At 55.7% G+C, this 122,144-nt stretch overlaps 3 protein-coding genes, 3 non-coding genes and 1 pseudogene across 6 annotated transcripts in view; 1 reads left to right on the forward strand and 6 right to left on the reverse strand.

The window, feature by feature from the left end:
* Positions 1-42,192: 42,192 nt before the first annotated feature.
* On the reverse strand, positions 42,193-43,492 carry LOC119105700 (lymphocyte-specific helicase). Its single transcript, XM_037229168.1, has one exon. The coding sequence runs from the start codon at positions 43,484-43,486 to the stop codon at positions 42,779-42,781; it is 708 nt and encodes a 235-aa protein (XP_037085063.1). The 5' UTR covers positions 43,487-43,492; the 3' UTR covers positions 42,193-42,778.
* Positions 43,486-45,533, reverse strand: LOC119105606 (lymphocyte-specific helicase-like). Its single transcript, XM_037229066.1, has 4 exons — positions 45,492-45,533; positions 44,910-45,209; positions 43,609-44,684; positions 43,486-43,498 (listed from the first exon to the last, which is right to left on the reverse strand). Exons 1-4 carry the CDS (start codon positions 45,531-45,533, stop codon positions 43,486-43,488), a joined length of 1,431 nt encoding a protein of 476 aa, XP_037084961.1.
* A 2,553-nt stretch (positions 45,534-48,086) lies between these two features.
* Positions 48,087-99,157, forward strand: LOC119105607 (obg-like ATPase 1; annotated as a pseudogene).
* TRNAR-CCU (transfer RNA arginine (anticodon CCU)) lies at positions 66,901-66,973 on the reverse strand. The gene has a single exon. It is a non-coding gene; the product is annotated as a tRNA-Arg (tRNA).
* Positions 69,692-69,764, reverse strand: TRNAR-CCU (transfer RNA arginine (anticodon CCU)). Its single transcript has one exon. It is a non-coding gene; the product is annotated as a tRNA-Arg (tRNA).
* Positions 70,421-70,493, reverse strand: TRNAR-CCU (transfer RNA arginine (anticodon CCU)). Its single transcript has one exon. It is a non-coding gene; the product is annotated as a tRNA-Arg (tRNA).
* Positions 99,158-109,439: 10,282 nt separating the features above from the next.
* LOC119105608 (four and a half LIM domains protein 2) overlaps positions 109,440-122,144 on the reverse strand; it is a 22,963-nt gene continuing 10,258 nt past the window's right edge. The window contains exons 2-3 of the mRNA XM_037229067.1: positions 109,734-109,973; positions 109,440-109,697 (exon numbers count right to left, since the gene is read on the reverse strand). Of these exons, the coding sequence (XP_037084962.1) occupies positions 109,440-109,697; positions 109,734-109,973 (498 nt within the window). The remainder of the gene's footprint in view (positions 109,698-109,733; positions 109,974-122,144) is intronic.

The following is a 122,144-nucleotide window of genomic DNA, read 5'->3' on the forward strand; positions in this document are numbered from 1 at the left end:
AAGCAGGCTACATAGAGCAAAAATTAGCCACATATCTCACAAACAAGCTTTCTGATGAACAGATCACATTGACAAATCGATGTGAATGAATGATGTTCAGATATGCTGAAGCAATTTCGAAGCCTTGCAGTGCGACCTGGCAACAATGGAAAGCATAGTTAACAAAACGGGCTCGAAAGGTCGACCTGTCAGGATGAAAGGTCTTTCAAAATACGGCGTTCAAATCTACAGACCTGGTTAGAAGGCACAAACCACCCCTCCCCGAGCCGAATAAAGAGCTACACGTATCTGAATTGATTATGTGTAGCATTCCTTTATCGGATAATTTCATTAGTTTTGTCTCAATCATCATACGGTGTTTGATGGCCAACAGATGACGCCAAAATGCAAAGGAACTCCCGAAACGGAAATGTTTTATGGTTATGCTGCATCGCATTTCTTTTGTCATTGTTTTTGTGGTTTACCGCATTTAGAGTTGTATCACAACGGTTTCTGGTAGATTTAGCTACAGGTGACAATTAAGACGGTTCCAAATTTCGGCGGTGAAAGAAAAGGCAGGTTTTCTGTTACTGGCTGTTACTGCACTACTCTGTTACTTCTCTGTTCCTGCCCCTTGATTAACCTTCACACAGGTCAACCAGCAAATGACAACAAACAGACACGCACATTTTTGAATATAGCACGCCCATATGACAGTCCGTTTGAATACAGAACCAACACAGCACATGCTGTGCACCTTCCTATTGTAGCCGACGTCGTTCTGCGAGCTGGGGTCTAAGCTTGATTCTAACCAAGGCACCTGGCTGTAACTAAAAAGAACAGCAGCCAGATCATAAATGTTTTGTGCAACTGTCGCATGTTAGCAAGGTCGGTGAAACACACAGATTTCCCTTTCATGTTTTCCGGAATTCGACTAGCCCAAGTCCGCCAGCGAGTTCTTCTTAAAGTAGGCCCTGGGCCCTTGCGTTGAACAGCTGTGTATTAAGCAAATGTAGAAGACACAACACAGTGGAGTTGCATGTCCCACCACTGGCCGCCGGTCATTGACCCCCGCTTTGGGTCAAGGTCACCAGGAGGCACGTGACCCGTGACGCAGCTGGCCGCCGCGGGCTGCACCTGAACGTCTGGCTGGCCTGGGGACATCAGTGTACAGCCGTAGGACGGGCTACGCCCGCGCGGCTGAGTATTCCTCTGTCAAATTCCCTGACTGGAGAGGGCGCTGTCGCAGAGTGGGGCGTAAGACAGCCTGACTGGAGAGGGTGCTGTCGCAGAGTGGTGGGGAAGACAACCCGACTGGAGAGAGCGCTGTCGCAGGGCGGGGCGGAAGACAGCCTGACTGGAGAGAGCGCTGTCGCAGAGTGGGGCGGAAGATAAGTGGATGGTTGCTCTGTGCCGGCGTGGAGTCTGCTGTCTGGGAGTTGGCTGTGGGGCTGCCTGAGCAAAGATACATCGTCAGGCTGGCTGTCCAGTCAGAGCTCCGTCTGGCCGCATATTGTAGCTTATGCTGGTAAACGCTTCCAATGACGTGTCTTTCCTTCAATGCAAAGATACAGGCGTGGTAAGTGGCACAGAGTAATCTGAGGCAGCAGAACAAACTAAAGAGAAGACAGGTGGAGACAAAAACATACCTAAGCTGGCAATTATGACCAAAATACTTGTGTTCCGGTTAAACGTACTGAGTTTAAGTTTAAATGAAATGCTCACATGTACCTAGGTACCACTGATGAAACCTCGGTATCTCTTTCAGGCCTCTTGCGATTTATTTGAGTGATTACCAGGGTTCTGACCCCCCAAAAAAACATGTCAACCATTTTAGCAAAAGCACTGGGAAGGGCGACCGGGAGAACTTTTGGCCCTTCTCCCTTCTAGATATAAGGATCTCAACGCACACGTCTCATCAGGTTTCAACCACTGCTAGCTGCATGAAATATATTTCGGCAATATTGGCTCATGCGCCACGTTCAGCGCCACATCCTGTCTATCAGGATTCTGAAGGCATGTACCAAATAGCCAGTTGGTTCTTAGAATCTGTTTCATGCTGTTTTGTCTGATGGGGCCCATACTCCGAAATGAGTCTGAAAAAGTTCAACCAGTCTATCTTGTATCAGGTGGATGAAGTGTCCTGGCATAATTTCTGCACTCTACAGATTCCAGCACATCATTCAGCATTCTTATTTTTTCTTCTTTGACTGTCACGACCTAGAGTGATGGGATTTACTCACAACTATTTCGAAAGCTTTCTCCATGCACCCTCCTTTCGTATACCCTCATTTTGTGCCTCAACTCCGTACACCAAGCATTGTTCGGATGTGGTTTGCCGGCAGGCCCTGTCGCCCCGGTCATAGTTGGCTACTAGCATCGCCATGATCTCTGTATCAGAGCCAGATATTAGTTTACGTCATGAAATGTGTCCTTGATCTGGAGATATTGTAGTGTTGTGTGTAAGCAAGGCGCTGACTCAACTCATACCATGAAATGCCAATGCCGATGCAGCTATGATGACGAGCTTATGAATACACACCGGGCTCTACGTAAAATGCTGATTGTATTGAAAAGAAGCCTAAACAAACATGCAAACTAAGCTTGACTGATAACGCTAGCAACATTTCCTCGCAGAATTAAGCGGCTTTTCAAATTTGCGCCACATGTCGAGGCGAGTCTTAAGAATCCCAGAAAGTACTAGGTATGTTACGGAAACAATCTGTTATGTCATTTGAGTATAAGGTACCCACAAAGTTCCCTTTAAAGATGGCACGCAAACGCTTGGCATGAGCCGGAAAAGCTTGACTTTTGAAGGGAGTGTTCCACATTTGTATGCGGTTTTCAACTGAAATAGTCAGCTTGAGGGCCTCTCGGTGCTTTACACAATCCTGCCGTTCTTTAAACCTAAGCCCCCTCTAGTTTCTGACCTACCCGCCCTCGAAGATGGGGAGAGGTATATCGGGAAGGGTACTGCAAAGCCACCGTGGCATTCATGACGTCATACAAACGTTATTCAAATCCCGCCGTTCCAGGGGCCATGCGGCGGTCCGGACCTAGCAAAATAAAGTTGTCGTGGCGTTGATATCTGGCGTTCGCGAGCACGATTTCAGATGTAACGGCCGGCAAGCGGCTCGCAATCATTGTTGTGCAAGGTACGATGACGTAATCAAACCATGGCGCGTAGAGGAGCATATTCACTCAGTAGGAAATTGTGCTGTCTAGAGCAGCCTTTTCCACTTAAAAAGTATACCAATGGTGATAACTGGGCTTGTCTCATCATATCTGACATTTGCTTTAATGTCTTCAGGTGTGAAACATCCCCTTTAACGATAGTTCTTGGTGAGGTCCTTTGTTCTAAAATCATGCATATTTCAGCCGGGAAATTCAAGCATTGTATTTTCCTTACACCTTTCTCAAATTGTACTGGGCTGCACGAAGAGATTGCGGATTCTGTTTCGAACGCTGCGTAAATAACAAAAGACTGAAATCAGTTATAAGTTGTGGAATCGGAAAGACATGAGACTGCGCCGCCCTGCAGGGATGGGGATAGGCCAAGGACCTTGACAAAAAAGGAAGATAGGAATAGGGATAGGGATTTGGGTAGGGGTAATCCAAAGTTTCTTTAAAGGAGAGGCGAGTTACTTTTACGCAGCCCCAACCGAAGATGGGCGCCCCAAAAAGGTGCTCTGGAGCCTTTCATCCAACATTTTTTTATCTTCTCAGATTTAAGTCACAAGACACCACATGCCAAAGACCAACAAAGACAAAAACAAACAATTTTTGGTTATTTTTGTGCGTCTGGGCCACTTTGTAGTGTTTGTGAAGCAGATATATTTTTAAGGCTCTTATCAATTTTGCGGGCACACGATCCCCCACACGATGCTCCCGAGTAAAGCCCAACGCAGGCATGGTGCCATCATCCTTTGAGACCCACCCCAGGGAAGCGGTGGTGATAGATATCATCGTTATCACTATCATGTTTACTGAACAAGGCATGCAATGAAGCGTGAACGGAGATCAGAAGGGCGTAAAAGCGAAGGCTTAAATCGAAACACCTTGTCTGAAACAGACAGAAAGAAATATTAAGCTGCCAGCACCAAAGATGTCACATGAGTCAGGGAAGCCACTCTATTGCCGTGATCCCTGGCGTAAAAAGTGATACTTTCAAAGCCGCTTGGTGCTAGATAGAAAAAGCTCATATTGGTGGTAAGCCAAAGATGAAAAAGGAAAAAAAAAACACGGGCTGTCGTTTATCCTCATTCTTGCTGTGTGAATCCTATTTTACCTCCCCCACCCCTCTCCGTATTTCCCATCTATTTCCCTTTTCGTCGCCCTCCCACCTCCCTTTCCATCGCCACGCTTCCCCTCCCTGCCTTGACTGCATCCCTTCATCTGCCTTCACCTTCACCTGGAGCGGTACACACGCCGGGCCACAAACGAGCCGTTTTGGAGCTTTATCGCAGCCGATGAGAATAGCTACTCAAATGTTAATGTTACGACTCGAAAATGGATTGAATATGCATGAAGCCACATCACATGGCCATAAAGCGGTACAGTGAAGCCCGTTGCGCTGAGGCGAGCTATTGGCCGGCTCCAGCGCGTCGTCCGGGCCTGCAGAGTCCACGGAGCGACGCTCCAGCGGCGCCGGCCTCGCCCGCTCGACCCGCCCGGCGCTGCCAGCTGCAGCTGCGCTCGAGCGCTCGAGCGCTCGAGGCGAGCACACCGCGTCAGCGCCGCGCCGTCTCCGGCGCTCCGTTGGCCCCAGTTGCAATCGCGCGTCGTTCGCGTGCGCCGGGCACCGCAAAAACCTGCCGCTCCGTATCCCGTCCGACGCGATCTGTCTGAATGTGCTCGTTAGTCGCGTGCAGGGCACCCTCTCGGCGCCAGAGCCGGCGCCTGAGCGCGGCCAGTGCGAGCCTGAGCACGTGCCAACCGGGCCTCACGGCACTGGGAATGGAGGGACTTGGACTTGGAACTCAGTCTCTCGTGAATGGATGCATGATTGGACAGGAGCAGCATTGACAATCGCAAAGTCAAATGATTCCATCCAAATCACCCCGACCGCCGTTTGCTGCAGTGTTCTTTACGATCGCGGGGCATTAGAGGTGCACCGGGCTGGGCAGCTTTGCCCCACCTGGCGCGCCTGGCTTGCGCCAGCACCGCCTCGGACCCGACTCGCTCGCTCGGAGAGGCAACGCCGACCCGAGTCGGCCGCGCGGGGCTCGACTGTAGCGCGTCGGCCGCTGCGCCTACTGCCGGTGGGCGGAGCCAGCGCCAGATTTACGACCGCCGCGGCTTTTAGTGAATTATAAATATCGTACGATATGTTTGAATGCTCCAGCCACCTTGATGAACGGCAGGCCGTCCGGCTGGAGCTACATAAGTCGGCGCGCGGCCCGCGGGAAAGTGGAGCTGTAAATAACCGCGCATCGCAGCGCGGCCCCGCCCCTCGCCTCTTCCCGTGTTCGGGTGGCTTCATGGCCGGCCGCGGACGGCGCGCACAGTTCTGCAAACCGCCGCGGCGGCGGCGTGCACCCCGACGGCAGCCGTGAGATGGACCCATGAGCATTCCTGGCACACGTGGTCGGTTTGCTCGCCGCCCGGTGATGGCTCGCTGCCACGTGATGAGGTGCGCGGGCTCACGGTAACTGATGGGCATGCAGGGGACAGGGGCGGCGGACCAGAAGCTGGGTGTGGACGGTGTGGCTTGTACCACGCCATTTGTGACATATGCACATCAATGTTGTTGTGCTCTGCTCACCAGCAAGGCACTCATTTTCCTCTGCGATTTTGGCCTCCATTTTGAGGCGACTGAAAATGGATCTCTACAGCTCTATATTTTGAGCTGGGATCTTTAACCCCTCGTTATCAGATGCTATGTAACCATCGCTGGTAATGTTTGCAGGCTGCCGTGACACTGGCAGTATTTCAAACTTGGAGCAGATCGCACTGATAAGAAATTGAACATGCCGTCGTCGGTAACGGTGTAATTTTGACCGAAAGATCCTGAAACATATATTTTAATTCTGAGATGTTAATTGTGAACTTCATCTTAACAATATAAGCTAAGAGGCCATCGGCTGAAATACTGGCCTTCTGAAGAGCATGGCTGATATATTTATCCATGGAATCTTTACGGACAAGCACCTTTATTCAGTCCATTCTTTTCCCGACTTACCGTTGGGGAAGAAGGAAGACGGCTAATCCTGTGCATGGTTTAGTCGCCATGATAGCAGTATGCGAGAGACACGCTCGCTGTGCTATCTGTGCGTATCTGTATCTATCTCCGTGCGCCACATTTTGCCAGTGCTTGCGTCTGCATCTGGCCTGTGGCCCTCTGATTGCGTGTCTTGGCTGCCATCAGTGATCCTGGTATCCCTACCCGCCTCTCCCGTCTAACACGTCAAATGCTCACAAACAAACATTTTCAATAAAAGGTGTTCGTCCAAACGGCAGGCATAAATCGGCCTAAACAGGCATATCCTTACACCGGGTCAGAACTCTGGCATTACATGCGCATGGACAAATTGCTAAACACATTTTTAACAAGAATGTCTTAGAATGGCCCGTTTGCTAGCAGGTCTGCATGTCCCGATTACATGCGACCGCCTTGTAAGCAGCCACAAGCGTCGTTTGTCGGTGCGAAAATTCCTCATTACTGCCCCGAAATCCCTATAATCCGGCCATGTTCACATCTTCACTTCATGATCGGCCGGGCCGGCGCGTGTTATTAGTTCTATTGCCAGGCGTGCCATTACGGCGGTGGGCCGGCGCTGCGAAGGCCGTGTCCGCGGCGCGCCATGGCCCCTCATCATAGCCGCGCGCTATCGGTCGGCGCGGCCATTAGCCGTCCGGCTTATGCAGATGGGCCGGTGCCGACGGTACGGCGCCGGACCGCGAGCCGGCTCACCCGCCGGCGCGCGGACACGCCGGCCAGGCACCGGCGGCAGGCTGGGGGGTCACACTCAGGGCAGAGCTCGTCACACCGGCCAGGCACGCGCCGGCGGGGGGTCACACTCAGAGCTGAGGCGGACCTCTCCCACCGGCCAGGCCGCGGTCGGCGGGGGTCACACTCAGGGCAGAGCTCGTCACACCGGCCAGGCACGCGGCCGGCGGGGGTCACACTCAGGGCAGAGCTCGTCACACCGGCCAGGCACGCGGCCGGCGGGGGTCACACTCAGAGCTGAGGCGGACCTCTCCACACCGGCCAGGCACGCGGTCGGCGGGGGTCACACTCAGGGCAGAGCTCGTCACACCTGCCAGGCACGCGGCCGGCGGGGTCACACTCTAGAGGCTGTGGCTGACCTCTCACACACCGGCCAGGCACGCGGCCGGCGGGGGTCACACTCAGAGCTGTGTTGCACTCAGAGCAGGATTCCAAAAGGCCAGCTGAATTGTGAGCTTCCACAACGCACGTGCTTCCTTGTATGGTGCGCGGCATACGCTGGCGGCTGCGGCGGCCAGCGCTCTGCCCCAGAAAGACAGGCCGACAGGCAGTCGGCTTGAAACGAAGGGCTGCCGCCCGCCGCAGCCGGCTTCAAACGCCGCGCTGCCACCCGCCGCAGCCGGCTTCAAATGTCGCGCTGTCGCCCGCCGCAGCCGGCTTCAAACGCCGTGCTGCCGCCTGCCACAGCCGGCTTCAAACGCCGCGCTGCCGCCCGCCGCAGCCGGCTTCAAACGAGCCGTTTCCGGTAACTGCAGGCCATTCCCAGCGGTCGGGCTGCCGACACGCAACCCATTTGCGTCGCTTGTTTCTCACCCCCTTCTGCCGCGGTGGTGATGCACAGCTAGCTGGAAGAGATCGGTGCATATGATGGCCGTAACGGTTGTATTTGGTCAGCATGCAACTGGCAGACTTGGGCCCATTTGAACTGAGCTGGCAGCGTCGGAAGCTGCTGGAAGCGACGAAGGTGGCTCCTTCTGCACCCCGCGTGTGGAGGGTCAGACGTGCACAATATGTATACATACATGTATACATACATACATTCATACACACACACACACACACACACATATATATATATATATATATATATATATATATATATATATATATATATATATGGCTACAATATATATATGGGAGCCCAGTGCCTTGAGATACGTGAGGTTAGGCAAGGCGGGATAACAGGGTATAGTTCCGTGTTAATTCACAAGTTGCACGGCTTCAAAATTAACTGACAGTGAACCTGATAATGACTTGGCATATCGTCTGAAGGGAAAAGATAAGGGATGTCCTGAACTAAAAAGTCTAAGCAATTTCGTTTTTCTATGATTGCTGCCTGGTACTCGAGCGATAACAAACAATTTGGCTGGATATTGATCACAAGTAATCGTATCATATCAAGCAAAGACATGTCGTAGGTAGACGCATCATTGGCACCTGCACAGTTTGCATAGCTGTTTATCTCTCTTGACCTATATTTCAATGAACTGTTTTTATTCGAGGATGGCATGAAAAGAGGCAGACAGTGACCACAGTCCCGCTAAATACTAGCGTCGTCATAGCCCAAACATGGTTGCATTGGCTGGAATATTTGTACGCACTCGATTCGTGCGATACCTCCTCTGGCTCGCTGCAGTGGGTTTCAAGTCCTTTCCTGCTCTGGCTGACATGATCTGACGTTCACCCTAAAAATACGTCTGGAAACCGGTGGACCCCGGTCTGTGCTCCATTGCTCGCTGCTTGCTGCATGTGGGCACGCGCGTGGTCACGTACGATGATGCGATCACCATCTAATGAGAATCACGTCGCTGTGATCACCCGTCGTCATGATTTTCACAGTCATCGGATCAGGTTTCCTTTTACCTCTTGGGATGTTCTAATGCAAAGTTATTTTATTCGAAGCTTTTCGACCCTGATGGTCCCCTGGAATCCACCTTTAGTTGCGCAGAGCTCCAGAATCACCGCTCACGCACCACCATGTCGAGTGCGGCGACCGGAAAGCTGTGTGTTTTCGGCGATCTTCCCAACCCAGTCACCGTCGACGGCCTTATTGTGACGTCATCATGACTGTCACGTGACACCTTCCTTCCATCACTGCATTGTTGTCGGCAATTTAGACGTTTGAGTAATGCCGGACTTCAATTATAGGCCAGCGCACAAAAACTGGGCAAGACTCGGTGGCGCCTGGCCTGCCTGAGGGCCGGCCGACGAACGAACCGGTGGCCCTGCCGACCAGCGGACCAGCGCACCAGCGAACCGGCGGACCAACGAACCGGCGGACCAGCGGACCGGCGGACCGGTGGACTGAACCGGTCCACCGATGGACCAGCGGACCAGCGCACCGACTGACTGATGGACTAGCGGATCAGCAGATCCGTGAACCGGTGGACCAGCAGACCTGTGGACTGTTGGACCAGCGGACCAGCAGACCGATAGACCGGTGGACCAGCAAACCAGCAGACCCGCAGACCGGTGGACCAGCGGACCTGCGGACCAGCAGACCTACAGACCGATGGATAAACAGGACCGGCGGGTGACCACGGCATGGATGACCGGGCAGGCGGATGTATGTACAGCCGTGCTGGTAAGGAAGGAAACATGACATTTATAGAACGCTCTGAAGGGCGCCTGCTAGCTGAGGCGTCTCACCGGTCGCGTTCAAACATCAGAGCATTTCTGGATTCACGGTGACGGCAACCAGGTGTCTGGTGCAAGCTTGTGCTTTTTGTTTCGCCTGCCGTGTAGCATGAATTAAAAGGATTGGGCTTACCATCAAATGCGCTTGCGTAGATAGGTGCGGTATCTACTGATTCATATCGCATCTTCCTCCTGGCTAACTGCTTGTGCAGTGATGCAAATTTTGTTTTTAGCAGCTTTGCGGTGTTAACGGTTTCATGAGCTGGCTGTTTTGCGGCTTGGCTGATATGGTGCTCCATCGGAGAATGAGGTAAATATGCTCAATATACAGGACCGCTCCCAGTCCACGCGACGTTCTATTCACCACCCCGGGTTTTTACAGCGCAATTTTTACGGGCTTTTACTGGCTTTAACGCGGCTTTAGCAGGGCCTTGCCGAGGAGCTCACGGGCGGTGCGGTGCGCGCTCATCGCATTCAAACTACCCACCGCATTCAGCCAGTAAAACATGTTTGGCAAGCTCTCGATGTGTGGGATGAAAGGCAAGTGTCGCACAGTGGTGATCGTAATCATGGCATGGTGTTAGCCCCTGCGCCTGAAAGAAAAAAGGTCATGGACGCAATATTTTTGTGTTCACCATTTCTTGAACAAAGGAAAAGATGCATATCGGTTTTGAAAAATAAATTCTGTCCTGTTGCAGCCAAAAAAGTATTTATCAATTCAACGTCTGAAGTCCTCGGCGGTTGAGGGTATATGTTTACAACTACGCTGCATGCACGTGAAGTAGACAGTACACGTGCGCGTATTGGCATGCCGCCTTCGCCTGATCTGTAGTCAATTCCTTCCTCAGTGTATTCCGTACGGCCCTTTCATTTTCTCTCCCTTCAATCTTTACGTGTGCGTCTAACCTCCCTGAACTACCGCGCCATTCTTACAGCCATTGGGGTCGCCGTATTCCTGTGGTTCATTTATACAAATGACTACTGCATAAAACATTGGGAAGACCACAGAAGAGACATCAGCAGTTGGAAAAGGAATGGCAAACGGCTTTTCCGAAAAGAGGAAACCGATAATTGGCTTCCGTCCTTTACAGCCGCGACCGCTACAAGTAATGAATTCAGGACTTCGTTAATTCATGGAGGGGAAAGAGGCGTGACAGGGCGCGCCGACTTCAGGCACCGTTAGCAAAAGGTACACGGGTGAGCCCATATTCATGAGGAGTTATTAGTTCTTGGTGACCGCGCCAGTCCGCTTCATCTGCCACCCATGAATTGATGTTCACTATCAACCTGAAATCAAGTCAGGTTTCGCAACAAAACCAATAGAAAAGGACGCAATAGGTAGGTGAATAATGGAGATTTTCCGCGTCATAACTTCGCGTGTCATGCGCCGAGTTTGCTCCGTCAGCGGCGGGGGGTGCGACGCGAGGCGATGAGCGGCCACCGAGCAGCGGCGCGGCCGTCAATGGCACACGCCCAGGCGCCATTGAGCTCCTCCTCGCTGCACTGTCCCAGGCGCGTCGGCCGTGTTTGCCGCGCTCTTCAGGTCAATATATCATCACCGGGGCTGAGCGGGCGTCGCGCGTGGAAATACATTCAGTGGGTAGGCATTTGTCGCGGGCGGCTTTCAGCAGCGGCCGCGGTGAATTGCTGGCACACGGCGCGCCAGAACTGCCTTGCTTTGTGTCGCGCGGCACCCCGTGGTTGCTTGGTGACAGCCGCCGTCCCGCCAGCGCCGGGGCGCGGCCCGACGCTCAAAGACATACGTCACGACAAACACTGAAACACTGCGTATCAACAGCCACAGTCATCGCGCAAATGTGCACAGATAAGTTTTGTGCTCATGCGGCAATGAGACAAAACTCGCCCAAAAGAAATTAAAGTGATAGAGAATATAATGGGTGGACTTCGATTCCATTAAAAAACTCGGCCTGTAGGGAGCACTGCAAATATTACCAAGCTTGCGCTTTGCGCTCCACCTTAGGCGTATGGGGAAACGTAACCAAAACTGCCACCATAACGTACTCGCCTCCCTTTGGGCCGGTGTTAAAGCCCAAACCATGCATGGTTATTGTGGCGTGGATAAGTCATAAGAAATGTGCCAATTGACTGCGGAGGGTAGGCCACACCTTTATGCACATAAAACCAAACGCTGTGTTTTCAAGAGTTTAACACTGTGAAGTATTCTTTATTATAATAATCAAGTGTAACAACGCCCAGGTGCACATGCGATTGCGCCGTATGTAGTGACCATAATCCTTTTAAAACTTTGCATCGACATTTTTGGACGTCGGCTACCCGAATTTTCAGGAAACTTTTTCTAAGTCAGGTTTTGATGACAAACCGACCATATTTGTGATCATATAGCTGAAGGAGCACCGATGTAGAACAGCCCGTGCAGTGTGTCACAATAATATCACGTCCTGACTACTAGTGCTGAAATCCGCTGAAGCACGCATGCTATAGCGGCGCCGTAGCACATCCGCCACGGTCCATGATAGCCACGTGCCCCTGCCCCTCCACTTACATACACTTGATCCTGATCGTGTGTGGAGTTTGCAGCCGTCCACATCACAGCGATCACCGGCAGCGGCAGTGCGGGCGGAAGACTAGCGGCTAAAGCGGCTAATATGGCTATGAGGCTGGTGCGGCGGCCGGGCCGGCCGGCCTCGGCCGGGGCCGGCGCGGGCGGCGCGTGCTTTGATGCGTCACGGTGGCGTGCGGGCCCGGCGCGCCTGGGATCGCGCCGCCGCACCGCACCTCCGAGCACCTGGGCCCGCTGCATTGCTGGCCAGGGGCAAACCAGCCGCAGCCGCAGAGGAAAACGGTCAGCCGCTACACAGCACGGCCCGGCCCGGAAGCCGGCGCCGTCACCTCTGGCTCTGGGATAACGCGAGCCTGCCGCTGAAGCTGGCTGACGCGTTTTTTATGCGCTGCAACATTACACACAATACCGAACTGAAGAAGCGATGGAGTTGATAATGCACGCTATGAGTGCTTTGGACAGAAAAAAATGAATTTTGTATATATCAACGAAACAGAGGACCCATTACAATTAAGAGACATGAAAATATTGACTCATCGGTTATCAAGTAATAATGAAACAACACTAATACCACGTGGAAACGTCTGGCATATTCTCACTGATGTGGTCTATTCGTTATGTCCCGGCTCTTGTTTGCTCTTTTCGCTGCAATGCGTCCGTAAAACATTAGCTCTGACATGAACGTTGTTTTACGACATCTTCACGCACGTCGACGCGAATGCCTTTATGGCCCCAACGACTGCGGTGACCATTTCAGCGCCTGCGGGCTACGGCGCGGCCGAGATTCGAGCCCAAGCTCTCTCCGCGTGAGCGCGAGGTCCCAACTACTAGAGCACCATTGTTCGGCATTTAAAGTGAACCCTATGGAAAACTGGTATCCCTATAGAAGTGCTAGCATTTCGGCAGTGCTTTACGCCATAGCGCTGCAGCCCTGTGAACCAATGCAAAAACGGCAAAAGTGACGATCATTCCGTCGCTCCTCAGTCGTTGTGTTTTAAAGTGTCTGTTATCTGCGATAACTCTGCTTGACAACTACGCTGGATCCAAGCCCGTCCGAATGGGGGTACACATCTAGTATTTCAACTGCGATGATGATTGTTTAGACTTAGGGGCTCTTCAACAGCACTGCTGGACGGCACCGACCAGCCTATTTTCAACGACATCCGTCAAGTTCAGTAAACCGACAGAAGGACAAAATAAATGACTTCTCAGGGAATAATTTGCCCCCTTCCCACACACCCGAAACACCCACGGCAACCTATCTAGCTAACGCAGCACTATCACGGTGCCTCTCTCATCCTACTAGGACCGGAACGGTACCACCCCCACCTACCCAGGACCGGAATGGTATCACCCCCACCTACCCGGGACTGGAACGGTACCAACCCCACCTACCCAGGACTGGAACGGTACCACCCCCACCTACCCAGGACCGGAACGGTACCACCCCACCTACCCAGGACCGGAACGGTACCACCCCTACCTACCCAGAACCGGAACGGTACCACCCCCAACCTACTCAGGACCAGAGCAGTACCACCCCTAACGTCCTCAGCACAGACACAATATCTCCCTCACCCACCAAGGAGCGGAGCAATGTCATCCCCACCTACACAGGACCTATACAGGAGCTCGTTCACGGTCTCAGAATCGGCACAGTATCTCCTCACCCACCCGGGATGGTACGACCCCCCCCCCCCCCCCCCCCCCCACAGTCTGGACTGCCACAGTACCACCTTGTCCGTCCAGCATTGCTTCAGCACTACCCTGTCCGCCCAGTCTGGACTGCCGCAGCATCACCCTGTCCGCCAAGTCTGGACTGACACAGCACCACCCCGCTCGCCCAGCACCGTCGCAGCACCTCCCCGGCCCACCCAGGACCGACGGAGCACCTCCCCTGCCCGCCCAGCGGCGTGCGGACGCCGCCCCTGCCCGCCCTGGCGCGGGCCGGTGCCTCCTCCGGCCCGCCCCACCACCACACCCAGTCGAGCGGCGTGACGCCGCGCCAGCCCAGCGCCCGACGGTCGAACGGGCCGTCCTGGCGCGCTACAGCCCAGACCGGAGCGCTGCCATCCCATACGGCGCCCGTCGGCGGCTGGCGCGCTGCCCAGCGATTGATCTCCGCTGGCGGTAACCAGCTGACCGCGCAGGAACCCCCTCCCCCGGTCGCGATGTTGGGAGCAATGGAGTCACCTGCGAAGAGAGCTTGTGCCGGAGCCGGGCGGCTGCCCCTCGGAAGGGAAGGCTCCTGACGCCTGGCGGAGCTGTGAGCTGCCAGAGCTCCGCCGCCGGCGCTGCGCGGCTCCACTGGGTGGTCAGGGATGTCAGACGGCTGCAGTGCAGTCAGGGGAAATTGGAAGCGTGTTGGTCATGTGTCGGAACATCGCGCTATTATTGTGAGAGGCATCTGCTAACAGAAAAGATACCACTACGTGAATGTCACCTCGTGAATCGTTTGACTTCTCAGCAGCTCATTGCGGCGCCTCAATTAGCTCGAAGATCGACAGAGCGACTTGTTTTTCATGTAAACGTGCTCATTGATTTTCTTTCTTTGACGAAGTCAGCGAGATCTGACAGTTTTCCTCTCCGTGATCAGCATGGGAGCACAACGACGCGACGCCATTTTATGTGTGAGACCAAGGAACCGCATGGGAGAGTCGAGGCTTCTAAAAATGATTTACCCCGTGAATCAATTGTGCGTTGAACAATGCACACATTATTTAGATGCTTTGCCGGCAAAGGCGTGTGAATTATTCGCTCCAGCATAATTGATGTAAAATACTGCCTAAGTGTTGTGGGACTTTGCTGCCATTCATCCGCCCAAAGACGCTGGAGTTGCGATGTCTAAGCTGGGGTCCGCTCCGCCGGTGTCGCTACGAGCCGCGGCGGAGGCGGCGGCGATCGCAGACTGCGGGCTCGGGCCGAGAGAGGAGGGCCGCTCGGCCGGCCGCCGGCCGCTGACGGCCTCCTGCCGGCCGGCCAACTCGTTTGTTTGTGCTGCCGGCGGGTGGGCCGGCGCCCGGCGGCGCGCGGCGCACGCCGCCGACACCTCCACCGCCTGCCGACGGCGGCGGCGCGGCGCCGGCCCCGCCGCGCTGCTCGGCTGGCGCCGGCCGTCCGGCAGCCACTCGTCTCCCAGTACGACTTCCGTGATGATGCCAACAAGCAAGTAACATAGTTTGCGCGGTTTTGGCTCTCAGTTGGAGGAATTGTTCACGTACGGTGACTGATGTGCTTCCCTGATGAATGCCTGACGAGCTGGAGCGGCCAGCACTGTCGCCACAGCCCGTCTCGTTGCCGCTGCACATGCCTGTCTCGGCGACTCTCCAAATCGCGCCCGTTCCGGCCGAGACGAGTGCCGAGACGGGTGCCGTCACGTCCCGCGGCCCGGCCGAGACGGCAGTGGCGTCTCCAGGGCGGCGATAATTGGGGAGCGGGCACGGCGGCCCGTGGCGGCGGTGACGGCGACTGATGGCTGGCGGCCGGCTGGTCCAGCCCAGCCCGGCCTAATTACAGGGGCGCGCCGGCCTGATGACCGAACCGACCGGCCGCTGCACTGCCGAGCCGTGATTATGTAAGAATTCGGCCACGCTCAATGGCAAAAAACGACGGTAAAAAGTGACGGTTGTCCGTCTTAGTCAGGTCGGGGATCAGAAATCGGTCCGGAGCTTTTTTGGAGGCTGTGGACGGGGCGAAGGAGCCGTATTTCATCACTAGACTGGTCCTAAGTGGTGTCCGGCAGACAGAAGGTACTCGGAGACGTAAAAAGTTATAAATGGCCATACGAGACCTAACTGCCCGTAATAGCTGGTGCTCCCAGCAGTTCCATTCGCTCGTATTTTAACCCGACGTTCTGTCACTTCATTTTCCTGGCAGGCTCGTTTGACTAGTGTCTCTGCCAACATAAGTAAATGTCAAAATACGGTCATCCAAAGTGCAACAAACTGGATATGGACCATCGATATAGAGGTGCACGCACACATATCCTGGTAAAAATCCACAAATGTTGGTTGGTTGTTAGGACGGCTAGTGAAGGCTCTTCGGTCTCTATGGGTACCTTTCAACAATGAACTGGCGACTTTTCCTAAATGTGTCATGTACCGAAAGAATAATTCACATACAATGTCACGGGACTAATCCGTGGTCCCCATTGCAATCCAGGGTCCATACACTTCATAGCACACTTGAATGCGTTTCTTTCCGATGCACTCGATGTAGTTCATTACAATTTCTCGCGATCAAATAGACCCGAAAAATAGTCAGAACGTCGAATGGTTGCTTTACACCGTGAAAGGAAGCTATGTGGAGGAAGGCTAGCCGTGTCGCCCGAGCAGCCGGCCATGCAAAGGCCGGACGATTGCAAGGCTCACTCTCAGGCACAGCTCAGGCTTTCTTAACACAATTGCGAAGTGGGTACACTTAGCATTCGCTGAGCCACCAGCAGAGAATCAACGTTATCGACATGAATCTCGAGCTACTGGAGTGAGCGAATTCGTAAGTTCATCAGTTTCCCATTAGTAATGCACTCTACTTAATCGATTGTGATACATTACCGACCAATTGTGCCCATGGATCATGTTTGTTTGTAACCTCGACTGGGTCACTTGTATCCATAAGAATGGTTGTTGAATTATTCACCGGCTCATGTAACTGCTAACGTCGATATGCCCTGTTGCGGCCAAGTTATCACATGCCGTGGAGTTTATCTCTAGCCACCCCGCCCCCACTGCGGACCACCGCCGAGAGGAGCCTCACGAGCGAGCGCGTCACGACCAGCCGCGTCACGCGTCACGAGCGCGGCGCACCTGCGCGCGCGCGTCACACACGGCGCGGCGCGCCGCAAAAACGTGAGAGCGCGACGCGCGGCGGCGGCCGGCGGCTGCTCGCCAGCTCTGCAGGCTGGCGGCGGGTGTCGCGGTGGGCGGAGCCAGCGGCCACCCGCCGGCAGGTGATTGGCCTGCGCGGTGACCCTGGCACGCAGCCGTGCTGCGGCCGCCGGAATGTGGCGGCACGGCGGCTCGTGATGGGGCTGTGACGCTCTGCGGCCGGCCGCCGTTTGTACGGATGACGGCGGTCGGCCGCTCCAGAAAGCCTCGCACCTGAGCATGGCCGGATGCATCATCTAAACTGCTAACGAGGCGCTCAATGGACGGACCACTACTGTCAGCGCGGTGTGCAAGCCGCTGTTGAGCGGATGATGCTCCGGACAGCTGTTCAGACGCTCAGCGGACAGCGGACAGCGGATTCAAGCCGGACAACTATTCAGACGCTCAGCGAGCGGACAGCGGACAGCGGGTTCAGACCGGACAGCTATTCAGAACCTAAGCATCTAACGACTGCATGTACTCCCTCCCCCCTCCCCCCCCCCCGCATTCTCCGTACAGTGCACGTGTGCCTGATGTATGACATGATATTGCCCATGGCTGTTGTTTAGAGAGAGCCTTGCAGAGGAAGACAGTTAGGTGTCGAATAGTATCTTGATGATGGTGAGATTTAAGCGCGATAGGTACGTAAACAAAACGGACGAGTGATGACTAAATTCTCTCTGTGGCACGGCAGGAATTGATACAGAGGTTCTGACGACGTTGGACTGTTGACTCTTGACCACCAACAAACATTTGTATTGACTTGCATTTGTATTTTCTTCGGGACACGTCCTCCGCCGAGATGCATGTATAACCATTCTCGCGGTGGTCACGCGTGTTGAATTAGGCCATTAGTTTGGCGAAAAATGAAGAGGCGGATGGAACGAGGGCAGGGATGTAAGGACATTGAGGTAGAATACAGGGTCGAGTCTGAGGAAAGGTCAAAGGTGAAGCCACATGGCACATGTTATAACAGTCTTCGCGCTATCCTTGACAAGTCGCATCGCTGGCGGATAAGGTGGAACGGAAGAAGCCAACGCATGGGGCGAAAGAAATCTTACAGAACAGAAACGTAGGTGGTGAGCAGTGGATTATTTCGAGTCATGGGATGTTGGTATTGTCGGTGAACAATTTCGAATCACATCTCGACGGATTGAGCGATCGTGGATGAGGCAGAAAGGGAGGTCACGGTAACATTTTCCTTGTAGCTTGCTGGCTCCACACAACTGAACCTTTCATTTACGGTAATTAGCATGCCAGACTGCTGTCCCAGGCCATATTTAGCCCGCGGCATTTTCTTCACCCCTGCTAGTTTTGGGCTGCGACAATGCCAACCCAGTCGTTGGAACAGGTGGCTGAGAGGCCACGGTCTTCTGATTGGGAGAAAGCTTAGTATCAGCCCTTTGACAATACATGGAAAGAACTGGGATAAAGATACTTTATCCCCTGTCCCTGCTTTTTGAAACGCCACTGGCCTCGACCCCGCTTTGTAGCTGCACAGTGCCGAAGGCTTGCACACACTCCACCTACGCTCTGCCGTTTAAAGGCTCTTGTAAGTCCCCGCGATCTCTTCAGTCAGTTCATCCAGATCGCTCTCAAGTCTCTAGTCTAGTCAGTCAGCATATCTCTCCAATCGAGTTTCGTTTCTTTCTTGCGACGCTTGGGGCGCAGCCGCTGCTATGAAACGGCCCCGGCTCGTGTGCCCGGCCTTCGTCGGCGGCGCCGGCGTCCAGAATGGGTCGGTGCGGTGACGCAGCCAGCATGGTCCGGCAGCAAGCGCGTTCCCTAGCTAACCGTCCTGAAAACCTGACAACCAGCTACGATCAGACGTCTCCCTGATGATAAAGCTATCCTCTGATGTGCGCTCTAGGGGTAAAGCCAGCCACTCGGTGGAGGCTGCGGAGCTTTTCCTCCTCTACATCTGGTTTTCCGGTAAAAGCTTAGCGCTAGGGAAGGTATTCAAAGTTTGCCCTCCCGCTCCCCGAAGTGGACGCTCTATCTGGCCTTGGTTTCTGTCCATTGCATCTCCGTTATCGCTAACGCCTGTGCCAAATTGCGACCCGCCACGCCGGGACGGCCTCTCCTCGCCTGCGCGCCGCCCGGCCGGGCTGCCGGCCGGACTCGGGCTGGGCCGACCCCGGGGCGCGTGGCTGCCGACGGCGGTGCGCCGCCGCCCGACGTCCCGGGACAACGGTCGCCAGCTGACTGACGCCCGGCCGGCCGAAGAAAACAAATTACCGCGTCCCAGCTGATGAATATTCAACGGCGCTTCGGCCGGCGGTAATTACCCAGAGCTTGGCTACGAGTCTTGGCCGCTCTAGTAAAAACGCGTTCCAGCGGCGGCGGCGGCGCGGCCTGTCGCGGCTCGGCCGTGCTCCCGACACCGCGCCGGCCAGGAGCGGTGACGGCCCCGGCGCTGGCCCCGGCTCGGAGGCCCGGCGACGGCCTGGCCCCGGCTCGGGGCCCCGGCGAGGGCGGTGCCCCGGCAGCCGCAGCTCCGGTCGTGGAGTCGGTGACGCTCTGCAGCAGGAGACACAGCTAGTGGACTGCTGCTGAAGGTCTCTCTGCAGGCGTCAAGCGGGGGTGAAAGGTGCAAGGCTTGGTGGACTTTTGGAAAACGCCATCAAGAGACAAAGCCGTCGGCGTCTGTGCGGCTTGACTGGCAGCCGGGGACATGTGGACATGGTGGCTGTCGTCGAAGGCGAGCTGGTGCACACGCAGGTGTTGCTTTCTGGTGCAGCTGACGGTGGGGGGGGGGGGGAGGCAGACCAGGGACTGTTGTTCTCCAGCCAGAGCTCGCTGCTGAACAGCGCACCCGGCCGCCCGGTCACAGCTGAGCAAGATTAATGATCGCCCCGCAAATATTAGGTACGGCCGACATTGTGCAAACAGGCTCATGTTAAGCTGATTACACAGCAAGCGCGCTGTAAGTCACAGGTGTTTGGGAAATGTCAGTGATGTATGTAGCCTAATATATAGATGTAAGGTAGTAACACATGGCCGTACGCATTGCAAACGGCTGGAGACAGCGTCATCGATCAAAACCAGGCGCCGGTGCCACGGTCGCGGCATGCTGCCGAAAACGACGGAAAGCCGCGCATTGGAGCTAGGTCTCATTGGATGCTGATTTTTGTGGGATGATGCGGATACTCTGTTGGCTGGGTGTGAGGGTCTCGATGAGGCCCGGTTTTTGACCGCCGTGGTAGCGGCTGCAGGGCCCTGCACGTGCTGAGGTCGGTCCGCCATCCCGTCATGCCGCCGACAGGCCAAGCCACGAGTTATTGTTTCCTGCGCTTCGGACGAGATGGGGAGCAGGTGTGTGGATGATGGGGAGTAGGCATGTAGGTGATGGGGAGAAGGTATGTAGGTGACAGGGAGTAGGTATGTAGATGATGGGGAGTAGGTATGTAGATGATGGGGAGTAGGTATGCAAATGATGGGGAATAGGTATGTGGATGATGAAGAGTAGGTATGTGGATGATAGGGAGTAGGTATGTGGATGATGGAGAGTAGGTATGTGGATGATAGAGAGTAGGTATGTGGATGATGGGGAGTAGGTATGTAGATGATGGGTAGTAGGTATGCAGATGATGGTGAGTAGATATGCAGATGGTGGTGAGTAGGTATGTAGATGATGGGGAGCGGGTATGTAGATAATGGAGAGCAGGTATGTAGATGATGGGGAGCATGTATCTCGTCGCCAGTTGCCTCCCAATCGTCACAGAGCCTCGGCCAAATATAGTGGGTATCCTAATGCATAACTACGGCCTTTCAGATCAGTTCAACCGAAATGGCGGAGCTAACTACATCGGAAACTTATCGCTTTCTACATTTCAAAAATATACACGTTTGTGTGCTTGCACATCATCTGCACACTAGGTGGCAAAAATTAACACAATCTTGTTCCAAATTTTCTTCGAAGCCTTGTTCCGACAACGTGACAGTTCACTGACCTGACCTTGTGACCCCGTTCACTGATCTTCGTGAACGACGTGGCAGTCCAGTGACCTGATCTTGCGATCTTTTTCGGTGACCCCGCGCGAACGGCGTGACGGTTCAGTGACCTGAAATGACATGCTCATTGTATGTATCATCAACTACACTACATTTTACTGGGTTGTCATACGCCGCCTTACTTGGTGTTTGACACAGCTTAAATGAATGCTTGGGGTCACACATTGAATGCTTGTTGTTTGGCATCCACCCTTTCCTGTCAGGCAAAAAAGAAACCTGAAACCGGTTTGACACAGTGAGAGGTCAAACATAAATGAAAGGATACCTGAAGCTGATGTTTTTCTGAAGTATTCATGCTTGAGCCAACTCCATGTTTTATAAAGTGCATCACATCGTGGTTTTAGCACCACCCAGAAATGGTACAGGTACGTACCAACATTTACGAGCTCAGCAACTGCATAGATAGTGCAGCCAAAGTGAAAATTATAACTCTTTCAAGCCATCCTTTAGCTGTAGCCCTCCGTTCCAAGCCGTAGATGCTCTTCAGCTCTTTACCTTTTGCATGACTGAATGGCCATGCCAGCAAGCCTTTTTCTCGTCATCACCGGTGTGACCCACATTAAGCCACTGACCTGGAGTCACACAGTCCTTGCGAGTTGTACCAAAGAATCCACACGCACTCAGTCTCCCAAACAGAAGATTCAATCAGCTCTGCTCTTCGTTCCGGAACAGCCACACAACTTTATTATGCTTGTCAAAATGGCTATCCTGTCATCCAACTCAACCACACAGTCTCACTCCTCGCACCAGGCGAACATCGCAGACCCACCGCCGCGCCAGCTGTCACACCAGGAGTTCCAGCACCAGTGCAGGCACATAGCTTCCGCACCGGAGTCGCGTCACACTTCCAGCAGCATCAGCGGCGCGGGCGCGCGGCGCGGCGGCTCCGGCGCACTAATGAGCCTGCCAGCGGCGGCACCCACTCGGTCTGGGGTCGCAGTCCGGCGGTAAACACGGGCCGATTTGCATGGCGCCTGACTACCGGCTGCTACCCGTCTTACCTGCGCGCTGACAGCGGCATAATCGACGTCAGAGACACGGCGCCGGCCGGCCGACCGACCTCCACCCGCCCGTTAATCGACTGCAGATGAGCAGCGCCGAGACTGTCGGGGCGCGACGGTACGGCACGAGAGGAGACTGGCGGGGTGTGACGGCACGGCATGAGAAGAGGCTGTCGGGGCACGACGGTACGGCACGAGAGGAGAATGTCGGCGTGCGACGGCAAGGCACGAGAGGAATATGTCGGGACGCGACGGCACGGCACGAGAGGAGAATGTCGGCGTGCGACGGAAAGATACGAGGGGAGAATGTCGGGGTGTGACGGTACGGCACGAGAGGAGAATGTCGGGGTGTGACGGTACGGCACGAGAGGAGAATGTCGGGGCACGACGGCACGACACGAGAGGAGACTGTCGGGGTGTGACGGCAAGGTACGAGAGGAGAATGTCGGGATGTGACGGCAAGGTACGAGAGGAGAATGTCGGGGTGTGACGGCAAGGTACGAGAGGAGAATGTCGGGGTGTGGCGGCACGGCACGAGAGGAGACTGTCGGGGTGTGACGGCAAGGTACGAGAGGAGAATGTCGGGGTGTGACGGCACGGCACGAGAGGAGAATGTCGGGGTGTGACGGCAAGGTACGAGAGGAGACTGTCGGGGTGTGACGGAACAGCGCGAGAGGAGACTGTCGGGTCACGACGGCACGGCACGAGAGGAGACTGTCGGGGTGTGACGGCACGGCACGAGAGGAGACTGTCGGGGCACGACGGCACGGCACGAGAGGAGAATGTCGGGATGTGACGGCAAGGTACGAGAGGAGAATGTCGGGATGTGACGGCAGGTACGAGAGGAGAATGTCGGGGTGTGACGGCAAGGTACGAGAGGAGAATGTCGGGGTGTGACGGTACGGCACGAGAGGAGAATGTCGGGGTGTGACGCACGGCACGAGAGGAGAATGTCGGGGTGTGACGGTACGGCACGAAAGGAGAATGTCGGGGGTGTGACGGCACGGCACGAGAGGAGAATGTCGGGTTGTGGCGGCACGGCACGAGAGGAGACTGTCGGGGTGTGACGGAACAGCGCGAGAGGAGACTGTCGGGTCACGACGGCACGGCACGAGAGGAGACTGTCGGGGTGTGACGGCACGGCACGAGAGGAGACTGTCGGGGCACGACGGCACGGCACGAGAGGAGACTGTCGGGGTGTGAAGGCACGGCACGAGAGGAGACTGTCGGGGTGTGACGGCACGGCATAAAAGCGGCCCGGCGCCAGGCCCGGACCAGGATCACGCCCACCGGGACACTTCTGTCGGCTACATTGCCCATTTGGCAAAAGCAGCCAAGCCTTTGGTCTACGCAAGATTGGTTGACTCATGCCTGATGCTGCTAATTTTCTTCCGGCTCACCCGGAGGAGAAGCGGTGTGCCGGTGCCGCCTGATATGGTTACGTCAATATCGGGCGGCTCGGTCGAATTCACACAGGGTAGTTGAATGATGTGCTCCGTAACCTATTTTGACAGCTCATCAGATGCCGTGCGTGCTGGACACGGTGAGCATGTGGGCACATAATCCCGGGCTGGCAGAGGCTTCCAGTCGGTTGTCGGCCACCTGTTGAGCTCCGGTAGTCGTGGCTGGGCTGTCGAGGATCGGGTCAAGGAGACCGGCGTGCGCTGTTGGTGCGCTCCCGGGCTGCTTCGGTCGGTGACTGGCTGGCCGGTCGGCGGGTGAGCGTGGTGATCGATGCGCTTCCTGCCTGTTAAACGCCCCAACACTGATGCAGAAGAACTCGGCCAAGCCGACAGCGGCCTAGCTGGCTGCCGACCGCTTAATTACGGCCGGCGCGCCGAGATGAGTGTTTTGCTCCCTCACATCCGGATGTGCAGCGGCAGGTAGCTATTATCTCGCGATGCAAAACGAATGAAAACGTTATTTTCGCGGCTATCAAGCACTTGTCAAGGGAAACAAGCACTCGGGCCGTTGACGGGGGACGTGCGGAGAGGGAGGCCACGCGCGCGCGAATATTTTGGCGCGCGGCTGGATGAGAAACCCCGCAGACGCTGTCTTCCGCGTGCCGGCTGCCGGCGGCGGCACAGGAGGTCTAAACAAGTCAGACTAACGGCATCAATAATTCAGCCGCTCGCGACCGGGCCTAGTAAACATATTTACAAATGAGCGGCGCTCGCGCCGGGCCGCGGGCCGGTCCGGCGGCGGACGGGGCGCCCGCTGACGGATGGACACCGCCCCGGGCCGGCCAACCCGCCCAGCACGGGCCGGCCAACCCGCCCAGCGCGGGCCGGCCAACCCGCCCAGCACGGGCCGGCCAACCCGCCCAGCACGGGCCGGCCAACCCGCCCAGCACGGGCCGGCCAACCCGCCCAGCACGGGCCCGACCAACCCGCCCAGCACGGGCCGGCCAACCTGCCCAGCACGGGCCGGCCAACCCGCCCAGCACGGGCCGGCCAACCCGCCCAGCACGGGCCGGCCAACCCGCCCAGCACGGGCCGGCCAACCCGCCCAGCACGGGCCGGCCAACCCGCCCAGCACGGGCCGGCCAACCCGCCCAGCACGGGCCGGCCAACCCGCCCAGCACGGGCCGGCCAACCCGCCCAGCACGGGCCGACCAACCCGCCCAGCACGGGCCGGCCAACCCGCCCAGCACGGGCCGGCCAACCCGCCACCACAGGGGCGGCCAACCCACCACCACGGGCCGGGCAAACCGGCGCAGCACGGGCCGCCAACCCGCCACCACGGGCCGGCCAACCCGCCACCACGGGCCGGCCAACCCGCCACCACAGGCCGGCCAACCCGCCACCACAGGCCGGCCAACCCGCCCAGCACGGGCCGGCCAACCCGCCCCAGCACGGGGCGGCCAACCCACCACCACGGGCCGGGCAACCGGCGCAGCACGGGCCGGCCAACCCGCCCACACGGGCCGGCCAACCCCCCAGCACGGGCCGGCCAACCCGCCCAGCACGGGCCGGCCAACCCGCCCAGCACGGGCCGGCCAACCCGCCCAGCACGGGCCGGCCAACCCGCCCATCACGGGCCGGCCAACCCGCCCAGCACGGGCCGGCCAACCCGCCCACCACGGGCCCGGGCAACCGGCGCAGCACGGGCCTGCCAACCCGCCACCACGGGCCGCCAACCCGCCACCACGGTGCCGGGCCAACCCGCCCCCCACCACAGGCCGGCCAACCCGCCCAGCACGGGCCGGCCAACCCGCCCAGCACGGGGCGGCCAAACCCACCACCACGGGCCGGGCAACCGGCGCAGCACGGGCCGGCCAACCCGCCCAGCACGGGCCGGCCAACCCGCCCAGCACGGGCCGGCCAACCCGCCCAGCACGGGCCGGCCAACCCCGCCCAGCACGGGCCGGCCAAACCCGCCCAGCACGGGCCGGCCAACCCGCCCCATCACGGGCCGGCCAACCCGCCCAGCACGGGCCGGCCAACCCGCCCACCACAGGCCGGCCAACCCGCCCAGCACGGGGCGGCTAACCCACCACCACGGGCCGGGCAACCGGCCGCAAGCACGGGGCGGCCAACCCGCCACCACGGGCCGGCAACCCGCCCACCACAGGCCGGCCAACCCCGCCCAGCACGGGCCGGCCAACCCGCCGAGCACGGGGCGGCCAACCCACCACCACGGGCCGGGCAACCGGCCGCAGCACGGGCCGGCCAACCCGCCACCACGGGCCGGGCAGCCGGCGCAAACGTCAGCTGAGCGGTGTCCAACCGGCCCTGGTCACAGCCGGGAGTGGCGGCCCGACCGGCCACGGTCACAGCCGGGAGCGGCGGCCGACCGTCCCCGTCACAGCCGGCGGCCGACCGGCTCCGGTCACAGCCGGGAGTGGCGGCAGACCGGCCATCGTCACAGCCGGCGGCCGACCGGCTCCGGTCACGGCCGGGAGTGGCGGCAGACCGGCCACGGTCACAGCCGGGAGCGGCGGCCGACCGTCCCCGGTCACAGCCGGCGGCCGACCGGCTCCGGTCACAGCCGGGAGTGGCGGCAGACCGGCCATCGTCACAGCCGGCGGCCGACCGGCCACGGTCACAGCCGGGAGCGGCGGCCGACCGGCCACGGTCACAGCCGGCGGCCGACCGGCTCCGGTCACAGCCGGGAGTGGCGGCAGACCGGCCCCGGTCACAGCCGGCGGCCGACCGGCTCCGGTCACAGCCGGGAGTGGCGGCAGACCGGCCATCGTCACAGCCGGCGGCCGACCGGCTCCGGTCACAGCCAGAAGCGGCGGCCGACCGGCCCCGGTCACGGCCGGGAGTGGCGGCAGACCGGCCAGGGTCACAGCCGGGAGCGGCGGCCGACCGGCCACGGTCACAGTCGGAAGCGGCAACCCACGGCGTCCGTCGGTTCCACCCCGGCTTCCGCCAGACGATGGTCCATGGATTGGAGCGGATCAGAGCAGCCTGTAGGAGCTGCCAGCTTCTGGGGAGGCTTCGGCGCCTGGGCCGGCCTGTCCGGCGACTGGGTGGAGCGAGGGATCGAACACCGGCCAAGGTCCCTGCAGGTAGGCCGGCTTGTACGGCCGGTTGGACGACTGGGGTGTTACCGCAACGCATTTGTCACACACCTGGGCAACAGCGCGGCCGCTGACCGCGTAGAGATGACTCCCCAGCGACACCTCCGAACACATGGGAATTCGCAACGAGCCCACCGGCTGCCAGCACGGCTCAGCCCTGGTAGCCATGTCCACCGGGATGCTGCAACAGATAGCGGTTATGAGCTGATGCAAAGATACCCAACGTGTTTAGCGACATGCCAAGGGCAAACACAGATTCAACAGAAGAAGACGATATTTGAGCGGGGTTACTGAACAAAACCCGACAAGTTTGTAAGTGCTCATGCATTCTGGATTTCGCGTGCATGACAACCTAATAGCAGCATAGCTTTCAAGAGTCAGATCTGTGCAAACGGAGCAGGCAAAAACGTGACAGCAACTGCACGCCGTAGGCCAATGTAGCGTCTGCAATACCCTAACGAATCTTAAATCATTCCGAGCCATAGGTGACTCAGTGATCGACCGGAAAGGGGCTCATGCCATTCTTTTTCGAAACTGGTGAAGGGCACGTGACCCAAACATGGAGATTGGGTCATGAAGAATACCTAGGCGTTTAGTCCGGTTCATCTTAACAAACATCCGTCCAAACTACTTGTGTCCTTCGTTTTGCTTCAACCAAAGTCACCAAAACCGCAGATCCCTGCAAAAGCATCGATTTTGTCGACTCGCAGTCGCCAGGCATCGCTATACCGAATAACTACTTAAGAATTAGCACAGGCAGCGGTATTTTGTTTTATTTATTCGCGAAATTAGCTCACGGGGGGTAAAAACTCTGGGAAGCCCCTGCCCCCTATACTTTCGTCAAGAACCCACTTGCTAAATCATTAAGGGAAAAGTGGTTACGGAAAAGCATGCAAACCTTGTCTCTACTAAGACGTGCAGACTATTTTATTCGGGTTGGCACAATATTGACACTTACCTGCGTGACGTTCGTCCATAACGCTGCGGATTAGGGCACTGTCATAACGCATGTGCGACTTGGTGATACTGTTTTTTTAAGGCTTAAGCTGTGCAGAATTATCACTTAACGAATAGAAATATCGTGACAAAAAAGCACCATATGAACCAGGAGAGTATGCCGCAATGTTCCTCGTGTTGAACTCCAACGCGTTGTTGTGCTTATGCAATCTCAACCAACTCAGGTTTTGACACAATCTTCATGATGGTAGCTTTTCGCGTCTGGTGTCATCTCGCTCGCCTCATGGAGCATAAGGCGCCTTACCAGCACGTTTTTATGAATTTATTTGACTGATAATTATTTTACCTAAACAAAGAGAGACACTTCTACCGCAAAAAGAGCCAAATCTGGCTGCAAGACAGACTAAAACTCACCAATGAGTAAGCGCCCTCGCCGTCCTTTATTTAAGCCCATCTAAGACCAACTGTCACATACGGCATAAGCCGTACCGTGAAATTATAGCTAACAAAACAAACTAGCTCAGTCTCCGCTGCCAGATCAGCTGACGCGGTCAGTGCTCAGCTCGCGGCCCGAGCAGGTCTGCAAATGTTACAGCTGGAGTTACCATTGCTTTCTTCCGCTTTCTGAAGCCGTTGATGTCCCTCGCCTAGCTCACATGCTTTGCGCTCTCACTGGAGCGCGTGGCATTCGGATATTTACTAGCCCCTCCCCCTCCCCACACACAGACACAAGGCGTAATTGATGAGGGGTGGCTGTCTGGGTTGCGGCAGCTATCGTGCTCGACACAGATTTATGTGGCTGACCGAAGTTGGAAAACATAAATAAACATTTTGTTTCGAAGAGCTCCCTCCTTCTCTATGACATCCGCGTTACATCATCCGTTATTTCCAGCGGAGCTCTTTGTGTCGACAGTCTGGTAAAGCCAAGAATGGGGCTGCATGAAGAGTGACTCTTTCCGTACATACAGTAAAAAAAAGCCGCCAGTTAGCAGTTTGCAAAATGTGCCGCGATTCGGCACCCGACTTCTCCAGTTTCGGTCCTCCGGAGCTCCAACAGCCGGTTCCTCCAACTCCAGTCCTCCGGAGCTCCAACAGCCGGTTCCTCCAACTCCAGTCCTCCGGAGCTCCAACAGCCGGTTCCTCCAACTCCAGTCCTCCGAAGCTCCAACAGCCGGGTCCTCCAACTCCAGTCCTCGGAAGCTCCGACAACCGGGTCCTCCAACTCCAGTTTTCTGAAGCCCCAACAGCCGGGTCCTCTAACTCCAGCTCCTGAAGCTCCAACAGACGGGTTCTCCAACCCCACTTCTCTGAAGCTCCTTCCGCCGGGTTCTCCAGCCCAGTCCTCTAAAGTTCCAAAAGCCGGATTCTCCAGCTCCAACCCCTTGCGGAAAAATACAAATTGTTGTCATGATATCGATCATGATATTCAATGATCAGCTGACAGAGGTGTCATGATGGATCAGGCCTACAGCACCAGCTGTGCAACTTTGCATCCTCATGGACAAGAACTCGCGACGATCTGGCGCTGCATGTTGTAAGAGCTGTTCTAGCTGATCATTACCAATGGTATCCTCAACTGACGAAATTTTTATAAAACTCAAGATGTCATAGCTGTGATTGTACGTGTTTGAATATACCGAAAACCTTCATCTCATGAAAGGTTATTGAGTGCCGTCATGCGCCAACACAAAAATAAAAATAAATATACGTCAGGGTTGGCAAACGTTGCACCACGACATGGGTCGGACCACGCCCTACCCACATATGAATATGTGTCAACAGTTAGCAAACCTCTGTTGAGGGTCCCATTCCAGCGCATGGGTGCGTCAGATCTTTAGCAAATTGTGTGTGGTAGTGTGCGAATGTGAACGGCGCTTATGTTGTGTTTAAAAGCCGCCACTAATAGACAGCCGACCAGGGCGGCTTGTCACGTCATTTCAGTAGGTAATCCTTAGCGCTGCCTCGCCTATGAGGCTCCTTTAAAAGCAGCAATTGAAGATGCTGTCTTTTGTTCTGGAGTAACTGCCATGAGGTAGCCCCTGTCAGCACCGAAGCCATGTGGGGGAGGGGGAGTACGCTCGATGCCTGAGGTGTTGGACTTTTTTACATGGTGGCTGGTGGGTGTTTTGCGCAGCATCGTTAGAGCCGTGCCTACCAGTCCCCATATCTTTGCCCACCGACTGAAAGTTCCTTTTCGGCCTGGGATGCAAAAAACTGCATGAAAACTGAGTGCCGATTTTTTCAAACTAGAAAACCCCCGGTAAACAATAGTCAACCATCCAGGTAAGGTTTGCATCACTGCATGTGGAATATTGCTGCATGCACTTCCAACATTTCTGTTCTCATCACACGCATGTAGTTCAAGTAAGGTTCATGTTCGAAGGATAATGGGTTGCTTAGTGCATAGTGTCATGGCTGGTGACGTGCCTGGTTATGCGTGAAGACCTCCTACAGCGGGTCAGAAAAGTGGGTGGTATATAATTGTCAGTGGCGACATGTTGACGTGAATTTACGTGCGTCCGTCAAAACAAGGCGTGCCGTTTGAATAAGAATGCAATAAATGTTGACGTGAACTGACGTGCATTCGTCAAGTCAAGGCATGTCGTTTGAGTAATAATGCAAGTGACGACATGTTGACGTGAACTGAGGTGCATCCGTCGAAACAAGGCATGTCGTTTAAGTAATAATGCAAGTTATCGGGCAATGATTGAGGGTCCACTTAGTATGGCCGTATTTTGGAACGGTGGTGGCGTTACAAATATGTTTTGGAACAGTGGTGGCGTTAAAACTAAATCTTTCTTCCAAATCCGGAATCAAGTGGTAACTTTACGTTGTGATTACGATTATTAAAACAAAAGTATTCAATAGTATAAATGACACCTACTTCCGAGAAACGACTGATCTGAATCCCTTGAATGCTGCCAGGAGTCACGGCCACGTTCCATTCCCTGGAACAAGACCAGCCCGACGCACATCCTGGGCGGGGAGACACCGGCGCGACACCAGCGGCTGGCCTGGATGATCGTTCACCAGCGCGGCCGGCGGCCGGTCGCGGCGCCGCTCTGGGGCCGGCGGTTGGTCGCGGCGCCGCTCTGAGGCCAGCGACCGGTAGCGGCACAGCTCTGGGACCGGCAGCCGGTCGCGGCGCCTCTAGGGCCGGCGACCGGTCGCGGCGCCGCTCTAGGGCCGGCGGCCGGTCGCGGCGCCGCTCTGGGGCCGGCGGCCGGTCACGGCGCCGCTCTAAGACCTGCGGCCGGTCGCGGCGCCGCTCTGGGGCCGGCGGCTGGTCGCGGCGCCACTCTGAGGCCGGCGGCCGCTCTGGGGCCGGCAGCTGGTCGCGGCGCCGCTCTGGGGCCGGCGGCCGGTCACGGCGCCGCTCTAAGACCCGCGGCCGGTCGCGGCGCCACTCTGAGGCCGGCGGCCGCTCTAGGACAGGCGGCCGGTCGGGGCCGGCGGCCGGTCGCGGTTCCCACAGGTCGGCCGCGGCCCGCTAATGGCGGCAGCCTCGCCGAGCGGGCGCATCCGTCAGCCCGGGCGGCAGCCCGGTCGGCCGGCTCGTAAATCAGCGCCGCCAGGCCGGCCACAATGCCAGCCGGCCGCCTGCCCCCTCGTCAGTGGGTGACACTCCCGAGGGTGGGTGGTCCCCCCACCCCTCGGCGCGCACCTCGCGGGCAGGATCAGCCCCGTCTTCGCTGACGGGTCTCACGGTCTTCACGCGCGGGAAGTGTGTATAAATGGAATGTCTTGAACACCTGCATCAAATGAACCAGCGCTGGTTATGTGATTTCCATAAGCGTGTAGCTTTATTACAATGTGTAAATTTCCACAGCGTGCAACATTTCAATAGGAGCACCCGACACCAGCGTTATCCTGCACTTGGCACTACAAAACATATCATCAATGCATGTTTTGCAGCTTATTATCAATGATACTCCAGATGTCCCATGTATTGCAATGTTATCTCATGTCATGCTTGAAAGAGTTTCAAGCTTTTTGTACAAGCTTGTATTTACTCCTGGAAAACCTTTCACCATAGTAAATAATAAAATAATTGTCATCCTACTCACAGTCTACTTAGGTATCAGCACGTAGGCCCTCTAAGTAGTGCATGCTGACCGATCTCGAACAAATACAACATTACTGGCCTAAAGGCGTTTTTTTTTGTCGCATGACATCAAAGCGCGGCAGTACCGGCCCGCCGCGAGTGATCTTGTGACGTCATATCACACCGGCCGCTGCCGATCTTGTGAAGTCACAGCAAACCAGGTAGATAGATCACACAGATCTACCATTGGATATTTGTGTCCAACCATACGGGTTCTGTTCAGACGCTGTTGACAAAGTAACCACTGCAATGGCAATGTACCCGCTTCAATCGTAAATCGTAACTTTTAATAAAGCTTGACCATGAGGATGACACATGCATGCTACGTTTTGTAGTTGGTACGTCCGTAGTAGGGAAAGGCTTTGTAGTTGTCAGAGGTTTCCCATAGCCATACATTTGAGCCACAATTAGTTGTTCATTATAGACACCTATTTTACAATAGCATGCGATAGGACGAAGCTTGTTTGCTTTGACCGCGAGGGCAAGCACGCAACCACCTGCCTGTCTCTCGCAAGAAATGTTGGTATGTGCCATTAGTCCTCAGCATTCACGGCGGACAGAACTAAATATCATACACTGATTCATGGAATTTACGGCGTTACGACTGCACGAGCTAGATTCAGCTGCTGTGCAAATATGGTTAAATGGTCGAGTGCAGCGTTGAGTACAATTTAGCAGTGACACATGTTGGCGAAAATGCAGAGAGTTGGGCTTTAGAACACATCCTGTGGTGCTCCATTACGGGAGTTGGGTCATATGAAGACATCACAGACGGACATTACGGGGAACATAGTGGAGAGACCGCATATCACCAGATCCTCAAAGCAGAACATCATAAAATTCTGTCCTAACGTGAACATTTTTGGCGCATGCTTGCATAATCCACTTCTCAAAGTAAACGTACAGCATTCAGTGGTAACCTATGACACAGAAAAACACCAAATTAACAACCTGCGACGGAAATAAACGCAAAAAGTTGCTTGTGTTTCCCATAGACATGCATAACCAATGCCAAACTTGCCTATCGGCAAAACGTCAGAGGTTTTCTCCGTGCAGTGAACATAACTATTTGTGACATACATCATAGTACTGACATTAGGGCGTTTATTTCTTAATGTGGGCATACAGAAATAACACGTTTGAGCATCATGAAAAACTTTAAAAGAACATTTGTCGTCTGTATTTAAAATCGGGCCGGTTAACATGATTCCGGATGTCACCATGCACCGTCATCTTGCCTTACATCATCGTTAGTTTGCAGGTCCGGATTTGGTTCCGCATAACAACACCTGTAATTAACGCAATCGTGATGATATCCCTGTCAACAGACCATGGTCTTCGCTGCCGTATATCCTATTTTTTTGGTGCACTTCAGGCCTCGTGCCAAATAAGATACCTGTGATAATGCTCACGTGAAAACAGCTTATGTAAACGGTCACGATGCATCGAATAACTTGTATAAAAATAACTTGAAATAAATAATAAAATAATCTAAATAAGCCACCAATCGCATTAGTCAAGAAGCATTTCGCATACCCATGGTTCAAAATCCGGCCACAGCCGTTTTTCTCCGCGCCGTTCTGAGCCCATTTATGACGTCACGTCGGCACACTCGCCGGTGGAGACCGTCTCCCTGAGACAGGTACTCAGCGAGATGTCACACAGGAGGGTGGGTGGTCCCCCCTCAGCAGGCCTCACTCGCTCGTGATCACCAGACCTGGTGAGGTCACACACGACCCGGCGGACAGGTCGGCCGACACACCAGTATTCCGACTCCTCAAAAGGTGTCACCGCCATGCCTCCCACCGTCGCGCGCAGGGGAGGGGGGAGGGCAGAGGCGGGCCGCAGCGTGCAGATGGGGCGATAAGCCTTCATTAATATTGGTTTAATTGCTGGCCGGCGGGACGTCATATGCATTTCAAGAGGACCGACCCACCCAGTCCCTTTTCGGTATTGTGTTTGGAGTCCACACACGCCGTGAGGAAGGGCCCGCCGACAGCCCCAGGGCAAAGATGGGCTGTTTTCTTCCGCGTTCACGCTGTCGGCTTGTTTGATTCGGTAATGATTGGAAACACGATTCAAACGCAAACATTGGCGGTGTAGCACTGTGTGAACTGAGTGGGACACGGGGATCAGACAATGGTTGTTCGGCCTTGGGGAGGTAGAGGCTGTGAAAATAGGAATTGAGGAAGCAACAGAGGCCTTTTAATGGGAGCTATGTTTCCTGTTGTAACTAGTAGCGCTCAAATAATCGTAATTGACTAACATATATTTTTAAATTCCAAAGCCCGTCCCGGCACTCAATGTCAATGTTGTGACGAACCTGGCCCGTCGATGTCGTATCGAACAGTAGGATGTTGAACCGTTGCAACTTACAAGATGATTTCCAGGCCGGGTTACGACATCGCCTTTTACTTTGTGTTAAATGATATGGTCGCCCGACCATGCTCCTGGCCAACTTCACCCGGGTGAAATTGACAGGCTGATGAACAAACGTCATCGTATCGGAAAAGTAGCCCGATCGTTTCTCAGAGGTTGAAGGCTTTTATAGGAATGCTGGAGGCTATTGTCCGGACAAACAACTCCTCACAGTCGATGGCAAATGCAGTGAGCTCATAATCCAGCCGCACGTGCTGCCGAATCCTGGAGCATGGGCACCGCGCACTGCTCGGTTCGGCAGACAGGAAAAGGTCAGTGGTTGAAAAAGGTCCCACGTCGCAAAAGGTCGCATCTTCACTTCAGGAGCTGAATGCCGGCATGACATGCCAGCACTGAGAAGAGGGTCGGGTTGAAGTTTGCTGTGTGTGTCGTACTAATTTGACCAGCAAAAACTGTGGATCTACATTTAAAAGAAAGAAGCTTAGACTTCCGAATAATCCCGTAAAGTTGCTTCCAGCCGTATCGCAATCCCAGGACACCATGCAAGCTATACGTCAACAAAGGAGGCTTGAAGGATTTATCTACAGCTGCGGCAACTTCTTTAAGTGGAAACTTCACACTTTTTCTAGCCAACTACCGCCTAACCTAACATACTGCACATTCTTTGCCATTAAGTGTCTATCTTTTGGAAATGTCCCGGGAAGAGCCCCCTCCCCCCATCCAGCTGAACTAATTACAAGGTACCACCAGGGGAGTGATGTGTCCTTTATGTGCGGTCCGCCGGCATATTGTGGTTGCCAGCCGGTGGAACACCCACACAGCGCCAGTTGGTGGCCGGGGCTCACCTGCTGTGTCGCCAGGACCCGCCCACAGCGTCCCCTCACCCACGCGGCGGCGCCATCACGCCCGAGTGTGCCCGACGCACGCGGTGGACGCGGCGGGCGGGACCCCGCAGGACCGCGCAAGCCCGAGCGGTCCTCGTGTACCTCGAGCCGTCAAAGGTACCAATCAGGCACACACAGCATGCAGACACGGAAGCCACGTCAGCGTTGCACATAGACTAGGTCGAGTTTCCTCGCCGGTTTACGAGGCATGCAACTCTCTGATTACGCACCTGTCCCACTGCCCGACCGTGTGGGTGTCAGCTCGTGACGTCCCCCGCCTGCCTTGGCATGCTCGTGACAGTTGTCACCGAGCCGAGCCCTGCCATCTTCAAACATCACGCGGGCGAGAATGTTGACGTGAGCAAATCAGCCGTGGTGCGATCGATATGACCAAATCCGCGGTCGTCTGCTGTCCTCAGTATCCTCTTCGGGCAAACACGGGTGGACACAATTTACGTCATGTTTACCTTTTGATACTGAATGTATTTTTCTCGTCGTCTGGTCGTTTGTATACTGTATCGTGCCGTGCGGACGACTGATGAACGCACACGACGGTTGGAAAAACGACGACACGCAAAAATGTGATGGATTGTGCCGCTGACCGGTAAGCATGCGCGCGCGGATAAGAAAACCGATCCGAAGGGGGCACCCCGACTGCTAGGAGATGACTTGGGTGCGTGAAAAGAACTCCGTGCAAAGTCTGAGTCATGCAAAGTCATTCTACTCTATGCAAAGTCTGAGTCGCTGGGACGGTAGGGATAGAGTGCACACAGCCCTGTATCACCCAGGTCTAAGTGCGCGTAACTAGCATTGTTCAAATCGCAGGTTTTTTCTAGGAACGCGACCAAATTATTTTCTCGTGAAGATCCCCAACGCGTTAGATCGTACTGAATAGGCACCACCTTTTTCATCGTAAAAAGATCGATTTAATTTGTCACACATATTTTTGAAAGCAAATTTGTTGGTTTTGTTTGTGCCATAATCTGACATACAATCGCAGCTTTATAATTAAAATTCATGCGCTTTATATGAATTATAGGCGCTAGCAACGGCAGAGGGAAGTCAAGGCTGAGATCATCGGTCTTTGTTCCAACTACCTTGTATCTGCATGTCGAGACGTCTTCAGCACAACCACCATCTAGCCTGCGCGTGCGGTCTTTAATCCTCTCACTTACGGTGGCCAGCGCCAGTTTTATCCTGGTGGGGGGCGCATTGACCCGTATCTTCGGATGGAAAAGGTTCAGAAACTCTAATACCACGCCATTCCATAGATCATGCAAAGTTGAAACACATTTACCGAGGTCATTTTTGTGACTGTGGTCAGGTTAGGTCATATCAGGTCAAAGTAGGCTTCTCCTGTTTCGTCGTGGTTTATCAATATAACGCCTCTCGAGCTAAGGTCTATGCGGATTTATCCGCGTAATAAGTTATGAGGACTATATATACATCATTTGTATCAGCCATGGGTGTGTTACACTGATCAACATATATCAAGGTCATTTGTTGTTTCCTTTAAACGAGACGTGTCTTTACTTGACAGTGGTGTCAGAACCGATTGAAACATCTTTATTTCATCTTCACCTAAGATCAGTGACCTATCTTGACCTTTGGTCACAGCACCATGTTTGGGCAAGAATATGGTGCTGGTGAAAGGAGTGCATTAGGTTAAAAGTTAACGAAAACAGAGCCTAATAACCGCATACGAAATCTGAAACTTATGCCGGGCCATTCAGTTCTCTATCCTCATATTGCTTGTTGTTACTGCTTAGAGCTTATACGGGACGCTATGGAGTGAAAGGGAAAATGGAAACGAGCAGATGTGGTCAATGTTCAACACAATGTTTCAAAATGTGGGCCTCTAGGTCAAGCTGGATGCGCGAAGAGTGATGAAGAGTGATCGGTGGGAGCCGGCCGGGGCAGGGAATGAGCAGCCGCCATGCATACGCCATTGGCGCCCGCCCTGGCGCCGAGCCGGTCCTCCGCTGGTGCGGGCCCGGGCAGCTGACCGGCCGTTCCGCCCACCTGCTCGCCGTCCTCCTCCGAGAGGACTCACCGCAGCCCGCGCAGGACCGCCCGCTTCCTCCCGGTCAGACTCAGTCCAGCTGCCCGAGCTCACTCTGCCAGTCAGCGGACGATGAGTCCGCGACAAGTGACATTATCAGCTTATGGTGATGACGTTGGACGATGGGGTGTCGATCGACTGTGGTGTACTGACAGCCAGGCGGCTATACGACCCGGTCCGTGTCGATCGAATCAGCTCTGACAGCTCACTCCCTGACCAACGGCAACACACGCCGTGTACGCTCTACTGTATGGAGTACGTGACGGCATGGGCCCCAGCCAAGGCCCGCCAGCACGCCACAGAGCTGGCGAGGGCAGGCAAAAACAGCCAATGTCTGAAACCCACCAGCTGCGTGTCACAAATTCGCACCGTGACTCACTATCAACACATTCCAGAGAAGCCAGGCCCGCAAAAGTCCCTTTAAATGGTCTGGGAGACTTATTAAATCATCTCGGAGACTTCAAACGACACAGGCGAAGCGAACACCAACCTACGTGCTTCGTCGGGTAACCAGACCAGCAGAGCCATCTGTTAGCAAACCTACGAACTATCCTTGACATTTCCGTGTGGGGAAGGTAATGTTTGGCGATAATGGCGGTCATAAAACGAGATTTATATCGGGCTAGCACGTTATTATGCAGCCGGGTGGTTCTGTGAAAACACTGGAACGCACATCCGTCCTTTGCAGACCACGAAACGGGCCATGCAGATGCCGGCTGCCGTTAGTGTTCACATTAGTGGTGGGCGAAATGGCCGCGGTTCAAGTCAGCTCGCAGCCGCGGGCGGCCGTCCAGAAATTCAGCTCACAATGCCCAGCAGCATGCCTTGCAACACTGGTTGACTCACCAGAAGGCAGCTCGTGTCCACTGACCCATGCAATCACTTATTCTGCCTGAGTTACAGCACTTTGAATTCATAAAGACGCGACTTCGCGGCGATGGAATCACCTGCGCTCGTCGTAAGCTTCAGCTGACGTTCTGTAGCGTCCATCACTGGAAGGAAACGCCACCAGCGCAGCGCATGGTCATCGGACTCATCCGGCAACCTCAGTCACACCTGTGCAGCTCGGTCATCGCGTCGGGTACGGCCCGGCTCTGACCCGGTGCGTGCCACAGCACCATCGGGCCACGATCCAATGGTGGTCGAAGGTCTGCTGTGCGGATGCCCAGGTGTTGCGCCCCGGCATGCCTCCACTTCGGCACTGAGTCGTGGCTGATGGCTGATGTGCCGGCCTGACCTACTGCCGTAGCTGATGTCTGACCCTGATGCCTGATGCCTGACCAGGCGTATGTCATGACCCCATCCTCAAACCGGCATAACTAAGCTAAAATACGAAAGGAATTAGGACTGGCTGCAGAATCAGCTAGATCACTGGTGTACAAATTCATCCATTTAAAAGGCTGGGACTAAATCGAAAAAAGTCAGGCACGCATCATCAGGTCCGAGGAAGTCAGAGTAGAGGGTGGCAGATCATTTTTCCTACCTGGGCACCGCAGTACCGTGTCAAACTGGCAGAAACACAGGTTACCTGTGAGTCAATGGGCTCAAGGAAAAATCCGCACGCAAATACGTGATGTAGCCATGAAATGCGCAACCTTTGTCCGGGAATGTGATGCGAAGGGTAGACGAAACGCGGCATTCGAGACCGTTACAGTTAAAATTGGGAGGTGTGAGGTGTGATATGAGGCGTGGTGTAGTGTGGAGGTGTGATGTGATGTGAGATGCGGCGTGGAGGTGTGATGTGAGGTGGGGTGTGGAGGTGTGATGTGAGGTGTGGTTTCGCAAAACCAATTGAGGAGGGGGGGGGGGAGGGGGTCACAGCCCGGGTTCAGTCAACTTGTCACACCCTAAACGCTGTTTTTTCCCAGACACTGTGCCACTTTAACCCAGGCCCGACCAGGGAGCCCGATGGTTTTTCGAGCACAGGTCAACAACGAACGTTGGCAACAACACGTGTCGGCGTTTGCTCATATAACAACTTGGCATCCTTCGTGCCAATGTGGGACTTTGATCTACCAAGACCAGTGCCCTAGGTCAGATCACAGATCAACCTCTAAAAAACTTCTAAGAAAACAAAAACCAAAAACAACGTCGAAGGGGCTATGTTTAATGTTCATATTCTAAGGTAGCTATGCGACTTTGAGTGCTGTAGATGTACATCACACAATTTCTAACCACAGAAAAAATACGACATGGTACTGGTCACATAGACCAGGTTAGCACCTACTTTTTCATACGGATGGGTTTTGACCTAACTTTATCTTGGACGACCTTCAAGTCAGCCTAAAAATAATATTTTTGCGTTTGAAATCCTTTTTAACAGGTGCACCTAACAAAATAAACTTAGAAGCACAGCGTGAAAAGTATCGCTCTTGTACGCTTCTGGTAGGTCAATTTTGAGCGGTAACATGATCTGACTTGACATTTGTGGGAAACAAAAAACCATCGGTATCGACTCCATCCAGTTTAACACTTATTTCCGTGCCCTCACTGTCCGTTTTGACGTGCTAACATAGGTCTTGATCGCACTACCAGGATGACCCTTTTTGACTTCTCATGACCCTCTGTTGACCTCCCATTTAACCTAAGATCAAAACTTTGGAGTGCATTCTTCATGATTTGACAAGACTCTCACAAAGTATCCTTGTTTTTCTCATGTGGCTGGAGAATCAGGGGGGGGGGGGAGAGAGGGGAGAGTCAACTTTCTCCCGGCCGGGCGCAGGTTAAGGTGCGGGTTGGCGACATTTAAAGGATGAACTCACATATTTGTTAACATTTGTAGTGCAACTGAACTGCCTGTATGCGCCATGCCCGCCTTGTTTCGCCAGATATGTAATTCCTTTCAGCTGTCGGATAGAATGAAGGCAGCGACTCTCTGATCCCCACACCAGAGCAGGGAACCGTGCCTGAGAGTACGTGCATGACCTGAATGCCGAGTGACACCAACCAGTTCGCTGTAGACTGAAACTTGTGGGCTAGTAGATGAGTAGGGGGTACGAATTTTCGGCTTTCACTAAGGTCTGTGTTAACGCGTGAAATGGCGGAGGGACTTCTGCACTCGGCTCAATCCCCCATCTCTGATCAGACATCCCCCCCGTCACATCTGTTCTAGCCATGCTCTAGCTCCGCGACATGTTTAGTGTGAGCCGTGAAAATCCGTGTTTTTTAGAAAGTGAGGCACACAGCTGCTAAAAAGCTGCATCACACCCTAAAATACACGGATGCCGAAACTTGAAGAAATTTGACAAGCATGGGTTTGGGACCTCGGCCCTAAATAAACCGCTGCAGCCTGCGTGCAGCGTTGCAGCCTCTCTCGCCCCCGCACTGTTTTCAATCCGAGCTGAACATCGAAGGAACACACTGCGCGTGTGAAACGTTGAGGCGGTTTCATTACAATAGCCAAGAGATTGAGCAGAGTTTGACGCCGGAGTGGCAGAGGAAGGTACGCACGACTGCAACGGCAAACTAAAACCGCTCAAAGCTATGCCAAGAACCTCGAAAAAAGACATCACCCGGCGCCCATCTTGAGCAAAGATTACCGAACTAGAGCGTAAATCTCCGATGCAAGCACCTACGTTTCCCTCCGTGTTTTGCACGAGATCTTCGCTCAGTCATTTCTTCGCGGTCTGCGTTAAAGTGGCTGTCTCCCTCCAGGTTGCTCAATTGACATCGAGGGACATTGTGCCTCTCGTCGGTCTGCTGAAGACCATGCTCAACAGGATGAGGGCTAACGACGTGAACATTCAGATCAAGCCCGCGATAAGGATGACATACAGATGGGTTTCAGCGACTGCAGGAAGAGTAAGACCGGCACCCGTGGCAGGATCGGCGAGGACGGAAAAACATCAGCGGACCTGTTCACCTATCACCGGCAAAAGCTCATTACTCAATGGTCGACGTCCTGCCCATCGTGATCGACGCCTTGGTGAGCGCCTCACCAGCGACGAAGTGAAACTCGTTGCTTCGCGCGAAAATGCTTTCCTGCGAACTCCTGCTTCAAATGGAGTTCTGGATGATATCCCCAACCTACACCTGCCATCATCGTATCAAAAGCTTAAAGCGCAGCATCTGTGTTCTCAAGTTTTTAGCAATGGAGAGCAAGCGACCATGTTACGCTTCGTCGCTGGAGCAGGCGGAACGAGAGGCATCTCAAGAGATACTCGGCAAAATGAAGTAGTTTGTGAGTCTGGAACCCAATGCGCCGCCTACCGAAGCGTCGACAGAGTGGGGCTTCTCAGGCGTGTGGCAGCTGAAAACGTGAGCGGGGAGCACTGTCGGGTGGGCGCGGAACACTGTCGGGTGAGCGCGGAGCACTGTCGGGTGAGCGCGGAACACTATCGGGTGAGCGCGGAGCCATATCGGGTGAGCGCAGAACACTATGGGGCGAGCGCGGAACACTTTCGGGTAGGCGCGGAGCACTGTCGGGTGAAGGTGGAACCGGTTCGGGTGGGCGCGGAACACTGTGGGGTGAGCGCGGAACGCTATGGGGTGAGCGCGGAACGCTATGGGGTGAGCGCGGAACGCTATGGGGTGAGCGCGGAACGCTATGGGGTGAGCGCGTAACACTATGGGGTGAGCGCGGAACACTATGGGGTGAGCGCGGAATACTATGGGGTGGGCGCAGAACACTATGAGGTGAGCGCGGAACATTATCGGGTGAGCGCGAAACACTATCGGGCATACTACGCTCACCCACCTGGCACTGCTCCACGTCCACCGCGACAGGACAGCGCCCACGAGTCTGGCCAAGATGACAGCGTATCTTGTGGGACGGAAGTGAGCGCGTGACGGCGCTCCAGGAGTCATGATGAGATTCACCTGCAACTCTGATGCTTCTTTGAATAAAATTTCATGCCATGAGCCATGAACACCACTTGCCACCTTATTATTTAGCCTGGTTAAGAAAGTGCAATTGTCCACTTGTTCATGGTGTTCGTGACCTTTGCCAAAATCATTCTAGATCAAGGCCGCATGATTGACTGAATGATGTCCACGTTTACGTCATGCAAACCCAGGATTCGAGATACCTATATCACAGGCCAAAACGAACCGTGTGTGTCATTCGTGGTTCAAAGTCACGTCACGTAATTCGCGGTTCAGTCAGCCACCCAAGATAGGATCTAAATCACGTCACGTCAAGACCGCGAAATCGCAGCAATTGTAGTTGAGCCTTTTGAGTATCAACGTCATGAGACACGATAGCTGGAATCGTATGGTCATACGAGGTCGAGGTCGTAACGGGCAGCTTCAAATACCTCCAAATCAAACCACACATTCAGATGGTGATGGAAAACGCATTTATTCTATGCCCTAGTCAAGTACTACAGGCGTCACACACGCCACTTCAAACGCGAACCACAGATGTGCTTGGCTAGTTCTTACAAAATCCACTGCTGGAGCAAAATGTCAGGGCACTCGGAACGTCAGCGGAATAACACTTTGCGCCGGTGAAACGAAAGAGCGTTTGTTCACCAACGGCGCAATCCGACCACACCGTCCGTCGAAGGCGCGCGGCTTTCTCGCACATCATAACGGAGATCGAGTATGGCGATTCAGACTGCGGAATGCACGAAACAAATTTACTTAAGCCGCCGCGAGAATCTGGGTTATCCGGCTTTAAGACAAGGAAGAACATCACATGTCTCGCTACGTGCCCTCACGACAGTGACACTCGCATCGCACTGCCAGTACACGATTTTCAGTGCCCAAATCTCCACCTCCCCTGTTGACATCCTCCTCCTGTACCGTGCCCGGCTCACACTAGCGGCGTACCGTAATCTTCACGCCCTCAGCACCAGACCCCCGTCTTATGGCCGGCACGCGCGCAGCTCACACCTCCGGCGCCTGCACACGACGGCAGTGACCCCAGCCCGAGGCTACAGCGTACCCTGCACCTCCTCCAGCACCTTGAAGACGCCGGTCGTCTCGCGTCGCTTGAGCTCAGCCTTCTGACCGGACCAGGCCTGCAGCATATCCGAGCGATCCAGCAGCTGGTCCAGCTCCTCCTCGCTGAACACCTGGCCGCCGGCGCGCACCACGCGCTGGTGCTGCTGCTGCCGCAGCAGCGCCAGCAGCTCCTCGGGCGTGATCGGCGCCAGGCTCGAGTTCACCTGCTCCCGGCGGCCCGACTTGAACTTGTCCGTGTGCATCACCATCTTCTCCAGCTTCCGCTTCGCGGCGGCGCGCTCCACGATGCGCTCGTCGATGGTGCCGCCGGTGACCAGCCGGTACACCACCACCGGACGCGTCTGACCGATCCGGTGAGCGCGGTCCTGCGCCTGCAGGTCCCGCTGCGGGTTCCAGTCGCTGTCGTAGATGATGACGGTATCGGCGTCGCTAAGGTTGATGCCCAAACCGCCGGCGCGCGTGGATATGATAAAGACGCCGAGGTCAGGGTCGGAGGAGAAGGCGTCGATGCTCTTCTGGCGCGTCGCGATCGAGTCGGCACCATCCAGCCGCGCGAACGCGTGACCACGCAGCGTCAGGAAATCAGCCAGGATGTCCAGCATTATGACGAACTGCGAGAAGATGAGGATCTTGTGGCCGGCGGCGCGCAGCCGCGTCACCATGGCGTCCAGTACCATCAGCTTGCCGCTCTTTTCCACCAGCTCGGGCACCAGCCGGTACTCCTTCGTCCTCCGGATCGATAGGGTGCTCCACAAGGAACGGGTGGTTCACCAGGTGGCGCATCAACATCATCATCGACCGCATCGGCAAGTGGATGCGCATATGCTTGGGCTTCTTGGGACGCGAGACACCGGCACGCGACTCCTCCAACAGCTGCAGACCGGCCTCCCAGCGCGACTCGTCCTCCAGCACGTCGGCGCCGTCCGAGAAGAGGAACTCGAAGCTGATGTCTCCCTTGCACGAGCGACGAGGCCGGCCGCGCCCGTCCAGCTCGACTGGCTCGTCCTCGTCGTCGCCGTTGCGCTCGCCGATGAGCTTGGCGATGGAGCGGTCGACCGCCGCCCGATACAGCCGCTCCTGATCGTCCACCATCGGGCAGTAGACGAGCACCTCGCGCTTGGGCGGTATCCGCAGCTCGACGTCGCGCTTGACGCGGCGCAGCAGGAACGGCGTTAGGATCTTGTGCAGCGTCGACACCACCTGCTTCTCGCGCTCCTGCTCCACGATCTTGGCGTCGTCCTCGTCCGTCGCCATGCTGCCCACGTCGAACCAGGACTCGAACACGGCCAGATCGTCGAAGATCTCGGGCAGCAGGAAGTTGAGCAGCGACCACAGCTCCGCCAGATTGTTCTGCAGCGGCGTGCCGGTCAGCAGGAGTCGGTTGACGGACGAGTAGCGGCGCAGCTCGCGCACCAGCTGGCACTCGTGATTCTTGATGCGCTGGCCCTCGTCGATAATGAGGTAGCGCCACTGGAAGCGGCTCAACTTGCGCGAGTCGCGGATGACCATCTCGTACGTGGTCAGCACCACGGGGTGCACGGGCACGCGGCAGCCGTCCACGCGGTGGAAGCGGCCGATCTCCGCGAGCAGTCGCTCGCGGTCCGGACCGTGGTACAGCACAACGGGAAGCGCCGGACAGAAGCGGCGGAACTCGGACAGCCAATTTGGCAGCGTGGAGAGCGGCGCGCTCACGAGGAATGGCCCCACCACCGACTGCTCCACCAGGTACGCGATCAGGCTGATGCACTGGATCGTCTTGCCTAGCCCCATCTCGTCGCCCAGTATGCAATTGACGCCGTTCTCGAACATCACCTTGAGCCAGTTGTAGCCCTCGAGCTGGTAGTCGCGCAGGGTGCCGCCGCTCAAGAGGCGCGGCTGGCCGCCGTCCTCCGTTGGCTCAGCGTCGGCCTGCCGTGGCGGCTCCTGCTCCTGCCCCTGCGGCTCCTCTTGCGAGCTCGGCTGCGACGAGGACGAACCGCCGTCGTCGGTACGGGCCGCTTTGCGCGGTCGCCCGCGACGAGCCGGGGCCGGCCGCTTGGTAGCCGGCTCGACCGAAACGTTCTCCTTGTTGCCGGCGCCTGCTCGGCTGGACCGACGCACGGTCTCCGGCGCACCCTCGGCCGCCGGACGCTTCCTGGAGCGCGCAGCGCTCTTCGCCAGCGTCGCGTTCAGCTTCTCGTGTTGCTCGTCGATCTTGGTGACCAAGTGGTTGACGTAGAACTGGCTGGTGTTAAGCAGACGCAGCAGCCGCTTGTAGCGCACCTCGCGTAGCTCGTGCTCATTGCGGAGCCGCACCTCGCGGCGCATGCGTTGCTCCTCGCGCTCCGTCTCGGCCCGCAGGCGCGCCTCCTCACTGACCCAGTCGGGGTCGAGCTCGTGCCCGGTCGGGCCCAGCGCCGCCTCGGCCGGCTCGGCCGGGTCACACTGCCCGGTGAGCGGCGACCCAGAGCAAGCCCCCGCAGCCTCCGCAGCGGCCGGCGAGCAGCCAGACAACGACGTCTGTGGCGGCCGCTCCTGCCAGCCATCGGCCCCCACCTGGTCCTTCACCAGGAGGCTGGGGGTCTCCCGCAACTCGCCCGGCACCGGCTCCTCCGGCTCGCACTTCGTCACGTCACCCGACTTCGCCCCCGGCCGGTGAGTGGCCAGCTTCAGTGGCTTTTCTGAAGCGGTCTGTGGCCTGACCCGCCCCTCACGCTTACTCCGACGAGTGCTCGAACCAGGCATAATTGGCGAGTCCTGAGAAGACATGGTTATGGTAATTAGTATCACTAATAGATGCCTGATGAATCCCTGCTACCAGCCTGTCCCTCGAAAAGTGCAGAGGTCGGAGACCAGAGGTTTATTCAAATCCATAATCACTAAGGGGGATATTTTTCTACTGAGTTTGGGCAGCCTGTTGTGTTGGACCAATTACACTACAGGATGTCTGGTTTTCAACCCAGAAACTCTCATTTGAGACTTAGTTAGCTTAGTCATTAGATACTTTGTTAGTTAGACAAGTTAGCTGTCTTCCAGTTCTAGGCATGAATTGGACAGCTGGTTATAAAGTTGTGTTTCAATATTAATGTAGTGGCCTGAACTTCTACTGACTGAAGAGACATCATCAGCAAAATCAGGTGTCCTGGTCTTTTAGCAGGAAAACCAGGTAACTTTAGGCAACTTGAAATAAATGAAGAAAGAAAAAATAAAAAACAAGCCTTTTAAACAGTGTCATCAAAACAAGATTTGAAGAAACTTAAACATGATCACATTTACATGAACATTTAGCTGAAATGATGGTCAAATGATACACAGACAAATGACCAAAATAAATATAGACTAATGTATACAACCAAGACTGCTATTTTGTCAATGTGTCTTTTTGCTAGCAGGGCAGTGCCCTTTTACCTCTGTCATCAAGGCCAAATGCTAGATGTCTGACAGCAATTGTACTATCAACCTGAGTGGATAACAAATTGTTTGACAACCCCCAAGCAGACAAGGACAAAAGTAAATGGGGACGAATGCAGTATTACCAGAAAAAAACTAATGAACTGATAATGAGAATTTGTCATGGGACCAACCTTGACTTAACACACATCTTCTAAATCATTAACAACAGGACAATTGTTGTTTGGCACAGTTAACATCACAATTTCAATTTGTACCGCAGTAAAGAAAGACAACATTACCAAGCATGCCTTATGTAACCCACAAAATCCTCTGGAAGCCATATCAATAAAACAAGCAAGTAATCAAAATAAACTGAGTCTGACACCCTGGATGGTGGGTTCAGGATGCAACTGGCACAGCCTAGTGAGAGCAATTGACACTAAGAATCCACATAGTGCAATCCATTCAAACCACATCAAAATGGGAACAAGAATAGATTTATATATAGATGCACAAAGAAGCTGGAGGTGCATACCAATAAAAAACCTGAATCTTAAGCTTTCTTTTGCTGAGTTGGTGTCCTGTCAGCAGCCACTTATAAGGACTGATATTGGCTGGCATAAGCTGAGCTATTTGTGTGGCTAGCAACCATTCAAGTGCAGGTGCCCAAGTTTACAACAAAATTCAGCTTACACATGCTGCAGCTTTTAAACATGGATAAATGTGCAATCGTAACATGTCTGCCTTGAGGCTATATCATACAGGGTGAGGAAAAATATGATTTTGCCAGAGAATAACCAGAGGAGGTTCCTTTGAAACAGAAGTAAAGCATCAAACAATGATATGACTTGAACAGTGCATTGTCATACTCATGCATGGTTGCTTCTCATGCTAAAATCTTTGATACTCGAGAACCTTAAAGCTGGGCATCAAACTACCTTCTTTTCATCACAAACACTCACATTTTTGCATACCTCTTGCCAAATTAGAGGCAAAATAGATAGACTTTCCAAGACTGCTATTTATAGCACATTATCAATGGAGACAAATTGCATACTGCCCACAGTTTCAGTACAAACTATGTTACAGGGCTGAAACATGACCTAATATGCATGTCAAAATTGATGGATGGCTTGAGTTTCAGTCACTGTTTTCTAGGAACAGGCTGAACACTACTCTTAGAATAATGTGTTGCCAAGCATAAGCAGGTGTACCTGTCTTGGTAGTTGATTGCTCACCACCTATGATCACTGAATGATTGACATGCCATGCACCCCTGATCATTTAGGCGCCGCCAGATTATCCACCATCAGATTATCGGCTTGCAAGATGGTCTCTCTGCAGATGCTTGACCATGCACCAGAACACAGCAACCACTGCACGCATCAAACACACATGTCCCGAGGGCCAAAAAGACGCTCCAAGTTGCCTTGTACCGCCACCATAAACTGACAACAAATTGTCAAAAAAGCGCGACAGCAATGTCCTTACCACAGAGCCGACCCACAGTTATTATAGGGCCTTGATCCGAGACCGACGCGTCCACGAAAGCTGCACTTCCACTCCTTATTATTACATAAGGCATTCACGCGCCATCCAGCTTTATGCTCGCCACAAGTTCGCGCCAAACCTCAAGGTCGGCACGCCTCATCCATTCAACTATTGTAGAAATACTTGTCGAATCAAAGACCAATCACTGTTAAGTGTTCCCAGAAATAAATGGAATTCACATTTTCTGAAAATAATTATTAGGCTCCAAAGATATAAGAGCTTGAGGTTTTTGTTCTCTCTTTGCAAATCAGAGCTATGAGGAAAATGCCGGCTTTTGTATTTTGCTAGAAGAGCTACTCAAATAGAATATTATCATTGAATATATTTTCTGAATTGCTCACAGAGCATGTTTTGCGGCTAGGAAAAATGTGAATCTCTGAGATTTACATACCACGTATTGTTTTTGATTCCGTTGTCACATGGCGAGACAAAACTGGCGCTGTTGCCGGCATCTGGATAAAGACGTGTAGGTGGATGTGTGTATGCGATTTATTTAATTTAAGAGTGCTGTGAACTGTCTTAAATCGAATCAGCTCAGTATTTTACATGGTACTTAACAGGGCTGTGTATTTTTTCTTGCAGTAGCTAATGTAAACCTGTGGATAGTGGCTGGCCCTAGGGTGTTAGCCATTGTATGAGTATGAAACGAGAACGTTATTGTGAAATATTGGTACATTTCGGCCTAAAGCTTCCATTGCAATGCCTTATTTCTTCAAAAATTGTCCTTTTTTTGGTCTCAAATAGGGCTACCCTGCAGTCAACTTAGTTCTCTGTGATGTCTTGTATTGGCCAGTTCAGATTGCTGCTGCTAAGCAGTAATACATCGTATCCGACCATCATGCATGAGCATCTCTCTGACGGCCAAATACGAGGTAGAGAAGGCAGCAGTTAATCCTAACAGGAGCCAGAATTACTGCACCTTAAAATGATACATTATGTTATTTTAGCAGGGCGGTAAGCCAGATGCCTCTGGGCAATGTGCAGCAGTGTGGGTGTGTGGTTGCAAGGTCCAGCCAGACATGAAAAGCTATACTGAGGCATGTTATCAATCACAAATACTGCTATTTTTTGCATGCCGATACTGACCACTGCTAGTGCAAATACATTTTAGGGCTTATGCCACAGTGATGTGCATGGTTAAAATCCTCTGTGTAAACTAAACATGAAGTCAGATGAACAAGTCTAATTTTTTATACCAAGAATTCTTAGGCACAGCCTTAGAAGCTTACAGTTATGACCCATTGCTCAATAGCAATGGATGCACAGCAGTTGTCTAATCTGCAAATGTTCCACTCAGCTGCCAGGGTGCCAATGAATATGTGGGGAGATTGCCAGTATCTGTTATGTTTGTGATCTATCTGAAGTTGGCTGTCATACAGCAGGCTCAATATCATCATGATTACCTCAGCAATTTTGTTATAAAAGATTGAACTAGGGGATTTAGATGCCTTATTCTTAAAGTGCAAGTGCAAATGAATGAAAAGAACCTGGCAACCAGTGAATAGACATATGAAATAGGTGACTGTTAACCTCAACTAATAATTATTATGCATATAGATCCTGCCAGTGGGCCAGCTTCTTCATCAGTCCCTACTGCATAGTAGACTGATGTGACATGTGTGTCTCATGATTAGTGTGCCAAATCCAGTTTTCTCAGAACTTGCAAATTACACAGAGCCAGTGCCAATGCACATGATTTGGCCCAAAAGCTTATATTTATATATATATATATATATATATATATATATATATGTATATATATATATATATATATATGTATGTATATAATCATTACCAACAATAGAGAAAAACCATGCAATTATACCATGCCACTCTAGATCTATTGCCCAGATGGGTAATCTGTGATGCAGTGCTGACCTGGCCAAAGACAAAAAAGTGTGTTCAGTGACTCAAGCTCAAACCCTGCCACAGTTCTAGGTTGGAAAGGGTGTGCTATGACTGATATAGGGGACTGGCATTATGCTCACCATGTTTACCTGTCACTATCACCACACTTCATCACTTCTTATGGGTTCATCCACTTACATAAGAGCATGTAATGAGTCAAGAAGAAGGCCCCAATGTGCCATGTGGGCATCATCATGTTGTTGTGTCCCTTCTTTGTATGATTTTATGAATGGATGCTAAATTGCAGGCAGATGGCTCAAATTCATATTTACACACCATGTTCCTGCACTTGCACATATTGCTTGATTCCTTGTTTCTGACAAATCTTGACATTATTCTGCAGAGTCTCAATTCACTGTCACCATGCCTCCGAAGAAAGCTCTCCCGTCCGAGAAGAAGGCGCTGATCGGGCGCGTGGGCACCAACCTCAAAGTCGGCATCGTCGGCCTGCCGAACGTCGGCAAGTCGTCCTTCTTCAATGTCCTCACCAAGTCGCAAGCGCAGGCGGAGAACTTCCCCTTCTGCACCATCGACCCGAATGAGAATAAGTATACTTGAATTGCTAGTGCTGTCGTGTTTGGGACCGTTGTTTGTTTTATGCATCGCGACTTGTAAGCCTTTGTCACTTGCGATGATTTGTAACAATTGGTGTAGATGTCATTTGGGTGGGTGAATATCGAAAATGGGCCGGTAAAGAGAGACTGGCCTAATAAAGGCTCGATTGAACTGCACACGCTCGTGCCGAGCTGAGACGTATCCGATTCAAATTGTTCAGATGGCTTTCTTGAATTTTTTCGCGAGAACTCAAATTTGCGATTTGAAGTAGCAATCTTCACAGAATTCTTCCACCAATTAAAAGCTGAAATGTTTGAGCATCGATACGCGTCACAAAACATAGGCGTCCAGTGATTTCCATATGGGGTTATAGATGAGGAGCAGCAGACATCTGAATGGCGAACTTAATGAGAATGATGTAAATTTTTTATGACGGCACACAATAAATCATCGCGATCAAAGCCTGCCCTTTATTTAACGTAGATTTAATGGTTCCTGTAGACAAGGGCTGGAAAGTGTGATATAAACACCATGCTGGCGTCCTCATAGCAATTTGGAAAGTCATCATTGCGGCGTATTGAGTCTTAGACCTAGCGTGTTTTGCACGCTGGTTCTTTGATCGGCTACATGCGACGGGTTTATCACCGGCTGGTTCTTTGATTGGCTAAATGTCGACGCGTTATCACTGGTTAATTTTTTGACTGGCTGCATGCCGACGCGTTACCACCCGGTGGTTCTTTGATTGGCCACATGCCAACGCGTTATCACCGGATGGTTCTTTGATTAGCTTCACGCCGGCGCGTCATCACCGGATTTCCTTGATTGTCCCACCAGCCGACGCATTATCACCGGCTGGTTCTTTGATTGGTTACATGCCGACGCGTTATACTGGCTGGTTCTTTAATTGACGATATGCCGGCGTTATTACGGGCTGAGAAGCTGATTGGTTGCTTGCCAAACGTCGTACGCCATGCTGATTAAAAGTTTCGAACCACGCTTGTCTGACATGACACTCGACACAATAGCCCCGCGTGTTTAAATGCGGTTATTTTTTCATTTAGCTTCCATGGACGGCACTGTTTCTCGAAAGTCGAGGCCTAAACCAAACAACACGTAAACAAATGCCTTAGCCATCGTTTTACCAATGCGTTTGTAAATGTTGGCTGAAGTCATAGCTGAGGAAATCGCTGAAGGTGATTTATAGCGCGTTACTGTTACACGACATTTGATGGACCCTTTGGTTTGTTACGCAGGGGCCTTGTACTCTGACGCTTTCTGACCAGTTGCTGAATGATCGCAGTATGACGTGTTGGACAAATGGCGACTCGAACCGTTTGCGAGTGTGCTCCTGACTTACGGACCCGAACCAACCGGCTACCGTGCTCGGCGATCTCATCATTCCGGCTCCCCGGACGTGTCTGAGCCGAGAACATGGCTGCGCTCCTGTCCTGCCTGTGCAGAGTGGTGTCCTGCCACGTTGTGACGCTGGTGAACGCGGATGAAGGGGGGGGGGGGGGGCGGGGGGGACAGGGGATGATCGGTATTCATCTCATTTATTTCATATGGAGCAGAAAAGTCTTGAGGTCCTGTCTGTTGAGCGTTGCTCGATGTTGTTATCGTCGTCAATTCGTCGGCTAACTAATTATGACCTGATCATGAATCTCATTGGTAATGTAAGCACATTCAAGATGCTGGAGGCACTGAGGTACCCAGTATGTATGGAAAGTACTCAAAAGCTTTATGCAAAGCTGTATCATGCAAACTTTTACAAAGAATGTGCATTAATGAGCCGAACAGACCTGTCCCTACTGCCAGCATGAATTGCGAATATGATGGAATGCAGTGGATTTATTACATGCTGTAATGCCCCAATAGGCTCAACATACTGGCAAGATCCTAATGAAATGACAATTGCTTTTGTGCATCCATGCAGCATAGGAAATAGCAGTGTTTCGTATGGTTGCTGGCATCGCTACCTTGTTATATTCAAATGCAAGTGTAAAGATAGAGGCAGATATCAATATATCACATTTTACTGCGAGTCATTAGACTTAAACAATACAAAAACAATGTTCTCTCTCAGTAGTGCAAACCTCACACGCACACTCCCCACCACATCATGATCAACGCAAGCCACGGGCACGCACCACCAGTGATCACACCCATTTTAAGCACCTGATTCACATAGTGTCAAATAAGTGTGATTCCGCACCTGCGCAGCCCGCGGGACTATCAAATTGGAGATTTCTCTACAATTTCCGCTCAGGTGTTCGGTTATGACACTGCATTCCGCAGTGAGCTCCCTCCAAAACGGTCTCAACGAGGGTTCGTGGTAATTCAACTGAAGAGCGGTTACTTGTAAGACACAATTTTATTGTTTAAGATTTCGGTTCGGTTTACAATATGTGTCAGATATTTAGCGAATATGTATCTAAGATTGCTGCAATATTCACCCAATCTTACAATTCCTGGTTAGCCCACAAACTCGTGCAAGGTTCTTTGCTCCGGTGCACAATGCGCCAGCTGAGCTTTCTGTGCAACAAACGTCAGTAGAAGAAGGAAAAAGCCAGCGTGAGAAGAAGGCAGATTCACCGTCGCGTCTTTTTTCTAACATTCGGCGGGGTGCCACTCTGTTTTTCGGGGTCGTCCTTTTTTGCAGACGGTGGCGTTTTTTTTATAACAGTGGCCCCAGGGAATCGGACCCTGATCTCCTCCAGTCAGGACCTAATACCCCAGGCTCTGCTATCGTTGTGTACGTTTCATGGCGAAGAGAGAAGCAGTGACACCTGTCATATGGATTATGTCTGTAGATCATCGTGCATCCAGACCACAAGTGTAGGCATACAGCGCTCCGTGCTGAAGATAGGCAGCCATCCAAGCATGACCTTGGCCGATAGTGTCATGTCACGGTATCCCGCCCCCCCCCCCCCCCCCTCCTGTACAATGTCCGACCGGTGAACAGCGCCCGGCAGCACACCTGCAGCCGGGCCATCAGCCCTGACCTGTGCTGTGACCGATGTGTGGCTGACCGGCACCGCTGGCACTGCGGGACGGGGTGGCACGTGGTATGCGGACGTCCGGCGCCCCGCTCCCCCCCCCCCTCCCCCACTGTCCCCAGCCGCCGGCCCACCGGCTCGTCGACCGCGGCCGTGTCATTACACCGGACGCGCTACACTTGCGGCGTATGATTTATCCGCGGCCACCGCCGTCATTACCCGCCGGCCAATGACGAGGAAGTCGGCGACACGTACGCATTTGGCCGCGTCTTGCCGGGGCCAGGAGCAGCAATTTGTTGCCGATTGGCGCGGCCGGGCGGGCGCCGCTCGCGGCCGACGGACAGTTGGCGGCCAGCGGCGAGAGGGCGGCGCCGGCCGCGGCCGCGGCGCGTCCCCGTGTGCAGTGTCACCGCCCGTGTCGCCGGCGGTGGCCCGGTGTCGCCGTGTCGCCGCGTGTCCCGAGTCGACGCAGCGGCGCCGCGTGCGGGGAGGCGCGCCTCCGCCTCTCGAAGGTTCCGCGCCGCGCTCCGCCCCGGCCCGTCGACCGCCGCCCGGACCCCCGCGGCGCGCCGCTTCCCCGGGCGTTTCGCCGTCGCCTAGCGTCCGTCGCTGCTGCCAGCTGCCGGGCGGGCCAAAGTCGGCCGTGCCTAGGATCGACTGCGGCCGCTGATCGCTCCTGCGCCGGCCCACGTTGTGACTGCGTGACGTCATCATACCGGCTCTGGCTTTACGCTGGTTGTAGGGGTCTCATTGATCTCAATCGTCTTCCTCCAGTCGTCGTGAAGTAAAATAGGTAACCAGTTTCGTTATTCATCAGAAAGGTTGGTGTTTCGTAAGAAGGAATGACCCATTTGCTATACACGTCGCTGTCATTGTCACTCAGTCACTCAATCACTCAACGGGATCGTATTAAGTCGAAGAACTCGGTAGGTGTTGATAAACACTGCCGGAGTAATCGCTAAGTTGGGACGCTATTGCTGTCCGGGCATACCCTTCAGGGGCATATCCTGTGTCCTGGCTGCTTTCTCCCGGTTAGTCATGTTTAGCTCTGGCTATTTTCTTCGTATTTGCTTTTGTGCATCGCCTTCACGTCCATGCATGCGATGTGGGAAAGTGACATGCATTACCTTTGACATTGAGGTGATGACATATGACCAACGAAAGATGTTAGTTAATGATACTCCTCCGTTTCAATAAGCTTGCAAACATGTAAACCAAGTCTCAAAAAAAATTCACCGTTATGCTAAGAACAGTTCAGAAGTTGCTCGCAAGAAAAGGTACAGCAAGCGGTCGACGCACTGTCTCCTGGTGTCTTGTCTCCCTGGTGGATGTTTACAAGCTCTCCGATCACTACGTAGCTTGCCCCGTCTGATTCGTATGGCGTCTTCTTTTTTGCTGGCTGTTTGCTCTTTCCATTTGAATTCGCGTGAATCGGTGACGTAGGCAGGGGATGCAAATGACAATTGCGCCCCCCCCCCCCCCCCCCTTCCGCTTAGGTCTCGAGGCGCCCGAAGGACTCCTCGGGATAAACGATCAAGGACTCGAACGGCTGGTCGGAGGGTCGTATTAAGGCGTCCCGGACCGCAGGGCCGTGCCCTCAAATTGCGCTGATTGGGGTTCCTGAGACTATGAGGACTTCTGTGTTGGCCAGGGACCATCAGAACCAAGCAATCGCTTTTTTGTCGGTCTGGGTCTGAGGGCCTATAACCCAAATAGGGACAAAACTGGCGCCCGCGATTTGCATTGGTCGGGGTTCCTGAGCCAGTGACAGGCCCCTGTGTTGGTCAGTGGTCAGGACGCTTACCAGCGGTCCTGAGTTAGCAAGGAATCCCGAATTGGCCAGGGCCACTGTTCGATGAGCCTGAAGAGGGGCTGCAAAGGACCCCCCGGGATAGACGATTAATGACCCGATTTGAGGACCACAGGGCCGGACTCAACACTAGTTAGAGGGTCCTTTCTGCTAATCATAGGCCCCTGGGTCGATGAACGCCTCTGTGTCGGTCAGGCACCACCTGTGCCAAAACAGTCGGCTCTGTGCCGGTCTGAGCCCGGCTCTGGGACCCAGTTCCCAAGCAGGCACGTCTGAGCCCGGCTCTGGGACCCAGTTCCCATCAGGCACGTTTGAGCCCGGCTCTGGGACCCAGTTCCCAAGCAGGCACGTTTTCAAACACACGGAGACATTGTTACCTGGCAGCCCTTGAGTTTGACGGGGCCCTCTCTGTCGGTCAGGGACCACCTGTAATGAACAGTTGGCTCCGTGTCCGTCTGAGCTTGAGGGACCATTTTCCTAAGAGGAACAAGGCTGGGGCTCGCGATTTACTTTGGTCGGGACCCATGAGTCAAAGAACACTATGAGGCGGACGCCGCGCGGCCTGCGGAGACTGCAACGCATGACGACGGGTTTTATTTCTAAGACTTACGAGCGTGCATATTCATAATTATCTTACGTGGCCTTTTCAACACTCAGTTCTGAACGTAGGTTGAACGGCTGCAGACGGACATGAGTTGGCCATGTTCATACAATATTTCGACGCCATCTCGGGCTACAACTATTCACGGGATTGTCGATATCTCTCTGTAGAACCTAAAAAAACCCGCTGGCTCCTTTAGTTTACTGACCCATTCAAGTGGGCCATTTCCGGTATTTTGGGGATATGAGTTAACCCCGTGTCCCCTCCTTACCAGGACTAGCTGCGCCCCTGTTGTGTGACGGATTGTCAACGGATGGCAGGTCGTTTTTTAAAAACGGTTATTTCGGTGTATTATCGGCTGTTCGCGTTGTTTCGTTGCAATTCGTTTGCGATGTTTATAATATATAACTGCAATATAGATGAATAAACAGGTTACCCCGTATTCGACCCATATCGCAACCCAAGCCATGTCTACAAGGACCACGGCGATGGTAACGGCTGACAGCCAGAATCATAGAAATCAACAATCGTGAGAGGATTTGAATTCGGAGCGTATGCCGCAGCGTTCTACATGGGTGATTCAAAACCACATTTCAGAAGGCTTCGTTCCTTTAACAGGGCACCGCTTGCGGTGCTTCGCCACCCATGACCCGGTGGTGGCAGTGAAGAGCCTTCCATTTGTTTCCCAGGACCTCGTCGTCGGAGGGAAACAAATCAAATGGTAACCAATAGCCGTGGTCTATCTCGCCCGGAGTCGATGATCGTCGGAGGGAAACAAATCAAATGGCATCAAATAGCCGCGGTCTATCTTGCCCGGTGTGGGTGATCGGCGAGGGAAACAAATCAAATGGTAACCAATAGCCGTGGTCTATCTCGCCCGGTGTCGATGATCGTCGGAGGGAAACAAATCAAATGGTATCAAATAGCCGCGGTCTATCTTGCCCGGCATGGGTGATCGGCGAGGGAAACAAATCAAATGGTAACCAATAGCCGCGGTCGATCTCGCCCGGTGTGGGTGATCGGGGAGGGAAACAAATCAAATGGTAGTCAGTAGCCGTGGTCTGTCTCGCCCGGTGTGGGTGATCGGGAAGGAAACAAATCCAATGGTAACCGATAGTCGCGGTCTTCCTCGCCCGGTGTCGGTGATCGGGGAGGGAAACAAATCAGATGGTAACCGATAGCCGCGGTCTTTCTCGCCCGGTGTGGGTGATCGGGGAGGGAAACAAATCAAATGGTAGTAGCCGTGGTCTATCTCGCCCGGTGTGGGTGATCGGGGAGGGAAACAAATCAAATGGTAGTAGCCGTGGTCTATCTTGCCCGGTGTCGGTGATCGGGGAGGGAAACAAATCAGATGGTAAGCAATAGCCGCGGCCTTTCTCGCCCGGTGTCGGTGATCGGACGCCTGTCACACCGATGGTCCTGGGATGACGTCAGAGCCTTCTAGCGGCTGGAATGCTGGTCGCAGAGCTTTACAACCGAACCGGCACCAAACGAACGGGCGAGGTTCTCAGAACTATTCCGTTGTTCAACCCAGGGCAAGGTCAGGTCTCATTTACTGGTGCCGCTGCTTTGCTCTGCTGATTTACATGTTGTATAGTTCACTACTTCGTGATAAACATTTCAGCGGTACCAACCCGCTTATTTTTAATTGACGAACCGAATCAAATTGCTTCGATGCTGAAAGCCCATCTGATCCAACTTCCTATGTTGACTATGTTGACTAGGCTTGGCCCTCTCCGGTCTGGCTGACACTGGGTAGCAGGCAGTCAATCGAGCCGCAGCGGGCGGGCTGCGGGCGGGTGACGCCGCCGGCGCCGCCAGCCGGAACGCCGGCGGCAGCGGTGATGGTGGGAGCCGGCTGTCGGGCGGCGCCCGCCGGCAGCTCGGTCTGCCCCTCACTCGCCGCTCACTGTCCGGCCCGATGACAGGGGGCGGGCACACAGAGGTCGGCACCTCATCCCCTCCCCTCCCCCCGTCATGCGCACCTGACCTGCGCATGTGCCGACCGTCGCTGGGAGGTCATGCTCCGTGCCGTAGAGGATAATATCAGTGTCACTTATGACGTCAATAAGGTAATTTTTTGCTCAAAAGTTTCGACGTGAAGAACATTTTTTTTTTAACTTCCGAGCATGATGTGCAGTGCCGTTCGTTCCGTTGGGTTCATTCATTAGTAAAATTTGAATGAAATCAATGCGTTATTCTCTGTCCAGCAAAAATGGCTGCGCCAAAAAGGGTATTTTGCGCTTACTTTCCGCGGGAGTATGGTATTAATTATTATTTTATATTTCAGCGGGTATTTTCCAGTGATATTAATCTGAGAAAGACAAAATGCTGGGCTGAGAACTGGTGTGAATTGATTCGACTTTCGGTTGGTCACATAAAAATTTGGGCGTTTGCCGGATAGACTGTTTTTGAAAGCGTAATGGTTTTCAGTTGGCAGCATATCAAATATCTTGTAAAGTGGGCATGAATAGTACACCCAAGCAGCTTTGTAATTTATGCGTTTTTTGGAGCAATTGTTTGGCGCTTACCGCAAGGCCTTCGAACGTGAAGTAACAATGCGTGCCACATACCTAATGATTATTGTAGAAACTCAGCATGTTTTGTGAGACCAACAGTAAGTTCAACTTAGCAAGAATGCTGTTGTGGAACCTGCGCTGAATAGGCAATTTGAATGAGGTAAATGTTCCATTCGAAGGTAAAACCTGTTCGTTTTTGGCCATTTTGCGTTTTTTTTTGTCATTTGATTCCCCTTGTCAGGGTGAATTCGGTTACTTGAACCATCAGTTAAAACGTTTGCAAAATGGTATGTAGCCCTTTCATTTAAAGACAAAATTGTGAAGATTTCAACTAATGGTTAATAACTGAATTCAGCTTGAGAAGACGAATCAAATGGCGTAAAAAACGTACAGTTGCGGAAAATGAACATGTGGGTTTTTTTTTTGGACAGCAGAAATATAGTTCATACATGCATCACGTACTTAAGTCTAAAAGAGACTTAGTGTACATTAATTAAAAATTGGTTTCAGACGTTCAGGGCGCGTGCCCGCGTGTAACATATCTAGGGCGCATGTGCCCACGTGTGGCGTATCTAGGGCGCGTGTGCCCGCGTGTGGCGTATCTAGGGCGCATGTGCCCACGTGTGGCGTACCTAGGGCGCGTGTGCCCACGTGTGGCGTATCTAGGGCGGGTGTGCCCGCGTGTGACGTACCTAGGGCGCGTGTGCCCACGTGTGGCGTATCTAGGGCGGGTGTGCCCGCGTGTGACATACCTAGGGCGCGTGTGCCCACGTGTGGCGTATCTAGGGCGGGTGTGCCCGCGTGTGGACGTACCTAGGGTGCGTGTGCCCACGTGTGGCGTATCTAGGGCGCGTGTGCCCGCGTGTGGCGTACCTAGGGTGCGTGTGCCCGCTTGTGGCATATCTAGGACGCATGTGCCTGCCTGTGGCGATCACTTATAAGTAAATGTGTCCTAACTCAATCTGTCGAAGTACAATTGATTCAATTAGAATAAGTCCAGGCCATTCAATTTGTTATGTCTATATTTAATCAGGTCGTCGGTGGCAAAATGAGTTAGGCTATTACCGGTATTTGGTCTTTGTGGCCCGGCACAATAATGTATTTATGGCTTGCTGCAAGCCTTTTGTATTTTCAGTAATTGCGTCGAGTGGTACTGTACATTATGTTGGAGTGGTATCGATATTTCGTGATAGATTGTAATGAATTGGTTTGGCCTGTTTCGGTCACCATGCGCTTGGGTGATGCGCTGACACCATGGGCGTGCGTGCCAGCGGCCTTGGTCGAGGCTGGCGTCCGCCGTGACCGCTTGTGTCGTGGTGCACGTGACTGTCGTCCCGGCTTGTGTACTTTGCTACCTGACCTGGCGTCTGTGACACCTCTGAGACACACCGGTGTCTCAGATGTGTCACACATGGACGTGTCCGGCCTAGTTCTGCAGTCGTGGGCCCGGCGTCTGTAGCGTGGCGTGACGCATGCGACACGGCTCTTGGTGTGTCCAGCCCCGCTTGTGCGGCCAAAAAGTGCGGTGCAAGCTAGCCTGGTCCGGTCTGCCCGCACTCTGGGTGCGTCTGACCTGGTGCTTCTTTCAGGCACGTCGCGTGCCGGTGCCCGACGCCCGCTACGACTTCCTGGTGGAGCACTACAAGCCGGCCAGGTCAGTCCACGACGCCGGGCACGCTCCCCTCGCCTCCCCTCGTGACCACAGGCCGCCCAGGGTTCCCGGCCTCTCCACGACCGAATCTATTTTTTGCTGATCGTGCTCTAATTTTTTTGGCTCATATTTGTGCGGATGTGATTACAAAAATGACGCTCTTTGTGGGAACAGTGCACCCTATGTTGTTTTGCGGCGCAGTTAATGATGCTGGACGCGAGACCGGCGGCCATCAAGCTGTCCGCTGTCGTCACACGGGATCTGCAACATGTGAACAGATATACGCGGGGCTTGCCCACTGGCCATCACTGTTTTCGCATTGCGAACGCTGTGACAGTGTAGTCGATAGGTACAACGCGATTTACAGCTAGCTATCATGTGCTGGATCGCCTCACTGGCGACAGTTTTAGAATGCACTCAAATGGTTATTTTCTAGCAATGACTGTGATGATATGATGAATGTAGTCCATCAAATCAAGCATAAGTTGCATCGCTCATGCCGTTGGTCTAATATCGTAATGTGTTCAGGGTTGAAATGCATTAAGTTGCGAAAAATCAGCTAGCAAATGCTAACTGGAAAGGTACGAAAAGCTAGGCGAACGAAACATCCGCGTGTTTGTCTGAGTGCTGAGTATCGAAACTGTTTGAGGAGACGTTCCGATCAATTGGAGGTACCGATGAAGCCGATGGTCCATCCACAGGGGATATCAGGTAGGCATGTCACTCGCGACCGCTGCTGCTTGTGTCGGTTCTTGTGTTTAAGTTGCGTTTGTCAGCTGGAAGTATGGAAACCGAAAAGTACACACGGAACTTTTTCAACGAATAAGGGAGAAAGGGGGCCGGGACATTTGGTGTTCCATGGATGACCCGGGTTCGAATCCCGGTTGTTCCATGTGCCTTTGACGCTAAAGTGACCATCGCAGTGGCTGGTGCTCCTTGGAAAAGTTTGCAATTATGTGCGTTGCGCTTCTTTAACAAAAGGGAAACGGCAATTATTATTTTGAAACCGCAACACCAGGCTGATTGCTCGCTAAAAACTAGTTAGATCAGTCGGTTATTACAGGCATTTCACGTTAGCATATATGTTAACTAGGCTTACATTCGGCAACAGCGCTGGCGCCATTGTGAGCCATCTCGGAGAGAGGCTTTAGAGCGACCCGATCGGTGTGGTTCATAGCCCGGGCTTACCCCTGACCCGTTACCGTCTCCATATGGCTCTGCGTCATGTGGCAGAGGTGATTGTTCTTTGGTTTCCAGCTATAATATATCAGGTTATGATGGTGGCGTGGTCTCTAATGCGCTGCTGGTACGGCGAAGTCAATTTCCTGTTGATTTATCGAGCCTCAAATAATATACTTACGTTTCATTAGTCAAGCTGTGTCATACCGATTGTCATTGTTGACATTAAGAATTGTTGTGGCCTAGGCTGGTGTTCACACGCCAGCGTTCGCCTGGTGCCGGTCTTGTTTTCTGGTTGGTTTGCCCCCACAACTTCCAATATATTGATGTCTACGTGTTTGTGCGTGTGCTTGAATGCGTGTGTATGCACGTGTTGGTAAATATCTCCCGGGCTTGGCCTTACCAATTTTGGAGGGAGTACGGGCGAGCCGTCGTCGACGGTGGGGCGCGGAAGTTCGTTCGCAGCGGAAGGAGCTCCGAAAATCCCGCGGTGGGTTCGGGCGCAGCAGAGCATGACGGTGTCAGAACCCGCAGTTCCTCGGTAAGGCTTTTTGGCCATGACAGGGCACGAACGACTAGCAGGTCGCAGTCCCGCGTTAGAGCGTCAATTTTGCGTTAGCCCTCCCGCGAAGGATTACCGAAATCTGGACTGGGAAATAAAACTGCCGTGCTCGGGTCAGGTGGTACGGCGTGTGTGTGACAATGTGTCTTTGTGACAGCGTGTATGTGACGGGGTATGTATGTCACGGCGTATATATGTGACGGCGTGTCTATGCGACGGTGTGTCGGCGTTTGTATGACGACATGTGTTATGTCGGCATGTGTTGCGACGGCGTGTGTTGCGACGGCGTGTGTTGCGACGGCCTATGTTGCGACGGTGTGCGTTGCGACGGTGTGTGTTACGACGGTGTGTATTGCAACGGTGTGCGTTGCAACGGTGTGTGTTGCGACGGCATGCCCGTGTGGCAGTGTGTCTGTGTGACAGTGCGCCTGTGTATGTGTGTCGACAGCCCGACGTCCATCATGCGCGGCGGGGTTCAAGGGGGGGGGGGGAAGGGGATTGAACAAGCATGATCGACATAGTCAATAAACGAAGCAATTTTCTCAATGGGCAATGAGCACGCACGTTCCTATGTACATTGTAAGCTTGCCACAAACTGCACTGCATTGCAACCGTTTTTTCGCAACCGTTTTTGGGATCTTGCGGCATGCTTGCTAATCAGGATGTGCCGATGTTGGGTTCAGATGTGTTTTATTTGTTCGTGTACGTTTTGCGCTGTTTCGTACCTTACGAGCTGAAATGAAACGAAATGAAATGAAATGTTACGTTCTGCACTTTGGTCCGTTGATTGCAATGTCCATTACTGAAGCGTCCGCCCTGCGCGTGTTTGAGGCCACACCGGCAAATGATTGGTGGCAGCTGGCATGCACGGCACCACTTGAGGTATTGAGTGCTGCGATGCGATGGTCTTACACGGCTGCCGGGCCGGGCCCGTCTATAATTGATGACGTTGTCACCATGGCGACGGGCGGCGCCATATTGGCATTACCTGGCCAATCGGAGGTGCCGGCCGTCGGCTGCTCCATCTAATGGCTTTCGATCATGTGAAGCATCGCAGCCGGGCGGGCTGCGCCCCGGGCCGGCGGCCAATTTGCGGCGGCGCTTCGTGGCCTGTCGCCGCTCGAAAATGGCCGATAGCGTTCACCGGCCGCTGGTAATGACAGCAATCGGCCCCGTCTGGCATTCGGCCCGATTAAACATGACAGAGTGGACGCTGGAGAGCGCCGCACGCCTGCCAGTCGCAGTGGTACGTGCCCCTACTCGTGATAGCGTTATGGGACCAAAAATGCATTTTGATTCGCGGCGGGGTCTCTGGTTCCTGGAGTTCCAAACGCTTTCGGCACGTTGGCGTTTGCGGCACGCTTGCCTGGTCCATGCTGGAGTGCTGCTGACTTTCGTTGCCGTTGAAACAAAGCAAATCGTGAGTTGCGAGTAAAAACACCGACGAGGAGCATTGTCTGGATTACTTTAAGCGGAGCGCTCTAGGCACCTGGTTAAGTGCTTGATAGTGGCGTGCATTACTGCAGTTAGCCTATATTATCTCCACTGGTATCCTTGCATGTTGTTTACACCTGGTTTTCATAAATCGCTTATGAAATCTACCACTGCCGTCTAGGAGGTGACGACACGGCTGACTAAAAGGTGGATTATCGTCGTACATACAGGATGCGTACATGCATAATCGTACATAAGGAGGAGGCGCACGTACATAATCAGATCTCTCTGAACGATGGCACATCCACGGGGACTCCAGCAACAGCGTTGCTTGTGCGATATGGTGAACTCATGATTGCCTTCCCAGTGGAAAACGGCCTTGGACCACTCCTGAAAGGTTCTCAGCGTTTTCTCCCCAACTCTAACGGCCATGAATTTTTCGCTGCCGTCAGGGAGACGCGCAGACCTCCAGAGGGCAGCATGACCCCAGTGGGAGGGACATGTCCCCCGTCACCCTGTTAGCGGCCCTACTTACTTCACTATCCCAGAAAAATGCCTGCGGGTGCGCGCTCGATCTTCTTTGTTCCTACGAACACAGGATGCTCACGCTGTTAGACCGCCATCTAAAGACACCTCGCTTTCGATCGAAACCCTGGCTGATTTCCATGAGCGGTGGAGCATGCCATTCGACAGCGTCCGTGGCGAAGTGCGAAAATGGGGCACCCGATGCAAACTCCCATCGGAGTGAACGTATCCGCCACCTCGGAGTCTTGGCGTCCGATCTTGGCGTCCGTCGTATAAATGAACACGATTCCGTAGTAAATTCCTGATATATTATGCACTAAATGTAATAATCTGGGTGAGGTACATTATGAGACGCTTACAATTTTCCATCGATTCGATGATGGAATGGATCAGGTGCGACACGAGATGCTTGCCGCTTCCCATTGTGGCTTCACAGAGCTATCAAACCGCGATAGACGGCAAAATCCAGAAATCTGAATTAGGAGAGTCCATTCATCGTTTGTCAGGCATGCGTGATGCGTCGCCTGTGTATGTCATAAAGGAAAAGACGGGCGTGGCAGTAACGCGGTGGTTAAGCTGCTTGTGTTGGAAACCAGCGATACGGAGTTCGATGTTCTCCGCGGTGTTCAGCCATCTTGCGTGAGTGACAGACAAGCGACGTCACATGGCTTCCACTGCTGAGAACGCCGTAGAGCCGCAATGACGGCAACACCAGACGCGTCCGAAGTGGAGATGGAGTCCGTTCACCAGAAGTTGCCCTCTCGACCCACCTCAGTGTGCTGAGCGGTGCCGGTTTACCGTCTTCGTCAAGCGAACGTTGGTAACAGTGTTCAAGCTCACTTGCTTCAATTAAAGTTCATGCAGCATAACCAATGTTTGCTTGGTAACTTCGGTTCACCAGTACCCCCTGATATATCAAAAGTCTTTCATTATCAACGTAATAACTCAGGACTCATATTTGCCGTTATTTTATTGTTCTAGACCCTGCTTGCTAACAAGTTAAATTCGTTACGTTAATAAGTTACGGCAGTATTCTAGACCCTGCTTGCTAACAAGTTAAAAGAGCTGCCGTCCTGCCGCGTTCTGCGCTAATCGCTTCATACAATGCTTTTTATGGGTGTCTTTGTTTCATGGTTGCCTTGTTTCGGTTACGCTCTGTAAAATGCTGTCCTTAACCAACCTGTCGTAAATTTGCGATATTAATAAGTCATGCGGTTTTCTGTGGTAGCGTACTTCAATCAAAGAATGCCCAAAACCATGTCAGTGCCATCCAATCACTCAGTAAGTATGGGTGTAAATTTGTGTGCTGAAAATTAAATGCATATCAAAGTGCGCGGTAAAAGTCTCAGTTATGGAGTGGCGGGAATTCGGGCGCTTTTTTCGGTGGAAGCCGCCACTCCGGCCACATTTATGTTAAAACGACTTTGTGAAGCAAATTGATATATAGCGTGTATATCAAGGGTCTCTGTTCGAGTCGTTTTAAAGCTTAGGACAAATGATAATAACGGCATTTGACGAACGTCGAGTTGTAAAAAAGCTGCTGTAGGAAATGTACGTCGTTGTTTGCAATTCTGGGCCTATTTTAACGACAACGCTTTTCCCGTTTGGTACATTTCCTCGTTGTTCTTAACTGTTTGCTGTTCCGGAGTTTGTTTATGATTTACGTTGTCAAATATGGTTTTGCGGTCTAATCGTCAACGCATGCTGTTCTGCGTTCTGTCACGAACGGCGTAGCGTGAATACTGATGGAGCACTGCTCGCCACACCGCAGCGGCCAGGAATCATCCCTTCCGCACTTGTCCGAGATACTGGTGTTTAATTGCCGGCCATTAATTAGCGCAGCGGCGCGCTAACGGCCGCAGTGTGTTAAGGTGGGGTAGATGACGGAGCAAAATGTCTCGGGCCACCGAGGCCGGTGTCGGTCACATCTGCCGCGGTATGTCTGAGTCCAGACTCAGTCAAGCCCCTGTCAGCCTGGCCGGGGTGTCCGTAGGACCTCAGCCCCTGTCACCTGGGCCGGGGTGCCCGCTCAGCCCCTGCCCACCTGGTCGGGATGTCCGGTCAGCCCCTGATGCCGCCCCGGGCACTGCGGGCTGACCTGGTGGCTGGTGCTGCCGGCCGCCGTCGCCCCGGTCGCGGCCACAGCCGTGGAGGGCACCTGGGCGTGCCTGGCTGCGGCGCGCCGGCGCGCCGGACTCGTCTCGGCGGTGGCGCCAGCTGCGTCGGCTCGGCGGTCTCCCGCTCCTCCAGCCGCCGCCACGGCCGGCCAAAACATTCATTATAGATGGGATCGGTGCGATTACTGGATCGAATGATACGGCCAGGCCGGACATTATCGGGCTGTGTCGCCGGCCCAGCCGTAATTTCGCGCCAAATTGCCGGCCAAACAGCGCACTGCAACCAACGGGTTGTTTTTGGCGGCGCGCCGTGCGCTGGGCGCAATGCCGGCGGAAGTGGCCAGCTGGCCGGCCGGACCTCGATGTGGCCTGGCGTCCGCTGATCAGGGGATGGAATTGTGAAAGGCTGCACCGGCCGGGTGTTGCCACGGGCAGTGATGGCGATTGGGGTTCGTGGCGTGCAGCGTCTTTAGGACAGTCACAGACTCCACGTGAACAGGTCCCCCCGAACTATTGATGAGCGCGACGCGGCTTGGCCTCTCACCTCCAGGTCAGGGTGCAGCAGCCCCGCTTGCCAAGTAGTTCGCTAGATCCGACGCTGTTGTCGCTGGCATTGGAAGGACAAACCAGATTTGTACAGTTTCGCAACAAAACAATCGCAAGCCAGTGCTCAACAGACGCAGCGACCACTGACTGAAGGAGTTGAGGCCCAATGAAGTGATATGAGCAGTGAGTAACGACATTCCAACGAGATGGCGGACATGGGTTCAATTTTCATCGCTTGGTACTTTGGAATTCTCACTAAGGTGTATTTAATTCGAGGGCACGCGCGGCCTGTAGGAGGTCAGACCGTGACTTTTCATGGAGCATGCAATGCTGCAGGACAGGACAAGGAAAAAGTGTCGAAGTGGCCCGGACCATGGGGACGTCTGTGTCCACGTGGCATTGAGCAGAGGTGCTCTATTCGATCGTGGCTTGGAAGCCCAAGCTTGGCGGACGTGCGGGCTGATGAAAGTGGTTTCGTTGAGCGGGTGCTGTTTAAGTAAGTGCCTTTCGGTCGAGCCGAGGGCGTGCAGTCCGATGGACTGTACTACCGCTGCTCGTGGATTGTAGTAGGCGGTATCCAATTCAAGACGTTTTGAACTGGAAGTCATTTCTGGTCGGAGTAAGGAGCATGACGTGATGAAACGGCTCGTTGCATACGGTATGGCTCGCGTGTGCGAACCGGCGTGGGGCATGGCTTGTATGTCACAATGCTATTTGGGTTATGCACGCTCTTCGCTATGCGGGCCACGCCAAAACTCGTGCCTGTACCCACGGTGGGACTCGAACCCACAATCTTCGGTTTAGGAGACCGACGCCGTATCCATTAGGCCACGCGGGCGGGGGCTGGTGGCTGCAGTGAAAGCGAATCGGCGTGGTCTTGTCGGAGCCGTCAGTCAGCGGACACCGGTCTGGGAACGTCGCATGAGGCAAGTGTTGGTCCTGTCCGGGGCGCGCCGCTGGCCTGTGACCCGTGTAACAGATCGGGCAGCGACCAACCGTCGGAACGTCACGTGGGCCCAAGTGTTGGTCCTGTCCTGGGCGCGCCGCTGGCCTGTGACCCGTGTAACAGATCGGGCAGCGACCAACCGTCGGCACCAGGGGTGGATTTCGCAAAATGAGTGTGGGGTGGGGTGGGGCTGAACGGTGTACGGTGAGCCAACATACACACAAAAACGCCAAGTTATGGGTTTCTCTCCGAATTTGGCCCACTTTTCTTAAAGTCAGGGAAGGGGGACAAGACATCAGACCGGATTCAAGGAATGGCGGCTCTCGAAGGGCCGCAATTCTATGTTCTCACCGAAATGAAGCGTCGCAAGGGCGCCCGCGTGGCCTAATGGATAAGGCGTCGGTCTCCGTTCGCGTTGAGTTCCTTGGGTAATGGGTGGAATACATCAATGGGTTTTCGTATTTGTCTGTCGTATCAGCGTCGGCCGTTTCGGTCAGTTCACTCTTTACCTGTCGTCAGACGTTATGAAGTCATGAGAAAGGCTGGTGGTGTTTGGCTTTCAGCACTCGTCACAAACCATATTTGGTCCTTAGAAGTGCTTGGATTCGAACCAGGTCTTCTTATTGCGAATCCGATGCCATACCAACTGAGGTATCTAAGGAGGACTAATGAAAACTGTAATATTGAACGACCAAATCAATAAAAAGTTACATCCCCTGGTCGGTACGGCATTCGGTCCGCCAAGTCTTCTTTTCTGTAGGAATGAGGTCAGTTATGAACTCAATTTTGCTGCATTCCTCTCAGTAATTTTGTGCGGATTGGCACGGTTTGTTGTGGCCAACTCTTAAAAGAAGCCTCTGTGCTGTTTGTTCCCTAACAAACTGTATTCATGTGCCTCTCATGCATCTTTCCGTTTTTGTTGCTACGTCCGTGGGATGCAAGGATTGACCAAATGCTGCAAGTTTATTGCCGATGATTGTGTGTGAGGTGAGGGGAGCGCAGCTCCCTATAATTTTTAATTGCCAACATTTAGTCAACCAGATGGCGAACGGTATCCGACTTTTCTTGTGATGAATTGAATTGGTTGGTGCGAGGCTTCCTTGCGAAGGATACAATGTGTTCGAGTTAGTGCCGTTTTGCAATGAACGTGATTTGTTGGTGCGGGGACTCCTTGCGTTTAATGCAATGGGTTGGTGCGAAGCCCCCATGCATTGCATGTAATTGGTCGGCGCAAAGCCTCCTTGTAATGGATGCAATGGGTTGGTGTCAGGCCCCCTTGCGATGGATGTAATTGGTTGGTACGAGCCCTCCTTCCGATGGATGTAATTGATTGGTGAGAGGCCTCCTAGGGAAGAGTGTAATTGATGCTGTCGTGGTGCACTGACGTCAGGTCAGAGCCGTGCTGACGTCAGACCAGAGCCGCGCTGACGTCAGGCCTGAACAGCCAATGCCCGAGGACTACTGTTTGCCGCTGAGTGATGGACGATAACTAGCATGCGCCATCCATGGCCAAGCTCGCTGCTCGTCGTGAGCTGATGAAACGACCTTATGCGCACATGTTGATTATTGCACGGAATGAGTGAGGCAAGGTATTGCCATCGCTAATATAATGCTTTATCAGGCTATCGGCCTCATTGGTTTATTAGTTCTGACTATATTTAGTATATCGACAGAATAGCATCATTCCCTCCACGGGCCGTGGGTGTCGTTTTTTTATCCACCAGTATCAGTACTCGCGAAATGCGCTTTATCTCGGACATTTGCTTGGGGTGTTCAGATTTGCGTCAGGCGCAGGTGCCTGGGACTTCAACCGCCGAGAGTTACATGAAGTGCACGTCTCGCGCTACGGCTTTTTTGCGTCATCTACATTATAGCATGCATAGCATAGCATAGAATCCTGTGCGTAACGGATAGAATGAATTATTTGATTATTACATTCGTCTGTTGTGTTAGCGTCGGCCGTTTCGGTCAGTTCACTCTACATCTGTCGTCAGGCGTTATGAAGTCATGAGAAAGACTGGTGGTGTTGGGCTTTCAGCCATGCATTCGTCACGGACCACATTTGGTCCTTGTAATTACTGATATTCGAACCAGGTCTTCTGATTACGAATCCAATGCGATGTCAACTGAGGTAACCGGAAGGGTTACATCAGTTTACAACGTAGGTAACTAGGAAGGACATACCAGGTTAGGTCAGTTAGCCCTTGTCCTTCTCGGTTTGCCCAGTTGGTAGCACTACACTAGCACTAGCGCTGGAAATCGTAAGACCCTGGTTCGGACTTCAGTGATTCCAAGGAAAAGATTCAGGCTTCGATGAGCTGCATAGCTGAAAGCCAAGCACCACCCAGTCTTTCTCAGCCCTTCACGTAATACCTGACGACGGCATGACATTTCAATGGCCCAGACGTTTTGGACATCGCTACACATTCGACGAAGATAATAGTCATACCACTTATTCCCCTACATACGGAATCCAGTGTAAACGCCGCTCAGACCGGCTGACGGGTGACGCAGTCTTGTCGCACGCAGCGGGAATCAGTGTATGTGGGTTCCGCTATGTTCGAATTCAACGTTGGTAGGCAGTGGATCAGCTCAGCCAAAATCCGCGGCTACCCACGGTGGGACTCGAACCCACAATCTTCGGTTTAGGAGACCGACGCCTTATCCATTAGGCCACGCGGGCGGGACCATTGGGGTCGGTGACAACGATGGCTTTCTTGAAGCCGTCAGTCAGCTGACACCGGTCTGGGGACGTCAGGTGGGCCCGAGTGTTGATACTGTCCAGGGTCCGCCGTTGACTTGTTACCTGTTAGTGTTAACTCGATGTTGACTAGGCTCCGACATGTTTTTGACGTTTGTTTTTGTGTGTGATTTAACTATCAACGTTAGTCATGTACTTTTTGATGCATGCCATAAATTCGATCAGGGGGAGGGGCACATGGTCCAGGTCTTTCAGGTGTTAACGCCCCTGCAACGCCCCCAAGATGGCGAGCGTTACCCCGTTTTCCTTGCAATGGATGCAGCTGATTCGTGCTGAACCTCCTTCGTGTAATGTGATGACTTGGTTGTGGGTCCGGCTGCTGATGTGGTGCCCTGATGTCAGATTCTGAACAGCCAATGTTCGAGCACGCTGTTTGCCGCGTAATGGCCTAGAACGTGTTCCATTTGTGCGATGGTTCCGTGACAATGTCAGTGGTGATAGGTGATGATGTCAGGTAGGCTTTAGCAGGGTGAGTTAGGCTACACGGGCGGGCTGTTGTTAAAGCACGTTGATCGTGCTGGCTGCCTGCAAGCCGGTAGCGTGTGCTGCTCGTCGCGGGGGCTTAAAAACCGCAGGTGTACCCACGGTGGGACTCGAACCCACAATCTTCGGTTTAGGAGACCGACGCCGTATCCATTAGGCCACGCGGGCTGGCAGCCGGTCGGGTTGCGGCGAACGGCTCTCTGGCGCCCGCCCGCAGTTTGACAGCCCGGCCGTGCCAAACTGGAGCTTGGCGCCCGTCTTGCCGCCAAGACGTGGCACGGTGCTCGTGTATCAGAGCATTTGACCTGACGCCTGCGGGTGACCCGACGCCTCACTGATGGGGAGGGGAGGGAGAGACACCGTGATTCTATCTTGGAGCGGACATGGGCGCCCGTTAGCAGTAGAGCAGACATGTAGGCCGCTGATAGCGTGCGCACGTGTTGATGAGGCCAGGGCAAAAACGGAACCATGCCTGTGCGCCTTTCGCTGCGTCTGGTCTCCCCCCGGACTCGTGTCGCTGCGCCACTCGCTGCGTCTGGTCTCCCCCTTGGACTCGTGTCGTTGCGCCACTCGCTGCGTCTGGTCTCCCCTTGGACTCGTGTCGTTGCGCCACTCGCTGCGTCTGGTCTCCCCTTGGACTCGTGTCGTTGCGTGTAGGAGGTGTCATGCATACAATACGAGGTTTCCTCATCCCGTCGAAAGTCGTTTTGAATCTATTGCTGCGTATTAATGCCAAAGGTAGCGCTTTCCATCATGGCATGTGGGCAGTTGTCTGACTTTTTGCTTTTGGTGTTATGATACCAAACTTTTTACCATGGACGTCCCAGGCTAAACAGCTGGTGCGGCCCATAGGACGTCTGTTTACCGTAATATGCGACTCAATTACGTTAAACGTGATGGTTTCAGCGGCGTCGCGTCATTGGTATTGGTACGCGAGGCATTCTTGAGCCTAGCGTGGCAGCGCTCCTCTCAAGATCAGACCCCCTGTCGCGATCAAAATGACCTGGTGATGATGCAAAGCCCCCTTCCAGACAGCTGCGGCGGCACCCTCAAAGGTGAAAGGAAATATTTTAGCCGTGGTACAGTGGTAAAGTTAATAAATAATGTTTTTAAGCTTTAACGGGCAAAAACCGGCTGGCAGTAGCTGTTTTAGCCGACTGCTGACAACACAGCTGCGCGCGATTTTAGATGCACCCAATGTGTATCGTCAGTGTACGCCACTCTGTCACCCGCCTCCCTTGACCTTGGCCTCAGTCGACCTCACGCCCATCGTCAGCCATGGTCGCGGTCCGCCACGTGACCGCCGATAGCGGGATCGTCGCAGTCTTGACCTTCTGCTGTTTGGTCGTGGGGTCATTGAGGCCCAGCACACGCTACAATTAAGCTGACCCACGCGTCAAAGTCGGCATACACGTGACGGGTGGCCTCCCGACAGCTGAGCGTCCCAGCTTGACCCCCGATTGGCGCGTGCTGTCACTGCGCTGCCGGACGCATGTCGGCAGCCTGCCCGCACGTGCAGCCGGAGCGGGGCGACAGTGTGACGCCATGTCGCCGTGTGACGCCACGTGACCGTGTGCTACCATGTGACCGTATGCTACCATGTGACCGTATGATACCATGTGGCCGTATGACGCCATGTGGCCGTGCGACCTGCGACCGAGCCGGGGCGGCCGCGTGACGCGCAGCCGTGACTGTGTTGGCAGCAAGGTGCCAGCCTTCCTGAACGTGACGGACATCGCCGGCCTGGTGAAGGGCGCCAGTGAGGGACAGGGCCTCGGCAACGCGTTCCTCTCGCACATCAAGGCCTGCGACGCCCTCTTCCATCTATGTCGTGAGTGTGCCGTCCCGCTGCTCGCGTCCGCCCAAGCTCTGTTGCACGCGGTGGTAATGTTCTGAGAACCCCCCTCTACGTCCGATGGCAGTCTTCAGGAGTACTTCTCCACTCCTGATTTATAACCAGTTGAAACAAACGTTTTTCGATTAGGAGTGATGGAAGATGCTCGAATGTCACTGCCTTCTGCATAAGAACTGCACGGAAAGTTGTAGCGTTGCAAGAAAACAGTCTGGGGTTAAAGCGAGATTCGTTCTAGCTGCGCAAGTGAAAACGGCGGGTGCTGCGAGGCGTGAAAGAGCAGATGGTGCATTTTTGGGCGCGAAATCCATTTAGGCATGGTCGGTGCCAGTATTGGCTTTTGATAGCATATGGTAAGAGACGATCAGCGACGGTGAATAAGTCCTGCCTTCTGGCGCTGGCGGGCCACTGTGCGCTGAGCCCCGCTGTCGCCGTCGGGCCGCAGTCGCGGCCACAGAGGGCCGCCCGGCCCGACGGCGCCCGCTGCCGCCGTCGGGCCGCTGCCGGGCCACAGCACGCGCCAGGCTCGGCTCCGCTGAGCTCGGGCGGCGTCCGCCCAACCCCGGGCCCTGTTATTAGGCGTCGTTGGCGCCGCTAATGTTTGGCTTTCATAACGCGCCGTTCCGCCGTGTCCGCCGCCGTGCCCCGTGTTTCATGGTGACAATGTGTGGTCTCCTAATGTTTAATGGACGAGGGCCTGCGAGGTGGTAATCCGATGGCCCCGTGGCAGGCGCGGCCTTTGTCATTTTTCAGCCTGACGACGTATTTGCCCATTTCGGCTGTATTTATCTAATCCTTGATTTCGTGCTTGGCCGCCCCTGTTCAAGTCGCGTTCTGCCGTGTGTTCGTGGCAGTGTCCTGTTCGCCACTGGCAAGAGCGCGCCAACCACGCGCTTTCACCGCCTCATCGCGCCGCGGGACGGTTCCTTGGTGCCAGCTGTAGGGTATCACTGCCGCCACCACTAGAAACGAAATAATGCGCTTTGGGATCTTTGGCCAATTTGATGGCTCCTTGCGTGCGCTACGTTGGTGCCGTATGCCACCGGATTGGGGATCAATTGGTGGCCACATTTCAGTCACGCGTATACAGCGTTGCTTTCGTCTTACGCCAGCGTATGATGTTAATGTATTTCATATTGGAACCAGACTCTTTGGTACCTATGTCAATGAGTATTATGATTATTGTCAGTCTTTAATAGGCTAAGTATGCGAACTCCGTACTAACATGGTTTGAAACGGGCTGGCTGGCTACTTGCTTTTTTCAACGCGCATATTTTTATGCCAACCAAATGGATAGTGTTGCATCAGCTTGCCTCTACTGAATGTGAATGAGCGTTGAGAAAGAAAGGCAAACATGTATATTAGTCACCATTGGTTAGGCCACTAGCCTGTAGGTTTTCCACTACCAATCCGTGTATTATTAATCGGACACACACGAGCATGCATCATTTCATCCCTCCAGTCGTCAAATATGCGAATATGATCATCTCATGGTCTCCCTCCGGACTTACGCTTGAAGGGAGTATGCCACCGTTTTTGTACTTCTCACAGTTAAATAGAACGCGACTGATTTGGTCTGCAATGTCAGTTTTCTCGGAGTCCTTTGAGAGGCTTATAACTTTGCTTTGACGTAACCGTTCCATGGGAGAAATGGGACTCCGTGCTGACCACTGGAAGTCAAAGTTTTCTATTTGCTTTGTTTTTTCCGACATGTGTGTTATGGTATGTTTGCAGTAAGCTTATTGACCAAAAGGTCGTGCGATGAATGGTATGATAGCTTGAAACGACCCATTTAGCGAAAAATAGAGATATATGACGCGATCTTGATGCAAATGTAGCGAAACATCACAGTATGACGTACTTTTCCGTGCTGGCGTTAAGTACGATGCCTCATTTCTAAAGGCACTTTGGCTTTGGAAACATCGTTAGCTGGAATGGTGAGCTCGTTACAAGGTTCACAAACCAGGTACGAACTAGCAATATACGACGCGGTCTAGTAACACACATGTTCAAACCTTCCACCGATGCACTTTTTGTATGCGGGGCGTATGCAGGGGTCACAATGACAGGGGGCCTTAGTCCTCAAGGACCGAAATTTTTCACTGAAAACCCAGTTTTGGGCGCCGAAGACGTGCGGAGTTTGTTGTATGGCGCAAAAGAAGATCGCGCGTTCTCTGTCTTCTTATATGGACATGCCCACAACGATCTTTGTGTGTTGATAGTCATTCGCGCATGTATTAATGCATGTAAAAAAAAGAAAACGGGAGAGGGGTACTGCAGTGACCATTAAGTGGGTGCGTCTCTGGCAAAAGAAAACAGTTTTACAGTGCACAAGCATCTGCATTATCAACAAAAAGTGTATTTTGTCACAATTTTCGTTGCAGCAGCGAATTGAATTAAGCGATATGATTACACGATATGATATGATGGTGACGGTGATGGACAATGCGACGACGTCACGTCCATGTCGGGGAAGCTGCACACGAGCGGCATTATTCCGGTCAGTCGCTGGCGTACCTGAAGAGGTTAGAAGAGTTTTGCGAACGGATTGGGATGCATGCTGTATTGGAACACAGATGAGTTATAGCCAGCTTGGCGGAGTGCGGGGTTCTCAGAGTTATGCTCGCACAATCAAGCATATCAAATTCGCAAGTCATCAGTTGAGAAACCTTCGAGGCAAGCGATCCATAAAGATGAAGCAGCGTGCGGAAATAGTACATTATGCGACCAATGAACTAAAAGTGAACGGTGTGGTCTGGACGGCTGAAAACGTAACGAATGAGCAACATGGGAAAATGGTATGTGAAGAGGAATGTTGGTAAAATTGTACGCATGTAGAATGCAGCATGAATGTTGCGGCTCCACTGTGCGTACGCGGGTGACCGCAAGGAAGAATATTGCTGTGGACTTGACATGAATATTTGTTTGCCTTTAGGGCACGAGGAGAACTTCGTTCACTCGGCTCAGCCGTTGAGCTCATTCATTTCAGTCTCGGTTCAGTCGGCGTTTGAAGTGTTAATGCCGCCGCCGTCATGCCGGGTGCCCTGTGCGCCCTCCCCCCCCCCCCCCCCGCCCCCCGCTGAAGCAGTCACGGTGACCTCTGGTCGGTGATTGGGTGGTGGCCTGTGACCCGGGGCTGGAGAACGAGTCAGCTGATATAACGTCATGCGCTAGTAGTGAATAGGGTGGTAGACGGAAGTACGTCTGCATCCGACTGTCCACCTTATGACACGCGTAACAGCTTACATTTGCTGGAGATGGGAATGACAACCAGTATTGACCCTGCCCATTCATGCAAAGTTAACCCCAAAATGACTAACAGAAAACAAGAATGTCACCTTTTTAGTCATACCTTTGCGCAGCATTTTTAGCCTTTTTAACCTTTTTAGCCGGACTTCCGTGCGGCCACAGTGGAGTGGTGTTAACAAAGTCGGTGCCGTTCACGCAGCCGGTGCGTGGCCGGCTGGCGCCCTCGCTGTGCTCTACAGCTTGCTGTGCTCTGCAGGCCGGCTGGGCGCCCTCGCTGTGCTCTGCGGGCCGGCTGGCGCCCTCGCTGTGCTCTGCAGGCCGGCTGGCGCCCTCGCGGTGCTCTACAGACCGGCTGGCGCCCTTGCTGTGCCATGCAGGCCGGTGTGCGGGCCTGCAGACCAGCACGCGGCCTCATGGCGTGACCCGTCCCGGCCGCCGCCGCCGTCGCGAGCTCGCCCGACTGCGGTCCCGTGCGCCGAGGGGCGGCGGCGGTGTGTCGGCGGCCACGGGCGGGCACTTGCCACGACGGCCCGGTGACCGAACCACCCTCTGCCCCGCCCCAGCGCGCGGCGGCCGTCTCCGAGGGTGGCGGCGGAGGGCGTGGCCGGACCCGGCCGCCGCCGCCGCCGCCTGACCGCCGGCTGGCAGGTGGCGGCAGCTCGGCCTCACCAGGGTGCTCGCTCGACTCCGGAAGTGCCTCCGGCCGCCCTCCGCCGTAGTGGAGCGGCGCAGGACCGCTCCGCTCTGGCCGGCGGCGGTCCAGCGGCGCCTCTCCGGCGCCTCTCCGGCGGTGCGCGCGCGCCAGTTGGCGCCAAATCGGCGTCTGGCGGCGCCGCGGCCCGCCGATCGTCGCCGTTCGTGTTTTCGGCGCGGCCGCTGGGTTTGAGTGACGGTTTGGGTGCGCGCGGCGCGGGCGGTCTGGGCCTGCTCTCCGGCGGGGCGGGTAATTTACTGTGTTGTGACGGCCGCCGCATCAGCGCAGGCCGGGCGGCGGCGCGATCTGACGGCGGCCGGTCCAGCCGACTGGCGCCGGCCGCTCTCGTCCGCTGCCGGCCCGGGCGCGCGCGTGCACTGCCGACACCCGCCGCAGGCGACCGCTGTCGTCATCCACTGCTGACACACCTCCGACACCCGCCACAGGCGACCGCTGTCGTCATCCACTGCTGGCACACCTCCGACACTCGCCGCAGGCGACTGCTGTCGTCAACGACTGTAAACACGCGCTTCCGACGACCGCTGCAGACGATCTCTTCCGATAACCGCCGCAGGCAACCACTGCAGACAGCCGTCTCAGACTACCACTCTAGACAGCTACTTACGATAATCACTGCAGGCAACCACTGCCCACTGTTGGAACTTCCCGCTCACACTCGCTACCAACATCCACTGTCGACGCTTGTCCACACCGCCAACACCGACTGTCGACACAGACATCCCGTCCCTGGTCAAGCCTAGGGAGTCATCGACTGCCACTTTGAGGGTGCAGCCTTCCATGCATGGAGCTTGTTGGGATTTCAGACAGATGTGCTTAATGTAACGTGGTGTAAGACCACTAACGCACGTAACTGTAAGGCATGTAACGTCTACGTAACCGTCATAAGCACCACGATAAAGTAAGAATTAAATGATAAAATGTGGGGAACACTACCACCGAAACAACATGCAACATCGGGCTCGGGCTTCTCCGCCACTCTGTGCGGAATATTTCGAAAAAAGTTTCATGCATTGTAACAAGAGGCAGGACACAGGGACAGGGTAGCCACCTGCTGCCGCCGCAGGCACGGCGCAGCCGCATATGGACTGCCCATGCTCAGCGAGGACGCTACTGCGACACCAGTGCGCAGGTCCACCGCCAGATGGTGGACAGTGGACGATTTCCACTGCCCATCCACGCGGACAACAGGGGACTGCATCGAGTGCTGTCGCTACCCGCCGTCTCCGCCGCCGTCGCCGCCCCGCCGCTGGGACATGCCGAAACCGCTGATATTTGTCAGGTGGCTCTGTACCGGAGAATACGTCTGATGCTGGTTGTTGTGTCGCTCGTCTGTGCCCTCTGCTGCCGGCCTCACGGACGGCAGCAGAGGGCTCGGGACATTTAGTAAGGACAGTTTTCTGATGGCTTGTTGGCATGTGCGGGCAGCACGGTCGGGGGCGTGGCGTCCTGTTACACCGGTTGTGGTCAGGTCAGTGTAGCGTGCAACACCCAATATGCGCGTGCTCATAGTTTGGTGTTGCGCGAAGTGTGTGGCGCACACCCCAGCCCGAGGTATTCCTGTTGCCGCGCTTGCGGCGCCAGCGACGCACAAGCCTCAACAGAGGCTAGCGCCGGCCCCGGCAGTCGGCACTGACAGCCGCGTCGGCGGGAGAGGCCCGGCCGGCCGCCGGCCGACGGTGACCGCGGTGGCCTCCCTCCGTCCCCCACTGCCCGTGCCGTGGCGAGCTACGGCTGCCAGCGCCAGGATAATTGAACGGCAACGTCGGCCGGCCTTCGGCGCGGGAAATATGATTAACTCGTGTTGGTGCTCCCCTCTTGCCGGGGACTGCGGTCTGACGGCCGCGTAACCACAGGCTGCAGGGGTTTAACTAAGAGCGAGTGGGACCGGCCGGCCGGCCGAGGGAAAAGGCAGAGAAGAAAAACCGACCCCGCTGGCGATCCTGGCCTTGTTTCCCTAGTCGTGGCGACCGCAGTGCTCGTTCCTAGACGTGTCAGGAGCAGTGTCGCCGGAAATGGGGTCGGATGAGGGGATATTTGGTCGGATATTGCGCACGATAGCTCTAGGGGTTTTCAAACGTTAAAAATGGTCCTCAACACGATTTTGATATAAATCTTGGTGGGAACTTCGTACCGCTTCGCAGCAATACGCGTCGCTCCCTTGTTGTAACTCACCAACTGCAATACCAGAGGATAGACGGTCCACAGTGAGTGTTCTATGCGTGTAATCCATAAATTTAGTTTCTGCGTGGTGTTCTTTTGCTGGAATTATGTCGCCTGTCAGCTTGTCGTTGGCCGGATAACTTGCGTGTCAGCTCCAGCGGCATAGCAGAATCGTCTGTACACGTCTTTGTATTGCAGTCCCGGCTATGCGCAAAATTATCGGCAAAGTTTTGGTTCGCAAAGCTTTGTTGGCGCAAAACAGATATGCGCAATCCTTCGTGTTTCCAAAATGCAAGCACGCGCCTTTCTCTACAGTTCTCCGCAGGCGGAATTCTTCGTATCGTATTTGTGGTATCACAGTTGTGCGTTATTTTTAGTAACTTCAATCACATTTCCGTGTGCACCTACAATTCTTCCGACATGTTTTCGCGGAAAGGATGCTTTATATTGCATGCCTTTTTTCGGCGCACGGACGCGAACGGGACTGGGCGCAAATGGCCATTGTAGTCGATACGCCCGGAAACACCATTAAACAACAATAACAAACACGCGACGGGACGTCAGTTTTGACCGTGCGGTGGTTATTTTTAATCTGCTGTTTTTTACGATTTTTTTTAATCAGAAGGCGAAGTTCGGTGGGTACAAGACCGTAAGAAGTGCACCAGGTGTTAATGAGTTTGCTGGTGGCATCAGCGGCCGAGCTGGCCAGTGACGGTACCGCAGTGCCGGCGTAATGTGTCTTTGCCCAGGCGTCCACGGGAACCGGTGCAATTCTGCTACCAACGTTGTGTGGCAGGCCTGTTGGTCTTGATAGTGAACATTGACAGTGAGCGTAACTAATTATCGGCGTTGTTCGCGCTAAGCCGCATAATTCGTGGGGCAGTATCACCACCCAGGGTGAGTCTCGCTTTATATACAGCCACAGCGAAGCTCGACCGATGCAGAAGACATCATAAAAGTAGGCTGAAATACAAAGAAGGTTGAATTCATGGACATACACTCTTTTGGTGCAGGTAGATGACTGGATGCGACTATTTGCGTTGCAATCATTTGTGTTCGAAGATGGACGTTGCAGTGGAAACTGGGAAACTTAGAAACATTGGTAACGGAATTCGTTATCTATTGAATCAGGCAGTATTAACGCATCATGATATGCGATATGTCGTCATATGCAGTCATATTGTGGCAAATAAGTGAAGAAGCTTGCTGAGTAGAGCAGCTGAGGCAACAAAACCAACAGGGCCGGTGACCTTCCTCTGCCTGGGGCGGCAGACCTCTCGGGCGTGTACGTTCGGATCGAGGCCTCCGACACAGTCCGGATCCAGTCGGACCCGGCCCTCTCGGCGGCTGCGGCAGAGTCGGAGAACCCCTCCCCCTCGGCGGCTGCGGTGGAATCGGATAATCCCCCTCGGTGGCTGCGGTGGAATCGGAGAATCCCCTCGGCGGCTGCGGCAGAATCGGAGAACTCTCGGCGGCTGCGGCGGAATCGGAGAATTCCCCCTCGGCGGCTGCGGCGGAATCGGAGAATCCCCTCGGCGGCTGCGGTAGAATCGGAGAATCCCCTCGGCGGCTGCGGCGGAATCGGAGAACTTCCCCTCGGTGGCTGCGGTGGAATCGGAAAATCCTCGGCGGCTGCGGTGGAATCGGAGAATCCCCCTCGGCGGCTGCGGCGAAATCGGAGAACTCCCATCGCCTCGGGAGACGGACGACTCAATCGATTGGAAAATCCGGAGCGCCTTCGTTACGTATTGCCCCATCGCCTGCTCTTTGTTCCGCTATTCGTTATGACGTGTTTTTCCCGGCTGCCTATTAGTTTCCCCTGTGTTGTCATCACGAGTATAACGTTGTCCTAGTTCGTTGTGTTTCACGTGCATTCGGCACAAGCATATGTCGGTGTATATTCGGTATATCGTCTGGAGCGTCCGCTCTGGGAGTTAGCACAACAGCGACACCGTGCCATGCTGCGTTGTGGACCGCCACCAGCGGGAACGTCACAATCCCGGCGTTTATTGGGGGTCCGAATGGATGACGCACGCCGCGTTCGGCGCCCGTGGCCGTGTGCCGTGCCTGCCCAGGCGGCGTTGCATCGCTCTGCGCGGCGCGCCTCTTTGATGTGGCCGGTAACAGGTACCGCCCCCGCCCCTCTGCCCGCGCCCGCCCCCTGCGCTCTCCCTCACGCCGCGCCGGCCGGCTGCGCCGCCAATTTTGTCATTTTCGTGTCAATCAAGCTGAGGTGGCGGCATCAAAGGCGGCCGCCGCACGGTCGCGTGCTGGCCGCCATGGTCGTGCCGGCGGCGGCGGAAGCGGCGTGGCGCGGCGCGGCTCCAGCGATGCCGGATCGGCGCCGTCCGGCCGCCGCACGCCGCGATCGGACTCGCCGGCGCGCGTGCCTCGCAGTAAGATCGGCCGCGGCGCGTTTGTAGCCCTGTCCGCCCGCGTGACGTGCGACCGCGCACATTCGCCGCGTGCGGCCGCGCGCGAAATTCCCGGCGAAAATTGCACAGATTGAGCTGCGACCCGCCCGCGTTCACAATGCCTGTTGACCGGCTGCAGCCGCCGGCTCGTCCACGGGTTGACAGGCGGCCGGACCGCCAGCTCGAGTGGCTTTGCGACAGGCCGCGGAGCGGCCAGAGTCGCCGACGGTGCTGCGGGCTCGCCGACCGCCCGGCTCCGCCCACCCCGCAAGCCACGCCCGGCAAGCAGGTCGCCGCCGCGTCCGCCAGCGTCGAATCGGGCGGGCGATGACCAGATTGGCGGGTTGCGTGCCGAGTAGACAGACGTATCGAGCGGTGCGGGCGGCCGCCACGCCAGTGCGGTCCGGTGCGGTCCGGTGCGGTCCGGTCTGGTATGGTCTCGTCTGGTGTGGCCAGACTGCCGTGACCGCCACACGTCAGAGTACGGCCGCCAGCCGTCGGCCCGAGCCGCTTTGTCGGCGATATTTGCCCGCTTTTTTGCGGCTCGGGCGCCCGGACCGAGCCTTTTCAGACGACTGCGTAAAAAACGCCTGCCGCCGAATACATTAAATACCGATTCATAATTCAGACCTCCCGATTCTCTGTCTCCCCATTCAATCCGTGCCTGCCGCATTCTGGCCATAAGAACAACGGTGTAATATTCTTAATTACAGGCTGGGGCCGATAAATTAACGTGGCCGGGCGGCAGCGGGGGCCGCCAAAGGCCGGCCGACGTGGCGCGGCGGCCGCCCACAATTGATGGCCGCCACCCCGGTCCAGCTCGGGCCGGAGGAATAATACGCGCTGTCACTTTGTTGCATTTCCCGTGGGGCGCCGGCGGCGGGCCGGGCCGCGTCTGTCAGCGGCGCACGCCCGGGCCTCGGGGCCGTGCCGAGCCGGCCGCCGGTGCGCCGGACCGGCCGGGCGCCAGTCGCGGGCGTTGGTGTCGGCGTGTGACCCCGCCGGTCAACCGGAGTGGGCCGCAGGGGCGCAGATGGGTGGTGGCTTCGGGTACGGCGTTCAGGCGTGTCCAGTGGAGGTTCTCTGTTCAGCTGAATGCGACGGCGATCGTCCGGTCCGCGGAATTCATTTGTCTTTCCAGCTCTTCTCCACTCGCTTTCTCCTAACCTCGTCAGCTATGATACGCCATTATGCTATGTCATGATGGTTGTTATGTGGCGTTCGTTGTTCACACGCGACCTCTCCCTTTCATGGAAGTTGATAAACCTGTGTGTTTCCTGAGCGGACTTGTGCATCTCCAAACTTGCTGGGCTTCAACAGACCACAGCATCTGAAGGATCAGTCGATTTGGTTGGTTGTTGACAGTGCCGATTCATGTATAGCTTGCCTCACTGACGTCACGCAATCGGCCACCCCTGTATTGCGTTCTCCGGCAGTCCGTGATGGCCCAGTAGACCGTGATGGCCCAGTAGTCCGTGATGGCCCAGTGGCCTCGTGATGGTCCGAATCTTAGCGGCCACGTGGTTTAAAACACGCTTCCATCGCAGCTTAATTAAAAGCGAGCGAAAGAAGGCCGGACGACCGTCGTGGGTGGGGGGGAGGAGGGGGGGGGGGAGAATGTCGCGACGTTTATACTTTGCAGTTCGCACACTGAAGGACTTGACTGCTTCGTCTTTGACTTTAAGAGATAACACGGTTTAACAGCCTGCAGGAACCATGCCATCCTTACGCAATGTGGTGTTCTAACAGAATGTGGGCTGTAAACCTGAAAGCACCGTTTCGTCTCCCAATTGGGCTGGTTGCAGGCTGTTGAAATACGTGCCTAACGCTATCAAATTGTGCTCATCTATGGCTTCATACCGATTTCATGGACATGGGCAGCTCCATACGAAATGTTACTCATGCCCGTGTTGACTAGCGTACCGGTCTTTGCTACATGGGTGCGTGTATATATATATATATATATATATATATATATATATATATATATATATATGTTAAGGGGGAAAGATGAAGGATCTTGGATCTTGAGGATGAAGCTCTTCTCGGAGAGATTGACCAGGTAGATGACGGCTTTTGTGGTCAGGAACAGGTGCTAATTTAGCACCTTGATTTGCACGGAAAACAGGTGTGTGGTCCAGACTAGACCATGCATATATGTATACATGTCTACTATATATTGAAGTGAGAGCGCCTTGGAGAAGCCTCCACGTAGGGAACTGGCACACCGCCCTGTGGGAGAATCTGCAGGCTGGAGGATGAAAGGACGCTAGGGCCTCACTTTGTTTCGCAAGTTTTCTCTGGGTATTTCATTTTATGGTACTCAGCTTGAATGCGTCAACCTGCGCACGCATTACCGTCTGACCACCTGACCTCCTCAAACACCACGGCCGGCGTGAGCGCGGTGCGGCTGTCCGTGCTGACGTCTGGCGTGCAGTACCATGACCTGCGTTAACCACTGCGCGTCAAGGAAACCAGGGGTACGGGGTTTGATTGCCCGCAGTGCCCGCGCTTCCTGCCAAGTTGAGAGGCAGGCGACGCCATATAGCCTCAGCAGCGGGGTGCGTCATAAAGCCCCAATGACATACCATGGTCGTGCCCCCGTCTGCCGTGCCGTGCCATGCCGTGCCGTGCCGTGCCGTGCCGTGCCGTGCCGTGCCGTGTCGTGAGTGACCCCGACGGGCGGTGGCCGGCAGGCGCGTTTGACGACGATGACGTGACACACGTGGAGGGCGAGGTGGAGCCTGTGCGCGACCTGGCCATCATCAACGAGGAGCTGCGGCTCAAGGATGAGGCCTACCTGCTGCCCTTCATCGAGAAGTTCGAGAAGAACGTGCTCCGCTCGGACAAGAAGGCCAAGCCCGAATATGTGAGTCGGAGGCACGCGTGAATCCGCGTGCCGGGAAGCGGACGGTCGCCAGTCTGTGTACCGCAATGCTGCGTGGTTTTACTGGTGCTGTTTTGCGCGTAGTGGACTGAGTCACAGGGTTTCCGTGCTTCAGTTTGTCGTGCAGATTGAAACATTTCAGTCCCCTCCCCCAAGTATTTATGAATGCAAAACACTATGCTTCCTGAAGCATTTTCTTCTTGATTTATCATTTACGGACATTCTGTCCATAATTGATGGCTTACGGTATTTTTTTATATTTTACTTTGATTTATGGCCAGGCACTAGAACTCTTAAAGAGATCGGGTCGGCGGGCTGTTGGGTGACTTCCAGGAGGTGATGTATCTCGACCTGAACTCACGCTCGGCTCTCGCTGCAGGACATCCTCCTCAAGATCAAGTCTGTTCTATGCGAAGACAAAAACATCTGCGCTTCCAGGAGTGGAACGCCAATGAGGTACGCGGCGACGGTCCCTTCCTCTCCCCCGCGAGCGCTATGGAGACGTTTGTTTTTGGCGCCGCTGGTGTTCGGTGGCCCGTAGTGCGCTGCTGATGACGCCGGGGAAGTAAGCTCCGCACTATCACCCGTGTCTCTTTTCGCCACGCACTGCTATTTGATGACGACTGAGGGAGCCCTGCTCGCTGTCATAAAGTTGAACAGGAGGCCTGGCGTCGTTGGTAATATGCGGTATTTCATAAGCTTGTGTAGGCGGGGCGTTCGTCAGATTGTTTGCATATGTAGGACTTGGGAAGAGGGGGGGGGGGGGGGGGCGAGAGGGTTCGTAAGGCATGCCGTTTGACTAGTTTGCAGCGTGCTGAGAAGGGCTAGCAGCTGTGGGTCCGTTCATAACCGTTTCCACCTGCGGCCAGTGTGCAAAATTCTTCGCTGATGTCGGCCAGTTGTTGACGTACCGTTTCGCGCGTGCTGCATGTCGAACCACACACCCGTTTTTCGTGCAGATCGAGGTGCTAAATAAGCACCTGTTCCTGACCGCCAAACCCGTCATCTACCTGGTGAATCTCTCCGAGAAGGACTTCATCCGGAAGAAGAACAAATGGTGAGCATTTCATCGCACGCCGCCACGTGGGCCGTGTGCATCAATGCCACGCCCATTCTGTTTTGCCACGTGCTCAGTGAAGAAGCCACCTCGCAGTTGGAGTCGAGGAGCGACGCATTGTGACGCTCGGCCTCGCCGTGGGAGCCTGCTCTACTTGTCGCCAGATGTCACCACCGACTGGCCGGTTGTAGGGCGGCCTCGGCGCGGACGGGACGCCGAAGGGTTGACCTCCCCGCCGCGCCGTGTAATGTGGTAGCAACGCCGGCCAGCCGGCACCATTAATCGCGCCGGTGCCCGGTCCTATGCGCGCGCTGCGGGACACCACCTGTCCGGATCGGTCGGCTCCGCAAGGGTGCCGGCCGCGCCCCACACAATTCCTTCGGAGGCGCGCGCCCGTCGGCGCGGCGGCGGCTCGCCGGCCGGACAACCCCTCGCGTGTTCACTTGCTTGTCGTGATTGATGCACCTGATCGTGTTTCGTGAATGTGGGGAGTCGGCAATGCTGCGAATTGGATCTGTGCAGGACATTAGGAGGCAATAATGGTCCGACATTTGGACCGCCTTATGTTCATAAAGTCTTTTCGTGCACGGACGGGATAACCGGGAGCTGAGCGACCTCTGCACGTATCATGCGCTGACAGCGGCCTGGGCGCGTCACGGCGCGACCGCTGGACATCGTGCGGCGTGGAAACGACACTCATCTGCACGGCCAGCCTGAAGTGCATCTCGGGCTCTGGCAGTCTTCTGCTGAGAACGGCAGGCTGCTCTCTGGGGGAGCTGCTGGCGCCCAACAGGCTTGGCGGGGGGGGGGGGGAGGACACCCTCAAGTGACGTGTCAGCACAGACCGTGGGGCCCGCAGTGCTCGCTGAGCGTGGCCTCCGAAGCAGCGACCGTCGCTGGCAGCGGACCGCCGCTGCGCTGGAGGCCAGACCCACGGCAGGGCGACACTGCTGGTGGGCGTGGGGGCGGCGCTCTGCTCGGGCGACACGCCGCCTGGCCTGGCCCGGCCTGCCGCCCTCTCGCGAGATACGATCGCGCGCACCCACCGGCCGCCCACTTACTGGGCCGACGGTGTGGCGGCGCGCACGGCCGACGAAAGGTGCGCCGAGATCCGCTGCAGATACTGCCGGCTGACACCCTCTGAAGCGCCGCCGCGGCACCCCACCCGAGGCGCCACCGCGACACCCTCTGAAGCGCCGCCGCGACACCCCCTGAGGCGCCGCCGCGACACCCCCCTGAGGCGCCGCCGCGACACCTTCCGAGGTGCCGCCGCGACACCCCCTGAGGCGCCGCCGCGACAACCCTCCGAGGTGCCGCCGCGACACCCTCCGAGGTGCCGCCGCGACACCCTCCGAGGCGCCGCCGCGACACCCTCTGAAGTGCCGCCGCGACACCCTCTGAGGTGCCGCCGCGACACCCTCTGAAGCGTCGCCGCGACACCCTCCGAGGTTGCCGCCCGCGACACCCTCCGAGGCGCCGCCGCGACACCCTCCGAGGTGCCGGCCGCGACACCCTCCGAGGCGCCGCCGCGACACCCCCTGAGGCGCCGTCGCGACACCCTCCGAGGCCCCGCCGCGACACCCCCGAGATGCCGCCGCGACACCCTCCGAGGCGCCGCCGCGACCACCCTCCGAGGTGCCGCCGCGGACACCCTCCGAGGCGCCGCCGCGACACCTTCCGGGATGCCGCCGCGACACCCTCCGAGATGCCGCCGCGACACCCCCCCGAGGCGCCGCCGCGACACCCTCCGAGGCGGCCGCCGTGCGGCGGGGTAATAACGCCACGGCGACGAGCTGGTGAGGCGCCCTGGTCCGTCCGGTTGTCGGCGGAGGACGGGTGTCCAGCGCGCCGGGGACTGTTGGTGGCGGGGGCGCGGGCCGGCCTCGGTCGGAGCAGCGGGTCGGTCTGGTGTGTGCGGCTGGCGGCGCCGACAGCCGCAATCGCGCGGCGATCGGCAGCCGGCCGCGCCGCCGCCCTAATCGCCACTTCATTGAACCCAATCAGGGGGCGGGTGCGCCGCGCCGGCCGGCCGCCCGCCGGCGCTGGCTAATGACGGCCCGGCCGCTGACGTCACGCCAGGTCAGAGGTCATGTCACTGCTGACGGCGTAAGTGGGCGGCGGCGACGCTGGCGCCCGCCCCGCCGGCGCCCGGCGCGCCCGCCGGGCTGAGCCAGGGCGCCGGCCCCTGGAGCGGGCCCGCCCGGACAGCCCGCCCCAAGTGGGCCGCGTGTGCTGCGGCACGGCTGCGGCCGCTGACGTCATGCAGGCCCAGATCGCAGACAGCCTCTTCCACCAATTCGAAGCCCGTTTCTGCGAGGTGATCGTTTTGTCTGTCTTTTTTTTGTCGGCGTTGCGTTGGATGGAGCCGATGTTGTTGTTGGATGGAGCGCAGGTGTGGGTGATTCTCCGGAGGCCATTCCAATGGGATGAGCTGGCCACGTGGCACGCACCAGTCCACCGACTGGAATATGCCCGGTGGCCGTAACCGTTCCTTGAACTGAGCGATGAGGCCCAGGGGTCACGCTTCTGGTCCTGCTTAAGGCGCCATTTTGCCCCACGGCCCGTGCCAGCTCGTGATGGAGAACAGAGGGCATAGCATATTCATTGCCTCATACGTTTTTTCGACGCTGGGAGCCCCGTGTCTCCTTATCAATGCACAGCACTGTGCTTACCCATCATGGCTGTGATTATTATCCATATCTATGTTCATGTGCAGCGTGGGATTATCCCCCCCCCCCCAAAAAAAAAAAAAAACGCATCGCCGGATCCACCCGGATTGTTCGCAGTACCCCTAGCCGCGACAGGCGAGACCGAGGACAGGCGAGGGTCATGGGCAGACGGCCGAACGAAACTGCGCGACCATCCAGAGCCGGGAGCACGGCGGAACGTGACGAAACGCGCCCGGTGCGGTGGAAGGACGAGTTCCTTCAACCATGTACCGCTTCTCGAGGAAGGCCACGGGAAAGCGCACCAGGCGATGCCTGATTTCATCGCGCAGGACGGGTGCGGGCACCTGTTGCAGCTGAGCGGGTGGCCTGCGAGGCGACCCGTTCAGCCGCGTCCGTGCCGCCTTCGGGCCAGGCCGGCCTGGGCCGCGGCAGCCAGTCCCAGGTCCGCCGGCGCCGCAGCTGGGGCCGCCGCGCCGGCCTGGCCCGACCGGCTCCCCGCCAGATCTGAGCTGCGTCATGCGATATGGGAGGGGTGGCGACACGGGATCGCCGTCTGTACGAGGATGCTGCGCGTCGCGCTTCCGGTCGTGTGCGCCTTCGTGCTGGCGATGGCAAACCCGCGCCGCGACGCCGTGTCGACCTGTTCCGGATGCTCTGTGCTCTGGTGGGCAGCATGGGCTCAGATCCGGACACTCAGCGGAGGCACCGCGCCTCAAAGCAGCCAGGATTTTCTGAAACCACATGGACCGTACACAAGTGCATCACTTCAGCCGGGGACACCTCCAAGGCCTTTGGTCGTGCCGAAGGTGGTTGTCTCCCGATGAAGCTCCGGCGGCTGGGCGCCAACTCCTACCGGGCCACTTGCCGGGCCTGCAAACGGTCACCATCATAGGCGCGTTGGGGGGGGGGGGGGGGGGGGGGGGGGAGGACACTTCTTAAGGCGCATGGCGTTAGTCGGGGATGAGTGTTAAAGTCACTTGCGTTCTTGTTGGTTGCTCATGATCTGGCATGATCTTGCTCATGATCATGGCATGATCTTGCATCATCTGGCATCTGGGGCTGGAGGAGAGATATGCACCCGACCTCTATGCTGTTCGTAGCGGTCTTCCACTTCCAAACTCTTGGAATTTCCTTGAATACCGCACGGGAAGGGTACTGACTGGTGCAGATTTTGGTTTAAACAGAACGGTCAACGATCAACGAGACGAAAATGTGGCATGGGAAAAACGCTGACAGGCGCCGATTCTTAGTTTAAATAAAAGCAAACAATAGGTAGTGAGGCGAAAACTAATGGGCACACCACCACCGATGGTATGGATTGGTAGAGTATCACATGGCGCCAGTGGTGGAGTATACATGGCGCCGATGGTATTTGATGGTAAGTATCACACGGCGCCGATGGTATTCGATGGTAGGGTATCACATGGCGCGATGGTATTCAATAGTAGAGTATCACATGGTGCCGATGGTATTCGATGGTAGAGTATCACATGACGCCGGTAGCATTCGATGATACAGTATCACATGACGCCCGGTGGTAGAGTAAACTTGGCGCCGATGGATCGATGGTAGAGTATCACGTGGCGCCCGATTGGTATTCGATGGTATAGTATCACATGGCGCCGTTGGTACGCACCGCCTTACAACAGCCGGTTCGAGCGTTACTCAGACGACCTGTCCCCCGATGGGCACATGCGCGCGCAAGCGCCTGATTACGGTGGAATGATGATGCCATTTTTGTGAGGCCGCATTAGCTCGTGAATTCCCATCCATCATAGCATATGTAGCCGGTGACCGTGCTGCTGGCTGGTAAAATTCTTGAGTTGACGGACTCTGCATTGGCCGGCCCTGGCTGCTGGTTAGATCACGGCACCGGCCAGCGCGCCCGGCACGTGACCACCGCCCCGGTCGTCAGTCTCCGCATACAGGGGGCTCTGGGTTCGACTCGGCGGTCACGTGACCGCGCATGCTCCCAAAGCTAGAAATGTTCAGCTGGCCGGCCAGATGACCCCGTGCGCAGTGCACCAAGCCAGCCAAAATGAGTGCGTCACAGTACACATGCGCCACTTTTCGACATTGCTCTCGGCGACTGCTTTGTGCCACCGCCGTGCGTATCACCTCATGTTTTTAGTGCCACTCATGTTCCGTAACCGCTGTTTGTTGTTGCTAGTAGAGCATGGCCATGGCACTACCGGCCATCAAGTGGGTCTCTGCGTATGTGGCCGTGTCGTGTTTTTCGGGCGCGATCAGAAGCTGTCGAAAACGGGTAGCCTGTTGCCAGGCGGCTGAGGCAAACGGACTGAACTGACCCGCCGGGTACCTGCGTGCCGCAGGCTGGTTAAGATCAAGGAGGCTGTGGAGCAGAGCGACCCGGGCGCGCTGATCGTGCCTTTCTCAGCCGCCTTCGAGAACAAGGTGATCGACATGTCGCCTGAGGAGAAGAAAGCGTTTGAGGAGGAGACCAAGGCCAACAGGTGAGGTCCGCATCAGAGAAGGAAGCCAATGTGACCATATGAGGTCCTCCTCAAAGGAGACTTAGGTCATCAGATGAGGTCCGCCTCAAAGGAGACCAAGATCACCTGGTGAGGTCCTCCCCAGAGGAGACTAGCAGGTGAGGTCCGCCTGAAAGGAGATCAACATCACCAAGTCCTCCCTAGATGAGACCAGCAGCTGAGGTCCGCCACAGACGAGACCAAAGTCACCAGGTGAGGTCCTCCCAGAGGAGACCAGCAGGTGAGGTCCTCCCCAGAGGAGACCAGCGGATGAGGTCCGCCTCAAAAGAGACCGTGGTCACCAGATGAGTCAGATGAGGTCCGCTTCAAAGGTGTTTGTTCATCCGGTGTGTTTGTGGGTTAGGTGTTTTGTAAGTTCTCCCCGGTAGGCCGCTGCTCCTCGCGCTCAGTGACGGCGAGCCGGCGAGTGTTGTCTGTCCCATGTGGTGTGTCGGCAGCGCACTGCTGATGTCAGACAAGTGTGTGTGAACATTAGCGCGATGAAATTTCTATTCAGGGCCTGGTCACACCTGGCATTCGCATCTCGAAACACCCTGTGAGAACTCTACCGAGACTATTTCATGGAGCTCGCTGCATTATTTCAAGTTTATAGACACACTAGCGGAGAATGGAAGCAATTGCGGAGAACAGCGAGACTCTCGGAATTTGTAAAGGTTCCAGTCATCGTAAATAAAGTGCGACCGATTCTGCTATATGGGTCTCTGCGTCCCTCTCGGAGCGCTACCCTCGCTGCCGATAATATTTCTCCGAGGCCGGCCTGATTTTTTTCTGGGGCGCACCCTCGGCCTCCCGCTGGACGACGGGTAATATACCGGGGCCATTTTTTCTCTCCGATGCTCCGTTTTACCATGCGTCCCGTGGCCGCAGAACGTCGGCGCCGAAATGACCGGTATTGACGGACGGCGGCGGCGGCCGGCGCAGCCTTGACTAGCCGCTGCACCGGCCGCCGACAAAGCGGCGCGCCGGCGCCGGCTCCTTTCTGCGTGCGGACCGTCACGCGGTCTCGAGACGCGGCGGCGGTATTTATGGCTGGAAAATGTCGCCGAAATCATGAGAACCGGGCGGCCGCCGGCCGCCGACGGCGGGCCGCGCCGCGGCCACGCGGCCCCGGCATCGGCGACTGATTTGCGGCCGTGGAAAGCTGGGCCCCTTGTGCGCGACGGGGGGGGGGGGGGGGCGTGCGACTGCGTCGCCGTCGGGCGCCGCCGGCTGACCCAGATGGTGGGAGCCGGCGTCGCCTCTCGTCCGTCGACGCCGCCGCAGCTCTGCTGGCGAGCTGCGTTGGAGCTGGCGCGGCTCGGCGCCGCTGGCCGGCCGCAAGCCGGCGCAGCGGCTGGCCGGCGACGCCCCTAACGAGCACACGCGGGCCACCGTCTAATGAGCAGCAGCCGACAATTAGCCGGCCCGGTGTCGCCAGCCGGCCCGGTGGCCGCGGCGGTGTGCTGTCGCGGTCGCGGCCCGTGTCGCATTCTATCCGCCAATTACCCGATGTCCGGCAGGGGAGAAGGACGTGTAAGGTCCGTCCGGCGGGGAGAGGGACGCTTTATGTTTGTCTGGCAGGGAGAGGGACGTGTAATGTTTGTCCGGCGGGGAGAGGGACATGCAATGTTGGTCCGGCGGGGAGAGGGACGTATAATGTTTGTCGGGCGGAGAGAGGGACGCCGGTCGCCTGGCCCGGTTGTGGGTCACTGGCACGGGAGACGGGCGGTCCAGGGTCAGAGCTTCCTGTCTAGCTGCCCCCCCCCCCTCCCGGCACGCGCGGCCAGCTCTGTTGCGTTACTGATGCTGACATTTGGTGGAGCGTGAATCCCCGACGGGACTGGATTCCGCGGCCGAAGACCGGCATGGCGCCTCGCCCGCCGCCGCGGTGTGCGCGAGCCCATACCGGCCGCTCACTCCCCGCCATGGCGATGCGCGAGCGACCGAGCGACCTGACCTACACACGGGCCACCGCATGGCGTTTTGGGCTGTGCTGGTGCATGATCTGCGCTCAACACCAGCGGCATGAAGTCACACCTGCACACTTTACAGATCATGTGGCGAGCGCCCGAAAGCCGATGGCAGTGTTCGATTTAGGCAGTGGTGATATCGTTCGAATGTCGTGATGCCTGCGATTATGTGGGAATCAAGAGGCTGTCATAATTCAGGATGGTTTTTGGTTAGGCGGCCAGTCCAACTCGCAGAAATTGGGCGAGTGGGCCGAGACGGCTTGGTGTTAACAGAAGGCACGGCTTTGACGAAAGGTCGTTAAACCTGCAATTGGAAATGTGGGTAGGTTGTAAGATACAGGTCCACTATTTATTTAAGATCGCGCAAAGGTACATTCTTGGCCTTTGTATCTAAACCTTTTCTGCGTCCCCAAGTCACTCGGTATCCGGCTGTGAAGTCCAGCGATCACGCGACTATCTAGGTTACGAAACAAATGCAGGCCTTGGCAATGGCTTATTTGATCCAGCCGCATTGACCCAGCCGCGTTAGCGTACCTGCCACGTGGCAGAAATCACTGATTTCATCTTCGCTAAACACTGACGACTGGAAGGCCGGTGAAAACGTTTGAAACACGTCCGGTATCCGTATTTCAGGTATCGGTTCGTATGGTGTGCTGACTTGTTCTGTAGCGATATGCTTGTTGCATTTGCAACTGGGGCCAGTTTTGGTGGTTCTTGCTCGCAGTCTCCCTCGGCGCCCCGCGTAGCGGCACCTGCCGGGGGGGGGGGGGGGGGGAGGGGGGAGGCTATAGTCGTGCGTTTTCCGCGGTGGTCCCGAGTCCGTAGCCTCCTCGCCCGCTGGGCCTACGCTGGCGTGTGTGTGTGGCGGCGGACGCCGGTGTGACCTGGTGGGCGGCGATGGCCGGTGTTTTCGGGAGCCGGGTCCGGGTCCGCTACCGCCCCGCCCCCTGTCGCTGCCAGGCGTTGTGGCGTCGCTGATGGTGACGGATGGCCGGTGTTTTGTCATCTTTAATAAGTGACAGCGGCGTGGGCCCGGCGGCCGGGGCCGGGCCGTCTCCTGGTGACTGCGGCCGCCACGCTCGCCAAATAGCCCGTCGGACCGCCTGCTGGACACGCTCAGCCCGCCTCGTCCCGCCCCCACACACACTACCCCGGATCCATAAAACAGGTGACACAGCGGCTTTACCCTCGGTGACAAATTATTAATACCTGGAACGTGTCACCTTCGAATGAGGCCTGTAAGTGAGGTAGATCAAACCTTGATCAGATCCAGCCAGGAGTCCTGGGAACATACACAACGTCACAGATGCCTTCGCGCGCTTTTTCTGGAGCATTGACATCGCAGGTGGTAGGGGCCGTATTGCGTTTGGGCCCTTCCGAGATATGGATTTGTTAGCGGTGACGACACACAAAGACTACGAGCCAACAATGGCGACGACACTACCGGTAGGGGCGGCGTTACGCAGCACAAAGCGGCATTTCGGAATACATCAATCAGTCAATCATTCGCTGACAGCGTCTGGTTTTGTTCATTTTGAGTGTTTGAAATGCAGTATCTGCGCTGTCGTCCGATGACAGCTCTGTGCCCATTCAATTTCAGATTTGGCGTCAACTTATTCATTTGGGGCTGGCACAATCCGTGTCTGGGGTCTGGCACCATCCGTGCCTTGGCTGGCACCATCTGTGTCGTGGTCGGCGCCATTTCTGTCTGGTCCGGTACCACCCGTGTCTGGCCACCATCCGGCTCTTGGCTGGCACCATCTGCGTCTTGGTACCATCCGTGCCTTAGTACCACCCGTGTCTTGTCTGGCACCATCTGCGTCGTGGCCGGTGCCATTTCTGTCTGGCCCGATACCATCCGTGTCTTGTCACCATCCGGGTCCTGGCTGGCATCATCCGTGTCTTGGTACCACCCGTGCCTGGGTACCATCGGTGTCTTGGCTGGCACCATCCGTGCATTGACATCTTCGTGCCTTGGCTGGCATCAATCCTGTTTGGGCTGTCAACACCCGCGGCATATTGCTGGGACAGGTAAACGTGGTTTTTGGCGTAGGCATCGGAGCAAGTGACATGGTGAACATATCTGATCGTACCGATACATTGGTTCGAACAAAGGTGGAAGTCCGACTCGCTGTCAGACGCCACTGTCGCCGTGTAGTCTGACCAGCACGATGTTTCCGGCTATCGCACGAGTGTCGTGTCAAAAGGTAGCAAGGTGGGATTGGAACTGTTCTGTTTCCGAACACTCGTAGCGGGTGTGTTTTTAAGACGCATAATCAACTCAGCGGCCGTTCAGCAAGGTTTGTTCACTGACATCTACTTAGACTTTCAAACGCTAATAACGACACACGCCTGCCAGGACTCTGACAGGGTGAGGCCTTTTAAGCACTGCGCTTGGTGGCTTAGGGGTTCAACACTTATCGTAATTCTGGGTTAACGGACCGCTAACCCCGACCGGTGGTCGTCGGTTCGAACCGCCTGAAATGTTTCGACACCTGTGTTTGGGCGCTTTGGTGGCAGTGCTCATTTGTCCCGCGGTCTTTGTTTTTGTGGTTTCGTGCGGGCTTACGAACTGCGGTCTTGTTCCAGAACCCAATGCTCAATCGACATGACTCAAAGATATAGATAAATGGTTTGGGGTGGTTCTGGAGACGAGATTATGTTGCAGTGATTGAGCACACCAGGTCATAAAAGGCATGTTTCAGAACGTGCGCAGATGATGCTACCATCTTCCCATGATTCGGGTGACATTTATCTTTTTGCCGGGCGCCCCGCTCTGGCGGTGAAAAAAGGATACGAAAGTTGAGCTTGAAAACGGCAAGACTATGGGAGGTTTGTTTATACGGCAGCGTACACAGAAAGAGCCTTGCATATGGTAACACGCCGCTGCATCGCTGGTACCATATACAACCGTCAACTATCGGCTATTCTTGTAGGAGTACGTTTTGTTTTGCATTGCATCGTGTGCTGAGAAGCTGACGCCAAGTCCAAAAAGATGGTAGATAGGCGGAAGTCGACGGAATAACAGCAGTGAATGTTCAGGCGCTCAACAATGCCGCGTGGTCCTGGTGTTCTCGAAGTAAAACGACGCCGCGTGGTCCTGGTGTCGTCGAGGTGAAACGATGCCGCGTGGTCCTGATGTTGTCGAGGTAAAACGATGCCGCGTGGTCCTGGTGTTGTCGAAGTAAAAGCCGACACACGGGATGTCGGCATACACGTGGCTCGGTCCGCTGTCTCATCGACGCTGACTGTGTGATAGATGAAAATAGATTTGGGTCCAATGTCACGCTTTAATGCCACGTCTCATACGCTGTCCGGGATGGTGTTGACAAAATGGGATGTCAAGACTAGTTTTGTGCTGACGGTAAAAGTCGCTTTTCCGCAATTGACGGGTTCAGTGTTAGTTACCAAGCTCGCGATCAAAGGCGCAGACGTGTTTGCCATTTGAAGAGCGGCGACGTAGGGAACCTTCCCGCCGTAGGTGGACCGGGCGGACGTAGGTGACGAATCTGCCGACGAATTTCCACGTGGTCGACGTACGAATGTCATGCCGATGTAATCTAGGACGGTACATCATCACCCGAGTCAGTTGACAAGCGTTCCCGCTTGTGCCCCGGACTTGAGAGGGGCACACACACAAACGTATTCCCATTGCGCGGCACGCAAGCGGAGCGGTATGGGCGGAGCTCAGGCTGGAAAGGAGCGTCGCTCGCATGCCGGGATCCGGGTGTGAGGAGAGCGCGCCGTGGACATGGTGTGGTGCGGCTTGGACGGCCGGTGTCGTGACTACCGGGCTGTCCCGGTGGTACAGCGATCGGTAGTGGGAAAGAACACTAACCGGTGTCCATCACCAGCTGTTGACAGCTGCGCCCCGCCTCCGTCAAAGGCCGGTGTCCCGTCCCGGTCCCGGTCCCGTCCCGGTCCCGTCCCGGTCCTGTCCCGTCCCGGTCCCGTCCCGTCCCGGTCCCGTCCCGTCCCGGTCCCGTCCCGTCCCGTCCCGGCCCCGTCCCGTCCCGTCCCGGTCCCGTCCCGTCCGTCCCGTCCCGTCCCGTCCCGTCCCGTCCCGTCCCGTCCCGTCCCGTCCCGTCCCGTCCGGGTCCGTCTGGCTCCGTCCGGGTCCGTCCCGTCCCGTCGCGGTCCGGGCGGCAGCCGTGCCGGGGCCGGCGGCAGGGCTGCAGAGGCGGCGACGGATCGTCGGCCCGCCAGCAGTGGGCACCAATGGTGGCCGGCCGGCCCCACGGCCAGCATGGCCGCGCCGCTATTAATGCGCTATCAGACAGCGATTACCGGCCGTCAAATGGACAAAATGGCGGACGCCCAGTGCTCGGCCGCGCCGCGTGGCTGGGTCGTGGGACTGCGCGAGCGTGGCTGGGTCGCGGAGGACTGCGCGAACGTGGCTGGGTCGCGGGGGACTGCACGGGCGTGACTGGGTCGCGGACGACTGTGCGGGCGCGACTGGGTCGCGGAGGACTGCACGGGCGTCACTGGGTCGCGGAGGGCTGTGTGGGCGTGACTGGGTCGCGGAAGACTGCACGTCGCGGAGGACTGTGCGGGCGTCACTGGGTCGCGGGGGGACTGCGCAGGCGTGGCTGGGTCGCGGAGGACTGCGCAGGCGTGATTGAGTCGCGGAGGACTGCGCGGGGCGTGGCTGGGTCCCGGGGACTGCGTGGGCGTGGCTGTGTCGCGGAGGACTGCGCAGGCGTGGCTGGGTCGCGGGGACTGCGCGGACGTGGCTGGGTCGCGGAGGACTGCGCAGGTGTGGCTGGGTCGCGGGGGACCGCGCAGGCGTGGCTGGGTCGCGGAGGACGGCGCAGGTGTGGCTGGTGAGGCGGCTGGTCGGGCTGTGGCGCATCGCGACACCCGGACCGGCCGCGTCTGTTCCTCACTGCTCTTTGTTTTGGAAAGGCAAGCGGGGTGGGTGTCGCCCCTCCATGGTCGGCATGGCCCGTCCCTTAGCCTACCGGCTTTAGTACGAGCTAGCCATTATAGAGGTCTGGCCCTAGTATTCCAGGAAATGCCCGCATTCCAGTTGCATCCGTGAGGTCGCTCTTGATCGTTTGAGAACGGAGAGAAGGCACGTGTTAACGGGGATGTTGATTTACGTGAGCCGACATTGTCTTAGGTGGTCTGGTTTTCTGCGCTCGTTTGCGCGCAAGAAGGAAGCCAAGTTGAGTTTTAGCGGGCGTGCTCCCTCGCCGTGTGGGGATTTCTGAAGACGCGTGTTGACTGAGCGCGGGCAGTAAGAAAGGGCACGGGCCCGGCCGCGACAAATAGGAGGGCCATTGTGGATGCATAAGCGCGATCTGCTCGCGGCACGGACCGCACCTAGCTGGTTCCGGAATCGGGGGGAGGAGGACGGCTGGATAGTGGAGGAAGACTGGCAGGCCAGCGCAAGCGCAGCGAACGCCCGCCGGCCGACCGGTCGACCGGGCCGGAATGCCTGGCGACGCCGTCGGCACTCCAGCCGCTCTCCGACCCGGGCTGGCCGAGACAAATGACAAAACCGCCCGCCCGATAACTCATGCGTAATGCGGCCGTAATGACAAGATTGGCGGTGGGAGTCGGGCCGTGGTGGCCGGAGCCGGAGCCGGTGCCGGAGCCGGAGCCGGGGCCGGAGCCGGAGCCGGAGCCGGGACCGGAGCCGGAGCCGGGACCGGAGCCGGAGCCGGGACCGGGACCCGGGACCCGGAGCGAGGGCCGGAGCTGAAGCCAGGGTGACCAACTAAAACAGGAGATGCGCGCCGGCCGGCCGGCGGGCGGCGGCCGGTGGCCCGTCCGGCCCGTCGGGCGCGCTCCCATGCCATTAGACGGCCGGCCATTGTGGCAGGCCGTGCCAATTACGGCCGCACGCTCAATCATTGTCATTGGACTGGGAAAGAATGTCATTTGGCCGGCCAGCATCGATCCGCCGGCGCGGCCAAATCGTCGGAAATGATAGCGTGGTTGTTACCAAATGTATCATTATCAGAGCCATGAGATCGAAAACAAAATTAGCCGCCGGCGCGCCGTCGAGAATCCCGCCGAGAAAAAGCGCGCGCCGGCCCGCGGCTGCCGCCCGCTGGCGCGCGCGCAATTATACTTTTTTAGCTGCCTAAGAACGTGTTATCGCCGTGTTCGGCACGCATTGTCGGTGGGCTTGCGTTTTTTACTGGGACCGGTGCTGAGCGGTATGGGCGGCGCGGACCGAGCCGTGCCGCCGCTGCTGGACCGGACCGAGCCGTGCCACCGCTGCTGGGACCGGACCGAGCCGTGCCGCCGCTGCCGTGTAGACGTCCGTGCTCGTCACTGGGCCGTGGTCGGCCGGCCGTGACAGTGACAGTGATGGTGAAGGATGGCCCGCTGACGGTCGCCGGTCAGGGCAGGCTCCGAGGCTCCAGCCAGCGCGCCCGCCGGCCGGTGCGGCGCAGCTGATGACCTCCTCCGGTACCGGCGTAGCGTCAGGCAGAAGGAGGGGGGGGGGGGGGGGCGCTGTGACTCCGCGACACTGATTTCAACGGCCGCGTACGAGCCCGCCTGGGTCTTTGGCGCCAGCGACCCGTCTTTTGATGCCTCAGGCCTGGGGTCATTTCAGTCTGGATGTTCCAGAGAGCTGGGTACACTTTCAAGTCATCATGGTGTATGTTGGGGCACACAACTAAGGACCGAAGCAACTTAAGCATTGGCCGAAGATCTTCCTCGTCCCAGGGCATTTGCCCATATTGCCCCCCCCCCCCCTCCCACACACACACACTGAATTCCGCCCCTATCGTTCCTCATTTTGTGCAACCGCACGTTATAGAGAGACACACCGGTGATCTCAGTGGGTACACTGTGCATGATGGGACAATGCAACGGGTGTTGTAAGTACTAGGAACCGGGGTAGGGCCGCGATGTATTTTGTAGAATGGATGGGTGTAGCATTGAGCTGGAGCACGGGTGTGCCAAATACATCGAAGCTAGGGGTACGGGATCCGATTCCCCGCGTTGCCCGCTCTTCACGCCAGGGTGAGAGGCAGGCGACGCCATATAGCCTGAGCAGCCGAGTTCTTCGTGAAGTCCCAATGACGACGACGGTGGCACCTCTCTTGTGACGCCGCGGACAGCGCCATCCTAATTGATCGTACATGCGTGACGTTGATTCCCATACGTCTCCTCTATCGACACCGCCGCGTCCGCCTCTCGCTGGGGCTTGGAGCTTTGACCCCGTGACCACGCGTCTGTCCCGGTTGCGGCGGGAGCTCTGGTCTGCTCGAGAGTCGCTAAGGCCCCGTCCCTTGTCCCGCAGTCAGCTGGAGAAGATCATCGTGGCCGGCTACAAGGCGCTGCAGCTGCAGTACTTCTTCACCTGCGGTCCGGACGAGGTTCAAGGCCTGGGACCATCCAGGTGAGTCCGGCGGCCGCGGCGGCTCGCCCGCTCCACCGGTTCGGGAACTGTTCAGAGACGCATCAGTCCCGCTGGTCCACTCTGTAGTGACGCTGTCAGTCCCCGCTGTCCCCCTCTGTCCAGTGACGCGGTCGTCCCCCTGTCCAGTGACACGGTCAGTCCCCGCTGGTCCCGTCTGTCCGTGACGCGGTCAGTCCCGCTGGTCCCCGTCTGTCCAGGACGCGGTCAGTCCCCGTTGGTCCCCTCTGTCCAGTGACGCGGTCAGTCCCGTTTGGTCACCCTCTGTCCAGTGACACGTCAGTCCCCGTTGGTCCCCCTCTGTCCAGTGACGCGGTCAGTCCCCGTGGTCCCCCTCTGTCCAGTGACGCGGTCAGTCCCCGTTGGTCCCCTCTGTCCAGTGACACGGTCAGTCCCCTGGTCCCCCTCTGTCCAGTGACGCGGTCAGTCCCTGCTGGTCCCCTCTGTCCAGTGACACGGTCAGTCCTGCTGGTCCCCCTCTGTCCAGTGACACGGTCAGTCCCCGTTGGCCCCTCTGTCCAAGTGCACGGTCAGTCCCCCGCTGGTCCGCCTCTTTCCGTGCCGCTCCGTCTCACCCCGTCCGTGCGGTTGTCTCACCCCGTCCGCGCAGCTTCGTCTCACCCCGTCCGTGCGCTCCGTCTCACCCCGTCTGTGCGCTCCGTCCCTCACCCCGTCCCGCGCGCTTCGTCTCACCCCGTCCGTGCGCTCCGTCTCACTCCGTCCGTGCGCTCCGTCTCACCCCCGTCCGCGCGCGCACGCACGGCGCACGGCTTGCATTTAAGCGTGCCGGTACCAGGTTCGACAAAGGCTTGATGAATTTAAACCGCCTCAAAACGCCGTGCACGCATTAGCATAAGAAGCGCAGGGGGACAGGGCGGCGGCCAATTTGGCGCGTGCGGCGCGGCGCCGTCGGTCGCGCTCATTCAGTGTCGCCGCCTGTGAAATTGCGCCGGCGCTGCGGCACGTGACATGACGCGAACCGGTGGGACGGTCGGTCAGGCGCGCGGACGACGCGCCGGTCGCGGTGGCCGGGAGCCGACGGGGGTCATCGGCGGCGGGTCGGGTCGGGTCGGGTCGGGTCGGCTCGGCGCTGGCAGGCGCCGGACGGGCGCCGGCGGCAGGTTGGTCTGTTGGGGTGGCAGGCCCAGACCGGACGGCCAAGGCAGCGTGGCATGGCCGTGTACCTTTACCTAGAGCAAGGATAGTCGGTTTGGTCCTAATTGCATTGGTATTTGACTTTGCGTTGGGGGAAAAGTTCGCCGGTTGGAGCCACTTCCGCCTCGTGTCTGTGCTGACACGCTCCGAGTGACCTCGGGTTTGTGAAGCTTGAAGTAGGAGGTATAGGCATGTGCAGAAAACTCTTACAAAATCACGACGAAAATGTCACGTCCATAGACAGCCATGCATTGTTAAACTTGACGCGCAATGGAGACTGCGGCCGTATGACCGTGCGTGGAGGCGCCCTACAGCCTCCTGGATAGAGACTGTCGTTGGCCGCTGGCCCGTTGTCCCGAAGACGCCGGCTGATGTTAGCCGTGAGACGAACGGTGGTGTCGGCAACATCCGATGTTGACGGTGTTTTGCTTGTGCGAATGTGACACTGGTGAGACTCCTGCGGCGGGCCCTCCTTCAGCATGGCACTGAGCATCTCGCCTGTCAGTGACCTGGTGACTGACAGCTTGACTGGTCACTGACAGCAGTGTCAGTGACCTGGCCCTGCCAGCCTTGGGATCAGGTGACTTGCGTTATAGCCTCAAACAGCTCAAAACCTCTGGTATTTGTTTTGGGATAGCAGTTTGGGCGACCCGCGTGTACCCAACTGACGGCGACTTTCCTAGCTCCGCACGTGGTGTCCACATCAACAATGCTTCCGCCCCGGCCATCCCGTGGCGCTCACCATGCAGGGCGCAGCTACCCACGAACGGAACCCACATTACCCACCGGGCTGGTGCAGACGGCTAAACTCGTGGGCGGCGGCAGGCGCCTCCGAGTCAGTTGATGGCGTCTGGCATGTATGGCCCCTCGATAAGCTGGGACAGGTTCGTGGGAAGAAGCCACTGGGTTTAATTAGTGGCTGCCGGTGTCGTTCCCAAACTGTGAGTGGGGTCCTATCGTGTACATGTGACCTGCCGGCATTGTGCAAAGCTCGATCTTAGGCTTCATGTCTTACTTTCTGTACGGACGGCTTTTTCGAACGGTGGCGGGTTCATGTAACACCGCTTTTTGTATGCGGATGACTGGCAGTTTATGGACTGAAAGTCCCGCGGAGCCGCCCGAAGTCTGGCCAGCACCCGCTCTTGCCCCTGTGGTTTTTTTTGTATCTGCTTAACCAGAATGGTGTCGATATCAATCTGAGGATAGCCGTACGCCTTCGGTTCGGGTGTTGCCGCCGAAGGGCTCGAGCAATCACCACCCTTTTCGGTGAGCTGTCTGGCGCCCCGTCAGCGTCTGGGGGCGGTCCTTACCCGGCCGTCACACCTTATGTGACGGCCGGTAAGTACTTTCCTTTTAAAACATTTTAGCTGACCGTTTTTCTGTGTCCGTGTTGGGACGCGACCTTGAGAGGCATCTTCAAGCTACGGTGTTCCCCAAGGCGGCGTTCTCAGCGTAGCTTTTTTCGCCGTTTATGATTAACATCGAGATTGGGATGCCGTAGCCTGTAGATCGTAACCTTTTTGTTGATGATTTCACCATTTGGACAAAGTCGCAGCAAGACCACCATCGAGGAAGCGCCAACTCCAGTTGGCTGTTGACTCTGTTGAGAGTGGGGAAACATGAACGGGTTTCAGGTTGCAAGTAACGGACTGTAGCTAGGGATTTTTTGTCGTAGCCGGCAATGCGGTGACCTGTCATCCATGTGCATGGCCAATGCATTCCAACTGAGCCTGTAGCTAGATACCTTGGGTTATACTTTGAACGTCGACTAACATATAAGGTACATCTTAGACGAAAAGCTGAAAACTGTTTTAAATCTTTGAACGAACTGACATGTGTTTCGCGCACGTTGTATGGAGGAGATCGGAGCACGCTTTTGCTGTTGTATTGGGCATCATACGCTCTAAGCTTGACTATGTATGTTTTATTTATGACCGACGCGTGGTATTTACCAAGCGCATCAGTGACGCCGTCCATCACACACCGCTGTACGCGCCATCGCAGGGACGTTCGCGATCTCCTACCCAAAGCCTCCTGGTAGTATCACACGAGCTGCCTTTGTCAGCGAGGAGGATGTGCGGCATGCTTTAAGCTGCCTCAGTTCCCGTCGTATCTCGCATATAACGCAGTTTTTCCGCGGCCTACCGTGCCTTTTGTTCGCCATGCACCTCGGGCGCATGCTGTGACGTTTGGCTCCCGGATACAAGCCTTACTGCGGGAAAACGACATTCCCATTCAGAGCGTGGAGCGAGCATGTCATCTGTGCACTTCTTCCTGACATTTGATCTCGCCTTCAACAGACACATCTCTGCCCGAAGTGAAAAAAAAAGTTCTACCAGATAGGATGAGGTCACGCTGGTGGTGATGTGACGATGTGTGCCAGCTTAGAATCGTTTACATTTGTAAGCGATGCCTGATGCGCGATGTGCGATGCCTGTTCAATTGAAATCGTTTGCATGCACACATATGTTCGCGTATTGTAATCCGTAGAAAGGCACTGTATCGTGGTAATGGCTGGCAACCGCTCTTTGTTCAATCCCATGCATGTTGGTGTCCTGTAAAAATTGTGGCTTGCTGCTGAAAAAAACGAAAAATCGAGTATGATCATCGGCAGGCAATTTTGAACTCACTTCTGCCATTACTTTGATAAAAGCATGTCGCCGAAACAGCAACCCATGTATATCTGCATTCTGCTGGTTTTTCTCCGAGCAATTAGGCTGTTACTACCGCCTTATCTATGTTCGTTTGTTTGCTCGCGCAAGGTGAGGCGAGAGGAGGTGATCCTTGCCCACGTGTGCCCAACTACGTACCGGACGCGCGTCCGCAACCCACGGCTTTATGTTGGAGGGAGCGATAAACTGATCTGCTATCGGTGTGGTGCTGTCCTTGCTCTTCGCCATGTGCTTATATCCGCGTATATCCGTGTCCGTGCGTGTCCGCGCCTCGTGGAAGAACGTCAACGTTACTTTGGACAGCATGACTGGCCTCTGACGCTCTGTGATATTCTGAGAGACAGCTCACAAGTTCTTGAATCTTAGCAGGTTTTATTGTTTCTCAAACACACCAACTGCGGGGCTATTTACGCGGTCCATTATTTGCGTAAAACAAAATTCGTTATGGGCGCCAAATGACAACCGCAGTCGGCTCGCCCGTAAACCCCAATAAACAACGACAAAACGTAAGGTGCAGACCGCCCTGTAAGCCCAGGCTGGCTGTCTCCCCGCGGGGTGCCGGGATTGCCGCTGGTCAGGTTCTCCAAACGTCATCTCATCTCCATCTCCAAGGTCATCTCCAAACGCTCACTGCGTGAGCGTTTGGAGATGGCCTTGTTGGTGTTACACAGAAACTCACGCTGCTGAAAGGTCCCCAGGGCAGGTCATGTCGAAGTGAGGATAGTGGCAGGCAGGGCACGGTATTGCCATGTCATTTCTCCATAATTTCTGAGCCTTGCTGGTTGTCTGTGAAGATAATTGTAGGTACCGACTTGACGTTGTGGGCGGGTGTTTCACTACATGAAGTCCGCTGCACTACTGTCACTACATCGCTACGGCGAGGTCGCTTGCTGGCCTGGAGGAGACCGTTCTAGAAAAAACGCGCTTTGTGACTACGCTGCTTTTGCATTACTCGCCTTACTTTGTTGCCATATACTACTTCAAAACCCTTCACGATAGATAACAGTCCTTCAACGTCATTAGACGTCGTATGGTGTTGCGTTTGTATTCTGTTGTACAGGAAATATATATTTCATCCTGCTATATGGTATATGTCGTTTTCTTTTCAATTGTGTAGATAGTGTATTGAGCTTAACGCGAAGATGGCGTCAGCGCGCCCATTTCAGCGCTGTAGCAGCGACCTCCGCCGACGCCTCGGTAGTCTGGTGTCAAACCGCACCTGTCGCAGGCGCATCCGTGGCGACCTCCGCCGACGCCTCGGTAGTCTGGTGTCAAACTGCACCTGTCGCAGGCGCATCCGTGGCGACCTCCGCCGATGCCTCGGTAGTCTGGTGTCAAACCGCACCTGTCGCAGGCGCATCCGTGGCGACCTCCGCCGATGCCTCGGTAGTCTGGTGTCAAACCGCACCTGTCGTAGGCGCATCCGTGGCGACCTCCGCCGATGCCTCGGTAGTCTGGTGTCAAACCGCACCTGTCGCAGGCGCATCCGTGGCGACCTCCGCCGATGCCTCGGTAGTCTGGTGTCAAACCGCACCTGTCGCAGGCGCATCCGTGGCGGCCTCCGCCGATGCCTCGGTAGTCTGGTCAAACCGCACCTGTCCGGCGCATCCGTGGCGACCTCCGCCGAACCTCGGTAGTCTGGTGTCAAACCGCACCTGCCGGCGCATCGTGGCGACCTCCGCCGATACCTGGTAGTCTGGTGTCAACCGCACCTGTCGCAGGCGCACGGGGCGACCTCCGCCGATACCTTGGTAGTCTGGTGTCAAACCGTACTTGTCGGAGGCGCATCTATGCGACCGTTTCACAGCCGTCGCTGACGAGAACGCGGACAGCGCGCCGTTCTGTCAGTGTTGTTGAGAGGCTGAAATCCAGTCGAGGGCCTGCTGTTGGTGATGAGAATCGCAGAATGACATGCGTTTAGTAGTGTGTCTTGCTGTCAAAAGTTGCTTCATCGATGGTGTGGTGACAAGTAGTAAGGCGGATCTTGCTGACGTGTTCAGGGCTGAACACGGAAAACCAGTCTCCTGGCAGTCTTGCCGGCACGACTGTATTGGTGGTTGTACTTTGCCACTTTTGCCGCTTCCTTTCTAAGCTTCTATCGTTCGTGCAGTGTGTTGCCGTTGACAACATCTCACGGTCGGTATTTTTACCCATGAAGCCCGTCAGTTGAGTTAGCTATTGGATTTCAAGAGCGTGTCAGTTGCAATGGCTATTTGCGCCCAAAGCCCGTCAGTTCAAGCCGTGCCGTAATGGTCATGATTTTCAAGCAGGTCATGCGATGCACCATACCAGGTGATGTTCACGGAGTGAGACTTCTGTGACATGGTTGGCATATTTCAAGCGCCAGACAAATGCGGTGTGTTTTTTTCCGCGGCTGGCTTATCTCCTGGCGTGGCATTGGCGTGACCTGTGCCGTCTGAACCTTGTCCTCAGGCCGGGACCAAGGCGCCCCAGGCTGCTGGCCGGATTCACACACAGACTTCGAGAAGGGTTTCATCATGGCCGAGGTGATGAAGTACAAGGACTTCCACGAGCTAGGGTCGGAAGCTGCCGTCAAGGTAAGTGGTGTCGATCGCAAATTGGGGAAGTGTTCGGATTCTACTCCGTTTATCCTGCGACGCTGGCGGGGGGTCACGAGGAGAGGCCCAGTACGGCTACAATCTGGACAATGCAATGTGGCGCTCATTAGCCCGGGCGCTACGAGAACAGCTGCGCCACAGACGTGTGGCGGAACTTGCTGAAACTTCTAATTCTGACGCTTGAGTAAAGGTGGCGCAGGCATAATCAGGCTACAACAACCCGTCCTGAGGTGAGCGTACACGGGACAGGGAAAAGGAACGTAGTTCGCTATTGCATTGTATTATATTGCACGCTGGGACATGGCAGACATTGTGACATATATATATATATATATATATATATATATATATATATATTTGTTTATTGTTTGCACGAGATCGCGCAAATGTGCATGGCTTCCTAGCCCTCTGATGTTAGCTGGAAGGTTTTGCAGGTACGCCTGTTGGGTGGTGGGGGCCACCACAAAGGCCTGTAACTAGTATAGTGCAAGGATATTTTCACTATGCTGCAGGAAAATTGATACGACTGCTTTATTTTACTGAAGCAATGGGTAGTTATAGGTCATGCGACAGAAAATGTCACTCGGTTAACGGCGTGAGATCAAACAATGAAGTCGCGGGTGTAGTCAAACCGGAATATTGCGAGGTATTTGCGAGCGCATGTAATGTGTTCGAAAATTGCATTTCGTATGACTCACAATACCATGGGTGAGCTTAACGTTCTGGTTTGCGCAATACCAAAACCCAAGTCATGCCGTTGCACATCTGTTTAAAAAGTGTTCTGACTGACATTGGACCCAGGATTGTTGTATGTTATTTTTTGGGGGAGAGGGGTTTGTAAATTCCTAAAACGTCACGTCATTCAGCAAGCACTTAAGCGTGTAAATATTTATTGTTGCCTGAAAATTAGATGAGGTCAACTACTCATGATGTTCAGCCCGTCGAAACCTCATATTTGTTTATTGTGATGATGTTACCGATTGGTAAAACATCTGTTTGGATGAGCTTTGTCCTGCCTGACCTCTTATACGTAGGTGATGAATGGCCACTGATACTACAAACGCGTAACGTACGTTCGACGCCAAGCCTGTCGATGTTGTTTGCAGACCTGCCATTCACCAGTCTGTGGCCATATCATTGATCGTTAGTCGGCCAGCTGTGCGGTGGGAGATGGGCAACGGGCATGCGGCAGCAGCGAATAATACAGAGCAAACATATGCAACGATACAACAACCAAACAACAACAAAAACACGCAAACAGTGTGCTCGGAAGATCTGTTTTGCTCTTGGGGGCATTTTGCGTATCAAACTTCCCATCAAAAGGCTTGTGATGATGCGTGCTTTATATCTTAGATGGGCATAGCGAGCGCAGAACGCTTTCTATGAACCCCATTCGTGAGAATCGTAAAACTAAAACGGAAAATGGTCCCCAACTAATTTTCGAGCGCGCTCTGGGTCTAAGTTGCGGCTTTTCGCGTCTCGCCGGACAAGTGACGTCATTCGTCACTGTCTTCAGTGAGCTTTGTCCTCGGTGCACCGTGGGCAAGTGGCGCTGTTCGTCACTGTCTGCGGTGAGCTTTGTCCCCAGTGCACTGGAACAGCGCACTCAGCCTGCCGCCTTCTTAGTGCGAGCCTTGGAAAAGAGCGAAAGCCTTAAAAGCTTTATAGCCTCATGAGGCGACGGCTACGAGCTCACGCTACGAAGTGCTCGTCATTTCGTATTTGCTCCTCGCAAGTCCTTCAACAGACAACCCGCCGACAGAACTCAGGGAAAATGGCGTCATGCCGAGATATGTTGAGATCCAGGCGTCGGAGTCCTGGGTCACACGAGGAGTGCGCACTCTGTGCTCTGATAAATCCAAAAACTGCGGCCATGTCGGCTGGCTGTGACGTCACCCGACCGGTACCAGAACACGCGGCAGCGTTGGCATGGGAGCTGATTACCAAAGCGCTTTGTTTCATAGAACGTGGTGAGAGGTCTTTTCGCCGCACTGCAACAGATTCCTGGACCTGTCTTTTGACTCGGAGATCTTTGATCTTTTATGTTTGACTCATAGACCTTTGATGTTTGATGTATCTTGATCTATACTGTTTCATTTTACAGGAACACGTCTAACGACTTATAGGAAGGAAAGCAAATCGCCTTGTGCCAATACGTAGTCACGATGTAATCGCGGACGTGTTGGCTGGCGTGGCTGCCAAGCGAGCCGCGCTGGCTCCACGTACATATTCTTTGCCAATCCGTGCCGGAGACCCATACCCGGTAATTACGACCTAGCTGCACAACAAATGAGAGCGGTGTTTGGATGGGGCGGGCAGCAGCAGGCTCAGAGCGATAAAACAAAAAACATAGAAGTCTAGGCCTGTGATCATTTCGCTCCCGCCAAGCTTGTCGGAAGTGTGCCGCTGTCGAACGGATCGGGCACACGTGCGTGACCCATGGCTGCCAGTCGCGTGGTGCCGTTAGGTCTCTGTCATCCAGGAAATAGGTGTCACTCGTGGCCACGAACACAGCTTGAAACGCGGTGTTTTGACGAGACAATCAATGTGGCCTGTTGACGTCGTTTATCCAGCATCATGGTATATTGGATGAAGAAAGAAATGTGTATGATTACAGTGTAACAACTTCAGACTCATATTGTTCAAAACCAGTAGCTCAATACCCTTCTTGCCGATGCCAAGAAAACAGTGCGTTTGGGGCATGAATTGTTCGCCGTCGCCAACGCATCCAAGAAGACCAAGAAAGAAGTGACTCTCCTCTCTACATGTGGCACCTAAGACTGACGTATTTGTTTTGGAGATGGAGGAGGTGAGGGGTAGCTGCCCCTCTACCTGTCCTCCCGGCGCCGCGCCGCCGGCCCTGGCAATCGTCGTCGATACCGTTGTCCTTCGTCTTTGGTTTGTGGGTCTACGCTTTGAGTCTTCGGCCGCACCATGCTGAATTAAAACAGATAGCCACAGCAGACGCCGCTTCCATTTGTAAGCAAGTCCTAAAATCAATAGGCCACAGCGAGTCTCTTTGCGCCATAATGCAGTTATTCGACGAGGGCTGTCGTAGTGAGTGGCCCCACGACGGTGAATCAGATCCTCAACAAGCCGCCTGCCAGACGCATGCCCGTTTTCAGTGCACCATTCACCGTTCGCCATGTTGTTCGCACATATGCAGAGTTTATCGAAGACCGCCTTTTTCATTTCGGTCGAAATGCTCCGCGTCTTGCCTTTTTGCTATGCTTGACAACGGCTCTCACGGGGTACAGGCTACAGGTCAGCTGTTCATTAAACGGTTCATTTTTAGTTGACATAGGATTTTGAGCCATCTGCAAGCGATGGTAAGCACTTAGCAGTTATGTGCGCAAAATGACCATCACAGTCAGCGCTCCCTAGAACACCAATCATCATCATTCGTCATAATCTTACTCATCATCGTCATCATCGTTATCATTGTCGACGACGACGACGACGACGACGACGACGACGACGACGACGACGACGACGACGACGACGACGACGACGACGACGACGACGGCGATGACGACGACGTCGTCGTCATGAGACGCAATAATATAGGATCAATTGAACGATCAACTTGGTGAATCTTGAACTAAATAGTTGGACTGAACGGTTCGACTGGCGAATCCACAATCGCTGAAAGAGCTCTTGCCAGTCCATTAGTCAAACGCTTTTTTATTCATTACAACTGCAATGGTGGTAAATGAACACAATAACACGACCACTTACAATAGCGTGATGAGCCAGAGGGAAAAGGGTATCTATCACCAACGCCTCTCCTCCTTTGCGATTCGTCGCTTCAGCGCGCCACGGGCAGCGAGTACCGTAATTCAAAGTTACTACTACCTACCCACTAGATGTCAGGGCCGTCGACCACCAGTCGCCGCCGCGCGCAGTCGGCGGTGGCGCACAGCAGCTCACCGTCGGCGTCGATGAAGCCGCGCCCAACTAGCGACGTGCCGCACGTGGCGCACGTGAAGCAGGCGTTGTGCCAGCTGCGCTCCTGGAAGACGCTGTATCGGGTGCCCGGCTCGCGTGCGATAGGGCCGCGGCACTTGTCACAGCGCTTGGCGAAGAGCCGAGTGTAGCAGTCTGCGCAGTAGGGCCGCTGCTGGCGGCTGCGGAACTTGTGGCCGGCCAGCGGCACGTCGCAGCTGGCGCAGACAAAACACTCGCGGTGCCACGTGTCGCCCTGGTACGTGACGCCCAGACTGGTGATGGTGCCGTCGCAGCGGCGGCAGCGCGCCGCGAACGTCTCCTCGTAGCAGCGCGGGCAGTAGAGCCGCTGCTCCTTGGGCAGGAAGGTGCGCGCGCCCAGCGGCACGTGACAGACGCAGCACACGAAGCAGGCCTGGTGCCACTGGAGCGCCTTGTAGGCCACCTGCGGCTGGCCGGGGTGATGGGCCGGCCACAGCGGTCGCAGCCGGGCGCCCCCTGGCTGCCAGGCAGCCGGCGCACTGGGCCTGGCCGGCGCGCACCGCGAACGGCCGGCCCTCGAGCGGCGCCGCGCACGTGGCGCACGCAAAGCAGGCGGCGTGCCAGTGGCGGCCGGCGTGCGAGAGCTGGCGGCAGCCGAGCGCGATGGGCCGCTGGCAGGCGTGGCAGACGGGCGCGCCCGCCTCGCTGTAGCAGGGCAGACAGAGCGGGGTCTGGTGCCGGAGCGCAAACTGGCGGCCGGACAGCGGCGCCTCGCACCGCTCGCACACCAGGTGCTCGCTGTGCCAGCGAGGCCAGCGCGGCGCACGTATGGCCGGCGAACACGAGCTCATCGCAGGCGGCGCAGCGCGGCCGCAGGCGGTCGGCGTGGTGGCGCGGGCAGAGCAGCCGGCCGGCCAGCTCGCAGAAGACGAGGTCGGCCAGTGGCTGGTCGCAGTCGCCGCGACGAAGCAGGCCGGGTGCCAGGCGGCGCCGGGCAGGCGCGCGGCCGTGACGGCCAGCTGGCCGCCGGCAGCGGCTGGCGGCACTGGTGGCAGGCGGCGGCGGCCGGCAGCCGCATCACCGCGCCGGCCTCCAGCGCCAGCCGGCGTCGCGACGCCGACCACTCGGTGAACGCGGCCCTCCGGGCCGAGACGTGCCGGCAGCAGGCCAGCGACAGGTCCTGCGCCGGCAGCTGGCGCAGCAGGCGGCGTGTGCGCTCCCGCTGGCCGGCGAGCGCAGCAGCGGCCTCCGACCCTCCGGCACTGCTGCATGTCTCGGCTGCAGCGCCCTCGGGCAGGCCGGCCGGCAGCCAGGCGTAGCCGGCGCGCAGGGCGTGTTCGGACGGCTCGGGGCCGTCATGCGAGCAGGTGTCCTCCGGACCGCCGCCCCGCGGGTTGCAGCGGCTGGCTCCGGTGCGGCGCAGGCCGGCAGCACGTCCGCCGCCGCGCCGCCGCCACCGGGCTCCCAGCGACGGCGCGCCGCCTCGGCAGCGCGCAGCTCGGCCCGCACGGCGCGCCACTGATCGGCGGGGCCGAGTCGCCGGCGCGGCAGGCGCGCAGCGGCGACGATGGCGCAGCTGGGTGCGTCGAGCTGGCCGCCGTCTCCGTCACCTGTCGTGCGGCGGCTCGGTGGCCGGCTGCGGAACTCGGCGCACTCCTCGAACGGACAAGGGCTGCGCGGCGACGCCAACTCTTGCGTGGCGCGTCGCTCCGGGCTGCAGGCGAGCGGCGCGCGGCCCGGGCTCGGGCTGGACACTCGCTTCGGCAGGCGAACGGCATCGTCGACCGGCGACGGCTTGTGACGCACGCTGTCGGCTCGCCGCACCAGCTGGACCGGCGACCGGGCTACCTCAGCGGACCGCCACCGGATCCGCTTCTCCGTCTTCGGTTTTGCCGTTGTCGATGTTCCTCCGTCAAAGCCGTCCGTGTTGGGGATCTTGGTCACATCTTTCGCAGCAGCGTCTGTAGGTCTGCTCTTGAGTACTGATCTCTTGCCAACCATCTTCTTCGTTATGAGTAAGAAAGCCTTGATTCGAACGGACAGTCCTCACCACCGCCACCACTGCCAGTCCTATACCTGGTTGGAGGCGGTTTGTGACTTCGGCCGCCCCGATTGGCGCGAGCACTGGACGCGGCTCCTCCCGTGCGGCCGACAGTCGCCGCCGCCTCAATTGCGGCCGACTGGTGCGTAGGCAGCTGGTGGTGCACGCACCGCTGGTGCGTACCGTCGCCGACTGTGGCACCGCGGAGGCAGCGGCTCTCTCAGCTGGGCCTGGTGCGGTCCGAAGGCGGGTCAGACACGCGGCTCCCAGCTGCCGGGCGGGCGGTGCGCGCGCCCCGAGCCGGCCGCGCCGAGTGAAGCCTCCGCCGCCGCCGCCGCCGCGGCCGACGGGCCGCTGGCGCCGCGGCCGACGCCGGGTCGCCCGCCCTTGGCTCTCCACCGTGGGCCACGTCGCTGGCCGTGTCCGGTCACCAGCCGTCTGCCAGCCACCTGACGTCGGTGCGGCCTGCGAACCGCTGTCGCGCGGCCATTACCTCTCTCCATTGGTCTGATTGCACGCTCTTGAAGGTGAGGTGATTTGTCACTTAAAAACATGTTGTTGTCTTAAAAACATGTGTGTTTTACTCAACCCACACAGAGATCAAATTGACCTGGAGTCGGTGTCGCTAGCGACCTCGGCGGGGCGGGCGGCGCCGTGACCCCGGTCTGACACGCGCTCGCCGTCTGGCCACTGATCAGGACCGATGGCTGACGCGCCGGGCTCGGGCCGGGGGTGTTTGTATTGGCGGAGAGGCCGGGAGCCGGCCGGCCGCTGCTGACGCACCATCTCCGGTCTGGCCACCTGAATCACGGCCTCTGACTGACCCGACCCCGCGCCGGCTCCGGCCGCCCCACTGCCCGGCGGAAGGGCGCGCCCGGCCGCGGGAGCACTGAGGACGGTCTGGTCAGGAGAGCACTGAGGACGGCCGGGTCAGGAGAGCACCGAGGACAGTCTGGTCAGGGGAGCACTGAGGACGGCCAGGTCAGGGGAGCACTGAGGACGGCCAAGTCAGGGGAGCACTGAGGATGTCTGGTCAGGGGAGCACTGAGGACAGTCTGGTCAGGGGAGCACTGAGGACGGCCAGGTCAGGGGAGCACTGAGGACGGCCGGGTCAGGAGAGCACTGAGGACGGCCAGGTCAGGGGAGCACTGGGCACGGCCAGGTCAGCGGAAGCACTGAGGACGGCCAAGTCAGGGGAGCACTGAGGACGGCCGGGTCAGGAGAGCACCGAGCACGGACAGATCAGGGGAGCACTGAGGACGGCCAGGCAGGATGCACTGAGGATTGTCTGGTCAGGGGAGCCACCGAGCACGGACAGGTCAGGGGAACATCGAGGGTGGCCGAGGTCAGGGCAACACCAAAGTCGGGCAGGTCAGGGCAACATCAATGTCGCGGGCAGGTCAGGGCAACACCAAGGACGGGCAGTTCATGGTAACACAGAAGGCGGGCCAGGTCAGTGGAATACCAAGGACGCGTTGGTCTGTCAGTTTTGACCTTATCAGGTCAGAGTAACACCAAATAAGCCGAGAAGGTCAGGGGAACACACAAGAGCGGCCAGGCAGATGAACGCCATCTTCGTCATTTTTCATCTTCGACATGTCTTCCCGGTGAATGTCGTTTCCAATGTCAACAAAAGCCGTGGCATTAAAACATGTTTTAGATGCGATCTTGTAAATGAGGCTCGAGATTATCGAAAAAATGGCGATGGTTTTGTACACGCAGAGGTAATCGCAGTCATCAATGATGAGCGTAGACGAACACTTCGTTAATATGCCAGGCAAAACTTGAAAAGGACGCTAACACCAGACAAGTTTGTTCGGTCTGATTGTGGTTTGCAACAGATAATATTAGATATGACGTGGTGTGACGTAAGTTACGCCATGTTACGTGATCTCATACGGGTTACAGGCTGAGTCTACAATCTGGTTGGCCGGCTTGTCCGGTCATGACGTCACGCAGTGACAAAATTGCCAGTCAGCTGTCTGTACACTTGCGGCTAAGGCGCTATTCAAGAATGCAGTTGTTGTGTATGCATGGAAAACTGATGCAAGTATCTGTATTGCACCGCAACAGAGTTTGAAGCTACTCAAATGGGAGAAATAGTTGCGCAGTGCAAGAGGTAGCATTTGTGTCTATTTTTACGCACGTCCAAAGTGGCTAGGCCTAGAGTACGGCGTTCCCTGATGACGGTAGTGTGGGCTTGGACGTCCTGGTGTTCATTGTCATGCTGCAGTAGCCCTGCGTCCGCTATCTATTTTGGGAGGAGGCCTAGCATTTGACCTCCTTTTATTTTGGTCTGACGTGGGCGCTCGGTTGAACAAAACCGAGATGATTCTCCTGCTTGGAATTCGTTTTGACAGCGGCTTTATTTGCGACGACAGGTGTGCGCGCAGTGGATGTCCGCTTGCATGCGCTGTTCGTGAGCAGCTGGCCGGCGGCCGGGCGGGGGTCTCCTCCGGGCGTGGAGGCGCCGCCGCCACGCCCTCTGCCCCGCCAGCCCATCGGTCAGATGGTGGTGGTGCGCCACTTCGGGCTCAAAATAGCCCGTCTGTCAATGATTCGGCGGCGTGGCTGTGGTATGCCGACGATATTCCAACACGATGAGTCGGTCGCACGTCTTATCTGCTGGTTAAATCCAGCACACGCTGGATAGACTTCAGTGCTATCACGAACATTTCGTTGCAGTAGGCCGGTTCCGAATACGCATGACAGGCAGCTAAACATTGTCGCACATTTATGGTGTTTTGCATAGATCACAATAAGACAGCAATGAACGCCCGAAACGCAAAACCTCATTCGGGCCTGCGAACGGCAGGACTCTGTGATAGCAGACAGCTGGTGGGCAACCGACCGGTCCCCATCGTACACCAATCAGGACCGACGGCAAAACGCCCCGTATCTGGTGACGTTATGGCCAGTGAGCATGGGGATGTGATGGTGCGTGTTTGTGTCGGCTCAGTTTGTCTCATGCTGACAGTGACTTTAAAGATTCCATGCGTAGAGAGACGGTGGAGGGTGGAGGGGGGGGAGGGGGGGGAGAGAGATATAAACGTGTTACACGTGCATGCGACTCGTGGTTAAAGAAATGGGCGAGAGTTAAACAAATTCAAACGAGTTTAAAACAGAACATCGCGTAGATTTGATTATGTAGCTTAGCATACGTAGGTGCGGGGTTGCAAGGCTGACACTGATGCTGGTAGACACTGGTTTTTATATAATATCCGTCCAAAAAGAACATTAAGTTGATAGGCATTTGGACACGACCCCTGGTAGAGGACACAAAATCGCGGCCATTTTTTTTCACGTGACGGATTCGCGTGTGTGTTTGGAAAACGGCGTGCGACATTGCCAGGTAGTTCTGGTGTTGGCCCAGTTTTTTATGTTTACAGAACGCCGCGACACAAGTTATGTTGCCACGTCTTCTAGGCTTCCATTATGCACGCGTAATCTATAATTGCTTCTTTGTCAGTTTTTGGTTGGCCTGTGTTCCGCAAGCCCTACCTGACTCCACCTGCTGTGTCTGTGTGTGTGTGCGGTAGGCTTGTTTCCCCATGCCATCGGTCGGGTTCAGGGGACGTTGTTTCTACGTCAACGCTCCACGTGGCCGCCCGGCCGGTGGCCAGGCTGTGAGGTCGCCTTGGCTGGCTTGGTCTGGCGACCTGCAGCCATGCCGCCGTCACAGCCGCCGGCGCTGAGGTGGACACCGTCACACCCGCCGGGTGAAGCAGGTCCCTGCTGTGCTATGGTGACGTGTGCTCTGAGGGCTCGTAACGTCGAGCGCGTGCTGTCCCCTCTCGCAGGGGCGGCCGGAGGCTACCGTCAGCAGGGCAAGACGTACGTCGTCGAGGACGGCGACAATCATCTACTTCAAGTTCAACGCTGGCGCTGGGCTGAGTGGCAAGAAAACGTGAAACGCGCGCGCGCGCCACGAGATTGCCCTAGGATTGGAATTGTTGTCCATGAAGTGTGCGCGGCTGGTGTTTTGAGGCGGCCGCGCGGCTGGGGAGGCGCACCCCGAGGTGGTGTGACATGCGCCGTCAGTGATGCGGGGAGTGCGCCGGTGACAGGCTATTAGCCATGTTTCGGCGGTGCGGCTGGCATCGGGCAGGCCCGGGTTGGTGGGCCGCACGCCGCCTGGCAGCAGCTGCGCCCCGGCTGGCCGGCAACGCGCAGCCCGGCTCCCAGTTGGCGGGCGGCGCTCGTTAGAGTCCCGCTTGTCAGTCGTCGCCGCCCGTCCGGAAAGGACGATCGCCCGACCGACGGCGAGCGCGACGCTTACGTGAGCGCTGCGCGCTAAACGGGCCGCGCCGGCTGCGAACCGCAACGCCGCAGATGATGCATTGCATGGGATGCAGGGGTGGTTGGGGTTTCGAAAGGCGTGCGATCTGGCCACACATTACTAACCTGGTAAACGACGTGCTGAGTCCCATTGGTGACTAAGGTTATTTGCCCAGTATCTGCGCTTGACCTAGTCGGCGTGGCCTGCGTAATTTCATAAATCCTATTAAACTAATCGTTACACTGTTTTCTAAACGAGCATGTGGCCTAATTACGCTGTGTTTTTGCGTTGTGTGGCTTAACTTTCAAAACTGCGAAATATATTTCTTGCGGGGTTGTAGCTCTTGTCTGTGATGCGGTAGTCATTTTTCCTTACACCACCTATCTTCCTATCTCCTTCCTATCTCCCTTGCTATGCTTCCTAGTCTCCTTTTGGGTATCCAGGCGTGTATCTGATTTTATGTGAGTGGATTGGTTCTGGTTCCGAACCAAAGCGAATGGAGCTTTATGGGAATCTCATTCAAAGGGACTGTCGAAGATCGGAGTCAGATTACAGCATGAAGAGAAACGCCGAATCCGATTCCCAATCATATTTTTGTCATAGAAAACAAAGCGGCAGGAAGTTTTCTTCGGACGGATTGCATTTAAGACAACTGCTATAGCTGCCCCAAAAGAAGTCAAAGTGCAGGGCGTTGTGATACTGCTTGAAGTATGTTTATGTTTGCACACGTAACATGGCATGTGGAACTGCTTGTGCGTATCGTATGCGTGCATGCACCATACTCTCGTGCAGGCATATGCATGTACTTCAACCGGAAGCAGAGTGATGCATTCTAACTTCCTTTGGGAGTGGTTGGAGGTTGCAAAAACGCGTCCCGCTCCGCAAAACTCCCTGAGCTGCTTTCCATCCATTTCCATTCAGCACTCCGCAAACGCTTTAGCACGCGATTATTGCCCAGCGGCATCACAGCTAAACTAGAAAACGCCTTTTTCTGGTACACATCTGTGCACATGTTCTTCGCGCATTAAAATAATTGCGTAGTCCATACCCAATCGCCAGGGTGGAGACAGCAGATCGGGAGCCGCGCATGTGCAAACATGACAACGCCGCGCCTGGCAGCGGTGTTGTAACTGCGGTACTGCCTGGGCCGACGCGGTGTCCGTGCGAGGAGCTCGTCGGGGCCTCCCTTAACATGTCAATTGTGAGAGGAGGGGGCTCAGCCCATTCCCTCCAGTGACGTCTTCGGGCCCTCCTGTCAGGAAGCAATCACGCCACTGGTACGAGGGACGAAACATCTCATGGCGTTAAACCTTCAAAGCGAGTCGCTTTGTGTTTCGCCTCAGTGGGCCGAGTTCAGTGACAGGCGAGAGAGATGAAGCATTGGCCGTCTCAGTCAAATCTGATCAGAGAGGGCTCGGCAGCCCTCTGAGACCCTTAGCTCCACGTTGCCAACAACCATTGGAGCGTTCGCCCTCGGCGATATTTGTGCTGCTGGTCTCCCCCCCCCCCCCCCCCCCGCCCCGGAGGGGGGGAGTAGCTGCGAACCAGGCATCAGCAATGCTTTCATGAGACTTGCAGCGACTACGAATGGAATTTTGGTACCCAGAGCAAAAGGCGGCGTCGCCACGGCGGGTGCCCCACGCGTCGTGGTAACATGGTGACGTGCTGCAGCGTCCACAGAGGTCACGGCGCAGCGTCCACAGAGGTCACGGCGCAGCGTCCACAGAGGTCACGGCGCAGCGCCCATACAGGTGACAGCGCAGCGTCCACAGAAGTCGCGGCGCAGCGTCCGTACAGGTGACGGCGCAGCGTCCACAGAGGTCACGGCGCGGTGTCCGCAAAGGTGACAGCGCAGAGTCCACAGAGGTCACGGCGCGGCGTCCGTAAAGGTGACAGCGCAGCGTCCGTACAGGTGACGGCCCAGCGTCCACAGAAGTCACGGCGCAGCGTGTACAGGTGACGGCACAGCGTCCACAGAGGTCACGGCGCGGTGTCCGCAAAGGTGACAGCGCAGCGTCCACAGAGGTCACGCGCGGCGTCCGTAAAGGTGACAGCGCAGCGTCCGTACAGGTGACGGCCCAGCGTCCACAGAAGTCACGGCGCAGCGTCCGTACAGGTGACGGCACAGCGTCCACAGAGGTCACGGCGCGGCGTCCGCGAAGGTGACAGCACAGCGTCCGTACAGGTGACGGCCCAGCGTCCACAGAAGTCACGGCGCAGCGTCCGTACAGGTGACGGCACAGCGTCCACGGAGGTCACGGCGCGGCGTCCGCAGAGGTGGCGGCGCAGCTTCCACAGAAGTACCGGCCAGATGTCCGCAGAGGTAGCAGCCAAATGTCTGCAGATGTGACGGCCCAGCGTCCACAGGTGTGACGGCACAGCATCCACAGATGTGACGGCCCAGCGTCCGCAGAGGTGGCGGCCAAACGTCTGCAGCAGGAACGGACGACTCATCCGCGCTTAATCCTTGTGATCCTCTGTTGATGACCGTATTTTCTGTCGCCAGTAGCTTATGTTCACCGGTTGGTCCCTGTCCTTGTTTGTGCTAGAACCATACGCTTATGCAGTTTGACTCTGTGGCCATGGTAGGAAGCGAGGACAACATCCCCCAGTTTATCTTCCCGACAGCTTCGACGCGGCTTTATATCACATTTGGGCCCAGCCCCGGATCAATAAACACGAGAGGCAATCCAAAGTGACATCTTCCACGCCGGCGGTTTGTGAGTATAGCCACTTAAAACACTGGTAACTAAACAACCTCTGATAGATCTGTTAATGTGAGAGTGGGGAATGTGAATCCTACTTTTTCCTTGGATGCGCGATGTGATGTGATGAGCAACTCCACCAAATGTGGGTAATCGGGAGGACATTACACAACAACCCTACACTGGCCACGGCACTGGTATGCGGGGGCCATGTCCTGGCACTCACCTGGCACCGACACGCTTCAGCCCAGGCGTCGCCGCATCATGACGGTTCTGATACACTACCGCTTCTGCATGCGCTTCCGGTGTGGGAGAGAGAGGCAGGAGGCACTCCAATCGCTGAACCCCTTCATTTCATGACTTATGTTCAGCGTACGCCCCTTCCCCAGGTGTGAGACCCGGCGACGCCGCGTACCGCCGCCATCGCGGCACCCACATATTCCATCAACGATCGTTCGCGCCATTTCCGTCAACCACCGCTTCCCTTCCGAATGCAAACGAAAACTCTGGCGATGTTCAGTGGCATGGGACTGCAGATCGCTTATGCAGTAAAACGAACAATATCCAAAGAGCACGGCGCCCGGGAGGAGCGTACTCTCGAGCATACTAGTTGCTTGTCAATGAAGACAAATTAAATGCAAGATGAAGTGAAAATAGCGTACTGCATGCTGTTCGCCCTGGCACTGGTGTCATGCAAATGCTGCCGATTCGATACCAGCTGCCGGCGCGGTGGAGCCTTATATCAGCTTAACAGGTATCGAGCAAAAACATGGGCGGCGGCTGGTTTTTTATTGTGAGGGACAGGGTTAGCCAAGTAAAGTAAGTAAAGTTTAAAAAAAACTCGTCGGCCGGTCGGTCAGCACGCATGACGTCACGGATTTCAGCCGACAAACGTGCTGACGACAGATCGAACGCGACCTAGGTCAGCCCATGCTCTGAAGCTCCGCAGTTTGAATTCGAGCTTTTGTGTGCATTCATATGGAAAGTTAATCGCCTCGTTCCCCCCCCCCCCCCCCCAGCTACTGCGATTTTTCTGACGGTTGGTGCAAGCAAATTCGACTATGTGTGCCGGTGCATGTGGACGTAGCTACCACTGGGGGTGGGGGTGGCGGATGGGGGATGGGGCACGGGCATGACTATCTCGCAGATTGGATAATGTGTGTGCTTTCACAGCACAAAGGTACCAAGTAAGGAATGTATTTCACTCACAAACCCTATTCCGGGGCGTGTGGCGGGAGCATTCCGCAGCTCCTCAGGTTTTTGGTCGGCTCTCCCAAACGGTTGGGCGGGTCGTTGGAGTTTTCTGACTTTCTAAGCATCTGTTCTACGCCTGGCGTCAAAATTTATCGCACATGATATGCAAAGAGGGGACCTAGGACCTGGGATTGCGGATGGATTTTCTCCGCAGTGAAATTTTACGATATTGTTAAGATGCTGGTCTTCCGGGAATCAGATATGCGCATTGCCTCGCGTTTGCGGGAGACATTGATTCTTACGGTAAACAACAAAGCTGCAACGCCAGTATGATTCTGACAAAATAGAAAAAGTAGCCTGCAGGGGTGGCTTCAGGACTCGACAGGGTAGCCTGACAGCAGCGGCGTCAAGACTCGACAAAGTAGCCTGACAGGGGTGACTTCAGGACTCGACAAGGCAGCCTGACAGGGGTGGCTTCAGACTCGACAAAGGATGAGTTTCCAGCCAAATACCTGCGTTATGGGTCGCCAATTTAGACATATAAGGGATCCTTTCCAGCATCTAGAAGCAGATCCTTAAACATTTACACAAACATGAAATATACGTGGGCAAAGGGGTGCTAGGCCTTTGCGAAAAAAGATACAAAGAAACGTAACATTAAACATATGCCAGCACTATCGTGCTAGGACTGCAGCGCATATTGAAATTCACAGATGTGAAGCGTGTAGATGGACGAGTTAACAGTTTCGCGCAGAGTAGCTTCCAGGGATTAGAATAAGGGGCTCTTGCCATTTGGAACATGAGAGCCTAAAACGAAATGCTGCATTCCATTCCTCACCTCCGCGTGTCTCAGTCGGCGCACCACCGATCCGCACTTCGGAGGGCTCATCTACGTCCCGGCCTGGCGATGCCCATCATTCTTTCCAGTAGTTTATTTTGCGCTTAGAATCCTCGTCGTGTTTTACTAGAACCGTAATCGGTAGATTATCCTGCCAACACATTCGGCATACCTTTATTTCACGCACGGGCCTCTCTCTGAATCGACTTTGAAAAGAGTGGCATTTCATAGCAACGGCCTCCACTTCGGCGGCTTATGAGTAAGGCGAACAACTGTTAAAAATCGGCACCAGCAACAGACGTAAAAATAAGCAAATAAATATAAATTGTGAATGAGCGATGATAGGCTTGTTTCAGTGAGAAAAACGGAAATGCGAAGCCCAATGTCCTTGGAAATGTGTCATGATAAAAGCCATCAAAGGAAGATAATCAGGTAATAACTTGCACAATAATTTGGCACTGGGTAGGACACTGCTATTCGGCTTCTGCTACGATTGAACCCATGCCCGATCAACTTTGGCTGACACGGGCGATGGCACCGAACGTAAGCCTTTTTATCACCGGCGGGCCTGTCCTAGCGCCGGCCTGGCACCGATTTTCTTCAGCCCAGGCGTCACCTCGGCGCTGTCGGAATTGACGGATACTGCTGGCATGACCGGTAAGGGTGTCCCCCGTGTGGGGGGTGGGCTAGAGGCATCCCCAACCACTGAACGCCTCCCCAAACCACCGCCCACCCTTCCTCAGACGTGAAATCCTGACGTGAAATTGGGCATCACTTTCTCCAAGCATGAAACCCTGAGGGCAAGGGCTCCAGCGATATGCCGTAGCATCAGGCGGCTGCGAGTTACCTATAAGGTAAGGCGCAAATGAAATTTGAGTAAAGCACCACCTGAGAACGTTAAGGGGAAATTTAGCACACGACTTGCATTGAGATTGAAAACGGCACAGGCCGCCAACCGCAACAACAAAGCGACAACGTTGCCACCGCTGCTACCGAATCATCATCAGCTACTGGTATGACGCTGACCAAATCTGCTCAAAATGTAATCGAGTGCAAAGTCCCCCCTTTCGTCCGTCCAGACCTAGCCTTTCTAAATTGTAAGCTTTCCACACATTGCATTCTGGCAATCGTGGCATATGCAAATTGCTATCGATTCGAATATGAGATTAGTTTAAGTTAGCACATACCCGACTCCCTGCAACCTGGTCCAAAGACGGTGATTGGTATCACCTACCTGATGGCTTTTTGATACGCGAAAGTGATGTGCATACAACTGTATTGGAGACCGTGTCTGTCTGCATGGATGTAATTACCGTTGGTGAGGGTAAGGAAGCATGCGCTCCAGGGACTCAGCCAAATGAGCGGCCAGTGAGAGAGGACCGTCCCCCTCCATAGGTTGTAATCTTCTTTTTTCACCATAGATAACTCTCAAAATAAGGGGAAAACGGCGTGAAGCGCACTCATCGAGCTCCGACCGTCACTTCGGAGATCCTGCCTGCGGCTTATAGGCCCCCACCCCCCCCCCCCCCCCTCCCCACCCCCCACCCCCCCCCTCCCCCCTCCCCCCCCCCCCCCCCCCCCCC

This window comes from Pollicipes pollicipes, unplaced genomic scaffold (assembly GCF_011947565.3).
Source record: "Pollicipes pollicipes isolate AB1234 unplaced genomic scaffold, Ppol_2.1 Scaffold_6138;HRSCAF=7277_pilon_pilon_pilon, whole genome shotgun sequence".
Lineage (NCBI taxonomy): Eukaryota > Metazoa > Arthropoda > Thecostraca > Pollicipedomorpha > Pollicipedidae > Pollicipes > Pollicipes pollicipes.

Excerpts from the sequence above, each read along its gene's own strand:
- LOC119105606 (XM_037229066.1), bottom strand. The coding sequence starts at position 45,533 with ATGCCTGGTTCGAGCACTCGTCGGAGTAAGCGTGAGGGGCGG. Across the intron at positions 45,210-45,491 it reads GGAGTAAGCGTGAGGGGCGG|GCGGCGCTGGGCCCGACCGG; the intron begins GTCAGGCCACAG and ends GAGCCGGCCGAG. Across the intron at positions 44,685-44,909 it reads CCGAGGGTGCGCCGGAGACC|CCGCGCCTCTTGAGCGGCGG; the intron begins GTGCGTCGGTCC and ends GACGGCGGCCAG.
- LOC119105700 (XM_037229168.1), bottom strand. The coding sequence starts at position 43,486 with ATGGTACTGGACGCCATGGTGACGCGGCTGCGCGCCGCCGGCCACAAG.